The following is a 144,179-nucleotide window of genomic DNA, read 5'->3' as shown; positions in this document are numbered from 1 at the left end:
GGAGGGAAGTGTGAACTTTTGTATAAGGGAAGGTGATGCAGATCTCAGTTGCTTCGGTTCTGAAATTGTTTGTCTAGTATATGGGATAGAATTTCATGAGTTCAATTACTCTCCCTGTTTTCATCAGCTTGGGAAGCTCCCTGAGGTTAAAGACACAGTTCGTCACTACACAGATGGAGCCTGACATTTTGGCCTTATTAGTGTAGTACTATAACAAATCAAGAAAAATCTCAAACCTAATTTCACAAAACAGTCAAATCCATAAAAAAGGCCAGGGAGAGAATATTGGAGGTGCTGTCAATAAACTTTTGTTACTAAACTTAAAATTCTTTTTGAAGATGGCCAGAAGGGTTTCTTCTCAGTATTGGTTCTTCAGCCGTTACTCCCAGGAACACTTGCAAAGTTCCCACACAAGGTCAGTAGAGATAAGCAGACCATGGATTTCATCCATCTCTGTGTTTCTTCAATTCCTAGGTCCTTGTTCAGCCTTCAGTGACATCACCGCTGAGCCTTTCAATGAGATGTTGAGTGGATATGAATCTTTCAGAATCTATAATTTGTACAATTGCATGAGCATATTTTGGATTCAATATGCTAATATTGAATATATAAGGTGAGAAGTGCTGAGAGCCTGTACTCAATCATTTCTTTTCTTCAGTCCCTGGGTCGTTTAATGTGGAGCCCATTACCTTAATGGGTGTGTTCAGAGTCAAGCAAATTCCAGGGCCAGGCTCCCCCAAACTTTAACTTACAGACAGATAGCATGGACACTTGTGTGCTTTCCTCTGACTTAGACTAATTCTCCCTTCAAGGGAAAGACCACTGAAAAAAGTTAAATTTATGAATAGTGAAAAATATAAAAGCAGTATAATTCTTTGAAAATCTAAGTTAAAAAGTAGTATACTTTCTTTGAAAATCTAAGTTAAAAAATTTAAATGAAGTTTTGAAAGACAAGAGACCCTTTGGTCCTAGATGTAGAGTGCATCTGTGCTTGTGAAACATCACATCTATTCTCTTTCATAGCCTAGATCATGGAGGCAAAACCTCCAAGTCACCCATGCCTTCCTTTTAACACTCTATCACAAGAGGCACTTCCTTTTCCCTGTCAGCCCTGTCACTAATCTCATTGTTTAACTCCAAACCAAGACTGTGGGATCATGAGGAGAGTACTGAGATCAGGAATTATTGGAAAAACAACATATTATCTTGGAGTTCTAATTATGATCATGTTAAAGAATTTTTAAATCTCTCTGTCCTGCTCTTCAACTCTGCTATATCAAAATACTTGGTTCTGGGTGTCTTATAAGTAGTAAAAGTCAATTTTGTATTGTTCTGGAGAGTGAATCAAGTATGGTGAGGGTTTTAGTCTCTGCTTCCATCATGGTGTATCCTTTATGTAGCAGAGGTGCGAAAGGCAGAGGGTACAAACCGGTTCCATCTAGTCCTTTCATTAGACACTTGTTGATCCATGAGGGAATGGCTATAAATCAAACAGAAGTATGGGGTTTATGATAATATTGAACATATAAGGTGAGAAGTGCTGAGAGCCTGTACGCAATCATTTCTCTTCTTCAGTCCCTGGGTCATTTAATGTGGATCCCATTACCTTAATGGATGTATTCAGTGAAGACTTTGGAAGAACATGTTCATTGTTCAAATATTGCCTCCCTATGTCTCCCACTGTCCAGATACTCTGCCCCTTAATGGGGGTACAGTGAGGAGAGAAGATAAGGTACAGATTTCATAATCTAGTGAGATGTGCTTTATTGTATAGCTAAACATCTAGGCAAATTTGAACAGAGGTATATAAAAGGAATGGGGCTCCATGAGGACATTAATAGCGGGGTTCAAAGATTCTGTGATATGCGAGCCTCCTCCCATATACAATTCTTGGTGGGAGTTCCCTGCGTTTAGAACTTATGAGATCCTTTCTTGCCTTTCATTTTCACAGTGGATAATGTCATTTAAAAAATTCTTCCTAGAATAATAGTTTCAGGTCATACGGGTTTTGTGAACTTTCACGTTTACTAAATATTTCAGAATATTTTCTTAGGGTTGATGGCACACTGATACTCAAGTGGAATAGATTAGGAAGAAAAATCATAAAAAAATTAGCTTAGCATATAAAGATTTAATGATGAAGTAAGTGTCTTACTGAATGTAAGAACACACTCTATTGGTATTTTTGTACAGGCAGGCAGTGAATACAGCAGTCAGAGCCGGGCTTTCAGGTCACACAAAGTCTTCTTAGCATTGACAAGTGAAATAGGCACTTTCTCCAGGTCTTTGCAAAAAACTGAACTAACAGTCTCATCATTCTAGGCACACTAGATTTTATACATGTCTTAAATTTCCCATAAAACATGAATATGTGTAGATAAATTTTACTTTGGGAAGGGTAGGGAATAAGAAGATGTTGATTTATTTTACTTTGTGTGGGGCAAGATAATGAAAGTGCATTTGTAATGGGAGACTCCGCTGTAAGAGGACTGGATTCTTTACCAGCTTCCTCAAAGATGTGAATACTTCCTCTTCAGTAACTACAGGAGTTGTGGCGATGGAGATGGAGATGTTAGCTACACAAGCATGATGACCTCCAGCACGCTCATGGTAGCTGGGCATCTGTAATCCCAGTGGTGGTGGGGCAAGTAGATTCCTAGAATTCACATAACAGTTAGCCTAGCCAATTAGTGAACTCCAGGTCCAGTGAGACACCTGTCTTAAAAAGTGAAGTGTTAGAAACACCAGAGACCTGAGGACTGCAAAAAGCATATCCGGATCCCAGCCCGACAGGATTCAGCCCGCCCAGAGACTGTCAATTTCCAAGTCCCAGTCTTCACCCATGGGACAGGTGAGGTGAGGGTCCAGCCTACCCAGAGTTTGCTAAGGTCCCAATACTAGGACGGCCTCCATCCATGCAAGAGGAAAGCCACCAGGGAATTGGACCTCCTCCCACCCACTGGAAAGGAACCGTGGTCACATACGCACCAGGGGAGGAAGAGACTCCTTACGCACCCATAGGAAGAAATGATGGGAAGGAGACAATACAAAAACATACCCACCAACAGAAAAGCCAATATGACACCAGCAGAAACTAGAGAATCTAACCCCCCCGCAAGACCTGAACAGTCCATTGCAGAAGAAGCAGATGAGAAAGACCTTGAAAACAACTTCATGAAAATGATAGAGGCCCTCAAAGAAGATATGAGAAAAACCCTTAAAGACATGAAAGAAAAAAACAAACCAAAAAATACAAGAAATGGAGGAAAAAATCCAAAAAATACAAGAAATGGAAGAAAGGCAAACCAAAAACATCAACAAATGCAAGAAAGAGAGGAAAAGACAAAGCAAAAATTACAAGAAACAATTCAAAAAGTACAAGGGTTGAAAGTTAAAATAGAGACAATAAAAACACATTCTGAAGGAATGCTGGAAATAGAAAAGCTGGGCAAACAGTCAGGTACTGCAGATACAAGCATAACCAACAGAAGACAAGAGATGGAAGACAGAATCTCAGGTGTTGAAGGTACATTAGGGGAAATAGATACATCAACCAAAGAAAATCTTAAGTTCAACAAATCCCTAACACAAAATATCCAGGAAATATGGGACACCGTGAAAGACCAAACCTAAGAATAATAGGTATAGAAGAAGGTGAAGAAAGCCACCTCAAAGGGACAGAAAAAGCATTCAACAAAATCATAGAAGAAAAATTTCCCAAACTTAAAGAAAGACATGCCAATGAAAATACAAGAAGCTTACAGAACACCAAATAGAGTGGACCACAAAAGGAAATTCCCTCGCCACATAAAAGTAAAAATCCCGAACATACAGAATAAAGAAAGAATTTTAAGAGCAGTTAAGGAAAAAGGCCAAGTAGATACAAAGGCAAACCTATCAGAATTACACCTGACTTCTCCATGGAAACTCTGAAATCCAGAAGGTCCTGGATAGATATTCTACCAACACTAAGAGACCATGGATGCCAGACCAGACTGCTATACCCAGCAAAGCTATCAATCACTATAGATGGAGAAAGCAAGATATTCCATGACAAAACCAGATTTATACAATACATATCCACCAACCCAGCCCTACAGAAAGTTCTGGAAGGAAAACACCAACCCAAGGGAGTTAACTGCAACCAGAAAAACATAGGCAACAGATAATCCCACCATACCAACAGCCAAAAGAAAAGAGGTGGAAATCTATATATAATTCCACCACCATCAACTATTCCAAAACAAACAAGAATGAGCAATCAATGGTCATTAATATCCCTCAATATTGATGGTCTTAACTCACCCATAAAGAGACACAGGCTAACAGAATGGATTCGAAGACAGAACCCATCCTTCTGCTGCATACAAGAAACACACCTCAGCCTCAAAGACAGATATTACCTGAGAGTTAAGGGTTGGGAAAAGATTTTCCAATCAAATGGACCCAGGAAACAAGTGGGGGTAGCACTTGTTTTTTAAAAAAAAATCAATCAAAAGAGATGAAGGAGGGCACTTCATACTCATCACAGGAGAAGTCCACCAAGATGAAGTTCCAATTTTGAACATCTACGCCCCAAATACCCCAAATACAAAGGCACCCACGTTCATAAAAGAAACATTACTAAAACTCAAATCACATATAAAGCCCCACACACTTATAGTGGGAGACTTCAACACCCCACTCTCACCTCTAGACAAGACTACCAGACAGAAACTTAACAAAGAAGCAAAGGAATTAATAGAAGTTATGGCCCAATTGGGACTAACAGATATCTATACAACATTCCACCCAAATAAAAAAGAATATACTTTCTTCTCAGCGCCACATGGAACCTTCTCAAAAATCGACCACATACTTGGCAACATATCAAATCTCAACAGGTACAAAAAATTGGAATAACTTCATGCACGTTATCAGACCAACATGTGTTAAAATTAGAATTCAACAACAACACAAATTGCAGAAACCCTACAAATTCATGGAAGTTGAATTATTCACAATTGCACCATTCTTGGGTCAATGAAGAAATAAAAAAAGAAACGAAAGACTTCCTAGAATTCAATGAGAATGAGGACACAACATACCCAAACTTATGGGACACTTTGAAAGCAGTGCTACTAGGGAAGTTCATAGCACTATGTGTCCTCATGAAGAAACTGGAGAATAGTTACACTAGAGAATTAAAAGCACAACTGAAAGCTCTAGAACACAAAGAAGCAAATTCACCCAGGAGGAGTAGATGCCAGGAAATAATCAAATTGAGGGCTGAAATCAATAAAGTAGAAACTAGGAAAACAATACAAAAAAATCAATGTAACGAAGAGTTGGTTCTTTGAGAAAATCAACAAGATAGACAAACCTTTATCTAAATTACCAAACGACAGAGTGTGAACATGCATATTAACAAAATCAGAAATGAAAAAGGGATCTAACAACGGACACTGAGAAAATCCAGAGAATCATCAGGTCATACTATGGAAACCTGTACTCTACACAATTTAAAAATCTAAAGGAAATGGATAATTTTCTGGATAGATATCACTTGCCAAAACTAAATCAAGAACAGATAAGCAATTTAAATAGACCTATAACCACTAAGGAAATAGAAGCAGTCATCAAAAGTCTCCCAACCAAAAAAAGCCCAGGGCCAGATGGCCTCAGTGCAGAATTCTACCAGAAATTCAAACAACAGCTTATACCATTTCTTCTCAAAGTATTCCACGCAATAGAAGCAGAAGGGTCTTTGCCAAACTCTTTCTACGAGACTTCAATAACCTTGATACCCAAGCCACACAAAGACTCAAGTAGGAAAGACAACTTCAGACCAGTATCCCTCATGAACACTGATGCAAAAATACTCAATAAAATACTAGCAAATCGGATCCATGAACATGTCAGAAAACTTATCCACCATGATCAAGTAGGCTTCATCCCAGGCATGCAAGGTTGATCCAACATATGAAAACCCATCAATGTAATCCACCATATAAACAAGCTTAGAAACAAAAATCACATGATCATCTCACTAGATGCTGAAAAAGCCTTTGACAAAATCCAACACCCCTTCATGATGAAGGTCTTGGAGATATCTGGGATAACAGGAACTTACCTGAACATAATAAAAGTTATATAGAGCAAACCAACAGCCCACATCAAACTAACTGGACAGAAACTCAACGCAATTCCTCTAAGATCAGGAATAAGACATGGCTCTCCACTCTCTCTATACCTCTTCAATATTGTGCTTGAAGTTTTAGCTAGAGCAATATGTCAACAAAAGGAGACCAATGGGATACAAATTGGAACGAAAGAGGTCAAACTTTCAATACTTGCAGATGGTATGATAGTTTACATAAGGGACCCAAAAACTCTACCAGGGAACTCCTACAGCTGACAAATACCTTCAGCAACGTGGCAGGATACAAGATCAATTCAAGAAAATCAGTAGCCGTACTATATATAGACAATAAAAGGACTGAGAAAGAAATCAGAGAAACATGACCTTTTAAAATAGCCACAACATAAAACACCTGGGGTAATGTTAGCCAAACAAGTAAAAGACTTGTATAGCAAGATCTTTGAGTCTTTAAAGAAAGAAATTAAAGAAGACACCAGCACGTGGAAAGATCTTCCATGCTCTTGGATAGGTAGGATCAACAAGGTAAAAATGGCAATCTTACCAATAGCAATATACAGATTTAATGCAATCCCTATTAAAATCCCAGTACAATTCTTCACAGACTTTGAAAGAACAATAATCAACCTTGTATGGAAAAACAAAAGACCCAGGATAGCCAAAACAACCTTATTCAACAAAGCAACATCTGGAGGCATCACCATCCCTGACTTCAAGCTCTATTATAGAGCTGTAGTCCTGAAAACAGCTTGGTATCAGCACAAAAATAGACAGGTAGACTAATGGAATCGAATTGAACACCCTGATATTAACCCATACATGTATGAATATCTGATTTTTGACAAAGCAGCTAAAAATACACAATGTTAAAATGAAAGCATCTTCAACAAATGGTGCTTGCACAACTGGATGCTGGCATATAGAATAATGAGGATAGATCCATGTCTATTGCCACGCACAAAACTTAAGTTCAAATGGATCAAAGACCTCAACATAAATCAAGCCCCTCTGAACCTGTTAGAAGGGAAAATTGGAGGCACCCTTGAACAAATTTGTACAGAAGACTGCTTCCTGAACATAACCTCCAGTAGCACAGACACTGAGATTGACAATAAATGGGACCTCCTGAAACTGAGAAGCTTCTGTAAGGCAAAGGACACAGCAAGACAAAAAGGCAGCCCACGGATTCAGAAAAGATATTCACTAACCCCACATCTTCCAGAGGGCTGATCTCCAAAATTTACAAAGAACTCAAGAAGCAAGTCTCCAATACACCAAAGGACCCAATAAAAAATGGGGTACAGAACTAAATAGAGAATTCTCAGTTGAGGAGTCTAAAATGGCTGAGAGACACTTGAGAGTGACCAACATCCCTAGCCTTCCAGGAAATGCAAATCAAAACAACTCTGAGATACCATCTCACTCCTGTCAGAATGGCTAAAATCAAAAACTCCAATTATAATTTATGCTGAAGAGGATGTGGAGAAAGGGGAACATTCCTCCACTGCTTGTGGGAGTGCCAACTCGGACAGCCACTTTGGAAATCAGTATGGAGATTCCTCAGGAAAATGGCAATCAGTCTACAACAAGACCCAGCAATTCCACTCTTTGGCATATATCGAAAAGATGTCCATTCATACAACAAGGATGTCTGTTCCCCTATGTTCACAGCAGCATTATTTTAATAGTCCAACCTAGATGCTCCTCAACTGAAGAGTGGATAGAGAAAATGTGGTACATTTACACAATGGAGTACTATTCAGTGGAAAAAAACAATGGAATCTTGAAATTTGTAGGCAAATGGATGGCACTAGAAGAAACCATCCTGAGTGAGGTAACCCAGTCACAAAAAGAGAATCATGGTATGTACTCACTCATTTATGGATTTTAGACATTTATCAGGGGAGTGCCAGCATACAATCCCACTGCCACAGAGTCCAGGAAACAGATCCTTCATCCATCGATTGATGAAAGCAGAGGCAGATACCCACAGACAAACACTGAACTGAACTCTTGGAATCCAGTGACAGAGAGAGAGAACTGATGGGCAAAGGAGTCAAGACTGGGATGGTTTAACCCACAGAAACAGTTGACCTGAACAAGTGGGAGCTCTTGGACCCCAGATTGATGGCTCTGTGGAAAGCATGGGACTGACCCAGACTCCCTGAATGTAGGTGTCAGTGAGGAAGCCTAGGTAATCTATGGGGCCTTGGGTAGTATTTATCAGTGGCATCCAAATAGACGTTGAGTGCTCTTGCCACAATATGGGAGGCTCTCTCAGCCAGGACTCTCGGGGGAAGGCCTAGGCCTTGCCATGGATGGAATGACAGTTACTGGAGATCGGCACTAGGGAAATGTCCAGGGATCCACAAGGATGACCCCAAATAACAATCTAAGCAATAGTGGAGAGGCTACCTTAAATGCCCTTCTTCTATAATGAGATTGATGACTACCTTATATGACATCCTAGAGCCTTCATCTATTAGCTGATGGAATCAGAAGCAGATATACACACAGCTAAACACTAAACTGATCTCCTGCAATCCAGTTGTAGAGATGGAGGAGTGATGAGCAAACATGTCAAGACTATGCTGGGGAAACCCACAGAAACAACTGACCTGAACAAGTGGGAGCTCAGGAATCCCAGTCTGATAGCTGGGAAACCAGGATAGGACCGGACCAGACCCGCTGAACTGAGTGTCAGTTGGAGGACCATGGCAGTCTATGGGACCTCTGGCAGTGAAATCAGCATTTGTCCCTAGTGCACAAATGAACTTTGGGAGCCCATTCACCATGGTGGGATACTCTCTCAGCCTAGATAAATGGGGGAGGACAGAGGCCCTGCCTCAAGTGGTATTACAGACTTTGATGATCCCCCATGGGAGGCCTCACCCTCCCTGGGGAGTGGATGGGGGGTGGGATAGGGAATTGGTGTGGGGCATGGGAGGGCAGGAGGCAGAGAGAACAGGGATTGGTATGTAAAATAAGATATTTTAAATTTAAATAAAAAAGAAAAATAAATACTCAATGTTTATACCCACAGAATAATGCTTCAGCCTTCATCACTGCTATCAAGTGCAGTTAATGAAAAAGCCCACAAGTTGCTCCTATAAATAGCTCTCCACCCATGATTAGGCGAGAAACTTTAATTAAACTCAGTTAGTCAAACATGAAATGAGTAGGAGGGGGCCTTGTTGAGAAGAAGGGCTCTATTGGGAGAGAGGTGAAGGCTGAGGGGGGATGGCAGTAGACTGGACTGAAATTCATTATATCAATGCATGTAATTAAGAGCAATAATATTTAAAAAGGTAACATGGACTGGTGAGACGGCTTTGTGGGTAAAGTCATCCGACAACCAAACCTGAGGACCAGAGCTCAAGTTTTGGGACCAGACAGAGGAGGGAGAGAAGACACTCTTGTGAGATGTCCTCTGACCTTTACATTATGCCGTGGTGTACACAGGTACACACACATGCACACACACACAAACACACACACACGAACAGACACACACGTACACAAATGCATGTACATGTGCACATACAATCTAAAAAAAAAGGTAACCAGTACTAGGACAACAGGAACACTTTATAAAAAGTATTTGAATCAGTAAAATTGGGCACACAAAGATGTTTGAAGTGTATACAACTACTAGAATTTGTTAATCCTCTTGATAAATTCTAGATCACTATTTTTGAGTGTTTTCTTTTCTCATTGTTCACACTCGTTCCTCCTCAGGGAGCTGAATCACATGCATGAGAGACTGGTCACTATCGCACACAGCTAGCCAAGTCTCCTTTATACCTTCCCCCACCTTTAGTCTTCATATTAGCTGACCATCATTGCCTTTTCTTCAATTTCATCAGCCTTTTCTCCTAAGGCTCCACTTTCCCCTCAATACTGCATATACTTCACTCCCATAATTTCTCATTTTTATTATAGTTTACATTTCCCTGTTGGTCTTCACCTTTTTGATACCACCATGGTTTCCTTGAAATTCCAGAACACATTTATAGGATTTAATTCAAAGTTCTTTGCCACTAATATCTGGGACACCGTGGGTTCTGTTTCTATTAGATATATATTTTTTTCTTTATTTACAGGCAACATTTTCCTACTTGATCATATGTTTAATTTGATGCCCACAATGATTATACTTTTCAGAGAGTCTTGGTTGTAATACTCATTGAGAGGTGTAGAATTCTGTTCTAGCTGGAAATTAGATCACCGACTAAACCTTTTGGTCTGACCAGGACTGGATTCATTCTTTGTTTGATTAAATCTTGAAGCTTTGAACTCAGTCCTAAGGTCTCAGTTCATCCTGTAGTCTGATGCTTACTCCTAATATATGACTTTACAAGAGTTTGAACTCAGTGCCCTAGGCACTCAACAAATTATTTAATTCTGGTTGTAATAGCAGTATGATCGATGTTCTCTCCATAAAAATAAGAACTCAGTGTGCCATGAGCCCACAATTAACCCTACCTACTTCTGAACCTCATCTATCTGAGCACCTCTAATTCCCTACATTAGTCACCTTAGCTACTTGTGTTAGTATTCAGGCATTGCCTTTGGAGTTCTGACAAGATACACCCTCAGCTTCTTCCACAAAGAGCACCACCTGTGTCTACTCAATGTGTTCCCTTTTAAAAGGGCCCTACCCACCTCTCATCCCTCCTTCTCTGTGTCTGTCCCCCCTTTCCTCTTTGCTGCTGCTTCTGTCCCCCGGAACTCTGTTACATGGTGTCTTTCTCTTTCGAGCACCTTTTAAAAAATTACAACCACTTGGATGCCCAATTATTGTTGGAATGAGACTCTCTGTGCCCATGTGCCTGTACCTGTGCATGCTGGGGAGCAAACTCAGGTTGTTAGACTTGTGTGATCAGTGAATTTACATGACGAGTCAACTCCATGGTCCAAAGTTGGTTTTCTTGACCTTGAAATTATTCCCGAGTTTTCTCGTGCTGCTCTAGTTAGCCAATTCCTCAAACCCAGATGCAGACCCCTCTCTGAGAGCCAGAAACATTTTAGATATTTTAGGGGCATGAGGCATCTCACTTCCTTTAAAGAATAAAGCTCTGTGCCGACTACCATTTGATGTCTTAAACAGTTGCTATTTCTAACTTGTCCAAATTTAGAGTTGGCGTCAGCAGCTGGCAAATCTGGAACCAATTGCTCTATAATGGCTGGGACCAGAAGTTTGTCTATCTAGGTTGCTTTGCTGTATGCTGTATACAAACTGTGTGTTTCTGATGGTTTTTATACACCAAGACTTCATCTATGTCAGTGCTAAGAACATTCCTGGACAGAAAGTGGATGGGATCTCACAGACACATCTCAGAAAAATGGAAGATGGTGGTTACTAGAGAGCAAGGTTCCTAGCAGAGATCAAAGAGAAGACCTCCAGACAGCATTTCTTTTAACATCACTTTCAAGCATGGTGGGTAAAAACTAACACTTCTAAAGTTTCAAATTAAAGTCCACACATTTAAATGGTGACTTCATACTTGTCACCCATTAAAATTATGACATCATACTTGTCACACATTTAAATGATGACATTATACTTGTCACACATTTAAATGATGACATTGTACTTGTCACACATTTAAATGATGACTTCATGCTGGTAGCAATGCTTCAGAGATTTCACAAAACAAATAAATTTTTTGTTTGTTTTAAAAATAGGCACTGGGATGTAACTCGGTAGAATAGTTGCCTGATATTTCACAAAACCCTTGGCTTAATATCCAGCACCAAATAAAATACTTGGTGCTGCCTACCTTTAATCAGAATACTGGGAGTACAGAGGCAGGAAGATCAGAAGTTAAAGCCAATCTTGAATGTATGAATTTGAGGTCAGTCTGGGCTACAGGAGACCCTGTGTCAAAACCAAAACCAAACCCAAAATGATCAATACTGAAAAAATATTTAATAGAAATCTTTCTCTCTATCTCCCTTTATAGTCTAGACTGACTTCAAACTTGTGATTTTTCTGCTTAATTATCTCGAGCATAGGCATAAACTCTATGCCTGGTTTGCTCAGTCTATCATCTGTCTGTCATCTATCTACCATCTATTCTTATCTATCTACTTTCTAATCTATCTAATTTACTAATATACTAATCTATGTACCTTCTAATTTAGTTTATCTATGTCTATCTAACTATCCAACCTCTTTAACCTACTGCCACCACTGCTTTCTTTAACATTTATTGGGCCATTATTATATATAGGTATTTTGCACATCATATTATTAAATTATATCTAACTTTCACAAACCCTATAAGGATAAGTAACTTTCCTACCATTACCTAGCAATAAACTTGGTTAAACTAAGGAGGAACACTAGATAGCTAGGTTCCATGGTATTGCTGTAAATGATCCAGATGCTAGGGAGAAGATACTGAATCCTGAACAACAAAAACAACAACATTGCTCACACTTTTACATACTAGATTCTTGATGTTCCTTCTATCTCTATGACATGTTGTGATTTGTGAGTCTGTTATAGGGATGACACCAACAGAAGCCACTAAATGTATCCTCATATTTTATGGAAATGACTTTAACATTTGAGTAGATGGAAAGCATTGCATTGTTCAGAAAGAGCTGCTTGGCACATCACAGTTTATTGTTTGCTTGAGGTTATAATGTCCCTTCTCCAAATCTGTCTTGTCTCCTATGAGAATCTTTCATGAATTAATGTGCTATGAGAATATACTAACTTAAACGCAAACATCTGTCCTTAAAAAACCCGTGAGTCCTTTCTTATGTTTCTTCATTATCCTTAGTGTCACAGTCATCTGCCTCAGTTCAACCTTAAAACCTATGCTATCACTTACTTCTGTACAAAACAAACAACAGAACATAGCACATAGGCCACCATTTGATCACATTATTTCCCTATCCAATGAGTCAAAAATAATCAGAACATTAATTTAGAGGGTTTCATGACAATATTTATCTGATAAGAGAATCAATTCATGGTTACTGGTGTGTACAGTAGCAAGAGTTCCATTGCCTGTGTCATGTATCTAGATGGTACCTAAGTCCATTGGGTTCATTTTTAGTAAATCTCTCATATTTTCAGCTTTTGTTTTTCCTTTATTTTCTCTAGATTATTCATACAGTCTTGAAATTCAGTGGTAGAGAGAGAATAATGTTGGATGATGGCAGAAAAGCAAGCCAAGGAAATAACAAATGAAAATGAGAACAGGTTTCAGAAATAAGGTTAGAGTGGAGACAGAAATGACCGACATTTTTGTCTTACACCCATGTACGGACAGGAGTCCTTGTAACAATTAGGTGGTTCATTGAAAAAGGTCTTGGCATTCTTTGGGGCCTCGGGCAATAGATCAGCATTTATTTCTGGCAACCAGATGGATTTTGGGAGCCCATTCCACGTGGAGGGATGCTGTCTCAGCCTGGACACATGAGGAGAGAGCCTAGGCCCTGCCCTGGATGATATAACAGATTTTGGAAATTTCCCCCATGAAGGGCCTCCCCCTCCTTGGAGAGTGGAGTGGGGATTGGGTGGGGGTTGGGGGAGGATTGAAGGGAGCAGGGCAGGAGAGGAAGGAGAGAGAGCTGGGATTGATATGTGAAGCAAGCTTGTTTCTAATTTAAATTCTAATTTAAATATATATATATATATATATATGGAATGCGTATTTGATCCAAATCTGAACTTTTTGATGTTGATTATGCCTCTGAGTTCTGTGCTCTAGAGGTATTTTCAGGATATGGTATTGCTGAAGTGGTGGGACCCATATATGACAGACATCCTGGATGGTCATAGGCTTTGTTCTCATGAACAGATTGGTGCTCCCCCTGGAATTGGGGAAGGAAGGAATTAGTCCTCCTGAGAGGAGGCTGTTATGAAAACAGTGAGCCTGACTCCAGGGTCTTCATTCTTTGCTGGATCCCGGGTTGCTTCTGTACACAGCTGTTGTCTTTTAAAATCTGCTGTCACATTGTGACATAACCAGGGGACTCTGGCCAGAAAGCCAGCACTATGTTATTTGGCCCTTCTGGCCAGTGCAATCATGATCCAAATAAGCCCTTTTTTCTTTATATATCACAATATTAACAGCATTAGGTACTTCCTTTAGCCACACAAACATGACCAAAACAGTGATGCTGGCATTTCCCCCCTTTCATTAATGGAAGTATCTTGGGTAGGAAGTTGGGTATCACAGTGTCAATTATGGCCTACTGATTTTTGTTTTGTTTTGATTGATTCCCTGACACTTCGTTCAATCATTTTGCATTGAAAGTCAAAGCTAAGGTGTGGTGGTGGTAACAACTTTGAAAAAGATGCTTCCTTTAGCATCCCTAGGAGGCAGAGGATGGAGTTTATCTTCCCAATTGACTGCTCTCTGGAAGGGACCATGTCTTTTGTTGCTGTTCTTATTTCCCCATGGTTCCACGGACAGAGTTCCAGACTTAGACATGTAGAGTGCCAGGAGATCTACAAGGGCTGGTGCACTTTAAGAGGAAAGGTGCAAGGGCTGGGGGGACCCCCTGCTAGGTTTAATGTCTTATTTTTCAGCTTTTCATTTCAGAAGAAACTTCTGTAATGCTGTTCAGGTATAGTATGTACTTGGAAGAGCTATTTTATAAGTGTGATAAAAGTATGTACTTAAGACAGTAAATTCTGTTAGTCATTTGCTTTTACATTATTTTCTACTTGTTCTTGGCATGTGAAGATATCTGACTGAACTAGATGCCAGCCAAATTCATCTTATCTTGGTAAATGAGATGCTTCTTAGATACCCATCTTTCTAAATGAGACAGACACCTCATACTTAAAAGGTTCTCTTTCTCTCTCTTTAAAACTAAATTCTGCAAAAAATTTTCTGCATATTTCTAATGGCAATTGAGTGTTCATCTGCATATATATCTTTGATATTCTTTTGGGAAACTTAATGTGAAATGGCGAATGGAATCAGTTTTTTTTCTTTCAAGGGACATTGAATCACAGAAAAAAATCAATTGAGGGTAACATCATTAAAAGCCAACTTGGTATTATATCATTAGGTTCACAGAAACAAAGAAAATCACAAAACAAAAAAATAAATTTAATCAAAATGGAAAAAAAGGTATAGCCTGAGATGTTGGACTATAGGCCTTGAGAGTTGTAGCCCAATACTACTTCTGGCCCCAGTCTCTCTCTGCTTCTTGTTTGCCCAACATATGAAGGGATAAGAAGTCTCTGTTGCATGATCCTGCCACCTGGCATTGTCTGGTGCCATGCCTATACCATTGTGATGAAATGTATCCATTCAAAATATGTGTCCAAATAAAGCCTTCCTCCTTTAAGTTGCTTCTTGCTAGGTATAAGGTTCCAGCGATGAGAAAAATAACAAATGTTGACTTGCTATATTTTGTAGTGACATCTAAAACCCCACTATCAATGGCATCATCCAGTGTATAATATTACATGTCTCAAGAAGAAAAAAAAGAAAATCACAAAACAAATAAAAACAAGAGTAAAAGTCCTACTTATTTGACATTTTCCATGAAGAAAGAGTAGTAGTCGAGTGACATGGGTGGATGGGGAGGGGAAAGGCTTTGGGTCCCTCTGGGTTTTCCAAAACTTTTAAACTAGCCCTGACAGAAGACAAAGAGGTTGGCAGTGATTCCCAGGGTCTGCTTTCCCAGTCTGAATTTGACATTGTAGACTGAATGCCACCATTACTTTTCTGGTAGTTAAACGACTAAATCAGGTCCTCAAGTTTTCTAATATGACTGATGTTGGAGGATAATGACAGTTCACTACGAATTTGGGTATTCTGTGACCTCCTTTCTTGTGCCACATGTAATAATACTACTCCACTTTGAAATGCTTGGTGCTATAATACCTTATATAAATGTGATTACAGTGAATCTTAATGATCTGTTTTCACCTTGTCTCTTCTATTGCACACAAAGCTCTTTGAGCTCAGGGACTTTATCTCGTTTTTCTTTGCATAATCCCAGGCTCATGTGGGGCCCTGTCAGCAGCAGCATTGGCTGTTTGCTAAATGCAATGAAGACAGCTCCTTCTTACACATGACCTGTGGAAGGTTCCCAAGATTGAGCACATCTGTGAGAAACAAAATCGTTGTAGTTTGCTTCTTGAATGTCTCCCTAAAGGCCCCACATTAAGGGTTTGGTTCCCAGAGTGGTGCTTTTGGAGGTGGGGAAACTTTAAGGGTACAGCCTAGTGGGAATGTCCTAGATCTTTAGAAGCATGCCTTTGCAGAGGAATGTAGGAGGCCTTTCTTCTTCCTTTTTTTTTCTTGGCCAAAAGGTGGGCAGTTTTACTCTACCATATGCTTTCCCCAAGAGCTGCTACTTTGCCATGGGTCCAAAATAATGGGCCAACTGCCTAGGCCTATAACACAGCTATGAGTCCAAATAATCATTTTTCTTCATAGGCTGACTATCTAGTTGTTTTGTTACAATGATGTAGGGCTAACTAATACAATGACTTCAGTAAGTAATATATACTGTTTTGTTTGTTCAACATAATATCTTGTTTAATTTTTAAGATATATTGAGGCATAGATGAAAACAAGATTGGAACAGTTGCTAATAGGACATTTTGTAAATTGAACATATTCTCTTGGAGCAGTTCTCAAGTCATGGTGGATTGTAGGGACTGTGATATGATCAAACTGGTCTGTCTTTAGTTTTAAAGGACTCACACATCTATAGGGCTCAAAAAATACATCTCCAAAGTGTATTACTCTGAGAGAGATACCATAAAAGTACAACAGACTTCAAAATAGCTGAGTCAATTTTCTTAGAGGTCCGGAGGCTGGAAATCCAAGAAAAAATGTTGAGGGGGACTTGATTTCTCACAAGGTCTCTTGTTTTCGAGAAATGGCTGTGTTCTTGCCGTCAGACCATAACCTTTCCTCTGGGCACTCCTGATGTCTCTTTCTTTTTCCAAATGGGCTCCTTTGGTATTCCATTTAATATTATTTGATATTAAAATACTCATAAAACCTGTTTTATCTCCACATACTGTTAACTTGTGGCTAGGTCTTCAAAAGAAACCTTAGGGAAATCCAGTAGAGTCTAAGCCATGGCTTTAAATAAGAGTTTCTTACAAATAAACGGTGAATTAAATTGCTGAAGTTATGTTGTTTCAGATTCTTTTAGAGTTCACTTTATATCATCAATGAATGTCAACGGCATGTTTATTAGTATACTTGTGGTATATTCTTTTGCCAATGAAGTCGTAATTAACCCTTCTTAACAACCCTGTCAGTTACATTCTTGTCTCCCATTGGTCAAAGAGTAGGAACATGATGCACACTATGCTGGTACAAGATTGTGATTTAAAGAAAAATACATATTTGGCTGTCCCCAGTTATTGACATAAGAGCTTCTGAAATTCCTGGAGTTTCCTGAATGATGAGGAGAAGAGACTCGTTTTGGTATCCACATTCTCTGTCAATATATCCTAGCTTAAGCTAATGAAAGGACTCTTGGATTGCCCTAGATATTTTTTAGGAATGATGTTGGTTGCCAAGGGAACTAATCATATAGCTACAGATAGACCTAAGATGGGCTGGAGATTGGAGCAATAACTACTGGTTAATGACTTAGTCAATCAAGTACACTGGGAGCTTCCCAATCGGCTTGAATGGACAGGGTGTGGAAGGTGTCTAGGCTGGTGACATTGTCCAGGTATTTAGAATATGACATGTACAGAGCGGTGTGGAAGCCTGTGTCTTTCTTATCTCACTATTCTTGCTCCATACATCTTTTCCATTTAATTCTGTTTGAGTTGTAGCTTTTATAATAATCTGGTAATAGGTAAAAGGTGCTGGCCTGAGTTCTGTGAGACAGCCTCATAGCTTATCAAACACTGGCCAGTTAGAAACCCAAGAAGTCCAGGTTTGGAATTTGCACCAGAAGTGGGGCAGCCTTGTAAAACTAAAGCCTTGACCTGTGAGTTCTACAATAACCTTGAGGAGTTAACATTCGAACTGAATGGAATTTGGTTAATGTGAAAAGTAGATAGCTGGTTGACAAGAAGAAACTCAGGAATTTATACCAGAGAAGGGGATACAAATAGCTCAGACTGTATATTAGTTATTTTTGCATAGCTGTGATCAATATAGTTGAGATTTTTTTTCAGACGAATTGAGGGGATCGGCCCATGGTCTTTTGTCCCTTTTGCTTAGCCAGATATGACTTGGGAGTATGTGGTTTGACAGAATTTCTTAACCTCATAGAAGACAGGAAGCAGAGAGTGGGGAAGGGACTGGACAGCAGACATAGTCTTCTCCTTCCAGCTAATAGCACCACCAGCTGGGGCCAAGCATGAACACATACAGCTGTAGAAGTCATTTCATAATACAGTTGTAACAGTCTGGTTAGATGATGCCCTGGTGTAGTGTTTGCAGATGAAACAAGATGGCTGAGTGTTGTCTCCATGGAGGGTGGTTCACTGAGCACCTGACCATTGCTTCCTGCTACTTATATCATCCTCACCTGGTTCTTGTTCTTTCTCATGCGTGTTGGCTTCCCTCTCACTCCCTTTTAATAAGTCCCCTCCATGATTCTGCATACTTACATTTGCAATTATCTAGAGTTTGCTTTGTTGCTTGAAACAACTACCACACTACAACAACATCGTTGCACAAGGTTTACCATCATCATAAAGCTCTGGCCTTCCACATATGAAAGCAGCTGAAATTAGAGGCAAAATGCTTCACCCTCACCACCTCACCAGTGTGGTCCTGAATGAATCATGATGTTGAGTTGCTGTAGTTATATAAAGGAAGAAATCGATTCTTTATAGGTTTTACTTTCATGGGTGATTTTGGAAAATTCCTGTCTTATTATCATTTTTAATATATTCAGCTTGACTCACACTCTTAATTTTCACTGCTATTTTCGTGAATATGACACAGACTGGAAAGTCATAGGGTCTTTTTTTTTCCTGCCAAAGTAGCATCTGGATCAAAGAACCTCAGTCCCACGGTCCCAGAGAGATGATCTACCAGGTTCCTGTCCTTTGGAAATTGATTACGAATATACGTAAGCATCTAAAGATTGCACCCCTTTGTATACAGATATAAAGCAAGGAAAACAGGAAGCCAAGTGACAGGTGTAGAGCCAGTCTGCCTAATGAGTAACCAATCCTTCTGGGATAATAAATAGTTAAGGCATTAGGAGAGGAGTTGCCTGGATGCCAGCTTCTTTATTTTGACTTAGGAAAAGGCCAGGAGAACATAAAAGCTCCCATAGAGGCTTTGCTTCTCCAGCTGTGGCAATGGCCACATCCTCAGACAGTTGGGGCCGAATACCTTCTGAAGAAAGCAGTTTTTTTTCTTTCTGAAAGTGGAGGACTGACATAGGTGTTTGTAATGGCAGGGAATGCCAGCGTGGGCAGAGCTTCAAAGAGAATTGGAAACTAACAGTACTTTTTTTTTTTTTTACAAATAAAATGGAGAAATAGAACAGGTTTGGGAGCTCAAAGCTCATAGGCTCTAAACTATGTCTTATTTATTATAGTTAAAAATTTTCCCTTCAAAGTTTAAGTTTACTTTCAAAGTAATTGGGCAGTTTGCATAAATTGCTTTGTGGAATGATATCAAATTCTTGTGTGTGAAAGGTAGTCATAGATATAGTGTTAAAATAAGATTTGCTGTTTCCTGTAGTCCTTAAGCTTAGTCCTGGGGCTTAGGAACTCCTGCCCGCGGGCCCCCCTCAACCTGTGTGTGTAGGCAGTCCAAAAGTGTCCGAGACTACATGACTACATAAAATGACAGTAAAGGACCAAGACTGGCGTTGATGGTTATATCATATTTGATTTTGGATGGGCTCTTTGTCCCTTCAATATTGGATAGTCACTTTTATTCTTCTGGTTTCAAATTCAAAGTTCTATTTTTCACAATTAATATTTTTTTCCTGTGAAATTCTAAAGGCTTAGCTCACATACCAGGTAAGGTTCGAATTTTAGGAATTTGCTTTGCTTCTGATATTAGAATTTCTCAGAAAAGGTGAAAGGCTTTTGAATAGTCTTTGTTAAAAGCTTTTTTTTTATCCTTTGAGAAACCAAGGACTACTTCATTTGCTCCACACCCAAAATTCAATTTAGAAGCCTACGCCTATCTCCCTCTTCCAGTAGTTTCCCTTTGTGTTCCACTTGAGCTCATTGCTTGCCATTCTCAAATACTTCTAACAAATTTGGAAACATCTGTTTCTTTAAATTAAAGTATGGTCTGCTAGGGAAACTGAGTGGATCTTTCCCTTTTCTCCAGATCTTGGTGGATATGGTGAGCACAGCATAGCAGGGCACAGGAAAATGAAGCCGTGCCTCCCAGATGGACTTAACTTGACTTTTGATTTCGCATAGAGCCATTGTGTTCACTTTTAATTGGATGGGGACAAGTTAAGCTATGTGTGTAAGATAATCCAGACAGACACACATACAGCTAACCTAGAGTCCATTCTCACTTGCACCATTCTCGTTTTATATCCAGAGATCCTGGTAGCTTAGCATTTAGTTTCTGCCCAGCAGAATAATTGACATTCATTTTGTCCCAGATAACTCTTCAGCTTTGTACAAGAAATGAGCAATATTTAGACACTTGTAGGATGTTTACTTTGCTCCTTCGTTGGAGCTGGGGTAATGAGAGCATCTTAAAATTAAAAACAAAACAAACAAACAAACCCCACAAACCTAGAAAACAAAACAAAACAAAACAAAAACATCCCAGTCTTTTGGTTGAGGTAATAGTGTGTTGCTGGTCAAGGCGAGTAAGAAAGTCAGAGCAAGCAGAGTGGGTTTCTGAGTTGTCCATCTTTGTCATGCCACACCCATTCTTCCAGAAGTTGTCCAGTCAGTTAGAAAAGATTTTTAGTCATTTGAATAAGGACTTTATAATGAATAGGGCAGGCTAGGAACTGCGATCTCTTGCTAGAATGATTAGTTGTTTATTTGTTTACATGTCCTATCTTTTGTTGTACACTCTTAAACTTCTTTTAAAAAATTAAATGTATGGATGTTTTGCCTGCATATATGCCTATGCTTCAGGTGAATGCCTGGTACTTATGGAGGGTGCAAGAGGGCATCAGAGCCACCATGTGGGTTCTGGGAATTTGGATGTAGTGCCTCTGGAAGAGCAGCTAAGGCTCTTAACTGCTGAGCTATGTCTTCAGTCTAAGTCATATCCTTCTTTATGATTTATTTGTTGCTATTCCATGGGAAATGATACTCCTTTATCTATTCAAATAAGTCAACAGCCAGTCATGGAGTGTGTACGGTGACACAGCACCAGGCTAGGCCCAGTGATATGGCCATGAAATGACTAAGCATCACAAATTTCTTGGTGGCAAAATGAGGCAAAAATAATCATCTTTCATGAGACATTTTTTCTGGAGTTGGGCTTTGAGAGAACAAAGCAGCCAACCTTTTGTAGTATCCAGTGTGTGGTAACACAACTGGAGGCTGGTAGGGTGCTGCTTCAGATTGCCTTTTACCTGTTAAAGGGGTATACAGAGAGCTCAGAGGGGCTCAGCAGCTAAACATTCTGCTCGTGTTCTAAATGGAAAGGAGAATTTAATTTTCCCAACAATTGTGAAGAAACAAAGTATGCTTTTCCACTGAAATTTAAAAGTAAGAGTCAGTCAGTTTGGCTTACAGTGCTACTGTAGCTTGAATGTTGACTACATCAAGTTGGGTGGTTTATAATAAGAATGTTGAAGAGAACATGTTTTTTTCTCTGTCTTTGAAAAGATGGGGCTCTTTACCTCAGGAGGGATTTAGAATTGGGTCACCTTACTCATTTTCTTCACACTGATGGAATACAGGTCATTGGAGTCTAGCTTTGTTTAGCATTTCTTGCTGCATTTTGACAAAGTGATAAAGAACCTAATTACTAAACTGCTCAGATAACAGAGATGAGAGAATCACTGTCTTGAAGCATGGAGACTTGTCTTTCCAGCATGTTGAGGGGCCATCAATTTCTGGACTTGAAATTTCTTCTCTGGGCATGGTAGCTCATACCTGTAATCTTGGTTCATGGGGGGGCGTCTGGAACATCTTGAGGTACAGAGTGAGATCCGGACCAGCATAAGACCCAGGGTTAGACCCTGTCTCAAACAACAGCACCATCACCAACAAAACCTCAGTCATTTCTTCCACTTAGTCTGAATTAAGAGCTTAAGTGTGCAGGGTAGCCAGGCTTCCGTTTAGCTCCAGTCTGAATGTAGGAAGGCAAAGAACTCTTCTTGGCATCTGGGCTCTCTGACAACGGTTCCATACGAAGCTCATTATGTGTTAAGTGAAACATGGAATGCAAGCATGTCCTCAGTTTTTGTCTGAGTATTCCTGCATTTCAAAGTGTGGCCTCTGTGTATGATCACAGGGAACCAGTTGGTCTTCTCCCAGCCTCAGTTTCCATATCTGTAAAGTAGTGGCTGTTATATAAATTTCTTTAATAAAACTGAAATGGACAGAATGAAGTGACAGGGATTTATTACACGTGTAACATGTGGTGGGCACTTACAGACAGACCATCACTCATTGTTACCATGACTACAGCGAAATCACTGTATACAGAAACTTGGACGTTGACATTCAGAAATGAAGAATTTCTGCACTGGTCCTCGATGGTTCTTCCTTGAATACTGAGAAGTTAGGAGACCCCAGATTCTTCTCTCCTTATAGAGCATCTCCTTGGTCATATAGGACCCCAGAGGTGTCTCGATCCACAGGTTGAGAGTCTCTACTTTGGAATGTTCTACATTTAGTTTGGGATCAAATTGACTGATTTGAGTGGGAATGGGCTGTACAAATTCTACAAACCTTCAAAATACATGAAGTACTGGGACTCCTGAGTCCCCGTATGAAGGCCAGTGATTTCCTGTGAGTCTAAACTGCAAGATGCTTCAACAGGAGCCAGGAGTCAAAGTGTAAGACATGAGCCTTGGGGGAGGCGCATCCTCATAGCAGACCTCGGCTTTTCTTTCCAAACGTAGTGTCTCTGAGGCACCTTGAACTCTGCATGCTATTTCCCTCCTTAAGTCACCAGTTTAGAGTTCCAAATCCCCATCTAGATCCAATGAATAATCGAGCCCTGTGGATCTTAAGTTCTGCATTTCTTTTTCTCTTGGAATTGCCTTTATTTTAAAATTCAAGAATCACTTCACTGCTTCAGGCTTCCTGCAATTTCTTATCCGATTGTTGACTTGAATTAATTTAAAACAAACTAAGAGATCATCCTATTAGGCTAGTCAGAGAGCATGAACCCAGTGTAACAATACAGTTGCTCTCTGGAAGCAAGCAAATCTCTAGACCACCGATGAAGAGGGTGGGGGGTTATTCCCCAGCCCCTTGTCTGTGTCTAGGAGGCTCATATACAAAGCAAAAAAGGACCCCTCACAATGCACAGACAGATCAGGGAGGCTTAATGCAATTAGCCACGGACACCCAGACACTTCTTAACCACCATCTTCTATTTTATCTTTTCATCCAGTCACAGGTGCTTTTGATAAAGGGTCAGGAGGCCAGCTGCTGACTGAGTGCAGATCAAAGCTGCAGAGATAGTCTGGCAGGGGTCTCCCCGCTAAGCTTAACCTTACCTGGGAGAGTCTGTTAGCTCAAAACATTCCTAATCATCTGTGCTCCCTCCTCAGGGCTCCTGCCGAGTGTGGGACTGTAGTTGACAGCTCCCCCACTCCCCTTTCCATTTACTGATGCTCCCTTTGGAAGAGTAACCTCTCTCTTCTCTCTTTTTTAACCAATCTATATTCCCTCTCCCACAAAAAGTGAGCCCCACCCACCCTTGGTCAGGCTACTCTTGTGCAGAAAAGTCCTTCCTGTGATGGCACTAGGCAGGGGTCCTTCAGTCCCTTTACTTCTTTTGGAGCAGCCCTCCCTCTCCCTCCTCCACACCTCAGCAGGCATTGCCTCCCGACAAGCCAAGAAGCAATCAGAGAGATCTTTTGTTTGAGAACAGAGCATGGCGACGGGAATATGAGGGTCATAGTAAACTAGGAGTGAGATTTGAAGTACAGGGAAGGGGGAGAATTTAAAGGCATGGTGAGGAGGATGACACAAGGTATCTTGGAAAAGAAATTCTTGGCTATGAGGATTAATAACAAGTGTGTTATCTGTTTAAGATTGAAACGTGCTGGGCGGGTGGTCTTACAGAGGTGGTGATGGTAAGATATGGGTGTGTGTGTGTGTGTGTGTGTGTGTGTGTGTGTGTGTGTGTGTGTGTGTGTGTGTGTGTGTGTGTGTGTGTGTGTGTGTGTGTGTGTGTGTGTGTGTGTGTGTGTGTGTGAGTGTGTGTGTGTGGTGTGTGTGTGAGTGTGTGTGTGAGTGTGTGTGTGCGTGTGCGTGTGTGTGCGTGTGTGTGTGTGAGTGTGTGTGTGTGTGTGTGTGGTTGTGGTTGTGGTGGTAACCTCTGTTCAATGATGTGATTTTGGAAATCTTCTGAGAGTAGCTCTCAGGATCACACTTCCAGGATTACTTTCCCCCTACTGTAACCTACTGCCTTTATTTATTTTGGTTAGGGTTTGAGAAAAGTGACTCCATGTTGATGCTGATAATTCTTTAAGTATTTTTTATAATGGATTTCGCTAACTTCTCAGCAGTCCATGGTTTGCTTTCTCAAGAAGATGAGAAAGTTATCACTGCAGCCTGAGATGACAGCAAGCAATACAGAACAATTTTGAGGCAACTTGATGTCTTGGTGTTGGGTACTATGGGAAAGTCCGTGTCTCCTGGAAATGACTGAATTTACCTTGCTCTCATTTGGGGCCATCTCTGCACTTAAACTGCTTCCTACACAAGCACAAAGCTGGTCAAATGGGTCATTTTCACCATCAGCCTTCTGGAACTTTCTCTCTGTGTGTGCTTCCTAACTCAAAGGTGGACTCAAACTTTGCCCCTGTTTGAGTCTGACATCATGATGGCTCTAGTTCCTTCTTTAGACTAATTAGCCAGATATGGACCTGAAGAGAGTGATGCCACCTACTTGAGCAACAGGGCCATTTTGTGTCCTCTTTACAGCCACCAGTTGCAAAACAAGACATTTTCTCCTCATAGAGAGTTTTAAAGTAAGCTGAGTATAGGAATATAAAGATTTCTTTAAAAAAAGAGGATGAATATTCTCTTTAAGATCCTTTGCTGGGATCTGGAGAAATGGCTCAGTGGATAGGAGCACAGCCTGCTCTTCCAGAGGTCCTGAGTTCAGTTCCCAGCAACCACATGGTGGTTCACAACCACCTGTAACTGATATCTGGTGCTCTCTTCTGGCCTGCAGGCATATGTGTGGGCAAAACACTGTGTACACCATAAATAAATATATCTTTAAAAAAAGATCCTTTGCAGCATATAACCCTATACAGGTGAACTGTATACCTAGCATGAAGCTGGCTCCACGCCGAGTCTCATTACCTGTCACAGGGAAAGAGATATGCTGCTATCTTTCATCCCCTGAGTGTTGCCCATATGTAGAAAGGGCAAGGGCATAAAAGCTGGGAACATAAACGGCCAAGCATCTCTCTGTTTTCCTCTCCTCTATAAAGAGTGCAGCCGGCACTTTTCTGCTTCCGCAGCTCAGGGCATACTGTTCCCATGCAGGAACACTTCTCTTCATCTCTCCCATCCATCTTTCAAGTGGAGCTCCCTCTCCAAAGGCTCTCCCTGCTTTCTCCAGCGGCAGCTCCTTCTTTGTTTTGAACCTTGACTACCACACTTAGCAACACTGCATCTTTCTAACCTGCAGCAGCCTCAGACATGTAATGAAGTGTCGGGCATTTAGCAGCATTTGGTGAAGTGGGCTGCCCGTGTCATTTTGCAAGATGTCCGGATCATTGCAGTCAGTCAAATCTAAGTCTCTGGCTTAGATCTGTGTGTCTATATTATCTAAAATGGGTTCTTTTTATCTTGAGTCATTATGAAGATAATAAAAACATTAGCCACATGAACTCATCTTTGAGACAGTCTCAGGTAGCAATAAGTAAATAAAAACTGAGTTCTTGTGATATGAGGACTGTGTGGAGTCATCCAGTAAAATCATTTATAAATAAAGAACTATGCATTATATGTGTCGATTCTGCTGTTGCCCCGCCCCTTACCCCCACCTCCTGTCCCACCCAAGGAACTGATAAAATTCTTAGCAGTGTGGCCAACATTTCTGTTCTGGGCTATCATTTTTTTTCTTTCTTCTTTGTATCACGCAAATTGCACTAGCTCTTGGCTTCTCTTTGGCATGTACCTGATAGTCTTGATCTTTCACTTATCTTAGGGTTTTGCTTTCTTTTTTCCAGAGGTCTTGATGCTGTTTGCAGCAATCACCAAATCCTTGACCTTTCATTTGTCCCCAGATCACCCTGTTGTGCCTAAATTCTGAAACCCAAAATTACTGAGACCCATTCCGATGCAAAAGCAAAGAGTCTTTTATTGTTGTTTAACAGGTTAACTGCATTAACTTGGGCCCTTCATCCATTCATCATGGCAAGTGGAGTAAGAAGGACCCCAAAGGCCCATGAAGCAGGGAACTTACTGGGCAGCATAAGGAGTGTCTAGGGGTATGCAACAGTCTCAGGGTTGGTGCTCTTCCAGGTTTGGGTGGCCTTTCCTGTGTTGATTGGTCAACTGGTTGTTATGGCCTATAGACCCTCCCATGTCTGTTGCTATGCTCTGCATGTCACTGTTATACTACTTTTACCATAAAGAGCTGTAAAGTATGCCTAGAACACCCCAGCTAAATTCTGATTGGCTCCATGCCTCATGGAGGGTATCTGACCTCCTAGTGACTAAGGCAGGTCATGCAAGGTCAGAAGGATGGAATCTAAGTACACGTGCTTAGTCAGGGGTCTTTGTCTTGCTGGGTCTTTTCTGTAGCCTGTCATGGCTGCTAAAGCAGGGGGTTGGATGAAGGTCTGGTCCCTTCAACTTTCTTTACTTTCTTCTGCAGAGGTAGGAGGTCCCTTCTCCATGTCTTCACATCACAGGAGTTGCTACTTGTTGGAACTCTGAGCTGAAACTTGTTTCTCCATTGGGGTGCTCTTGTAGTGGCCAGAATACCCCCACATCTCACCCTCTCTCACAAGGAATGGCATAGGAGGTATTACTGTTCGCCCTTGCCATGCTTTGTCTCCAGGGAGGCCTGTCTCGTGGTGACATTTGTGGTACCCTTATCTCCTCTACTAGACTGCAACATCTTGAAGATGTCAACAGTATCTCACTCCATTTGTACCCTCCAGGGCTCCTAGCAGGGCTGCATTGGATAGATGCTCATGAAGGGTTTAATGGATTGGATTGCATTAGCTACTACTTTGAGTGCACAAAAAGGGGTGCTGGAATGCTGAAGAGCCTTAATTCACCTCATGGGGCTACCCGGAGATCTTGTCAGACTTCGTTTATACACCCCAGTGCTCCATGGGTAAAGTCAATGCCAATTAATGCTGAGCTTCAGCTGCAGAGAGAAAACGCATTTTCACCTACAGGCTGGTAAGTTCCTTCTCTGCTGAATATCTAAGTGATCATAAAGCAAGAAGACCCCTGGGATTCCATTCTATTTAGGCAAAGGCAGGTGTGCTAGGGGAGCTTCGTATTTGTACACAAACACAGAAAGCAGGGCTTATTTTTGCAATTACTTGCAAAGGCTGCCCATGTTTTCTAGCATGTAAATTAGGACTTGAAGGAAAACATCTAATTGCATTTCGCTCCAACTAATTGCCAACTCAAAATTTTAGATTAGTGTGCACACCATACTTAATTTTTTTGTTGCTGTTATTAATAACACACTTAGCTCAGTAAGAAGGGAAATAATGAGCCGGAATTAAAGACTTGAGGGCCGCCCCACTAAGAAAATGCTTAGGGTGATGTGGTAGGGAACCAATGAGAAATGTGTCAAAGCCATGGCTGAAATACCAGACAAAGCTCGTCTGGGTATTGTGCTTTTGAGTTGGTTTCCTGCTGAAGGTTAGAGAGGAAATAATAAGTGGAATTTAGAGTCATTGCTTGTGTTCTGCCACAAGGAGGGGCCATGGTTACAACCATAAATGTGTCCTTGACTGTGTTATACCAGTAGCCTTTCCTATGTGAAAAACAAAACCTACTTAAAAGGCCTTCTTAGAGCACTGTGCCTCACATGCAGAGAGGATGGTATGGTCTTTTGTGAGTAATATAAACATACTGTGATATCCTTGTGTTGCTAAATGAACATTACAAAGCATGACAGCATCATAGTCACACACACAAAATAAGGACACACTACAATGTTGACTGGCAATGAAAAAAAGCTTTGTCACATATCATGGAAAGGTAACCGGTAGCTTCAGAATGCTTTTGTTTTTTTCAGCAATCGTTATTCTCCGAAGGACACAATGAACTTTTTGTCCTTCTAAACACAGAAGTGAAAAAAGCATCTGGGAAACTCAATTTAGCATTGCTGGTTTGCAAATGTATTTACCATGGAGAAGACTTTATTCAAAGAGGGTTATTTCTGCATTGCTAAGTGAAGGGGCAGAAGGGAAGCTGGCTGAACTTTGGAAAAGCATAGGAATAAATGTAGTCTTGCCCAGTCAGACCTCTGAATCCCCCATGCCGTTCTTTAAAGGGCACCTGATGTGCCAGGTATGGTGCTAACTGTAGCGAGTACCCCAGTGAGAAGGCTCAGCAAGATGCCTACCATTGTCAAATTTCCAGACAGGTGGAGAGCAGATGTTACAGAAAAAAAAATAGACATGAGCAAATATATGCCTATAAATTGTGCTCAGTGCTGTGAGAGAAAGTACAGGGAGTGATTAAGACCACGAAAGTTGTGTCTAATTGAAATGGGGAAGGTTTAGGAAAACCTCTCCCAGAAATAATATTTAAGCCAAAGCCTGTGGGATGAGGAGTATTTAGTGAAGGCAGGGGGAGCAGATCTTTGCAGACAGATGGAAGGACAGGTGTGAAAGCCCTACAGTTGGCACATCGTAGGGAGTGGAAGGCAGCTCTGGGGATGGAGCTTGGTGACTGAGAGGGAGTGATTTGAAATAAGTTGGGAAGATTGATAAAAGCATGAACGACCACACAGAGCCTGGGAAGCCATGACAGGAAGCTTAAGTTTTTCCCTCCGAAGCAACAGAAAGCTGCTGAAGGGTGGAGGGGTGAGGGTGGTGATGAGACCAGTTTAAAGAAACTTCTGTGTGACACAGGAAAGGATGGAATGAAAAAGATTCAGGGAACCTGTTGGGAGGAAATGTCCATGGGATTGATGAGAGGGGGGGTAATTTTCCTCTTCACTCTTTGTGTTAATTTGAGTAAGAATAGGTTCCATAGGCTCATATGTTTGAATATGTACTCCCCACTGGTGGGATTATTTGGGAACTATTAGAAGGTTGGCCTTGTTGGAGGAGATGTGTAATTTGATTTCTTCCTGCCAGCCGCCTGGGTCCCGCCGCTGTCTCTACCCCCAAATAACACACAAGACACTATATTAATTATGAAGGCGTTGTCTGTTTGTTATGGTTTCTTAATGGCTAGCTCTGACTTAATTATTAACCCATAACTGCTAATTCCATGTGGTCTTCTCTTACCGGAGAAAGGGTCTGGACTTCTTACTTCTCTTGAGTCCTATATCATGACTGACTGTGCCTCTGTTCCCAGAATCCTCCTCAAATCCTAGTCTCACCCATCTTGCTTCCCTCTTGGCCAACAGTGCTTTATTCATCAACCAATAAGTCAGGCATATTTGCAGAATGACATCTCCCATCAGAGATGAGTCACTGGGGATGGTTTTTGAGGTTTTAAAAAACTCCATTATTATGAATCTCTGTCTCAGGGCCTCCTGGTTGTGTCTCAAGACATAAGCTTCCAGCTTTGGTTCCAGTGCCATGCTTGCCTGCCTACTGTTATGCTTCCAGCCATGATGGTCATGAACTCTAACCCTCTGAAACCATAAGCCCAAAATAAACTCTTTCTTCTATAAGTTGCCTTGGTCATAGTGTCTAGTCACAGCAGTAGGAAAGTAACTAAGAAACCCTCTAATTTATTCTCTATCATCCTCACACCAAACAAGGTGTTACCCTACCATGGCAGTCAAGTTGCTTCTGTGTAGGTTGAACCATTGGGAGGCACTGAAAGGTGGAGAGAGAGGAACCTGGGATTTTCCTCCCCATATCTCCTTGCTTAGTGAGGCATCATCAGCTGTTGGTTTGGTGTCAGTTGCTTCTGGATGGACCCACCTGAAAGTGCTACCTTCCATGGTCCCAGATCCTACAGGAAAACTGTTCTCCTTGTTTCATAGTTCTGCTTGGCTTCCCCAGGTCTTGAACTTCAGCAGTGTGTCTTTTGAGTTGACAGGTAGCTCCATGCTCATGCTAATTCCTAGTTTACATGGTTATTTTTTGACTGGCCTTGAAGTCTTCCTATACCTTTTGTAGAAAGGACTGTCTTTAATCATATTTGTCTATGCAGAACTTTTCCTGAATGTGGTCTAACTGAGACAATGAGTAACAACAACAGTTTATATCCTAAATAATGACAGCATTTAGAGCTAATGGACAGATCTGAGACAATGTTTGGAATTCTATGGGAGGGGGTGAGATAGCAGAGAGATGAGAGAGAGCCATGTGCTACATATAGAGTTTCCTAGAACCTTGAGCATGATTGATTGATCTGTAGCCAAATTTAGCTAGCATTAACACTGACCAAGGGAAATGAGTGGCCACTGGATCACCTCTACATGCTGTGGAAGTGCCCTGAAAACCCTCACTAGTGGTCATGAAGTAGCCAACAATTGGAGTCAAGCTGGTATTACTGTACCCGCAGTATCCTGCCTTGACATTCTAGTTTCTAAAGCTGAGGTCAAGATAATCTTCCTGGGACTACAGAACAAAAACTGAATTAAACTTTACGCATGACTGTGCCCTTAACATAGGCAAACAATTCTTGTTAAGAAATGATGTTTTGCCTAGGTATTTTTCTAGCTCTTGTTTCCTTTTAAAGAAAGATTAACAAACTTTCTTGCATCTGCAGGAATTGCCATTTGTTTTCCTGACCTCTGCTCATCTGTGGACCGCTGTTCCATCACCTCCTAACTGGACCACTTGTCTGTGTAGATGATCTGCTATTCATTTCCCCTGTTGTCCAGTTGAATCACCAGAGGACTCTTGAGTCTGTGAAACCACATGATGTGTGGAGGGACAGAGTGAGACACTGGTAACTTCTTGATGTGGCCAACAGCAGGCTGGTAATCAGGATGGTGACAAATCATGCTGTGTCTGAGATTCTGTCTTTGGATCTCTCAAGCTGCAGAATAAGGCTTACAAGAAGATTTTTGGAGTTTCTTTTATAGCATATTTATGCATCTCTGGGCTCTGGAAATAATATATATATATATCTCATTACCTTCCCTTTCCTCCCCTCTTCTCTCTCTTCCTCATTCCTTTCCTTGCTATAGTCACTCACCCTACAAGAATTCAGAGAACATACCATGTGAGTATTAGGGACAAATGATATCAAGTGCTGTGAAGTTTGTTAAAAAAGTACAAGACAGAGATTTAGCTAGAAATGTCCAATATATTATATTAAATTGAGGAGACCAGTATTTTAATCTCCTTGACATTCTTTGGTAATTGAAATTTTGAGCAGGTTGCACAGTAACAGTCACCCTGTCTCAGTTCATCTGTCATATAAAGTTCAATAAGTCCCATAACTACTCTATGCTAGTAGGCACAGTTATGGTGGTCTTGAGCACAGATGGCTATTTTTGTCTCAGAATTCCTCTCTATTATTTAAAAGTTATCAAGGGCCCCAAGGAGTGTTGGGATTATATCTCTTGATATATAACATACAAACTTTAAACCTCAGTAGTTAAAAACAGTAACCTACTTATCTGACCAAGTAAGTTCCCACAATTGCCTCCCTGTTTTCCCCTGAACTTTGGGTAAACCAAATTTTTTTTATCATTTTTTATTTTAATTTTAAATAGCTTGTTTTACATGTCAATCCCAGTTCCCTCTCCCTCCCCTCCTCCCGCACTCCCCTTCCACCCTCCCTCCCACCCTATTGCCAAATCCTTCCACATAGGGGATATCTAGAGTCTATCATTTTACTCTTGGTAGGGTCAAGGCACTCCCCTAAGAGTCCAGGCTGAGAGAGCATCTCTCTTTGTGCTATAGGCACATGAAGACAGATTGTATACCAGGGATAGACACTGATCCACAGCTCAGGGCCCCATAGGTTGCCCAGGCCTTCTCACTGACACTCACATTTGGGGGGGTCCAGATCAGTCCCATTCTGGCCTCCCCACTGTCGGTCTGGGGTCCAAGAGCACTCCCCTGTTCAGATCAGCTGTCTCTGCTGGTTTTGCCAGCCCATTCTTTGCCAATTTGCTCATCACTCCTCTCTCTCTGTCACTGGGTTCCTTGGGTTCAGTTCAGTGCTTAGTTGTGTGTTTGCCTCTGCTTCCAACAGTCACAGGATGAAGGCTCCCGGATGGTTATAGACATCAAGTTCATTATCAGGAATGGGCATTCGAGGTGGTCCTTCCACTATTGCTTAGCTTGCCAATTGATGTTATACCTGATGTCACTCTGGTGCCTGATCTGTCTTCTAACCTATGATTCCCTCTTCCCCCTATTCTACCCCCACCCCCTCAACTTCCTGTTCCCCCATGACCAACTCCCTTCCTCTTTACCCCCTCTATTCTTCCCAGGTCCCACTACCCCCCTCGCCGTGTTCCCCATCCATTCAGAGGATCTTGTCTCCATCCTCTTCTCTTGGGTACTATGCATATATGCATATCTTTTAGGTTCTTTCCTGTTTCCCAGACTCTCTATCAGTGGAAGTGCAGACTGGCACTATCCTGATCCATATTTAAAATCCATATATGAGTGAGTACATACCATGTTTGTCTTTTTGCGACTGGGTTACCTCACTCAGGATGGTTTCTTCCAGTGCTATCCATTTCCCTGCGAATTTCAAGATTCCATTGTTTTTTTCTGCTGAGTAATACTCCATTGTGTAAATGTACCACATTTTCTCTATCCACTCTTCAGTTGAGGGGCATCTAGGTTGCTTCCAAGTTCTGGCTATTACAAACAATGCTGCTATGAACATAGTGGAGCAGATGCCCTTGTTGTATGAACCTGCCTCATTTGGATAAATGCCTAAGAGTGGAATTGCTGGGTCTAGTGGTAGATTAATTCCCATTTTCCTGAGGAATCTCCATACTGATTTCCAAAGAGGCTGTATGAGTCGGCATTCCCACCAGCAGTGGAGGAGTGTTCCTCTCTCTCCACATCCTCTCCAGCATAAATTGTCTTCGGTGTTTTTGATTCTAGCCATTCTGACAGGAGTAAGATGGTATCTCAGAGTTGTTTTGATTTGCATTTCCCTGATGGCTAAGGATGATGAGCACTTTCTTAAGTGTCTCTTGGCCATTTTAGCCTCCTCTACTGAGAATTCTCTATTTAGCTCTGTACCCCACCTTTCAAGTGGATCCTTTGGTGTTTTGGAGACTTGTTTCTTGAGTTCTTTGTAAATTTTGGAGATTAGCCCTCTATCAGATGTAGGGTTAGTGAATATCTTTTCCCCTTCTGTGGCCTGCCTTTTTGTCTTTTTGATTGTGTCCTTTGCCTTACAGAAGCTTTTTAGTTTCAGAAGGTCCCATTTGTTAATTGTCGATCTCAGTGCCTGTGCCACTGGTGTTATGTTTAGGAAGTGGTCTCCTGTACCAACTCGTTGAAGAGTATCTCCCACTTTCTCTTCTAAAAGTTTCAGTGTGGCTGGATGTATGTTGAGATCTTTGATCCATTTGGACTTAAGTTTTGTACAAGGCGATAAACATGGATCTATCTGCAGTCTTCTGCATACCATTACCCAGTTATGCCAGCACCATTTGTTGAAGATGCTTTCTTTTTTCCACTGTACAGTTTTAGCTTTTTTGTCAAAAATCAAGTGTTCATAGGTGTGTGGGTTAAAATTAGGGCTTTCGATTCGGTTCCATTGGTCTACCTGCCTATTTTTGTGCCAATACCAAGCTGTTTTCAGGACTATAGCTCTATAATAGAGCTTGAAGTCAGGTATGGTGATGCCTCCTGAAGTTCCTTTATTGTATAGGGATGTTTTGGCTATCCTGGGCCTTTTGTTTTTCCATATAAAGTTGATTAATGTTCTTTCCAGGTCCTTGAAGAATTGTGATGGAATTTTGATAGGGATTGCATTGAATCTATAGACTGCTTTTGGCAAGATTGCCATTTTTATTATGTTGCTCCTACCAATCCAAGAGCATGGGAGATCTTTCCATTTTCTGGTATCTTCTTTGATTTCTTTCTTCAAAGACACAAAGTTCTTTATATACAGGTCTTTCACTTCCTTGGTTAACATTATCCCCAGATATTTGATGCTGTTTTTGGCTATTGTAAAAGGTGATGTTTCTCTGATTTCTTTCTCAGTCACTTCATCATCTGTATATAATAGGGCCACTGATTTTTTTGAGTTTACCTTGTATCCTGCCACATTGCTGAAGGTGTTTATCAGCTCTAGGAGTAACTTTGCGGAGTTTTTTGGGTCACTTATGTAAACTATCATATCATCTGCAAATAGTGAAAGTTTGACTTCTTCTTTTCCTATTTGTATCCCCTTTATCTCCTTTTGTTGTCTTATTGCTGTAGCTAGAACTTCAAGTACAATATTGAAGAGATATGGAGAGAGTGGACAGCCTTGTCTTGTTCCTGATTTTAGAGGAATTGCTTTGAGTTTCTCTCCATTTAGTTTGATGTTAGCTGTTGGTTTACTGTATATTGCTTTTATTATATTCAGGTACGTTCCTGTTATCCCTAGTAAACCAAATTTTAATTATACTTCTCTCCTCCCCTTGGGCCTGAAAACCAGTTTTCTCCCAAGTTGAGCAAACATTGAAGCACTAATTAATATATGGAACTTTCCCCTTTTGATAGGTAATTTTGAGAGTTAGTCAACCATTGAAAGGACCATTCTACATTTAGGTATCATGGTTTTGCCACCTGCTTGCCTCCTCTGCCCACCTATTTCCCTGGCCATGCTTCTGGGAGTTCTGCAACTCTACTCCCTTATCTGAGGTTTTCCTTGAAGTCTCAGTTTAACCATGGTCTTGAAATACTGAATGAAAATTCCAGAAGGAAACAATTTACAAGTTTTACATTGCCAGATGTCCAGAATAGAATGATGAGAGCTTACAGCAGCCTGTGCTGGCTGAATGGGAGGGAGTTACTGACAGGACACCATGCCTCTCAGATAGTATTTAACCACCTCCATTAGGAGGACTGTTGAGGAAGGCTTTGTGGTCCTGGTATTCAATAGAATCCCTTGTCATACTTAGTAATATCCTCAGAGTCCAAGAGTGGTGATGCTGGCAATTTTATTACAGCATATCATTATAATTATTCTATTTTATGATTAGTTGTTATTGTGCCTAATTTGTAATTCACCTGATTTACACCCTAAACTTTATCATATATAGTGTTGCTATCTGCAGTTTCTACCTTCCCTGGGGATTCTTGGGCGCTCTTATGAGTAAGGGAGGTACTGTATGAGAAAAGACCTTTCCTGTTGGATTTTGAATCACTGTAGGTCAACATATTTTCTTTAATGCAATAGTTTATTCTTGAAACACAATTTCTTTATCCAAGTCTAGTTTTCTTTTTATTTGATCATTTCAAAACAAGATAAAGGGCTAGATGAGCAGAGTGGCATGGCTATACATCTTTGCAAATCTTTTTAATGCCTGGCTTTCTGTTGTCTCTTGAATTCATCCTCTGTGCTATGCTGCTGTGGTTAGATACTGGAGAGAGTCTGGCCTCCCAGAGTTGGAAGAAGAGGATATGAAAGAGCCTTTGAAAGGGTTTCAGGATTCTTGGCACCATACTTCTAAAGCCATTCAGGAAAGCTCCACCTATCTGACCACTCCTCTTCTCCAGGTCTCCCCCACTTGGCCCCTTCTCCTGTTTGGCTGTCACTTCAAATGTCATTTCCTTTAATAAACCTCCTCTCACTCCCTAGCTGAAACAGCTCACTTTCCCTCCTGTTTTAAAGCTCTCATTTCATGTGATCTTATTTAGTTTCTACTATTTACCATCATTTAAATTGTGTGTTTTCTGTTGTAGTTTTATGCACTGATTTATTTCTCTCTTTCCTCTAGAGTGTAAACTCCTGGAGGTCAGGGCTTTGGACTGCTCCATTATAGATTCCCAGCAGGCACACAGTCGATGCTCAGCAAATGTTTACAGGCTGCGATGCCCAGCATTATATAGAAAGTTCAGTGCTTCTCTTAGGGGTGATGTCTAGAGATAGGATTGGGGAAGTCATGCCGCAATGTGATGAGGCTAGAAAAGTTCTTTCTAACAAAGAGGCAAGAGGATAGAATAGGTAGATGTCTGGGACCTGTGGAGATGATGTGGCCTGTATAGTGGTGAAGAGAAATTTTCTTGTTGTTCTCTGAGATACATTGTAATGAACTGACAAAGGCAGATTCAATAATAGAAAAGTTGTATGAATTAACACAAAGAAGGAAACATTGCAACATGAGGGAATGCACAGAAGTGTGATTACCCATTATCTTGGCAGAGTTCAGAAAAGTGCATATTTCCTTTTCTATAGGGAAGAGGAGAACTGGCATGTAAGGAAAACAATAAAAGCTTCTTGAAGGAAGCTCAGTGTGTTCCAAGAGCATAATGACTCCAACAAAGCTTGTTAGGTTGCAGGCAGACAATGGCTCATAATGATTTCCTATGGGATGGGACTAGAGGACAATGCTATGTGACATAAGTCTGTTGATAGACCTCACTGTTTCTTCCACGCCAGGGGCTTACTCTCTTTCTTTTGGCTAATTCTGTCTTACTAAGTAAGAAGATGGAGTAATTGTGTTGCTCTGTTGGTGGAGCTCGTCAGGTAGATAAAAGTTGTTGAAAGTCGCTCCCTAGCTGGAAGGTGGGGGGACAAGGAAGGTCAGAGTAACTTAGGTTATAAGGCCTCTAGGTATGCTAAAGCCATGGCTCTTTGGTATATAATTTTCTAAGCTCCACATGTGCTGTACTGAGAGAGGTTAGTACTGGCATCAGACACAGTCCCTGGGCAGGATCTCCAGCTAAGGGAGGATGGTCATTCCTCTTGTAGTGTCTACCCATACTATAGAAACTTAGTTTTAATCATGACATCCTTTGGAAAGGATGAGAAGGAAATTGGTAAACCCAGCTAAGCACATCTCCTGGATCTTTTACCTCTCACTTCCTATTTCAGATCACCTTCCTTCACTCTCCTTCTGAACCTCTAGTACAGCCTTTGCCACCCTTATGCATCTCAAGGTCCTTAGAATTCTTGATGCTATTTGGTGACCAATCGACATCTAAATGCTTACTGCCCAATGGTGGTTAAAAAGGATTGCTTCCATTCATTGGTGGATGTATTTTTGTGCTTTACTAAAAATTAATAGAAGATAGAGACATCCCAAGTTGGAAAAATATTAATTCCAAACAGTCTCAAATAGCCTTGCAGAGGAGGTGGCAATTTATAAGAATGACCATTGTACCTGTTCTTTTCCTAGTCATCATGTTGACTGATGTGTGTGTGTGTGTGTGTGTGTGCGCACACGCTTGTGTAGAGGCCAGATGTCAGTCTTGGACACTGTCCACTTTAGTTTTCTAGCCAAAATTTCTTATTGATTTGAGCTTGCCAGGCAGGCTGGGATGGCTATCCTGAGATCCACTTGTTTCCTTTTTTCCAGTGTGCTAGGATTATAAGTGTGTACTATCAGGCCTAGCTTTTTTCATGGTGCTGGTGATTGAACTCAGGTTCTCAGAATCACATGGCAAACACTTTACTGAGTTATCCTTCCAGTTGTGTATATGTGCATGCATGCATGTGTGATTTTATTTTATTTTAACTCTTGTGGTATTTAACAGTTACAATCACGGCAAAAGATCATAACAGCACGAAGTTTTATTAATGGTCAAAGATGCAATGGTATTCTGTGGTAGACAGAATACGATAATCCCCAGTAATCTTTGTCCCTGAATAGCTCCTTCCTGTGGTGTGTAGGTGGAACCTGGAGAAAGGCCATCCTCGTGTGATTATGTAATGTCAGATGTAGGAAGTGCTTTGCCTCTATAACCCAAGCCCCTAATTATCTCAGCTAATCAAAGGAGATATTATTGGCTATGCCTGACTTAGTGGGCCCTTCAAAGGAAGTCTGCAGGTGGTGTCTAGGATATGAAAGTTGTTTCCAGATAGCAGTCAACAAAATAACCAGAGCCTCAGTCATAGGAGTACCAAAAATTCAGTTTTGAGCAAAACCCCAAGCTCTAGAGTGGTGCGAGGTTGAGCAGATCTCATGATTTCTTCCTGGGACACTGTGGAGGGCTTAGCTGATCTGTCCCTGACTCTCTGATCTACAGAAACAGGGAGACACTAAACAGGCCAATTTTATTTTTATTTATTTTTTAACTTTTCATGTTTATGATATTTAATTGATTTACTCATGTAGGGATCATTCTATGTGGTAGCATGTATAATCATATTAAAATTATAATTTATGCAACATTAGAATTTACAAATATTATCCACATACATTATTTCAATATTCATATTCACCCAGTACATGTATTGAAATCACAATTATGTTTTTAAAATTAATTTTTATTTTAAATTAAATTGTGTTAAAATAAAAAAACAATCTGATTTTACATACCAATCCCAGTTCCCTCTTCCTCCCATCCTCCTACTCTCCCCACCATTTCCCCATTCCACCCCCATCCACTCCTCAGGGAGGGAGAGGCCTCCCATGGTGAATCATCAAAGTCTGTCACATCATTTGGGGCAGGACCTAGGCCCTACCCCGTGTAATTTTAAACTGCTGGTTTTGCTATGCTATGTTACACAGCAATAGGTGCCTAATACAGACAGAACCCAGTAAACATTTGTATATTTAATTGCCCATCTTAGCTGAACCTTGGAGACTCCCTGTGATTATGGGTCACAATGGTAATACAAGATGGCAGGTTAATGAACAAAACAACTTGTCAGTGCCATCAGAGAGCGACCCACATGTTGCCCTCTCAAGTGACGTACTGATATCCCTTTTAGAAGTCTTATTGCAGAACTGTTACTACAATTTTTCTATTTAATAATCAGATACTTTCCATTTTCTCTCCTCCAAGCAGTACATGAGCGCTTTACAAACTTTGACCATGTCTCTTCCCATGTTTTTCTCTGTAGACCTCCACCACCTTGGTCCTGTGTTCTCAGTGTTTGCGCTTCCTGCTGTCCTGTGTTCTCTTCTCTCTTATGTAGAGCCCTCCACACAGCAGTCAGCTTGATCATCAGACTCTGAGCTCCAGCACCACGTCTGCCTGCACAACGCCATGCTCCCCGCCCCGTCGTGATCACAATGGACTGAACCTCTGAAGCTGTAAGCTAGCCATCCTCAGCTAAATGTTTTCTTTGTAAGAGTTGCTGTGATCATGGTGTCTCTTCACAGCAACGGTAAACCCTAGCTGAGGCAGGCCTGCAGCTCAAACGTGTGCTCCTAGGAGAGGCTCTCTCTTACTGGGGTTCCGCCTTGTCCTGCTGTTTCTCCGTCACTCACATGATGAATTCTTTGGGCTTTTCCTGTCTCTGCTGACTCCTGCACTGGACTGAGATTCTTGAAGGGAAGACGATGCCTTTGTGCCTTTGTGCACCACTGTGTCTCAGTGGCCACCTTGCTGCCTGGTGCATAGCAGGTGCACGACACAAGTTTGTGAAATGAACAGAGCTGCCACCATTTTATTTTCTAAAATGAATATTTAAAATGATGGAATACAGCACATACTTCGATTTTGCTCTTCCCTTCCCTTTGCTCCTCCCAATCTCTGCTCTCTTCTTCCTGGTCCCTTTTCTCTCTTCCTCCTGCTGTCCTGTCATATATATGCATTATGATAATCTATTTTTTCCCTCTCTGATTTTTCCTTAAGACTTTTCTCCCTCTCATGGTTATCTTTCTAGTTTCATGACCTGTGCCCTAACCAGCACATATACATAGATAAAAATTAAAATCTAGGACCTGTCTATGAGAGAAAACATTCAATATTTGTCTTTCTGAATCTAACTTGTTTAATTTAGTATAATAACTTACAGTTGCTTAATTTTCTTGCAATGACTGAATATGTATATGGGACACACTTTCTTTATCCTTTCATCTGTTGATGGACATCTAGGTTCGTCCCCTTCCTAGCTATTCTGAATAATGCTGCCATATACATGGGGTTTGTATTTCTGTGGTAGGATTCAGAGTTCTTTGGGTGTGTCCCCAGAATTGGTACAGCTGCGTCATATTTAAGTTTTATCTTGGAGGAACCTCCACAGTGATTTCCCACACTGACTGCAACGCTTTATACTCTCACCAGAAATGAATCGGGCCTCCTCTTTTCTCACATGTTTGCCAGCAATTTTTATTTGTTTCTTTGATGTTAGACATTCTGACTGAGGTAAGGTGGGATGGGATCTTAATCTGTGTTTCTCTGATGGCTAATCAGAGAAATCTTATAGAAAATGCTTATTGGCCATTTGTTTCTTCTGAGAATAGTTGGCCCAGTTCATTGGCCCATTTATTGATGGGAAGATTTGGTGTGTTAGTGGTTTTTTTTTTTTGTAGCCTTATCTGGAACAGAATGGGCATTTTTTTTCTGTCATTCTGTAGCCTGTCCAAAGAGCTGACATCTAAGAACATGGACTGGTTCTTGCTATATTCCACAAAGGCCCAGGAGCTAGCAACCTGCATTCCACACTCAGATCATCCTACCAGTGACTGAAGCCTTACGGTGTGACTTCTGATAGTGACAAGGACTCCAGGTCTCTGGTTGTAGACTCAGAAGAAAATAAATGTTCTGAGAACAAACGTTAACTTTTTGTTGTTGTTTGTTTCTGTGACAGGGTTTCAAGAACGTCAGGTTAACCTTGAACTCCTCTTCCTCTTGCCCCTACCTCTCAAATACTGGTTTTCTATGTGTGTGTTATCATGGTCGGTGCATGTTAGGAAAGCATCCTACCATCTGAGCTACATCCAATCCAGTTGTTCATTTTGAAGACAGTGGATTGCATGGTAGCTTTTGGAAAACAGTCTAGCCACTTCCCCAGAGAGTCTTAGGATACAGAACCTGCTAGACAACATTAACAGTGGGTGCTTTCATAGTCAATGATGGGATCTCTTTGAAATTGATGCTAATAACATGGTATGAAAATATTGTAGCAAACTAATAACATGGTATGAAAATATTGTAGCAAATTGTTTTTCATTTATCTAAATTTCTCTTCCATTTCCCAAAGCCAGTTCATATGGCCTTGGGTAAGAATCCTACTGTGTTTTAAATATATCCCTTCATTTTTATGTTTTCCAATTAATGCTCATTGAGATTTTGAAAAGTCCTCCTGAAGGTTCATTTCTCACTGCATATATTAAAAAAACCCAACAACCTGCAATTGTAAGGTTTTGTCAATATATGAAAACAGGAAAGAAAAAAATTGTCATGAGATAAGGTTTCCAAATTTGGGTGCATGTGAATTGTGTTTTAACATTTTACTAACTTGTTTACACTCTGAATCTGAATACAGAAACAAGGAATTTAATCAAGCCGGAAGCCCTAATATATGCTATCTTATTAACAAAATGGGGACAGTAGGGCTCTACTATGTATGCTCTCTGCTTTAGGGAAAGATGCACCCTCTCCTCTAAATCTCAGCAGGGACCTGCCTCATCTTTTCTCCTATTTACTCAGTATTCTCTTTAGTAGGCTTCTTGTCTTACCAGAAATCCCTGCATTGCAATGAAATATGTTTACAGAGTGCTCAGTGGTTGACTTAGCTGCCCCTACTCTCTCCCGCCCTGCCCTCTGCTTTTTTAATTGCACCATGCCTACTGACATAGCTAGCACAAATATTCTCTTCAGAGCTCAGGATGCTGTCTCTCTCAGTTTTCACAGCTCAGCTTAAACTTACCTTTCTCCATCTCTACAAAAGCCCTTTCTGTCTGCCCCTTCCGTCCTCTGGGTGTCAAACTTAGTGCCTGTGTGGGGCCAGGGGAGAACAGCTTTGTGATTTGGGTCAATATGGATAGTGAAAAGTGGAGGGGACGGGAAGAGTTTTTCACTCACCAAATACTAAAGTGGTTCAACAACTTTCATCATCTGAGTTTGAGCCTCATGGGTGCATGATGACTCCTCTTTTACAGCAGTCACTAGATTTAAGGTTTCTGTCACTTTGTATTCATTCTGGTGATCTAAATTTCTGGGGCCTTGTGGAAACTGGTGTTTTCCTCAGCTGCACTAATCATGCAAGAACAAGTCTTCTATACTCTATGGCCATTTCATGGTAGCCACCCCAGTGCTAGCGTAGGCGTGCAGCAGATGTGTGCTGATTTTATGTTCATTGGCTGCCTGACTGACACGTGAGTGCGCATGTGTGCATGCTGCATGATGGCTACTCCGGCTTGCTGCAGTACAGCGTTCCCTGGAATGTGTGCTGCTTAATGAGGGACTGCTGGGTACAGAGTTCCATGGCCAAATAATTTTGGGAAAAGCTGACTTTAGCAAGGTTAAAGTTTAATGTTTTCCTTTACTGCAGGTTTTTTTATAGCTTGAAAATGTTAATGAGTGCTATGCATTTTTAAAAGGGGAACAATAAAAGATGATGATCGTCAATCTCAAACCACTGCATCTCAAAAGTACATTTCTGTGTCCTGGTTTCTCTTCAGATCCTGTAAGCCCTTTGCTTTCTTCTAAAAGCACATTTCTCAGATTACCTTACAACTAAGGTCTTGGGTGAGGATTCTGTTTTACCAATCCCATGGGTTCAAATGGAATTTAGAAAGTGAAGCCAGAGATGGATGCTCTCCCTCAGTACTTCTGGTGCTGGGAATGGGTGTCATTGTTTACAGACAGTGTGAGCTTTCTCCTGTGACACCAGTGGTGGCTTCCAGGCTTCTGTAGGTAGCTATCATGTGGGGCCATTGAGGCCAACAGCTCAGGGGAGCCTCTAACTTTTGCTTCTCCAGTTCTTTAAAAAAATAATGTTGCAATAGCTGTCTTTCATGTTAAATTTCTTTTCTGTTTGCAACTTTTGGAATGGGTTCTGTCTTCTACACTTCAACACAATGATAATGATACAAGGGATACAGAATGTGGGATGACTTTGTTTTTTTGTCATAACTCAGGGTCATGGTTATTTAGAACAAATTTGGGGAAATTGCTTATGGGAAGAAGACTGAAATCAACATCAGAAGGTCTGAGCTAGAGCCATGGGTTCACCACTTACTATGTTGGGAAGGCAGCATCCCCCTGTGAGCCTTGAGCTTCTTTCCTTATTTGAAATATAAGGACAATAATTCCTGCCCTGCAGACCTCACAGGGTTGTCAGGAGAATCAAATGGGATGATGAATGTGAAAGTGGTCTGGAAACTGTAAATTGTTATAGGAATGCGAGGCATGGCCATTAGTCATGCTGCCATCTATGAAAATGAATGTTAGATTCATAATGCAGGGACATCATTCTCATAAGGATTGCCCGAGTTGTCTATGCTTCCTGGAAAACACTGGCGCTTTGATAGATTAATCAGTTGGGAATGAAAATACCACCAGCCTTGTCGAATAGACAATGAGCCAGAAGGCACATCCCTAGGTTCCCAAGGTGGCCTTTTTGGAACACAGGCTTCTCTTTCCTCCCCATCTTTTCCAGATTAAAGTCTTTGGGGAAGAAAGTCTCCTAATAGAATCCTTTACATCTTCAAAATGGACTGAAGGAAATACAGCAAAAAAATTCTTTCCCTCATTTGATTTTCTGTTGGAGAGACGGGCTTTTCCTCAGCAGATGGAGTGCAGACAGCCCCAGTCTGCGTCTGTAATCTCCGAAACCTGATTTACATAAATTTAACTTTGTAATCTTGTGGTTATACGACTGCATTAAAATGACAAATAGTGTGGCACATGATGCAGTTTCCTATGTTGAAATGGTAGCTGAGTGTTCAACTAACAGCTGCTCAAGTGGAGGTGACTCTCACTCCTCAGCCTCTCCTGCCTGGGGTCTTGAATATTCAGTGAGTGCCCCTAATCTGGTGAGGTCTAGAATCCCAGGGAAGCAAGAATAGTTCTTAGTTCAAGTCTTCCTTTTTTATCACAATATAAAACTACAGGCAGTTATATATCTCCTTGAAATAAACAAAGATAAACCCCACTATCAGATTTCAGGCTTTTTAAGGCAGTAGGCATCATATCTACAGGCCCATCTCTACATACTGAGTTTAGTAGACACAACAAGCATCTGTCTGGGAACAAGTGAACTGAATCTTGTCTTGGACATGTAGGTCTTATCATGCTACCAATAATATTGGGATAGTTAGTAAAGGTGATTTATATGATTTGAAGATAAATTACTAGATGTAGATGAAGTATCTAGACTCAGACTATGTGTCTTCTCTGTTTCCCTTTTCTTCCTTTTCATTATTCTCCTCTCTTCTTTATTTCCCCCATCCTTAACCCCTATCCTATTGCAAGGATGCAATAGGGAGTGCCTGATACACCCCAGATATTCTTAAGCCATAAAGAATAGAGCCTATGGTATCCTCTCATAGTAGGCCTAGAGGCCTGTCTCCCAATCCTCCTGGCCGGCTTGCTGCAACTGAAATGTCTATACTCCCATGAGGCTGGGACCCGGTGCACACCACACTCTGCTGTATCTTTCATGCCTTAGACAGTGTTCTGTGTATAGTATTTGTCCAATAAATACTTATTAAACTACTTGGTCCCTTTTAGGGTTGTATTTATTCCTTATGTGTGTTCTGTGTCTTGTGTCATATTTGACTCTTGCTGTTCTCCAACTTCTATTTGTCATAGAGTCAACTTCAGCTGATTCTGATGTAGTGATGATCACATGATAACAGTTTGTCCCAGTAAAAGAGCCCCACAGTGTGAGCTGAGAAGTCTTTCTAATATTGGAGAATATAGCTCTATGTGGGCTTATAGCTGATTTAGGGAACGGGGTATATATATGACCAGAAGAATAATTATACTAGTTGAGAGAAATTAAGAGCTATATGCATGCTACAGAAGTTTCATAAAGGGAGTAAATAATGGGAGGCTGGGATGCTAGGGGAAATCCCAGAAGAAATGGAATTTGAAGCAGCGCTTCAGAAATGGTTAGAGTTTAAACAAGCAGAGAGATTATAAGGATATAATGACCTCTCCCTCTCCCCCAGCACTTTTGAGGTTAGGACTTGAAGAGGCAAAAATAATACATAAAATAATATATAAAATAAATATATTATTTTTATTTTTACATTCCAATCCCTCCCTCCTCTGTTCCAGCTCCCCTCACTTCCCCGCACCTTCCTTATGCTCCTCAGAGAGGGTAAGGCCTCACCTTGGAAGTCTACTAAGTCTGTCCTATCATCTCTTTGAGACAGGACCAAGGCACCTTCCCACCCCCACACCCCGTGTCTAGACTGAACAAGGTGTCTCTCCATATAGAATGGGCTCCACTAAGTCAGTTTGTGCATTAGAGTTAGATCTTGGACCCACTGCCTGTGGCCTCATATATTGTCCCAGTCACACCATTGTCACCTATATTAAGGGAATCTAGTTCAGTCTTATTCAGGCTCCCTATTTGTCAGACCTGAGTCAGTGATCTTTCACTAGGCCAGGTCAGCTGATTCTGTGGGTTTCCCCATCATGGTCTTGACTCCTTTGTTCATATTTTCACTCCTCCCTCATTTCAATTGTACTCCAGGAGCTTGGCCCATGGTTAGTTATGGATTTCTGCATCTGCATTCATCTGTTTCTGGAAGAGGGTTCTAGCTTCTCTGGAGTTGTGGATTGCAGGCTGGGTATCTTTTGTTTTATGTCTGGTATCACTTATGAGTGAGTATATAGTATATTTGTCTTTCTGACTCTGGGTTACCTCACTCAAGATGGTTTTTTCTAGTTCTGTCTGTTTGCCTGCAAATTTTAGTATGTCTTACCGCTGAGTAGTCAATTGTGTAAATTTTCTTTATCCATTCTTCTATTGAGGGGCATCTAGGTTGTTTACAAGATCTGATTATTATGAATAGTATTGCTATGAACATAGTTGAGCAAATGTCCCTGTGGTGTGAATATGTCTCCTTTGGTTATATGCCCCAAAGTGGTATTACAGGGTGCTGAGGTAGGTTGATCCCTAATTTTCTGAGAAATTGCCATATTGATTGCCACAGTGGCTGTATAACTTTGCACTCCCATTAGCAATGGAGGAGTTTTCCCTTTTTCCACATCCTCTCCAGCATAAGCTGTCATTGGTGTTTTTGATCTTAATCATTCTGATCGGTGTAATATGGAATCTCAGGGTTGTTTTGAGTTTCATTTCCCTGATGACTGAGGATGTTGAGCATTTCCTTAAGTGTCTTTCTGCCATTTGAGAGTGTTCTGTTGAGAATTCTCTGTTTAGATGTGTATCCATGTTTTAATTGGATTATTTGGCAGTTTGATGTCTACTTTCTTGAGTTCTGTGTATATTTTGGAGCTCAGCCCTCTGTCAGATGTGGGGTTGGTGAGGATCTTTTCCTGTTCTGTAGGCAGAGCATTTTTGTCTTGTTGACAATGTTCTTTGCTTTACAGACGCTTTTCAGTTTCAGAAGGTCCCATTCATTAATTGTTGCTCTCAGTGTCTGTGCTACTGGTGTTCCATATAGTAAGTGGTCTCCTGTGCCAATGGACTCAAGTGTACTTCCCACTTTATCTTCTATGAGATTCAGTGTGGATGGATTTATATTGAGGTCTTTGATTCATTTTGACTTGAGTTTTGTGCATGGTGATAGATATGGATCTCTTTTCATTCTTCTACATGTTGATAGCCAGTTATACCAGCACCATTTGTTGAATATGCTTTCTTTATTCCATTATATATTTTTAGTCTTGTCAAAAAGCAGGTGTTCATAGGTGTGTGGGTTGATATCAGGGTCTTCAATTTGATTCCTGTCTGTTTTTATGCCAATACCAAGCTGTTTTTACTACTGTAGCTCTATAGTAGAGCTAGAAGTCAGGGATGGTAGTGCCTCTGGAAGTTACTTTATTGTACAGGATTTTTTGTTGTTTTTATTCATATGAAATTGAGTATTGTTCTTTCAAGGTCTGTGAAGAATTGTGCTGGGATTTTGATGGGGATTGCTCTGAATTTGTAGATTACTTTTGGTAGCGTTGCCATTTTTACTCTGTTGATCCTACATATTGAGGAGGAAAATTTAATTATTGCCCCATAAAGGCTTATTGAGAGTATGATAAGTAAAGGAGCAAACTCATACAATGGTGGTTTTTTTTTTTTGCACAGAGAAAGTTAGTTTTATTGAAAGGAGTCTGGATCAATCCCTTCTTATCCAGTACTAATATGTACTACAGACATTAAGAAATACAAAGAACACAACTGGCCTTATCAAAACACGAGAGCCTGAGACAGACTTCATGAGATGGTTAGTGTTGTCAACTCAATGGAATCTAGAATAACCTGGGAGAAGGGTCTTGGACAACATTTATGAAGATTATTTATGTTAACTTATGTGCTGTGTTACACCATTTCCCTGGGCATGGGATATAAGACTACCTAAAATTATAGAGAGCCAGATGATCACTGGCATGCATGTATTGATTAATCCATTGCCTTCTGTTCTTGACTGTGGGTATATACAATGGTGGATTTTGATAGATCAATTCCTCATCATGCCACTGTATTCTATCAAAATATGCTTTTGCACGAATTTGGAAATTTTATTCACAACTAATACTCTCTTCTCTTTCCAATTTCTATATTTTAAATTTCTTGTTTTTGAATTTTTTCTTTTTGTTATTATTATTATTTTCATTTTAAATAGCTTGTTTTACATGTCAATCCCAGTTCCCTCTCCCACCTCTCCTCCTGCACTCCCCCACCATCCCCCCAGCATACCACCCTATCGCCATTTTCTTCCACATAGGGGATCTCTAGAGTCTGTCATTTCACTCAGAGCAGGGTATAAGGCACTTCCCTAAGAGTCCAGGCTGAGAGAACATTCCTCTTTGTGTTATGGACACACGGTGTCTGTTTGTATGCCAGAGATAAACACTGATCCATTGCTCAGGGCCACATAGGTTGCCCAGGCCTCCTCACTGACTCTCACATTCAGGGGGTCTGGATCAGTCCCATGCTGGCCTCCCAGCTGTCGGGCTGGGGTCCAAGAGCTCTCCCCTGTTCAGATCAGCTGTCTCTGCTGGTTTTGCCAGCCCATTCTTTGCCAATTTGCTCATTGCTCCTCTCTGTCTGTCACTGGGTTCCGTGGGTTCAGTTCAGTGTTTAACTGTGGATGTTTGCCTCTGCTTCCATCAGTCACTGGATGAAGGCTCCAGGATGGTTATAGACATCAAGTTCATTATCAGGAATGGGCATTTGAGGTGGTCTCTCCACTATTGCTTAGCTTGCCAATTGGTGTCCATCCCTTTAGATCGCTAGAGGTCACACTGGTGCCTGATCTGTCTTCTAACCTATGATTCCCTCTTCCCCCTATTCTATCCCCACTCAACCTTCCTGTTCCCCCATGACCTACTCTCTTTTCCTCTTCTTCCCCCCCTCTTCTTCCCAGCTCCCACTCCCCCACACCTCTCACAGTGTTCCCATCTGTTCAGAGGATCTTGCCTCATTCCTCTTCTTTTGGGCACCAGGCATATCTCTTAGGTTTTTTCCTGTTTCCCAGATTCTCTGTCAGTGGAAGTGCAGACTGCCACTATCCTGATCCATGTCTAAAATCCATATATGAGTGAGTACATACCATGTTTGTCTTTTTGTGACTGGGTTACCTCACTCAGGATGGTTTCTTCCAGTGCCATCCATTTACCTGCAAATTTCAAGATGCCATTGCTTTTTCTGCTGAGTAATATTCCATTGTGTAAATGTACCACATTTTCTCTATCCATTCTTCAGTTGAGGGGCATCTAGGTTGCTTCCAGGTTCTGGCTATTACAAATAGTGCTGCTATGAACATAGTGGAGCAGATGTCCTTGTTGTATGAATTTTCATCTTTTGGATATATGCCTAAGAGTGGAATTGCTGGGTCTTGTGGTAGATTGATTTCAATTTTTTTGAGGAATCTCCATACTGATTTCAAAAGTGGCTGTATGAATTGGCACTCCCTCCAGCAGTGGAGGAGTGTTCCCCTCTCACCACATCCTCTCCAGCATAAATTGTCTTCCGTGTTTTTGATTTTAGCCATTCTGACAGGAGACGATATCTCAGAGTTGTTTTGATTTGCATTTCCCTGATGGCTAGGGATGTTGAGCACTTTCTTAAGTGTCTCTTAGCCATTTTATACTCCTCTATTGAGAATTCTCTATTTAGTTCTGTATACCACCTTTTAATTGGATCCTTTGGTGTTTTGGAGATTTGCTTCTTGAGGTCTTTGTAAATTTTGGAGATTTGCCCTCTCTCAGATGTGGGGTTAGTGAATATCTTTTCCCATTCTGTGGACTGCCTTTTTGTCTTGTTGATTGTGTCCTTTGCCTTACAGAAGCTTTTTAGTTTCATGAGGTCCCATTTGTTGATTGTTGATCTCAGTGTCTGTGTTATGTTCAGGAAGTGGTCTCCTGTACCAACTTGTTGAAGAGTATCTCCTACTTTCTCTTCTAAGAGTTTCAGTGTGGTTAGATTTATGTTGAGATCTTTGATCCATTTGGACTTAAGTTTTGTACAAGGTGATAAACATGGATCTATCTGCAGTCTTCTGCATACCAATACCCAGTTATGCCAGCACCATTTGTTGAAGATGCTTTCTTTTTTCCATTGTATACTTTTAGCTTCTTTGTCAAAAATCAAGTGTTCATAGGTGTGTGGGTTAAAATCAGGGTTTTCAGTTTGGTTCCATTGGTCTACCTGTCCATTTTTGTGCCAATACCAAGCTGTTTTCAGGACTATAGCTCTATAATAGAGCTTGAAGTCAGGTATGGTGATGCCTCCTGAAGTTCCTTTATTGTATAGGGTTGTTTTGGCTATCCTGGGCCTTTTGTTTTTCCATATAAAGTTGATTATTGTTCTTTCAAGGTCTGTGAATAACTGTTCTGGGATTTTGATAGGGATTGCATTGCATCTGTAGACTGCTTTTGGCAAGATTGCCATTTTTATTATGTTGCTCCTACCAATCCAAGAGCATGGGAGATCTTTCAATTTTCTGGTATCCTCTTTCATTTCTTTCTTTAAAGACTCAAAGTTCTTGATATACAGGGCTTTCACTTCCTTGGTTAACATTATCTCCAGATATTTGATGCTGTTTATGGGTATTGTAAAAGGTGATGTTTCTCTGATTTCTTTCTCAGCCACTTTATCATCTGTATATAATAGGGCCACTGATTTTTTTGAGTTAACCTTGTATCCTGCCACTTTGCTGAAGGTGTTTATCAGCTCTAGGAGTTCTCTTGTGGAGTTTTTCGGGTCACTTATGTAGACTATCATATCATCTGCAAATAGTGAAAGCTTGACTTCTTCTTTTCCTATTTGTATCCCCTTGATCTCCTTTTGTTGTCATATTGCTGTAGCTAGAACTTCAAGTTCAATATTGAAGAGATATGGAGAGAGTGGACAGCCTTGTCTTGTTCCTGATTTTAGAGGAATTGCGTTGTGTTCTCTCCATTTAGTTTGATGTTAGATGTTGGTTTACTGTATATTGCTTTTATTATGTTCAGTTATGTTCCTGTTATCCCTGATCTTTCTGGGACCTTTATTATGAAGGGGTGCTGGATTTTGTCCAAGGCTTTTTCAGCATCTAGTGAGATTATCATGTGGTTTTTCTTTTGCAGTTTGTTTATATGGTGGATTACATTGATAGATTTTCTTATGTTGAACCATCCCTGCATTCCTGGTATGAAGCCTACTTGATCATGGTGGATGATTTTTCTGATGTGTTCTTGAATCAGGTTTGCTAGTATTTTATTGAGTATTTTTGCATCAATATTCATGAAGGGAAATTGGTCTATAGCTCCTTTCTTAGTTGTGTCTTTGTGTGGCTTGGGTATCAAGGTAATTGTAGCCTCGTAAAAAGAGTTTGGCAGTGAGCCTCCTGCTTCTATTGTGTAGAATACTTTGAGGAGTGTTGGAATGAGCTCTTCTTTGAATTTCTGGTAATTCTGCACTGAAGCCATCTGGGCCTGGGTATTTTTTGTTTGGGAGACTTTTGATGACTTCTTCTGTTTCATTAAGGGTTTTAGGTCTGTTTAGATTGTTTATCTGTTCTAGATTTAGTTTTGGCAAGTGATATCTATCCAGGAAATTGTCCATTTCCTTTAAATTTTCGAATTTTGTGGAATAAAGATTTTCAAAGTATGCCCTGGGGATTCTCTGGATTTCCTCAGAGTCCATTGTTATGTCCCCTTTTCATTTCTGATGTTGTTAATTAGCATGCTCTCTCTCTGTCTTTTGGTTAGTTTGGACAGAGGTTTGTCTATTTTGTTGATTTTCTCAAAGAACCAACTCTTTGTTTCATTGATTCTTCTCAATGTTTTCCTGGTTTCTACTTTATTGATTTCAGCCCTCAATTTGATTATTTCCTGGCATCTGCTCCTCCTGCGTGAGTTTGCTTCTTTTTGTTCTAGAACATTCAATTGTGCTATCAATTGTCTAGTGTGACTGTTCTCCAGTTTCTTCATGTTGGCACTTAGTGCTATGAAAATTTCTAATGCAATGTTTCCTCTCCATTGTTGGACAAATAGCTTAAGCTTTCCCAAGTCATAAAAATCATCACTCACATCTGTGAGTATTCTGGCAGCACTAAATGGGAACTTTCTGTGGGTTCTTTTCCTTTCAGACATCTTTTAGAATCTATTTCCCAGGCTCCTCTATAGTTCTTTTTCCAGTATGGACCATTTATCTGTAGGGGAGTCTAGAAGACTTAAGCTTAGGTTTCTAAAATGAAGATAAATATTTACATATCATCAAAGTATCAGAGGACAGTTAAGTAAAAATTAGGATTAATATGGAGAAGAGCCAGCCCAAGATAAGGAAATTTGAAGGGTAGGCAGAGGAAGAGCTTGTCTGTGAAGGAAATAGAGCAAAGGATGCTGGATAGCCAGGGAAGACTGAGGTTGGGGAAATGGAATTCATGGAAGCAGAGGTTTTAGCAAAGTATGATACAGGCATTTTAAACAATGTAAATACTAGGAAGGGCCTGTTGAGACTGGAAAGAGCTCACTGGGAAAGGTGGCATTTATGTGGTAGATGTAGACACTTGGTTTGCATGGACTATTTAATGGATGTCGTGGCATTAGAAAGCAGAATCAGTTTGTGTAGACAGCCATATTTTGGACTATTCTGTGAGGAAGAAGAATAGTGTGGCAGAAGAAAGTGGATGTTTGACTTTAGCCTGGAGGAACTTGTTCTAGGCAGAGCACAAGGTAAAAAGCTATTAATTTTATGTGTCACCAAGTTTACAACTCGTCAATAGAAACAGACAGGAAATCATGGAGACCCGAATTAAGGGAAGCAGAGTCTGTGCAATTCCAAATTTTCTTGTGTTGTGGGTTCATTTCTATTCTTTAAGTTTAATATATATGTGGTGTTTCATTTCATCTCCTCACAGCAGTACATTGTAATTTAATATTTTTCTTGATGTAGGTATAAATAGAGGTGCTAAGGCATATTTATGCATACAGGGTCATCACTAGGTACATGCACTAAATATTAATATTTCAACATCCTTTTCCCAGATCATGAGCCAAGCAAAAAAAATGCTTTTCTCATAGCAATGATTTTTTTTCTGAAACACAAGCTTGAAAGGGCTCTCTGTTTTCACAGAAAACAGCAAGGTTATTATTACATTTTCCTGAAGAAAAAAACATTCATTATTTAGAAAGCATGGTTATCATTCTATTTTGGTCAGGTCAGCATCTCCATCCCAACATATCTAGACATAATCAATACGAATGGAAATCCTGTGCTGCTGGCTTCTCTCTGTCTCTGTCTCTGTCTCTGTCTCTGTCTGTCTCTGTCTCTCTCCTATTCAAGCTCTTGCTTCTCATTGGGGCTTTCTGGGTACTCCGGGACATCACTTATCCCTCCATTTGTAGAAATTGATAGAAGGCGGCTTCATCTTTGGCTCAAGAATAAGGCATTTCCTTGGCTCTGGTCAGGCATTTCATGGAGTTGGGGTGAGGAAACTCTGCAACCATGAGAACTTGAGAAAGGAAATTGTAGTTGCCATATTATCTCTTAAGAGAAGTGCCAATCCATGAGTCAAGTTAAGGCAGATGAGAGCAGTGTCAAAACATGGTGACTGAGGCTCTTACTTCTGGAGGCACCAGTGTGATTCTTGCTTCCAAACATATCTAAAGCATTGCTCTGCATGTTTTATTGACACAAGACAACAAATAACATTTTGAGTTGCATGTCTGCTCAATGTTGTTGCAAGTGCCCTAGCAGAATCAGCCACTTGATTTATGCCACGCTCATGTAAGCAATCTTAGGCAATACCAAGCCCTCTGGGTAAAAATTAACTTCATTTTATAGATAAAGGTCACAAAACTGCTAAGGATGGGAAATGATTAAGTTTTGTGATGAGTCCTTGCATCACCATTGCCTTAGAAGGAATGTAGCGTTTGGGATGTGTGTTGCCTTGTTGAATTTACCATCATAATGATGACAGTGTTTAGTCTTGCCCTTGAGTTTTAAGTGTGCTTTATTTATGCTTCTTGTGTCCTTTGGTTCTTCTTCCTTCACAGGGATTAGTAATTCCTTTCTAGACTCATAATAAAGCTAATAGGCCCAAGAGACACTTATTAATATGATATATGTCCTCAACTTCAAATATTTATCCCTGAGCCTGCCCTGCATATTGATTTGACTTTAATGTACCTTATTTGCAGGCAAAGTAAATGAAGACTTAGCACTAGCATGTAATATCCGCTCAATATACATCTGTGCAATGATTGCTTGAACACTCATAGTATGCATCAAAATATTTACCTTTGGCCCTCAGAAATGATTCCCTTGACAATTTCCCCAAGCCATTCATCTCTGCTTGGGCTGGCATTTATCCCTTTAGCTTTTCTTTTGAGTGCCAAACAGTGAGAGTGACAGTTTGCACACATGTCTGTGCAAGTTGATTTCAGAAGATCTGACTGCAAGATTCCTCTTTTCCTATTTAGTAGTTAGCCAAGTTCTTTACTTTTTCTGGGGCCGTTCTTCAAATTTTGCTTTGAGAAATAATGGATGTGAAGCCTCCACTAAATTATTTATTTTTGAGACATTGTACACACTTGTGGAAGGGAAAGGAATAAAGGACTAAAGCTTTCTTTATCCCAGTAACAGATCAAGGGGCATCAACGTATCTCAATAGGTAAGAAGCACAGAGGCAGATAAAAGGAACTCAGGACCGGAACGCTTTCCACCAAACCTGGCACATTTCATGCCTTCTCCTTGTTTTGTTCTCTACAGACCCTACCACCTTCTTGTGTCCTTAATTAGTATTTGTTTATGTTAATTGTCTATTTTATTCCAACTTGAACACAAGCTTCAAGGGGACAGGACTTTCTGAAAAGGTTGCGGGAAGGAACAGGATGAGGAAAAGTGCAAGACCCTTGAGTGTAGATTGGGAAGAAGGGTGAGGACCACAAAGACAGCATCCTTAGCAACATTCAGGGTTTGGATAAGGAACATCTTTCTTGTATTTTTTCCCATTATTCTTATTTGCTCTCAAGATTTCTTGTTACAGAGGCCACATTAAATAGCCTCTGTATTCCTTCCATGTAGCAAGGTATTCCCAACACACACACACACACACACACACACACACACACACACACACACACACTGCTCATGACATCATTACCTTAATGTTCCAAGAGCGAAGAGATTAAGACCCCTCGAATCTTAAGCATTTCTAGGGGACTTACCTATGTTTCACTCTGAGTACATTGTGATAACCCTGTCTTGTCAGATGCCTGTATCCTTACTTCTGCCCACTTGGCCCACTCCATAAGCTTTAACTGGGTATATGTGTAGCTAGCAAGTAAATAAACACTGCAAATGCCTAACAGATGCACACATCCACTTTGGATGTGTTGTAGGCCCAGCAGCTCCTGAGAGAGCTCTTGTGGTCATGCTATTCACCTGTGCCTGTTGTGTGCACCTGGATAATTTTGACATGGGCTCGGGTACAGTGTGTGAGTGTATAGGTCAAAGTAAATCTTCAGCTTTTGTTCAATTTGGGCATATTCTTTTCTTTTCCATCCATGAAAAGAAAGGAATGTCAGCACACTCAGAAGCTGCCCATGCCCATCGGTCAAAGTATTAATTACAGATGCCAAGACCTTGACCTGGATAGAAGAGCACAGATCTCATTTGCAAGGACTTTAAAGTAGAAAGACAGCTAGAGGTTTTAGAGTTTTGTACAAAAAAGATAACGGGGATTTTATAGACAATGTAATCCGATAGATGAGATACATGTGTAGACATACGTTAGCTTCTTTTCAGAGTCATGTAAAGGTGTTAGAATTTGCATGTGAGATTCCTAAAATCAGCACACACACATACACACGCACACACATATATATGCCTATCTATTTTCATCTATCTATCTATTTATCTATCTATCTATCTATCTATCTATCTATCTTCATCATCATCATCATCATCATCATCATCATCTAATATCTTAGTACATGAAAAGAGGAAAGAGTCTCAAAAGCTCAAGATGGTTTCAAGGCTAAAGGTATTTCTTGACTTTTCAGGGGTCTAGCTGAAAGTTAGCCAGCCTAACAGTGTTGAAGCATTTGTGCTTTTCAGCTCTGTTTCCCAGTCAGTTCATTTGGCTCTTTTCTTGTATGCTTTTCTTTTTGTCAGGCTAACTAGTTAAACGAACTAACAAAGTATGTTTTTCTTTTTTGTTAGACATAAAATAGAAAGCAAGAAAAGATACATGACTAGATTTTGTGGTTTCACTGTTAGAATGTGGGTATGGGATCCTGGACTAGAGCTTTCTTGACAGACAGATGTGACTGTCCAGTGAATGGCACCAAGAGTGCACCCAAGTTTGCACCCTTCTGTGCAGTCAATGTCAGGCTTAGCACCAAGGGTGTTCAAACCCTGTACCCTAAACTATTTTCTGTCTCTTGACAGGTTTGGGGCAGTAACATTTAAGCACTTAGAATATCCCTCTTGATAAGAATGTCTTGACTAATTTTGGCCTTGACCCATACTGGATGATTTAAACTGTTAATGGGGGAGGGGGAGCTTTGAATGTGCAGGAGAAGGAGTCACTAAATCTTTCACATGTGTGCTATGTGCCTCCTGGGGCAGGAAAGGCTCATGGTCCCTGTTTGGTTTGTGCACATTTTGCTCAGCAACACTCTCTTTCCAATGGGAGAGGCTGTCTTTGCAGTTACCTTTGCAGATGTGTGTGCCCCAAAGTGCCCAGGAACAACTGCCCATTATCTACATGCACACTGTTAGAATACTTGCCCTACTTGTTGGCACATGGCCCACCACAAATGTTACCAAGTCACAGCCCAAGGGGACCTCTGAGTGAGATGCAGAGGCACAGAGAGAATCACTAACTTACTCTTGTGTGGTGTCTGCCTAAAATACGTGTGGCCTCTTGAAAGTGGCAGCTTTCAAAAAGTCATTAAGCTGCCACCTGGAGGAGAAATACATGACCTTTCTGTGGCCCGTGTATCGTATTTCTGTAGGAAGGTGTCAATCATTATTGGACTCATTAAAACCATCCTCAAAACAAATGTCGTTTTCCTCACTGTCGTCTCCACAGACATGCATTAGACTTGGACTCTGATGCCAAGGAATTTAATATATCTGTCCTGTCTCTGTTGGAGGAGGAGGACAGATATATTAAAAACAAACAATGAGGCTGACAAAACTTCCCAGGTGACACTAATGCACAGCCAGTATTGAGAACCAAATTCTTTATCTCCCTCCCACAGTGTGCCTGATACCCACCCTGGTTCTGAAATGTGGTGGGCCTGTGGGATATAAGCCAGGAAGGTCTGACTGAAGTAGAGACAGGATGCTGGAGAGGCCAGGGACAGTCAAAGGAAAGTCACAAAGGCTAGGATGTTGAGGATGATTCCCAAGTGTCAGTTCAGGCAGCTCTCAGTGTCTCAGGATTCTGTCTTCCCTCAGCGTTTTATTCCTGTCATAAATGTGTGCCGGCCACATTACATGTCATGGACCATGTCAGTTCTTTTGTGTTCTTTTGTCTCTCTCATCCAATTCCCATCTTTCTGTGCACTTGAATCACATTCTGTAATAGTTCCATTCAGGAATGGGACTGGCACAGCAACTTGGCTACTCCGAAGGTCGCTCATTCATTCTGCACTCTCTTTGCTCCCAAGGTAAACTACCTTCCTGTAGTAGATGTATTACCAAAGTGGGTCTATGGAGTCAATGTCTCATGCATTGTCCCTCCATTTCTCAACACACTCTTCACATAAAATTGTGTGCGTGTGTGTGTATACATACACACACACACACACACACACACACACACACACACATATATATATATATGCATTTCTTTGGAAAAATTTTTAACATCTGAACCCAATCAAGTCACATCATTCACACTTTTTTGGAATTACATCTAAAAGTTGTTTGACTAAAGCATTTTTCTGATGAAATGATAATGCAAAAGTGAGTCTTAATATAAATGCAAAATAGAGTTATTTTTAAATCATAGTAACCCAAAGTTTAAAGGAAAAGCACAGTAGCAGCTTGTCTGAGCAGGGCTCATCTATATACACACACGAATGAAAATCCCATCTATACACACATATGAAAATCCCAAGTGGCTTTAAAAACCTGTAGATGAAATGCAGGTGTCTTTGGATGCACAGCTGTCTCCTCTAGCCCCAAGATCGTTGTAGACACAGCTGGTTAAGGAAAAAGAATGAACAAGGGGATGTGAGCTGAGGAATGGGGACGCATTAAAGCAAAAGCAAAGCAGAGAATCTGAAGTCCTCAGTAAATGGTCAGTTGGTTACTCCCAAGGCTGCAGGGTTTTCTTCTCTTTTTTATCTGTGTACTGCCACACGGTTAGCAAGGGGAGAGCTGAGTCCCCTAACAGTTCCAGCTCCACATCCAAGGTCTTTTCCAATTTTCCACAACTAGCCCTCAGCAGTATATGAGGCTGAGAATGCTCTTTATAATAGATGGTTAGCCCTTCCTGCTATTACCAGTCCCTCTAGTCCAACTTGTCAAGATCAGAAAACATTTTTATCTTTGCCTTCAAATGTCCTTTCTCTTGTGAACCAGTTCCCAGCACTGTATTAACTCAGATGCTCAACACACACACACACACACACACACACACACACACACACACGCACGCACGCACGCACGCACGCAGGCACACACACACATATACACGCATGCACAAGCACACACACGCACACACCAAGCATCACATGATGCTTCTCTTTCTGTCCCATGAGCTCATCTGTCATTCTTACAGACTTCACTCCCACAATGCCTCTCTGCTCTTCTTACCTTCACTGCTACTTCGATCTGATGTAAACACAAGTCCTCACAATTTTCATTACGTGTACAACCATCCTAGTTCTCAGCTGGTCTCTTGGTTCCCTGGTCTTCTTTTGTTGCAATCTGTTGTTTACAGTAGAAAAACATCATTTCTGTCTCATTTATTTCCCTTACGGATAGTGCCGAAGATAAAATCCAGGGCAAATGCCCTTGTGTGGAGCTGCACCTAACCCCCTTGGTTCCTTTTATGCTTGGACCATCTTTTTCTTGCCCATGTATTGTAAAATTTTATTTATCCTGTGAAGATAGTACAATATATCCTTCACTCCATCCCTACTGTGAAGAATGTATTAGTTAATTTTCTGCTGCTGTAACAAAATGCCATGACCAAAAGCAGCTTAGTGGAGGAATGCTTCACTTTATCTTATGGCTCCAGAGGGGATAAAGTCCATCATAGTAAGAACGTTTCGGCAGCAGGAGCATGAGACTGGTCTGTCAGTAGGGAAGCCCAGAGATCACATTTCATCTACACACAGGAAGGAGAGAGGGGACGACCTATACAACCTCAAACACTGCATAGAATGATGATTTTGATGACACCAGCCGAACAGTCTCTTTGTATCCATGATGATGTCCCGTCATTTGGTGACTTCCTTTTATATTCACACTGGATTTAGTGATTGCTTGCTTTGGTCACTGGGTTAGTAACAAACTTGATTCAAGTAAGGGCCTGAAAAAACTGTCAATTTCTGGGTGTATCTTTTTAGCTATCATCTGCATTTTATTTTTGAAGATGTCCAGAGAACCCCACTGGAGAATAAGACAAATGGAGCAGAGACAAGTCAACTGAAGTGACCAAACCAAGTATACATGGTAGTGTCCATTTACCGTACAACTATAGATACATATTTGAGCCAAGTCGGGTTCTCAGCAGAAACAGCACTAAATGACTGAGTTTCTGAGTCTTAGTTTGGGATTTTTTGTTACGCAGCAACAGATAATCAGTACACCTACCCCGCTTTCTAAAACAGACTCGTGCTGTGGTTAAAATCCTGACAGTGTAACATTTACTCAATCTAATTGTAAGTCTGCATTTTAACAGCCTTATTATTTAGCATATAACCTACTCCACATGGGTATTTAATACATATTTATTTAATAAGTGAAGAAATGTAAATATATACTAGCTCTCATTGTTAACAAAGTAACTGTGTCACATGTTCTTATTTTCCAGTTAGCCAATTCTTTCAGAAAGCCTCACATGAACAGCACTTATTTCAGTCAATAATATATGTTTTAGAATGAAAAGAGGCTCGTTTTATAAATGTTAAGACTGGTGACAAGCTTATTTCTTTAACCTTATATTTGCAGTATAAGGCTTTGTCTAGAAGGACAAGAAGTAGCTGCCAGTGACTTCAGGCATGACTCAAAGCTTGTACTTCCCTAGGGAAGGTCATGTGCTGGATGTTGGATTTGGAAAGGGTATTGTCCTTCTAGGTTAGATAATTACAACAAGGAAGGCAGGAGATGATAGAATGTTGGGCAAAATTTGAAATTGCTGAAAATCTTCCTTTGTCCTTCTCTGTAGACAAGGGCACGATTTGTATAGTATTTCAGTTTAACTATCTTTTCCCTCTTTGCAAACCTAAATCCAATTACATAGAACCACAATAGCATTTGTCGTCATGCAGAAAGGTAAAAAGGATTAATTTTAATTGGGATTTTTTTCAGAATGTATGTGCATACATTTGACAACCTATATATCTCCTTTAAAGAAACATTAGTCAACACACTGTCTTAGTATGTGTTGGGTTACTGTAGTACAGCACCATAGAGAGTAGCCCACAAAGAAAACGAATGCATTTCTTGCAGTTCAAGGTTGAGGGCCCATATCTTGGGAGAACTCCGTTGCTGAGTCACATGGAGGAGGGTATCATGTGGTAAGTGAGAGTGGGTGCAGGAAGACATTCTCTGGCTCTGATTGCTCTAGCTCTTCTTGTGCCATAAATCCCATCACGGGGGCCATACTTTCATGCCTCATTCATTCCTAATTTTCCTCCAAAGGCACTCCAAGATACCATCAACACAGGAATTTTGAGAGTAAGTTTCCAGAATATGAATTTTTAGGGGATACATTTAAGCTACAAAATTCAATCGATTTGTTTTTCTTCCTTACAAAACATCTAAGTCGTATCTGTACCACTTATCGACTGTGGCCTGTCTGGTAGAACATTGTGTACCAGTAGACATTTAGTGAATTCATTTACCATTTCTCAGTCAGTCCTGCTTTCCTCCCCTTTGAGCTTTCTGGAACATTAGTCATTCCTGTCTCCAATCTCCCTGGTCCCAGAATTGGTACAATATTTGCTGCGTATTGACACTTGGACACTGACTAATGGCATCGTCTAGGGAAGAGCAAGTATGTTCATGAACTTCATTTCTTTTCCGCCTTCCATTGCCAAGGCTAATTGCTTGTTTAAGTAAATGTGTCTGACTTGAATTGCAATTGGATGCTTTGGGGTAGTTTGAGTATTGAATTTCACATGCAGTGACCAAAGGAAATTTAGGTTAATGTCTCAAAAACTTTTAGTCAATATGGGGACCTTTCTTTACAGAAAGAAATTGACCTTGACAATAGACAGACCAAACCAAGGGTTAGAAGGTCATAGGAGCAAGCTAGATAACAGAACTGGGGTCAAGTGGGTGGGAATTCTGGTGAGTTGGTTGACCTGTGGCTAGACTCTCCTCCTCAAGCCACCAACTCTTTAAAAGAAAAAGTGGAAAATCAGATTTCATTTGAATATGAAGTTAGTTGCTGACAACTAACGCATGAATATGGGCTATTTTCATTGCTGTTGGGTGTTGTGTCGTCTAAGTTAAACAGGAAGAGTCTACATATTTTCCAATTGTTCTTTCCTCTCTATGAGTTAACCATTGTTCCATGTTAATCTGTGACAGTAGCATTACAGGATGGAATTAGAAATCACCTAGGGGACACCCTAAGCTGAGTTCTGACAAGTGCCATCTATTGGGCAGAAAACTTACTCCTGAGTGTCTTTGAATATATTCTTTATAAATGTTTCAGTACCCTGTGTTGGAAATGAACAGGTTAGGAGGAGGGTCAATATGACTCAATGAGACACTCCTCACAAGGCCAGTTAAGGTCTAGGTACAGCTATACCACAGCTCAGTGGTTTGAAAGACCCTGGAGAGGTTCCTGAAGGAACATGGGACATAATTCATATCTTACTCCCAGGGAAATATCCTCCTCTGTCTTTCCTGGTAATGTGTTTATAGACTGTTATGGTAAAGGTGAGCTTGTGGTATAGCTGTGCACAATGTTGTCTCTTCCTGGTCCATAATGATATATTGTGCTGTTGGTAGAAACTGGGCTGTGTCTCCATTGTGCCCTATCAGCAGCCTGACCAATAGAGTTCTTCCCCTAGAGTCCACCATGCCCACCTCTCTCCCAAGTACCAGTCACTTCATCTTTGCTCTACCAGAGGCAGAGCCCTTTCTCACTTGCCAGGGCCCCATCCAGATTAAATTTAAATATTGTGTGGTTCAGTTGCTTTGGAACACCAAACACGTGAACTGGAATGACAGGACTCCTTGAAATGTAGCATCGTTCAGATAGAAGGGTGTCGTGTTCTCAATGCTTTCCTTTCAGTGGTGAGGGGCAAGGGTAAAAACCGACAAGAGTGGGAACAGCAATTACACTATGCAAAAACCAGAGGTCCTTTGTTCCAGTCCCAATACACAGCAGAAACTCTCAAGCACTTTGCATGAGATTCATCTTACATTTTCTATTATTGGGAATTTGTGACTGGCTAATTTTAAACACAGATTTTGTTTTTGTTTCTTGCAGAGATGCAGGTCTTGCACAAATTGCCCCACAGTAGTTGTGAAACAGTTAGAGAATTCCCCGTGTTCAGTGACCTCAGAGTCACACTTCAAGCTGTGCAGCGGTCTCTCGATAGTCTGGGGAAACATATGAGTCGTGACTGGCTGCAGAGCCAGGTGGGGGTATTTTAGTGTTTTAATAATCTGGCTCCATTGGTTTTGGTGGTTGCTATACATGTTTCTATTTTTGTTTCCAGTTAGAACCACTGAGGAAGCTGGATTTCTGCAGATGCTTTTGCGAAAATGTCATTTGTAAAATCAAGCGCTTGAGAAGGGGATCACACTTGCCAAGCTCCACATGCTGTCATGTGCCTGCCCCTTAATGACCACCTGAGAGCCTGACCAGGGCATGCTGCTGAAGACGGAAGTGAGGGGGACAGTAATCAGCACACAGAGCTTGGGTTTCACAAACAAGCCTTTGCTCTAATTGCTCCCTCCTGTTGCGGAGGCTGTGGCGGCGGCAGCCATTTCTGACCTTAGCCGCTGTGGTCTACCTTGGTAACAAGAAGCCACATGTCACCAGAGCGGACTGGGATCAACAGAAGCCAGTGAACACACCTCGTTCTGATAAACGTACAAATCACATATTGTAGTTGGGAGGCAGACAGAGGATGAATTGTGTCACTCCCTGAGCTCTATCGATATCCTCATCTCTGGTGTCTGAGAAGGTAGCCTTTTTTGGAAGTTGAGTCACCACAGGATTGAGGAATTGAGTGAAAATAAGGTTCAGTGTGTTTGGTGTCTTCATAAGAAGAAAAGAGGCAGACATACAACAAAGAAGCCTCTGTGGTAATGGAGGCAGAGGCAAGAGAAACGCTTCCATAAGTCATGGAGAACAGACCACTGGAAACCAAGAGCCGAGGAAGGACTGACTCCTACGACGTTTCCCACAAGGATGTGGGGAGCCAATAAAGGAGCCTCTTGATGAGTTTCGCAAGAAACATGGCCCTAATGAACCTTGAGGTTTGGACTTTTAGCCTCTAGGATTGTGGGACAATAGGTTTCTGATGTTTTAAACCACTTGGATTGTGGTACTTCATTAGTCATCTTTGAACAATGTCATAGAGAGCATGCTTCAAGGGTCAGGCAAGGGGAACATCTGGAGTTTAAGGCTCTAGTATATATTAGAGCGCTCCAGATATCTGAACTTGGGGAGTCTGTGTTAGCTCAGCCACTGAGTGACATTCTCCCTCACCTGGACCTTCTGCCAGGGCACTGGGAGAGTTGAAGACAGGTAACTTCTTACTCTGATTTCATACCTGAGGAGCGAGGCAACCTGGGTGGGAGTGCCTTCCAACCGCTTCTCTCTTCAGGTCCCTCTCTGTCACTGGGGGTAATAGCAGGGACGTCTTCACGGAGTGGTCTGTAGGACTGAGTGTGGAGAACCATTGCTTCAGGACCCTCCAGTGCTGTACACTGGGAAACGGTTTGTGTTGTACTTAGAGCCACGCTGAGGAAAAGTAATGAAGTATTGAGATAAGATAATTGTACACTCTGATAAAAGCTCAGAAAGAGGCCGGTTAGGGGCTGGGCAAAGGATCATGGGGGAGTATTTTAGACAAGGCATGCAGTGAAGCTGAGTTGACATCCAAGGGATGAAGACATGTGAACACAGTAAGAACAGGGAGGAAGAACAGCACGTGAGCAGTGGGAGTCAGAAACACAGACTCCCAGGTCAAACGAGCCGGGCCCTGCGGTCAGGCACGGAGCTCAGTGGTAGGAAAACTGTCTAGCATGCAGAAGGGCCTTGGTTGGATCCCTGGCACTGCCAACAGAACACACTGAAACACACGGCAGATTCCAAAGTAACAAACAGATAGACGGAGGGCTGCTTTATCAAAGCCATAAAAAAACTGCTTAAAACTTTATTCAGTTACTTTTACACGGTATATGTGAGTTGGAAGTCTGGGTGGGGATGCGGTTTCTGCTTAGTGGCTCCAAAGCCGAAGTTAAAATGCCATCAGTCCAGAGGTTCCATCTGGGGCTGGCATCTTCCGTGATCCCCCTTGTTTGGCTCATTTATTTTTCGCCCTTCCCATGTGGCTTCTTCACCAGCAACAGCATGTGGAATCCCATTCAGGTTTTGAGTCTCTTGAATGACTACTTTCCTGTACTTTTAAAGGCTTGTGTAGTTAATTGGGCCCATATGGGTAATCCAGGGTCATCTTTTTATTTATTTTTAATGCCAATTGTTTAGCCCCTTAAACATGTTTGCTATAATACATTCACAGGTGTAAGAGCTCGTCAAGTTCCCAGTCTCATGGAATGGGGTGTGGAATCTTCTTGACGGGCATAATTCTGTTTCATGCATGCTGTGGTGGCTCTGGGGAGCAATCTGATGATGCAGGGCCTTATGGGTCATAGTAAAGATTCTGGGATTTAATTTAATGGCAATAATTATAGTAATTACTATTACTCGGTAATGACTATGTATGACATCTATTTATTAGCACCAAGAGCTCTTCTAATATTATAAATACAAACTCGTTTGATCCTTGTCATGGAGGATCTTGTAGGGAAGTAAAACTGCACTCAGTTTTCTGCTGAGGGAACTGATGCTGTAGAGTCCAAGTGATGTACCCAAGACCACTTGCCTCCTGGCAAATCCACGTTTAAGTCTGAATTTATCTGGTTCCAGATTTCATTAGTGGGTCAGGGAGGTAGCACATTTTGTAGAGTTGTTACCTAGCATATATAAAGCCCTGTTTTGTTGTTTCCCCTAGCACCACATAAAACAAGCGCGGTGTCTTATGCCTATAATTCCAGCACTCTGGGGGGGGGTCAGGAGGATCTGGAATTAATGGTTGTCCTTGGCTACAAGAGGAATTCAAAGCCAACGTGGGATGTCTAAAAATAAATGAACAAACAAACAAAAATCAGGAGTGGTCAAAATGCTGAAATCAAGTGACTGTTGAGTGTTCAGCCTTCAATGGGACGTCTGTACCAACCCTACCAAGTCCCAGAGAACATCATGGAAGGTGCGAGAAGGATGTAAGAACGTGAGGATGGGAGGGGGAACTGTGGAATGCTGTCTCTTGGATATGGCGTGGCCATTGTACTCATGTATCCACTGTAGCTGCAGTTATTTGCATGGGACCCACACAAGATCAAGCAAAGATCAGTCAACATTCCAGCAGGTATCGATAACTACATTCAATAGATTAAAAACAAACAAAAACAATAAGCAAAACACAGCAGAACAAAAAGGAGAGACATGAAGGTAGAGGGGAACCTATGGTAGGGTGTCTAGGGAGAATGTGGGGGAAGAGTTAGATGGGTATAAGATCAAGACATAAGTATGAGACGAAAAAAACCACCCTGGAATTCTATTAGCATCTAAGCTTTAAATCCCACTTTATATATTCTTTTAAGATGTGTAGTTTTAGGTGTTGATTAATGGTTGATGTGGGAGGGCCCAGGCCACTGTGCCACCTCTGGGCAGGTGGCCCTGAGTGGTATAAGAAAGAGGGCTGAAGAAGCCATAGGAAACAAACCATGAAGTCCCACTCCTCCGTGGTTTCTACTTCTGCTCCTGCTTGAGTTCTTGCTCCAGTGTCCCTCAAGGACTGTGATGTGGAAATGTAAGCCAACTCCCCCCATCACCCGTCCCAGCGGCCTTTGGTCAGTGTTTGGTCACAGCAACAAAAAAAGCAAACTAGGATAGGTCTTGCATTTTGATGAGATGAACTTAACAACTGAGGTGAAACGTTTCCTTCTAGCCAGACAGGACCTTCCACAAGTGATCAGAGCAGAGCTCAGTTTGACTCAGGGCTGGAGGCAAAGAATACCACCTTATTTTTACCCTTTTGGCCAAGTCATTGTCTCCCAGTCCACCCTGCCAAGGAGAAAGATCTTGAGCTCTGGCTCCCACAAGCCACTTCTCCCCCCAGCTGCCGACAGCTGGCCTTGCTATTGCAGAACTAGCCGTCAGGAGCCCAGGCTTTTACCGGTAGAGCCCCATTCTAGGCAGAAGACAAATTTTCTAAGCACCTGGAGGCAGATGGACTTGGCTTCTCTGAGCAAGCAGGTGGAAGTATTTTAGGGGAGGAGGGACTAGGTGAACTGCACGATCCCCTGACTGGGGCTGTATGTGTTCTAGAAGATTGCCTGATGTGCTTTGCAAAAATGGTCAAGCCTGGTTGGTCCCTGGATACCTACTGATTCTGGCTAACTCATCACTAGCTTCTAGTTCTGTGCCCATTGGGTGCTGTTTCCCTGTGCTCACTGTAGCCAGAAACACTTGCTCTGGGATCCATTGTTAGATCCCAGGGCTCCGGGAGAGAATAAAGAAAGTGTACCTACTCTCATTGCCAAAACTCATTTCTTTGCAGCTGCAGTACAGAAACAGATACCAACATATTTACACCATGCAGGAGGGGAAAGAAATCCACCCAGAATGAAACTTTGTTTGCCGTGTTTCTTGCCAGTCTTTCCTATACAGGGGGTAGGAATCGTTCCCAGAAAGAGAACGCCAAATGCATTTACAACAAACTTAAAAAAAGGGCAATTCGCGAGGGAGCAAGATCTTCAACAAATGAAAAAGTGTAAATGGTAATATTCCGGCAGATTAGCTCCCACAGAAGCCCTCAGGCAGAACTGTAAGCCATTATAATTAAGGATTTGGAAAATATCAGTATTTAATTAGAGCCTCTTTTCTTGGTGAAATGCTGTTGTTTTGTTATAACTTCAGGTGTAAACAGCTAAACATACCCATTTCCAAAATGTGTTTTGCTGTAAGCCTAGAATCAGCACTAATGTTAATTTGCTTATCACAGCTTCCTTGTGTGTTTTCTTTGTTTGTTTCTGATCTGAGCTAAATTTTAAGAGCAATTTATCTCCAGTTCCTAAATGCAACTGTCTCCTAGTCCTAGGCTGTTATAGTTACTTATCCATAAACATTGGCGAAAATCCCAATACTTTAATTCAAATCCATAAACCCACCAGCTGACCCATAATCTAATTAAACCCAACTCTTGTGATATTTAAGCATATTCCTGGGGGTTGTTGTATTACAGACATGGAGTTTTTGAATTGCCTTCCAGGGTAATCAGATGTCTTGACAGTGGGAAGATGTTTTAGCTTTAGCCCATCACAACAGCAAACATTTCATGGATTGGTTTGTCCTGTCTGAAATGCTGATCTAAAGCAAATAAGCAAAGACAATGATAATTACATGGGGAGTGCCAAGTGCCTGACTCCCATCCTTCTTAGCCCCCACTTCCTGGGCTTATAATTCTTGACAATAGACAAACTTTTATTCTTTTGCTTATAGAGAGTTGTGGGTAACTCAATGTTTTCTTGCAATGATGGGGAAGATGAGGTGTCATCAATACTAACACCACAATTTAACGCTTCAGAGAAGCAGTGTATCACTACTCCCTCCGTAGCCAGGCACACTAATTAATATTTATTGCACCTGTCAAGCCAGTAGCCACAGCCAATCAGTTCCTGTGGCACATCAGTGGGGCACAGGATGCCATATTTCTCCTAAGCAGACATGTTTGGGTCATCAGCAAAGACAAAAGCCCCTTCCTCCAGTGAGCCAATACGAACCCCCTCCCTTCTCTGGGGAAATCAAACCATTAATTCGATTGTGTTAATTTTTATCCTTGCTGGGAGTTTCTGTGGGAAATATGTGTGGTTGGAAGTGGGTGGGTGAAAAAAGGATGAGAAACAGCTGAGTGTTCAGGACCAGCTATCCAGAAGACTTATTAGAATGAGGACTCTGGAAACTACAACCTTTGCTTTTTATCAGCCACCCCTTAATGTTACAGGCGTGTATTTGTGTGTGGGGTTGGGGGGAATGTGGAGGTGGTTATAAATCCTCATGAAGTTTAATCAGGAGTGGCAGGCCATCCAAGATCAAACCTGTCACGAAGACGGTTTGCCCTAGAACCTTGCTTAACACAAAGTCAACAGAACTTCATCACCAACAGGTAGCTGGAAATGGAATTCATTAAGTGGGAGAGAAATAATAAATGAATTCTGAGGTTGCACCTACAGCAAGGAATTTGGCACTTGGAGTGGAGAAGTTTCTGTGGATGCTGTGTATCTTTCCATAGTGAGCCCAGCATGGCTGTGGAGCCGCCTTACTGAAAAATTTAATTAAGGGAATGTGTAAACCGTGTAGGAGAAAAGTAGGGCACCAAATGCTGCTTTATTAGGTTAGTTTACTTTTCTCTTCTAATTCTATCTGGAGCACCTGTGTCATTAGAAACCGCATGACCCAAACTGCCAAGCTTTGAGTACCATGGAGAAAACACGTGAACTTTCAACTGAAGATTATCTGGGCTATTGTACTTTTCCTTTGAAATAAGTGCTCTTCTCTTTGGGGTGATATGAATGGTGGTAATAGCCAAGCCATGATGGCGATAAGAATGAAAGAGCTGGCATCTTCTGAGCCAGTAAGATGCCCCAGGCACTAAGTGCTTTGCATGCATTACCTCATTTAATTCTTAGAACTCCTTGAGGTGAGAATGATGAGTTGCAGTAAGCAGACAGGAATTGGATATAGAGGAGTTTTGTAACCAATGTCACCCAGACAGAGTCTGTTCCAAACTCTGAAGCTATCTTTGCAACTACTCTCTTCCTGGTGGCATGCAGCTTCTCTGGGGGCCAGAGGCAGGTAGTGTGGGAAGAATCCATTTATATGAGCATTAGTATTTCCTCAATATCTCGGTTGCTGGGCCCCTGGCTCCTGTGTGGACCATGGTGACAGATTCCTTAATGTCCTGAACTCTTAGAGTTCATTCTAATTCCTTTCGGTGATTTTTGTTGCTATCTCCTCTGAGGCCCTTGTTGGTTTCTGGGTCATCTTTACTGTTACTCACTCCTGATAAAAGTCCACACTGTTCTGGCCAGTCCTTAAAATGAAATTGTCAGAGCCTTCCATATTCTTAGACTATTTACGTCTCACGTAGAGATAGATTGGCTTGGCACCTCCATCCATCTGGACTCTGCAGCTTCTTTAACTCCTGCCCTTACGGCGTGTTTTTGTATCATGTTCAACCCTATCCACGTGGAGGTGTTTTTTTTTTTTTATGGCTTGTGACTGCCACAAACTTTTGGTAACCAGTTTAGTGACTTTTAATTGGTGTTTGTGTGTGTTGATGGTTACCTCTTTGGATCTGATAGTGCTCAAGTTTGAGAATGGGTTCTTAAAACCAGATCCAAATGTTGGGAAGGCTCTAGCTGAACATTTATGTCCTTGACCCTTAGAATTAATCAGAACTTTCCATTCTGGCCTGCCACCTCAGCCTTAGTTGCATCATTGTATGATGGATGAAGATGATTGTATTTTCTTCACCTCATTGTTGTAAAGGACACACTGGTGAATTATGTAAAACTCCAAGCACAGGTGGCTGGTACTTGGGAGTACTGTTACTGTTACGTGTGTGTGTGTGTGTGTGTGTGTGTGTGTGTGTGTGTGTACCTATGTGCTTGCATGCAGAGGCCAGGTCAGGTGATTGATGATGTGGGGTAACTTTCTCACCATTCGCTGTCTTATTCACTGGATACAATGTCTTTTTATTGAACCGAGGCTCCTGGGATGTGTGTATCCCATCCCTATAATGCTGGGGCAACATTTGTGACCATACCCATATCTTTTTTTAAACTCAGACTCAGGTCCTCATGCTCGCACAGCCTTTGCGTATGGCTTTTAATGGTGGTGGGTTCTGGGATCAGCAGCATCCCCTGGGAATGTTGTAGATGTGTGAATCCCTGGGCCCATCCCCACAGACTGGCTCCAAACTCTGGGGTGGTTTCTCATCACTTTCATTTTAAAAGCTCTCGGGGAAATGCTCTAATGTTTGGAAGCCTTTGCCACACCAATTATTTCTCAAGGACATGAGCGCTCCACGTGGACTTCCCTTCTCTTCATGTCTCTGAGTAGCGGCTACGGCATGTCTCCCACCATCGTTCGTAGCTTCCTTATCCACGTAAGTGTCAGAGAATTCAGCTGGTTTCCCTGTGCAAAACGGAGTTTCTTCTGGGACCTTCTTCTGTCCTGCTACCGGCCCTCTTGTTTTTGTAATGCCTTTCCCTTCCCCACACTGCTCTACTGGAAACTGTAGGGGCTAATTCTATGCGCTGCAAACCGTCTGCCTCACTCTTTGCGCCTAATAATAATAATTACTGAAAGATTTGCTTTGACTTGATTACTGCTTCATGCTGAAGGAAAAAGAGAAAAGAAGAAAATCCTTCAAATTTTTGTTTCTTTTTTTGAGGCCTAACAAATGACTATTACTATGGAAAACCACTCACCTGTGTAAAGCAAAGATTCTTATTTGTGTCTTGGATGTTCCTTCTTTAATATCTTTAGAAAGATTTTTTAAAGCGCTATTAAATTCTAAGTGAGGGCTTGTGTTCTACACAAGGAGTGACGGCATTTTCCTTTTACCTGTTTTCGGTATTTAATTCAACCCCGGGAGACTGGCGCACGCATCATTTCCTCCTCAGCTCTGTTTCACTGTTGAGTGAAGTTTTTGGAATTAATTTTGCTAAATTATTAATAGTTCATGATTGGAAAACATTCCAGCCTGGAGTTTATGTTTTACCGTGCACTGAGCAGTAATATGGCAGGCCTCATGCACACGGACGAATCTGCTTCTGATTGATGGCGAGGTGAGGTGTTGGATTCTGCTTATCCACAATGAATTCTCCCAAAGACCAACTTTAATAATGGAGAAGATAGTTTAGTTTTCATGAGATCACGACAGTTTCCTGGAAAGGCAATGATTAGAGTTAGAGCCTAGGGAGGCCATTCATCTATTTAGCAGAAAGATGGTGGGCACTCTGTGAGACACAGGGAATACGATGAGGTATAAAGGAGACTCACAGGTCTGTTTTCCATAGAGCCTGTAGCAGAGCAGGGCAGACAGACATTAATGACAGGGTCACCAGGACAAATGCCAGTGAGGACTGTGATAGCCTTACAAAGGAAACAGGGTGGATATGTGAGCGTGCGCTTGCTACAGGGATGCTTAGGCAGAAACGATTTAGCTCAGAGAGGGGATGTTATGGATGAGCAACAGCAGTTCAGCTATAGCTGAACATCCAAGGAGGTAGGGGAAAGGCCTGTGTGCTGGAGGCTGGGGAGCAATGGGGGACCACAAAGATTCTTACAGTGGGGAAAGATGTAAATGGATCAGGTTTCACCACTGTCACTGTGGTTTCTTCTCCCCCAGCATAATCCCCTTCTCTTCTTGTTAACCCCTCCTTTCCCTGTTGCTTTTTTGTTGACAAGGGGTCACCAGCTTCTATCTAATTACGATGTTCTTTTCTCACTGCAGGCTGGCAGTTGACCATGGGCTTAAGTTACCAAAACCTTCCCTGTTTTAGGTTGGTAGTATCAGATATTCATGAAAGGAAAGCAATTAGATCAGCACACGGCTACTATAAAGACAAAAGAGAACCGGTGAAACCCCTTTTGGTTTTAAGATAAAACATGGGTAATGCTGCTCTATAAAGACAAGTTTTTTTTCCCAAATTTCTGTAATGTATTTTCTTGTTTATTATATCTTTCCATTTTTTAAAGGTAAAAATAAATTATTCTATGACTACAAGCCAGAATGAGAAATACTTTTATCAAATTTAAATTTTTATTTATTATTTTATGTGTATGAGGGTTTTATCAATTTGTATTTCTGTGCATGTGTTGTCCACAGAGGTTAGAAGAGGGTGATGGATTCTCCCTCACACTTGATGTTAGAGAGAAGGGTAGAGCCTGATTCTTGGTCCATCATCCTAGCTAAGTTAGGTAGGAAGTTAACATGGAAGACCTAAATGGTTATGTTTCTCTTTATCACTAGGTTAAGGTGTGTAAGTTATAGATCATTCCTGAAAACCAATTATTTGTCTGAGAATAAGCTGGTTGGATGGTTAGAAATCCAATGAAGGCCCAGTCAAGAGCTTGTTGAAATTTCCATCTAGCACTACTCTGAAGAGATCTGGAAGTTGGGGAATAAAGAACATATCCCATGTTTCTTAAAGCGAGGATGTACATTTTGAAGTGTGCTGGAGTTTGGTGGAAACATTTAGACCATTTCTACTGAGCCCCTGACATTCCACAGGACGGTTAATCCCTTAGAAACTTTCAAGTGCCTTAATATGTTCGGTAAATACTTCTGAGCAAATACTAAGAATGAATAAATTGAATTGTAAAGTGAATTCTTCATCTTATTTACAGTTGTCACGCATTCTACTCCAAATACCACCCTGGCAGAAACAGCTCTAATTTGAGAGAAACACTAGATAGTTCTACCTAAGAAAATGAAATCCGTTGGACTCATGGCTCCCCAATCTCCTAATTTGCTCTGCTAACAAAGACTTTGCTCCTGCTGGGGAAATACTCTTGTCCCCTAGAATATGTTGGGTTCATTGCTGAGCAGAAGGACACAATGGTTTAGATGACACCCAGTACTGGGGGAGGTGTTCATGGTCTACAGTTACTGAAAGAAGATTCATCTGAATCTGAGTTTGGAATGAGTTTGAGGCTAGATTTCCAAGGCATGACCTTTGAAGAGTTCCATGCTTTTGATTATCCATTCCTTGAATCTTTCTCTGTCTTGAGAATCTGGTCGCAGGCTGTGGACCCCACAGGTTTGCATAAAGCCAGTCCAGATGCAGAAAAATATTTCAAGGTCCAAAGCATGGGTGTTCATTTATTCATGTTGCTCAGGGGTATTTTGTTCCCTGGACATGTTTAATGAGATTTTCTCCTTCTGTCTGTTCTCTCAACACTTAACATTTTTTAGCTGCTAAGAACTGAACTATGTTCCCCTGGAGATCATTTTTTGGGGGGATTTGAATCCTAAGTATCTGAGAACAGAATATTTAAAGTAGTTGTGGTAGAAGAAGGTCATACAGGTAGGTCCTAAGCCAGCACTGCAGATGCTCCAGCAGAGACATCAGGGACATATATGTACAGAGAAGAAGGTGCAAGGAAGAGAGGGTTAGCCTCAGGAAAAACCATATCTGCTACCATGCTGACCTCAGATATTCTTCCCCCTCAGGAACCATTAGAAGACAAACCCCTGTTGCTTAAGCTACCCTTCCTGTTGTATTTTTTTCAGAAGTGTGAGACACACAATTGCTTATGGTGCTTTTATTATGGTGAAGTTGTTAAATGGAGCAGTTGCACCCAAATTACCTTCCAGAGCCTTCACAGAGCATCTGTGGTAAAATTTCCGATGGTACTTTAAACATGCCCGAATTAAAGAAGACAAGAAGATTCTTCTTTCCCTCTTTGAACTTTGCAAATGGCAACAGCAAGACAAGGTTTGACTGTCGCAGGGCTGAAGAGAGTGGCTGAGATATAATGCTGAGCCCACAGAGCATGCCCTTGTCCATGTGCTGTGGGGCAGTACTACATTAAATTCTGAAAGTCCAATCATTGGAAATCTATCAGCAGGAACTTCCTAAGGACAGGTGTGAGCTTAGGTAGGCATTCTCATAGGAGTTCAAATGAAAGAAATGACACAAAATTGCATTTCTTAAGGAGGAAAATAACACTCAGGAACATTAAATGATTTAATTATGCCCGAGAGAGCTTTTTAAGCTAAAAATGCCATAAAAGCAAAGTATGTCGGGATATAAGTTTGAGAAAGCCGCCACAGGAAAACCTTGAGACCAGAGTACCAAGGCCAGTAATCAGATGCAGCTTCCGGAAGGCTGTGTGGCCCCTCCATTAGCACCAACTTTTGCTTTTTCTAGGATGAGGGTCAAAGAATGGAACAGCAATTTTGCATATTATGGAAGCTTAACAACCTCTAGCAGAAAGAAGTGCCTACTGGGTATAAAGAATATTTCACTTAATAGTTCTCACATATATTAGCATATATTTAAACGTATGTTGTTAGAGTTAATTGACAATTATTCTAGTTTTCTTAACATCATACATAGAAAAATACCCAGTATAGAGTCAGCACATTGGTGAGAAGGTAGCAGACATTCTTATTAAGTCTTGGAAGTTTTTTATAACGGACACCCACCTGCCTTCTCAGGGGATCATTCCAGGACCCTTCTGGTTGCCCACATCTCTGCACGCTCAAGTCCTTTCTACAGAGTGACACTGTGTTTGCATATAACCTAGATGTGTCCTCTTACATGCTTTAAGAAAACACGGGTTTTGATTTTGTGGTGATGGAAATGGAAGTCAGGACCTTATGCATGCTAAACACAAGTTCTACCAATGACTTACCTCCACAGCTTCTCTCTTATATAGTTTAATTCATCTTTAGGTTACTTATAACACCTAACATTGTATCAGTTTTATGTAGCTAATTGTTATACTGCATTGCTTTGGGGGAATAATGACAAGAAGAAAACTCCTGTTTAGTACAGACACAGTTGTTTATTTTTTCCCAGAGTTTTTTTCTGTTTCCAGTTGGGTAACTTTGTGGTGCGGAACCAACTGACATGAAAATCTGACTGTACAGTAGAAGCTTGCTATACACGTGTGTATTAATTGAAGTACTCCATCATACCTGTTCCTTACTCTATGATGGCTTGGTTTGGGTAAAGGTTAAAAAGGTCATGCGGCTCTTTCCTTTCAAATGTTTTCCTTGCTAAGCTAGTGTGCTGAATAGACAGACTGTCGCTTACATAAACTCAAGTACTGCCTCTATGTCATCCAGTTTCAGTCGCAAACTTTAAACAGAATACAAAATGGTCCATGTGGAGAAGAATACGAAGTCCCCCTGACTGAACAGTTTCTGGGATGGTGCGGATTTTCTTTTACGATGCCAATTAGTTTGGGCCTTGTCTTTTTGCCATGTGATGAATTAAAAATGCATGATTGGGATGCTGGAACGCTAGCCGGCTTCTGGATAGAATCCCCTGGACACCGCCACTCTTCCAGTTGATCTCTGTGCCCTCCCCTTGTTGGCAAGTAGCAAAGCTTTCACCCACTGCTAACATCTCTTCCTGACAGATGGTTCCTTTTCTGCTAGTCAAGATCCAATCTGGTGATTTCCTTTAATATGCTCTGGCCTGAGGAATGCCCATGACAGACAGCTAGTACAGCCTCCTAAAGCAACATTTTGCAAAGAAAAAGTTAAGGAGACACATGCTACTGTGGCTGTGTTCCATTTCATGCACCCCATAAATCAGAATATTTGTCAACAACAATTAAAATGTAGTTTCCCTGGTAATAAACATTACAGGGAAGAACAAATCAAGTTTCATTTATTCTGTCAGAAACCAAGGGCGAGAGCTCCATATTATTTTGCAGACAATCTCTGAGGAGTGAGCTAAGCACAATTACATTCTTGATTTTAATTAAAACTCTGGGTACCTTTCAAGTTCCGTTAGGGAGATGTCCCGGGTCTGCTTAGCTGAGGTCTGCACCGCGAAGTTAATTTGACACATAACATATTTTTCATGAGGTAACTGTCGTAGGAAGCCGTTGATAGAAGCAGCCTCTAGTGCCTGTGGGGCCCACAAAAAGTAATGACTTCTCCTGAAGCAGCAACTTCGCCAGGAAGTGCATCTGCATACTGGTCCCTGAAGCCCTCCCAATAATGTCATTAAGCTGGAAAAATCAAAGGAAAAGGCGCCCGAAAGATGCCATTAAAAATGTTTCGTTACTCACTGTACTCAGAACAACAATAGAAATGAGTCGTGGAATCATTTCAAATCACAATAACTGTGAAATTACCCCCAAATTCTTGAGAGGTGATGGGGGCAGAGACTATGAGCTGTGTGTGGGCGCCCTGTGGAAGGACCTTGTTTTGTTTTGCGTCTATCTTTGGGGATCTTGTTTCTCTCCGCCATTTGACTTCTCTTTTCAGTGTTACTTGACGGGGGTTGCCTTACAATCTGCTGATTTTTGCTTGGATTGTGTTTGTTGTTTGCTTTTTCCCTGACGCTGCATCCTACATACAAACCAGGCCGGATTTGATTGCTGTATCCCACTCTTGTTGCTTTTCCACAACACTGCAGAACTCTGTATAACTGGTGCAAAGCACTATAACATACTTCTGCACAGTACTGAGCAGGACCGCAGTGGGGACGCTGGCTGGGGGGAGCTCTGTTGACTGGGTTTATAATCCCAGTTTGAAAAGCCCACCTTAAAGCCGGTGGATGGTCGTGTTATTCTGGGATGGTCTGCAAGCTTAAGTGATAGGGTCTGTTTGGAGGAAGTAGGTTCCTGAAGAAGTGTGTGTGTGTGTTGTGTGATTTTTAAATTAATTCTTAATTTCATCTTGATCATATTTACCTTCCCAAACTTCCCAGATATCCACCCCTTCCTTCCCTTTCCTCCTTTGTGTTCTCCCTCCCTCCCTCCCTCCCTTTCTCCCTCCCTCCCTCCCTCCCTCCCTCCCTTGCCTTTTTCTTTTGGTTGTGAGCCTAGCATTTAACAGATGAGACGTCTTGTCAGACCATTCTTTCTTTTTTTTAAAGGAAACCACCTTGTGGAAGACTGGATCCTCTGGCCCTTACAGTCTTTGCTCCCCCACTTCTGTGACGTGCCTCAGAGCTTTTCTGTTACTGCGGCACTCTGCTTCCAGTCCACCACAGGTGACCTGCCTCCTCACAACATCCCAGAACCAATGGAGCCAAAGACAGTGGACTGAAGTCTGAATCCAGGAGTCAGAATCAGCCCTCATTCTGTTTCATCGTCTATGTCAGGAATGTAGTCACCTAACGCAATGTACCTGACACAACGTGTACCTAACACAGTGCAGGAAGACACTGGGCTGGCAAAGGCTACATCACACATTGCTCCTGTCTAATCCCCCCACAACCCTCTCTTACCTGCAACTGAGTCTGAAAAGTACACCTTCCTCCTGGGGAAAGGGCCACTGGTGGCCTTCAGAGATCATCTCATTCAGCCAGCTTGTGAGCACAGGGAAGGGAACAGGCACGGCTTTCATGGCCTCCCCTATCATACCCAGACACTGTTAGTTTGACTCTTAAGTCACACTTAATTTAAACTTCCACCCCTAGGTGAGTACCAGTCCAGGCACAGGGCTTGGAAAACATGAAAGACTAAACACCCATGGCTGGGATCCTTTGCAGCGTTACCTTATCTCCATGACACGAATAGGGCACAGGTCGGTTATTAGCCTTTTCTTACACCATGGTAGAGCAACATTGTGCAATGTGTTCAAAGCTTCCTGATCTATGAGTTAAGGGGCAGTGGTAGACAGCTAGGCATGGAGATATTTCAGTCACCTCGTGTTTTACCATCTGTGTAACAAATTACTTGTGTGAAATGTGGGGGTAACAAGAACATGGAGATGAATACAGCTCGTGTCCCCAAAGAAACTCCCATTTTCTTAAGGTAGATGGTGTTTCTTTTTGTTGATAACTCCCAAGCCTGACCACAGTATATAGACTGATGATTAATCTTTGAGTGTGTTTCCTATACTCTCTTAATCTTGACAGAAGCTTCTACCAATCTTCTGAAGGAGCGAATGTTATGAGCCCCACTTTTCGGGTGAGGAAACTAAAACCAGGTGATTTCAAGAGGCAGTCAAAAGCAATGTAACTGTTGAACAATAAAACCAGTGACCAGCCCAGGTAGGTGCCAAGTTGATGCCACGTACTGCAACTGTATCATGGAGTAGAGAAATGGCTCAGGTTGCATTTGTTTAAGCTTAGAAAAGAATTGGAAACCCCAGGCTGGTGCTAAGAGATAGTCCTCATATAGAATGGTTATTGGCTGAGAGGAAGGGGCAGGCATATCTTGCTCACCCTCTGTTCTCAATATACTCCAAGCACAAGGACCTGGGAGCTCAACACTTACCTATCTGTTGAGTTAAAGAAGCTGTAGAGTAAGTGCTAGCCCAGGTCTCATTCCACCTTACACTTCAGTTCTAACATCCAACTTCTTGTTTTTACTTTGCTGCCAATATTCCAATGACTTTTAAGTGACAAGTAGCATATCTTTCCTGTTTGACTTTTCCAGGTTTCTGCATGTCAATTCATTATTCCAAGTAAGTCCAAGGCTTTTCAGAATTTGGATTACTTTGAAAGTATGGAAATCCATGGAAGAACTTGTACTTATTCTCTGAGTTGATGCCAAGCACAAGGAAGATGAAAATACACGAGAGACAGAGAGAAAGAGAGAGAGAGAGAGAGAGAGAGAGAGAGAGAGAGAGAGAGAGAGAGCGTTTATACCAGATCCCATGTAGCACATGCATAATTATCTCTATCACACAATCTAGGTGCTTTTCTGGGAGAGTTCTCACCATTAGCAAATGTGGAACTGAGTATTAGGATAGGCAGTGGGTACCCTTGATAATAATGTATGAAAATGTTCTTTAACTTTCTGTGTGTCCCACACCAACCCAACTGAGTGAGTAGCAGAAGCTTTCCATGACCAACAACAGGATAGCTCTACAGAACACCACTAAGTAGATGTGAATTCTGGCATATTCTGCAACTGCCGTCACTGTTGTAGAGTACTTTGTCCCTTTGAACTTACTAAATCCAGAACATTAAATGACTCAAAGAGTAAATGAAATTTTCCATAACTTCTCTAAGGTCCAGTTTCTTGATTTGTAAAGTGGGTGTACTGAAATCTGTCTTCAATGCTGTAAGATTTAAATTTGTTATCTTGATAGCTCACATAATATATTGTTGTGTCTGTTTATCTATATTCTGTCTTATATCTATACATGTATTGTCTATTTCTCATCTACCTATCACCCACCTGCCTCTTAAATATCCATCCATTACCCTTATATCATCTACCTATTGTCTGTCATCCACCTATCAGTCATCTATGCATTTCTATGAGTAGCTATTTTCTCCCTCCTGTTTAGTCCTTACAATATTAAATGAGGCAAAAATAATGTTCTCTCTTTTGTGAGATAATGACCAGAAGATCACGTGCTAAGGCAGAACTCATGGGGGGTTATCTGGGCCCTAAAGAGTGCTGGGTACAATGACACCAGAGAAACATTTTCAGAACCACAATTTCGATGATTGTTCCTGAGAGATTAGGAATGAAATCAGCAAATTCATGAAGAACATTCAATTAATAGGGTCATCTTGATGCTTTATGATCCCAGCTTGGCTTGTGCTATCTAAGGACAGTAGCCAAAACCTCTACAGGAGACATGTCTACTCCATGATGAGCCTCTGTTGCCATAGATGACTTCTTACCTGACTTTACCTGTTCCCACAAGTAGAGAGATCCAGCATGACTATGTGTTAGGGCAGAGGGCAATAAGCAGAGAAAAAATATTCTGGGGAGACAGTGTGGCAGATGGCCATTATGGATGATATCATTGTTCTCAATACAGCACTTGGATGACTTGAAAAATTCCCTAGTTTCTTGCTACATGCAATTCGGGCTTGCCTTTTAACCTTTTCAGTGTTAATCTGCGTAGCCATGGGACCTCTTCACTCACAGGAGTACAAATCTCTGGCCTAGAAGGTCAAACACAACACCACCATCACTCTAGATTCCTCCTCCAGCATCCCTCCCACCTCCCACCTATTCTGGAGCTTCTATAACTTGAGATCCCCTGAAGAAATGGAATGTGCAGTCATTCAAAAAATGTGTATTGTTGCAAAGGTCAAAGCAGTAAACTCCAATTCAACAGACTCTGAGAAGGATTACAAACCTGATCCCCCTGTCTGGTGAGAAGCTTCATCTTAAGAGGGGGGGGGCAAAAAACACAACAGCATGTCATCAAACCACTCAAGTGAGAGGGCAGGAGCAGTTATGAACTTAACTCTTCTGGTCCCAGGAAGATTCTGGGGAATCTTCCAAGGACATGCTGCAAGATACTAACACAGAAGTTGGCAATGTGGTGTAGGAGTGTGTGTGTGTGTGTGTGTGTGTGTGTGTGTGTGTGTGTGTGTGTTTGTCTCAGCCCAATGGTAGCCCAACACTTTGCAGTAGTTGACTAGCCAGATTCTTTAAGATGACTTCTTTGCATTATAGAAAGGGGTTCACTTTGGGTAGAATGCCATGTCCATTACTGAACTGAGATGGAAAAAGTACCACCATATAAAAGATCTGTAAAAGTTGGGCGAACTGAAAGGTAAGTGGTAGGGACTGAGACTTAAAATCGACCACCCTGGCTCTTGGGTGGGGCATGCTGGTGATTCCTGAATTTTAACACTTTTGAATAGAGGAAACAGCACCGGGTGTACACCTGCTGATGCTCCTTATCCTTCTAAGCAAGGTGAAGTTTATTAGAAAAGGGATCATGAAGAAAGCATGACTACTTTTACCAAGGCCTGCAAGTTTGAATTAAAGATTTTGGTGTGAAGCAAAGTTGAATTATGTAACTTATGTAACATTAGGTACATAGCTCACTCAAAACGAGGGTGGTAATTGAAGCAGAAGATGTGTGGATGAATGCAGTAGGGAAAGTCTTTGTATCTGCTAATGTTCACCATCTGCAACCTGAAAGAAAATAGAGTGTGAGAATGTGTCAGAAGTTTTAGCAAAAAGAAGTCTCCAAGCAGACGGCTTTCTCATGCTTTGGGAAGATCAGAACTCATAATTTAAGTTCTTTCTATTCAAATTGAGGGCTTTGGACCTGTAGTGGCTGTTGCACAAGGGAGCTTGTTAGAAATGAAAACTCCCAGGCTCAGTTTATGGATTGGAACATGTGTTTTAAAGAAAGTCTCCAGGTGACTTGATGCACTTTAAAGTTTGGGAAGTCTGCATATGGTATTTATTGTCTTTGTTATTAGTCATTTTTGTTTTGATTTTTCGCCTATTAAGTATTTGCTACAAACAACAAAATTCTCTAACAGCAGCAGCAGCAACAGCAGCAACAAACCCACCAGAATAATATTTTCAAAACAACTAATGCTCACATTATCTGGCAGATATTTTTCTTTAAAAGAAGAAGGAGAAAGGCTTAGGTTAACTAATGAAGCTTTCACTAGTCCTTCCCTCTAGGTCCTAGTGCCATGTCATACCCTGTGTGTTAGTAGACTAAATGTAAATTGAAGTTCCATTGCCAAATGTCTGAGACCACTCCAAGTAGCAGTGATGGCACCTGCTGAATACCACCATTAATTGCACAAAAGCATAATTTGACTCTTGTGATTGCAAGGCTATCCCACAGGCATAATAAGAATATTTCTGAATGAGAAAATATATTTAAAGTACGAATTACTAAATGCACTGTCCTCACTGTTGCTCTCTGTGTCTGACTTAAGGGTTGCTCCAACAAAGGGCTTTTGTTGTTGCTGTTGCTTTTTTTTCTTTTCTCCAAGCTACTGTCCTCCATTTTAGTCAGCTTTCCTGCCTCCTGAGATTGTGATAAGCACACAGAGAATGTCATCTGCCAGTGGCGAATCGCTGAGAACAAAATTTTATCTCTCACTCTGATCTCCAGATAGTCAAAGGAGAAAAAAAATCAGACTAGGACTTTTTAAACTTCATGATAGGAAATCCAATCAAGGAACCTGTATTGTTGCCATCAGTATTGCATTTATGTAAATCTTTGTGGACTTATGGATTTTTTTCTGGAATTTAGACACTACAAAAGGTTTGGTAATTGATATAAGAACTGTCTACAGGCTAAAGATAAGAAGAAAGCAAAAGGTGGTGGAGGATTAGTAAGACTAATGAATAAGGGAAGGTGAGGGAGAAAATGGAAATCATAGTGATAGAATATTTAAAAAACTAAACAAACCCTGTTTATTTATCCTCCACATATTTATTAAAGGTTAACTATTCTTTGAGAATATTGTAATTCCTAAAAAATATGGTCTCCAAGCTCTTGGGTGTTGTAGTCAAATAAGTGGTGGTGGTAACTTCCTACTGAGAGTGTGTATTGAGTGTGAAGCATGTATGTATTCTCCTACCTGTCCTTAGTCCTCAGCACAATACCAGAGAGATAATTTATACACAGCAAAGTCCCTAGTGACAGTCAAATCACACAGAACTTCAGCTATTTATTCTTTTCCTGTTGTTTGTTCTCTGACATCTATCATTCATTTCTTCTTTGAATAACTATAATTAACATATCATACATAGAAATGGAAGGATTATTATTAGTCAATCATTCCTTTTTTCTTACAGAAAATGAATACAGGTCAAACTATGGTCAATTGGGATGTCTTTGTTTGTAATTTTGTCTTTGGATGTCGTGAGTAGCAGAAAGCTCCAAATTATCCCCAGGGATGATACCCTGGAACTAGATTCTTAGATAATCTCTGTTCTCACCTGGTTACAGCCAAGTCCTTCACCTGGAAATTCCTCCACATTATGCTGATTAAGGCAATGGAGTTACTTTCTGTGCATTATAATCAAAGATATTGTTGTGGCATTGGCTGGTGTCACAGCAATATCTATCAGTCACTGAAATTAGTACCAGAAGTGGGGATATGTAACAAAGAAATGCATATAGTAGTTCTACCTTATACTTAAAGACATCATCCAAGACTCCCAGTGGAAACCTGAAACAATAGACAGAACCAAGCTCTGTATACAGACGCAGTGATACAGTTATAGGCAACTAAGCAATTAACTAGTGGGTAAGAAACTTAGACAATACAGGCAATTTACATTCTGAATAGAATGCAAGGTTTCATCAGGCTATCATAACAGTGTATATCTAAAACTTCTGACTTATGGAATAAAATTTCTTTTGAATTTCATGTATTATGTGTTCTTTATTTGTGTTATTTCTGATTCCCCTTCTATCTTCTCCTGTGTCCCCTACTTCCTCTCAAATTCATGACTACCTTTCTTTAATTATTGTTTTACGCAGACACACACATACACACATGCAGAATCTATTTAATGTTGCTTGCATTTATATGTTTTTAGGGATAAGCACTTGATTTTGAATAACCAATTATGGGTCTAGTTCCTAAGCAAGACTGATAATTGCCTATAGCTCTTCATCTAGATGTGATGTCTTATGTGACTGCTCCTAGCCATGCTAGCATGTCAACTGATGTTGTCATTGTTTATTTACCATTTAGGCAATCATATTGTTGTAATTTCATGGATAAAGCTTTCCTGCTATATATAGAAGACAAAATTTCATAGCAGACTTATCTCTCACAATCTTTCTGCACCTACTTCTGTGATATTCCCTGAACCTTTGTAGATATAGCAACTACAGTAGGGCACCTCAAAGTCAGTCAGGTGTTCTCTACATTTCGTTTAGTTGTGGCTTTCTGTTATAGTCTGTGCTGAAAAAAGAAGCTTCTTTGAGGAGGGTTGTGGTTATAAGGATGAGTATTTAGGATGCATAGGAGCTATGCTGGTTTAGGGACATGGCAATGGTAGGTTCTCCTCTAAGTTTCATAGCCTCACCAGCCATGGGTAGTTGGATAAGTTTACAGCACCAGGTCCTAATTCCTTCCAGTTGAGTAGATCTTAAGTTCAATTAGGTGGCTGTTGATAACTTCCAAGGTATACATGCCACTAATGAACTTTTGGGGGTATCTTGTTCTACTTGGGATTCTTGTGGTTTATAGGTGTCATAGTTAGGTAGGACTAATGATTGCTTCTCTCCATTGGCAATTTTGCTTAGCACCTTCAAGAACTATGAGAACCAATTCTCATGTAGGAGGGTTTTGGGCCAGATATATCTGGAATCCTCCAAGTCCTGTGTCCAATATGTGTAGTGTCTTTAGAAATGGAGTCTTACCATCAATTCCTGGGAGGCAACCAAGGAAAATGGTGATAACATATTTTGGGAGTCACTTGGATTCCCCTGACCAACAACTCAAAAGGTGGTTTCTCATGTCTGGTACTAGAACTTTTGTTGATGAACTATGATTCTTTGGGGGAGTATTACCATCCCAAGTGTAATTAATTTAAGGTGTATCTATGCACGCGCGTGCACACACACACACTGTATATAGTGTTTTAATCATCATGCAATATGGTTTCCTATGATGTTATTTATCTCTGATCCTTCTCCCTTCCCTATTCAAAACTCCCTCATTTTTCCCTTCCTAGCACCTGGGTCTTGTTATTTCTCTCTCTAGAGCTCCTCCCCCCTGTATGGTCCCTTTTAACTTGCATCTTACTCACATCAGACAATTCAGAGCTAGCACCCACAAACAATATTTGTGGAAATCCTCATTTAATATTTTTGGGCTATAGTTATTCATAGGAAATGGAAATGGTTGACAAGAAGCCTTCATTCAGATCATAGGAGACTACAGGGCTATGAAGATTGTCACAACCCTCAAAGGGGTCACAATCATGACCTCTGTGTGTGTTTTGGAACCTTTCATTTGCCACATCGAGCTTAATATTTTCCAAAGTTAAAGCTGTGTCCTGTTCTTAATCTTTCTCATGTCCACAGGAAATTTAAGAGGTCTGACAGAGATGGAATCTAATAATATTATTCAAGAAAACTATCAGGGGGGCTGGAGAGGTAGCGCAGTGATTAAGAGCTCTTGTAGAGAAATGGATTTCTGTTCCAAACACCCATATTGGACAGATCACAACTGCATGAAACTGTCTCCAGGAGATCTGATAGCCCCTTCTGGACTGCTTGGGCAGGAACCCTCACTTGCATGCACAGATACCTGTTCACAAGCATGTGTGTGCCCATACACAAAGACTTGTAATAAAAAGAAATATTAAAAAAATAAATCAAGTGTAAGAGACACTGAAAAGCAGAGCTACACAGTGAGATAAACAAAGAATGGACGTGGGTCTTTTTTTTTTTGAAATTTTTGGTTCTGGAATTATTGTGTGAATATTCTGTAGGAAAAAGGGACTCTTTTGGAACAAAACACTGTACCTACTGTGAGGAACATTATCAGACAGATGAACAAGATCCTTCATCCACAGCCTGTAGCTTCTGGGTGTTGGCTCACCTGTGAGAGGCTTAAAAAACAATCATTTGAAAAGACTGCTCAGCCAGTAAATAACATTTCATACAGAGAGATTTCAATCGCCCAACGGCATCTGTCTTGATGGCTCTATTTGTGGATAGTAAAATTATCAATGTTTATCAGGGGGTGAAATATTGACAACTCAATTTTGTATCTTACTATTTGAAAAAAATTCTATTTTTTCAAAAAAAAAGTCTGACAAGCAAACCTCATATAACGACACATATCAGTGTCTCATGCACAATCTCGATTTCCAGGCAATTTAAATCAGATTTGAGCAGGGACAAGTAGATGTTGATGAGAATACTACTATTGTTAAACAATGAAATGGGCTTGATCTCTCAAAAAATGATAGGTCAATGGCACTACTGGCAGGAACCCTGTCCAAAGTTAACATGTACTTCAATGTGCACATCTATAAATACTGCACTACGCTTCATTCTCTTCCTCTTGTCATCTGTGAAATAAAGCCTAGTTATCTCAAAGACTTCATGCTCTTTCTCATGGAGCTGAATGATTTACTTGGGGAACACGATGCCTGAGACCGAAGGTCTGGCCACTCCCATTCTTCTTCCACTTAAATTCTCTAGTTATTGAAGTTATCTCTGAGGGACCGAACTACACGAGGCTGCCCATTCTACTCTAGGTACTCAACTTAGTTAATAGAAAGGTAATTTTTGGTACCTTAGAAACACTGATAGCTTCGCTATGTGGCATTAAGTAAGCATAGTAGCCCTAATGGTCAGGAAAGATGTGTATAGACACTCCCTGTATTTTGTAGCAGGGCAGTGACTTCATTTTTCTGTGGAATACAGAGTTGATCTTAGAAGCAGAGGTGCCATAGGCCTCATTCACTTAAGGGGGAAGGGATGATTCAAGTATTCTTAAGCCGTCTTGTGCCTTAGGCAGTGGGCACTTCATACACCAGAGTTAGGTTACATGGATCAGTGAGAGGATGGGACTCCAGGATCTAAACACTGCCTCACACAGAATGAGCTTAGTCCACAGGGTATGGGACTGTGAAGGACTTTGAGAGTGAGCATTAACTCCAATGTGGTGTTGCAGGAGTCACATCCAGTCCTGAACCAAGTGTCCTGCTGAGCTCTCTGTGTGTCTGCAAAAGGAGATGCGATTGGTCTTTGGAAGTCTGTGGGAGTTCATGGATGGTTAATTGAGACACCTTGATGAGGAAATACTAACTACCCTTCCTGTGTGTTAGATGTTATTTCAAATTATTGTTTGCAACCATGAAAAAGATACATTCTGTTTGTACTTTACTTTTTCTGTGTATTTTTGTTACCAGTGGCATTTCATGGAATTTATATTTCAACCTATAACTTATATGGAAAGTGGAGACTTTTCATATCTTTGTAGCAATCACAGTTTAATCTGCATGCATTCCACATATTATTTTCAAAATAGTGTGTTACATAACATATGGTGATGAAGCTGGGGCTATGTAGCCAGCTTAGAGTGGGTTCTAGTTTCATCTTACTGGTGACTAACACAATACCAGAAAGGGAAGGAATTCACTTTTGTTTGCATGGAGGCCTTCATAGACATGGCATTCTTACAAAGCATATGTTATTCACTGACTGTGCCATTCATTCATCATCCAGTGAAATTGTCTACTGAACATTTAACTAAACTGTGCCAAATGTTGTGTAGGATCAAATGTGTGGTGATGCAGTATCTTAGGGAATTTAAAGATGTTTAGGATGAAGAGTACTATAAATAGAAGATTGCCTTAATTTGTGGACAGTGCTTTAGTAGAGTTGTGTTCAGTCTTCCAGAGGAGAAAATGGGTTTGAGAATCTAACTCTGGATGTAGTGAAAAAAGCTACACACGGGGATGGAGATATGGCCCAGAGGTACAAAGCAGTGACAGCTTTTCAAGAGGACCCAATTTAGTTTCCAGTACCCACATGGAAGTTTACAATTGTCTGTAACTCCAGAGCATCCAATGTCCTCTTTTAGCCTCTATGGCCTCTTAAGCTATTGCACACAAGGGATACACATCCACACAAACAGGTAAAATACCCCCCACACACACAAAATAAAAATAAATAAATCTCAACAAAAGCTACACAGAAGATGTGAAATTTCCCTCAGTTGGAGAGTCATTTGTTAGGTGAATGAAGAAAAGGGCATGCCAGCCAGAGAGAAGGAGCCAATGAGCATGGAGAGACTATAAACAGAAATCAAACTTCAGCAGGAGCAAGAGTGGGGCGTTATTTGAGGCAGTGCTCAGCCTAGAAGGGTCTATGGCTTAGGGCACGAGTGAGCAGCAGAATCACTGACGTGGGACTGAATAAAGTGTGCCCTTTACTGTTGTAGCAGGTGTAGTTTTCAGAGTAAGCAGGCAAGGAGAGATGAATTCCTGAAGTCCCCAGATATGCACTATTCTGTAATCACTAACAGTAACAGACACAGTTCCAGTTAGTTAATAAAAGTGATATACATGCGCTGTTGAGGAAAAGCCATTCAAGCTGGAAGAATACAGCTAGTGATTGGAGCCAAGATCCTGGTATGCACAGGAGACAGACCTGTAAGTGACATACATATTTTTATGCATTATATAAAGTCATAGCAATGCTAGGGAGTATTAAGCACTTTAATACCCTTGAAGAATTGGGAGCAAGGGAGATATTTGGGAAGCAGTGTGCTGTGCTTAGACCTAAACTTTTAAAACTTTTAGTATTTCCCCAACCATGGCTGATGTCTGCGAGATGTTTATATTCAGTAGGATTGCAATCACTGTAAGTAGCATAAATCCCCATAATCCAGGAATTTATATGTAGGAGTTTGGTCTTCCAACCCTACATAAAGAACTACAGACAACTAAGGAATGCTGAGTGTGGCAGAGGCAGTGTTCTCCAGGGAGAAACACACTGATTGCTTATCCAATACTAATTGGTCAACTCCCAAAACATGCATATGAATAACATTACACAGACAAACAGGTTAGATTTAGAAATATATATGCATACACATACATATGTATGCAATAATAATTAATGAAAAAGAGGCCTTGAATTTGAAAAAGAGAAAGTAGGGGTACGTGGGAGGGCTTGGAGGGAGGAAAGGGAAGGCAAAACTTTTGTAATTATATTATAATCTCAAAAATAAAAGAAAAAGGAGAAATATTACAGAAAAAGATACTTCCTGGATCTTGGGGCTGGTGGTGTAGTAATTCCATCCAAAGTTAGGTTTACTGTCTGTGTTTGAAATTGTTCCGAGTCTGCCTTAACAGCCACACACTGTAAAGAGAAGCTACACTGGGCTGACCATTTGGCATCAGATAACCAGTAGGTGTGGTCTTCGCTGGGGAATATTATTGCTCCCTCTTGCTCTCAGCATTTCTTAGTTGCCTATAATTCTTTTGGAGGGAGTACAGACGAGGAAGAAGTGATGCGATTATAATTGCAAAAACTTAAAGAATTAATAATTAAAAAGAGTTTGGTTTCTTTATGGAAAATCGAGGGCTGATTCTTGGGGGGCAGTTATGTCATTATAGAAGCAGACACCTCTCACTGTCCTGTTCTTCTGTCATCAGTAGAATGTGTGATGGTTGCCACACCTACAGTCCTGTGTCTTTACTCTAGCAGGTTGAGGAGAAGCAAGAAGGCTGGAAGGAGAGCTCTCTTCAGGATGCCTATCTGTGTCTTATTTGCTAGAATTACCACTTAGCCATACTGACGACCAGGGAGGCTGGGAAAGGACTGTTGCTATTTCTCCCATTTATTTAAACTCACGTATTGGAGAAAAGGATAGAATAAGTGAGACAACCTACATCAGACTCAGTTCTCTGAGATGTGTAAACCTCAGATCAAATATTTTGAGTGAAACACTTTTTCTGCAATACTCGTGTGGAGTAGAGGATCAATGATTCCAAGATGTCTTTCAGCAAAGAGACACATTCCTATGTGATTAAGCCAGCACTGGCCCCCAGGTTTAACCCATACGATACTCTGCACAATAGGCTTAAAATATAAATACAACATAAGATGCAAAGAACTCTTGATCAGCAAGGGATACGGAGACCACAGGGGAGGGGAAATGGCCATGTTAGCCTTTGAAGCTTATATTGATAAAAAGGCAATATTTCAGAATGTAAATAGGGAAAGGACACCCAGGGTCCTGTTTTTTCAAAGATTTTGCATCTTCTGTTAAGGTTGATATTTAATTATGAATATTAAAGTAATTCTTCAGAACACCAAGTTTGAGAAAAATGGGAGTGGTATCAGTTTCTTTCACTGTTGTTCCACCACTATCTACAAAATGCCCAACATTAAATAGAACAAATAAATTTTGTTGTTGAAAGAAGGAATTAAAGCCAGGTATTTTGGCACATGCCTTTCATCCCAGGGCTTGGGAGGCAAAGGCCATTCTGATTTAGATAGTGAATTCAGACCAGCCAGAGATATGTATGTGTCAAAAACAAAGCAAAAACAAAAACCCACCAAATAAATGAATGAACAAACAAATCTACAAGAGAGAGAGAGGAGGAATTACAAAACGTCTGCCCTTGGTCCCCTCTTAATTGTGCTTTGTCACATATCCATAATACCCCTTTTGGTAGACATGAATAGGTGTCATTTCTTCTTATTGAAATTTACATGATAATATGAAGAATCAAATGATGTGTAATATGAAGTTTTTTTTCCTATTCTTTGTCAACATTTATCTGGAGAAATTTGATGTTGATTCTTACCTTTCAATTTTACCTGAAGTCATTGCGTCTGTCCTCCTAACTGACATATTGTGTACATAGAGCATGATGGGTGTTTGACTCACCGATAAGTATGAAATGAAGAAATTAGTGAGTGAATGAATATAAAACAAATAGGAAAAGGGCCACTGTTTAACAATATCTTCCAACTGACCGTTTTTCCTAATGATGTCAGGTTTGCCATCTGAGGTGATTTTAATTTCCAGAACTCCCAGGAATTCATCAGGACCTGTCATGAGCACTTACCTCAATCATGTGTGAAATGTGAGAAGCAGCTTTGGAACTTAAATAACCTCATAATAAATTCTAGCACACTTGTTTACAGGAGAAAGCCAAGGTCCTTCAAACTCCTGGACCAAATGTCCAGCTTTTCTCTGTTACTGACTTTTGTTTCATTACCCCAGGAAAATTCATGTGATCAGTGTACCACTCTAGGACAACATGCTAAGTTTCACAATAGGCTTAATCAAGGTGTAAAGATGTAAGAGGTTTCATAAATTCTCACTATACATTCATAGCACAAAGGTATCAGCATGTTTGTGTATGTGTGCATGCAAATGTTCATATACATATATGTGTGTGCACAATGTGACATGAACATGTGTGCAGGTATGCTCTTGCACATGTAAATGGGCACATATGTATATTTTGCACACATATGTATATACATGTATGTGTATATACTCATGTATTTGTGTGTGCCTGTGTGGGTCATATGTATGTGTCCATCTGTGTGTGCATATACGTATGTGTGTGCCTGTGTGTCCACAGGTGTGTATGACTGCATGTATGAATGTGCATGTGTACATGGCTTGTATATGGAAACATGCACTTGTTTGCTCAGACATGTTCATGGGTGTGTATGCATCATCACATGTATGCAAGCATATGTATATACATGTATACACCTTTTTCCATACAAACAAACATATGTAGTTATGCACATGTTTATTTTGTGAAAAAGTGTTCATGTCTGTTTATGTGTATGTGTGTTTAGGCACATGTGTACATTTGTGTGCACACCATGCATATTTATATCATCTGTGTATCTCTGTGCATGTGCATGCCTCTAAGTGTGCTTGTGTGTATGTGTGTGGGAATGTGTCCATGTGCCTGTATGTTTATATGTGGGGGACCTGGAAATTTTAGATCCTGGTCTTTGGGATGAGAACAAGAACATTACTCTGTTATGGTTATTCTTCTTTATTTCTTTTTTACAGCCAGTATGTTTCAGGTAAGGCCCAGAGCCTTTCCCTTTTATCATAAATAGTGTCTGTTCTGTTTACTCCAAAATGAAGAATGTTAGGCATCAAGGATGCTTACTATACAAAATTTCAGCAGCACAGAAAAGCAAAAATAAAGTAGAGAGTACTTTAGATTACACCTGACACCTCGGCCAAAACAATATGTGCCTGTCCGTTTTATCACGTCCCTTTGCCCATGCACACATTTTGTGTCAAACATAAATCTTTGGTTATTAAGTGGTGTTCCAACGCTATGACAAATGCTTATGGGAAACAACTTAGAGAGTGGAAGGATTTATTTTGGCATGTGGTTTCTGTGGTTGCAGTCCATGGCCTCTGGCTCTGTGACTTCTACACTCTGATGAGGCCAAGTTGTACCACAGAAGGGTACATGGTGGAGCAGAGCTGGAGACCTGCTGACAGCAGGAGACAGAGCAGAAAGCAAGGAGGTACTGAGAAACGCTCCTAAACGGCAAATCTCCCAGGATGGGACCTTCCTCCACCAGGCCTCCCTGGCCACAGTTCCACAACTTTCCAATGCTATATTCAAAGACAGACTCCATCAATGGATACAATAATTAGGTTCCAAACCTTATGAACTGTTGTCTCAGGAACTCTGTCACAGACACATCCTGGTGTGCTTTGTTAATTCCCTATGTGTATCTCAACACAATCAAATTAATATTAGCTATTAAATTAATTAATAACTAAGATTGACCTTCACACTAATGTTTATTGGATATTTACCTTTAAGAGTCTGGTAAATAGCTAACCATCTTAGAATATATTCCTGAGGCATTAAAAGATTATTATTCCCAAAGTCACACAGTTAGGAAACACAAATACATGTTTCATTTTCACCCCATCTTCCATTTAAAAAATGTGATCATCATGCTTAAAAATGGACACACAGAGATGGAATGTGTGCATTTGTATGCTAGGAAAGAGAATTATTTATGTTGACAATGCAATGAAGGCGTAACAAGGAAAGTCAGAAGAATAATGTAGCTCATGGAGTAAGAGTTCCCACCAGTGCTGTCACATCACCACAGATGACTGGTCGCTTGTAGCAGCACATGTTTTGCCCTGAGACTGCTGAGGGGTAAGTTCAACATTGGCTGGATCAGCTAGAATCAGGCTATTGTCACGACTCTGCTGCGTTCTGGAAGCTCTAGGACAGTGGTGCCTCCTTGCCTTTTATAGTCTTGAGGCTTAGCTCCTGCCCCTTCCTTTTTCTTCAGAGTAGGCAATGGGTGATTGCCCTAAGTTCCTTCTCTTCTCCCTTTGCATAATTCTGACCTCTTGCTCTGTCTTCTTCTTCTATGTTTAAGGACCTCTGTGGCAATACCACACCACTCTGGAAAGTCTGGAATTAGTTCTCACTTTTAAAGTCTTCCTATTTACAATCTCCGTATCATCCGTAACTGATTTATAGAATTCCTGGGATGGGATGCAGACATTTCTGTGGGGCATTTATTGGTCACCACAGTAGACTCCAGTCTCCCTTGCTCCCTCTTTTTGATGATGTTGGAGGATAGAACTCAGGGCATTGTGCATGCTAAGCAGACATTTGGCCAATTGAGCCACACCCCAGCTTCCTGGCAGCTACACATGTATGAGGTAACCTCTCATTCTAGTTTCTGAGGATTCAACACAACGCTTCCCTGCCCTTGTGGAGCTTACATCTAGAGTTGAAGAGTAAACTGACAAATACACCTGTGACAAAGTATCAGAGTGTCCAAGGTACCTTGAAGAGAAGGGAAGTCGAGAGAGGGGAGAGATTAGCAACAAACATGGCTTCTATGGAGTGTTTAAACATGGCTACTCAGGCTACTTTAAGATATGTTTTGGGAAATGAAATCCCGTATGAAATGAGGAACTTGGGGTTGAACATTTTAGGCAGATGATATAGAAATGTACAGGCCACAGTGTGAGAAAGATGGGCATTTTGGAGAAATAGCAACAGGGTCAGCATTTCTAGGGTGGACTTCGCAAGACAGAAACTGGTGACAGATGAGGATAACTGGGACCCATAAACCAGGGAATTATTTTTGTGAGATAAAGGAATGATTGATCCAATTCATAGTTTGAAAAGATCACTATGTTAAATGGGCAGTTAAATGCCCTGGGACCAGGAGAGAGGAAGTCAGAGGAACAGTGTTAAAGTGTCTGCATGAACTCATCTAGACAATAGGCAGTGAGCCCTTGGATGATGGAATTAAGACAGAAATTGCTGTTTGGATGTAGGGGAGCAAAGAAGAAGATGGGGTCAAGAATGAGCTGTGTTTGGGTCTTAAGTCACTGGATAATTGTGTCTATGTTCCACAGAGAGATGGCAAATCCTTGGAGGGAATGGGTCCTTAGTGGGAGATAAATTTTGGATGTGTTGGATCTGTCTATTAGAAATTCTAGTGGAGGTGTTTTTGAGGGCTGTGGTCTGTCAGAGAATAGAACATTAGGAAAAGGTGAAGACTAACAAGACCTTACGTTAAAGGAACCAGCAAAACATTCGTGAATTTCCACTGTGTTTTCTATCTCCGGATAGGGTGCCCTAGTTTCCAAGTCAGCTGGAGGCCAGTTGATATTTGAACCCACTGATGGGGTCTATGTCCTCGGAAGTGACTCACTCTAGCTAGCAAGAAACACAGTAGGGGAGGATTTGGAACACATTGGAATGGATTTTAGCAGCTTTAGGAAAATTATCTGGCCTGATGCCCATTTGGGCATTGCTCTGCCGAACACCTGCTCTCAGTACAAATACCTCCTGCAGAAAGATGCCCTTCCCATCTTCCCATCCACCCACCCAGAACACCTGGACTCATCACTGAATAGCATCGGCCCTTGGCCCTCCCTCATTTATCTTTCCTTCTCTCACCTCCATCTCTCTTCAAAGTGGATTTCTTTAATTAGACTTCAAATGAGAACCCTTTAATGAATGTCTCCATGTAGGTAGCTAAATAAATAAGCAAAATTGTAGGAACTAAATTCTCTCCACTCTCCATATCGTGTTGTCACTGGGCATGCTTTCTGTTTGAGTTATATCATTGTGCATATTGCTTTGATAATTCTTAGGCCGGCTATAGCACCATCTCTGAGACTATATTTAGGAGTTAGTGCTCCATGGAAGGTAATGAGAGACAAATGAATCTTAAAAGTGTGTCATAAAAAGCCTTTTAAAATATGTGAACTTCAAGTGCCCATCCATAAAGCTATTTAAGAAGACTGCTTTAGAAGCAGTCTTGTGAGTTGGTGCAGGCCACCAATAATCTATAGATTTTTAAATTGTTGTGGTTCTACATTTGTTAACAGTGTCTCTGCTGTAAAAAAACATTTAAGAAATTGACAACAAATGCAACATCCAGCCCCGTCTTTCGATGGACACTAAATAAAATGGCTTTCTTTTGAGAGGATCTCATTGAGTTCCAGATTGATAAGAAAAGGCACTGCTGTTTTGTTTTCAAAAGCAAACCAGGTGCATTTCTTGGGCTTTTATGGATGAATATCAAAGACAAAGAACTTGTTTCTGGGACTGACTTTTGTGTGGAGAGAGCTGTCTTGAAAACCCGTAAGAAGAGGAGGCAGCGTTGAGGAGCACAATCGCACAAATAGCTAATAGGTAGTCTCAGGGCTTCATTCAGACATGTGGCCAGACAGAAGGAAACAGCTAGTGTGGCATGCAAGAAGGGAACAATGGTTCCAGTGACCACCTCTTTGACTTCTAGCTCCTGCCATTCACGGGGGACCATGGCCTTGGAAGCAGGTGGGAGTGCCATTCTCGATTCTCTTTTCTAATTACATGAAGTGTGGAGAAAGGATATTGGAAACAGAGACCCAGCTGTGCCCACTGACAGTTCAAACACAATGAGGACAAAGAGCTCCAGACGCAAAAGGGAAGCGGTTTTAATCTCAGGTGTCTGCTCTCTCTTCTTTCATTATATGAAAGGGAGCCAGCAGCAATAATGGGAGAGAAATAATAAAATGAACGGGTCCCCTCATGTAGTTACTTCTTCGGCCAAACCTTGAATCAGTCGGTTAAGAAAAGAAAGTCCACAAGACAAAGAGAGAAGACAGAGTAGGCAGCTGGCTAGCTGTAGAATTTAAGGGGTACAGGCAAGTCAAGGCGGAGTAGGGCCTCTTCCTCACAAGGCTTCAGGCTTCAAGTCAACGAGAGATGCTATCTCATAAGGAGAAACAGCACTCACGGAAACTGCGGTATTCACCTCACGATGAAGTGGGCACTCACCTGTTCTTCTCTCTTCTGCCCCTGTCTCTTTCTCCTTCACAGAATGCTAAATACAATTTGGCATTAGCTGCCCACCAAAGTGTTTGAGGAACTACAATTTCAGGGCAATGCAGGTAATTCAGACTATTCCCTCCATGTGTCTTAGATGGCATGGGAATGTCAGAACAAACTTCACACAGCAGTGCAGTTACATGCTGTTAAGTTACTGCTGGAGCTAAAGTTTTGCTGATTACATCATGTGCTATTTTTAGTAAGACTTCTCTGTAACCATGGAGACTGCTTTTGCTGAAAACTCTCACACTATTTCCTTCGAAATTAGCCATGAAGAAGAAAATCTTTGCAGAAAACTAATAAGGAATAAATGAGTTAGATACAAGAGTAAAAACAGAAAGCAACTTAGTGCTCATAAAAAGGCTCACATGCCTGTTGACAGCTGTACATTTGTTTGGACAGTTATCTTCTATAGATCTATATTTACATATAAAACCACTTGATTTTTTCCTTTCCTTTTTTTTGACTGGCAACAGCCTGAGAACATGACACAATGTAGTTTATTACCATGGTTCCCTGTGGCATGCTATTCCCAAGGGAAATGGGAAGCTCTGTATCTTAGCAACAGACGTGTTGGGAAGTTTACAGGACCATCTTTCTGACCAATGGGGGATTTTCTGGGGTGTGAACAGTTTGTGTAAAATGGGAAAACTCCACATTATGCTTTAGAACACTGACTTGGCCCACTAAATATGATCTCAGGATACAATATGACTAGTCTGGGTGGCTGGGTGACTGTAAACCGCAGTTATTTAATGCACTTTGGTAGTTCCATCCTTTGGGAGGCAGGATGAACAGACACCTTAGTTATAGGAACACATGAAAGGATTATACCACATAGTTAAGGGGACCTTGCACATGTAGTCAAGGTTATAGGCATCCAAGTTTATTCTGGGCTATTCTCATGGGTCCAATAATGACATGGGCTTTTGTATAGAACTTTCTTGGCCAGATTATGGGAGATGTAAGAGAAAGAGATCTCAAAGACATTTCAAGTGTGAGAGAGATTGTACTCACACTTATAGCTGTGAAAATGATGGGAGTCATTTGTGAAGTGGGAGAAGGAATTCAATTGTTCCAGTAATGTAAAGGAGAATTGAACTAGACTGGTTTCCCTCTAAGAATTCTAAAGAAGAAGTGCATGCTCAATATGACGCCTTGACTTTGGCCTTTTGAGACCTTAAGCAGAGTCCCCCGCCAAGTTTCCAGACTTCTAGCCTTGCACACTGTAAGATAATGAAGGAGTGCTGTGAACTACTATGTTTGTGGTGAATTGTAACTGCAGAGATAGAAAAATAAGATACCCAGAACTGTTATCACAAATATGTAGTCATTTTGTTAGTGTAAAAAGCACAAAAAGAGAACTTTTGGGGGGCATACATTACACAACTCATCATCCTATGTCATAAGCTTTGAAATGTGATACTTTTCAACAGGAATTGTGTTTTTAGGAACATATCTACAAGTTGAAGATTTGATAAAAGCTGATGACGTTTGTAATGTTCTGTATATGAGCACAAAATTGGAAACAGTCTAAATTCTGGGCAGTAGGGTTCTAGGTAAAGAACTAACCCAACATTTGTTTACTAGAATGCTATCCCTGTTAAATGTGTGTTTTGTTAAAATAATGGTTGATCTAGAAAAGTACTCGTGGCAATTACAAAGTTGAGAGGAGTTAATTAGAAAATGTACTTATGAATTAGGGAGGCTGGAGAATGCTATAGAGTTAGATGCTGCTTCTCTGTGGATGGGGAGAATAAGTGGTTTTATAAACTTTCTATGAAGAATGACTTTTGTAATTGGGAAACCCTAGTTAACATCATGAACAAAATAAAAATAAATAAAAGAGCTTGATATAGAACAGAGATGCTCTCCTTCCCTTCCTCTCTCCCTCCCTCCCTGCCTCCCTCCTTCCCTTCCTTTTCTTTTTTTCTGTTTGTTTTTCAAGACAAGATTTTTCTGTGTAGCCCTGGATGACCTGGAATTTGCTTTGTATACCAGGCTGACATGGAACTCAGACACCCACCTGCCTTTGCCTCCCAAATTTCAGATTTGTGCCACCACTTCCTGGCCAGGATGCCATATTTTTATCCACCTCATGGATAAGCTTTTTCTAGAGCCCAACAGAAAAGTTATTGAGAACTCTGACTAGTCTGGTCACCCAGACCACGGAGATGGGTGTTCTGAAAGGTGAGACTTGTGGTAGGGGTCAGGTAGAATGATATTCTACAGGTGCTCAGGGTTCTGTTAGCAAGAGAGAGAAGAGAGTGTCCAGGAACAATAAGAGCTACCCACCAAGTCTGTGAAGAACCAAGAGACGGACAAGGACACAGCAGGGTCCTGGACTCTGAACTTCCACCCCAGGCTCTTCTCCTAAAGGGTACTGGACTTTTTCTCACCGCAGCTGGTCACTGTCACCAGCTGTTCCATTGCTTCTGCCACATCCAGTGTGTTTCATCACTTTAGAAACTTAAGGAAGAGTCTTTCTACATCCAATGAACACCATGAAATACCAGAAGCATTTATGAGTGCAGCAAGGACTGACGTTTTTGCCTCTTTCTAGTCTGCAATGAGTTTCTGGATTTTCTAGTTCAATGTCTGTCTCACGGTAAGAAGTCAATAAATATTTGTTGAGTGAATGGAAGTTTCTGATTTCTGAAGTTGGAATAAATATTTGTCTCCCTTCTTCATTTGGGTCTTGCCCTCACAAGGACTTTAATATCATCCCCGGCATCTTCTTCACCAAGGAAATTGAGGCCCCGACTGATTCCATGGAACCCGGTAATTCACAAGTGGCCATTTAAATTGCGTTGCCTATTCATGCGTTACAGTATCCAAGGTAACCATTATTTCACATTGTCTTCTTTTGCACATTATTGCACATCCTCAAAATGGGAGCGTCAGGCATTTTTCCATACCTCCACTTAAGCCACATAATCCTCGGTTGCTACATGTGATTGTGGGAACTTGAGGTAAACATCTTAAACTTGCAATAAGTTCTTAACAGTCTTTTGGAGGTTTGTGCAAATTTACCACAGTAGACCGCTTAAATGTCAGGGACAGGAGAGGCTGCGGCACCTAGATATCCCGATTTTCCATCCTTATTTATATTTCCTTGTGAGTTCACTCCTATTGCTGGACATTCTTTGCTAAATTGTGCAGCAGGGGCTTTGCGATTTAAGAGGAAATGATGCACTAAGGACTGATATGTGGTACCCATGCTGGCTAACGACCTACCCAGTGCAGACAGCAGTCATGGGTGACCTCTAATCTCTCTCACATATTCTGTTCCTGGTGCTCAGACAGGATCTTCATATGAAATCATCTTGGACTGGCAGTAATTGCCTTGCACATTCTCAAAAAATGTTTTAAAATACTCTGGAGTATATGACAAGGACCAGAAATCAGAGGCAGTGTATGCCTTTGGATTAATATCGTTCCTTGAATTCTCTTTGGAGGATACTTGATAGATAATTACCAGAACAAATCAGTGAGTGACTGGGGGCCTCGCGAGGCAAAGTCTGTCCCTGGATAGAACAGCAAAACAGAACAGCAAAACAGGAGCAATTGTCACTTGGTGAATCTGTTGTTCCCTACCCCACTGCTGTTCCCTGTCACTGGTTTCCCCGTGGCTTCACACTTCTCCCATGTCTGCACATCCCACTACACTGCAAGCTAGCGTTGCTCAGCCCCCCTGGTAAACAAAGACTCAAAGGTGTTCTGGCTCCTCAGGCACCCTTCTTCAATGATGGGTCCTTACAGGTGACAGCTCATTCCACAAACTTACCCAGTCTGTTGAATTAGTGTTTTGCATCTCACCTGCAGGTCAGCCAGGACTCTGATGGTGTGTTAATGTGCCTGGTCAGCTGGAGGACCTGAGTCACTTCAGGACATGACAACCAGAAGCACAGCTGTACTTGATGTGTCATTTTCTTTGTTTTGTCCCTCATAGTTAATGTTTCTCCTCTTTATGTCATAGTTATCAGGCTCTCAAAATTAATCATCAGTTGTCCCAACACCAAGAGTTGTTGGACCTGTTTGTACACTGCGGAGTTGCTTCTGTTTGCTTTCTGGTAAGTTCGGGGTCTCAGAGACTGGCTTCTCTTCTTCAGTTTCAAAGCTCACCTCAGAGCTTCCACAAGAATCACTTGGATTCTCTCTCCTGCTCTCTAGCCTGTCTCGCTAATCATAAACCCCCGTCTCAGGGTTTGCCGGCTGAATCCTCTTGTCATTGCTTCGACTGAATTCCTTATTACCTTTCCTTAAGAGCCACACCCACATAGGCTTCTTTTCTCTACTTTCCCCTGAAAAATCCATCTCAGACATAACTTTATACTTTGTCTTCTGAGTATGTCTCAAATGTCTCCATTTCTATTCAGAGAGCTTGCCTCATCATTTGCCTGTTTCTGAAGTCTTATCCTTTCAGTATCTCTCCCTTGACTCCCCTTTGTTTCCACCACTCTGATAAACAACCCCCATCACAGACAGTATATGTATATGTGTGTGTGTGTGTGTGTGTGCATGCGTGTGTGTGTTTATCCTCCCTCACAGTCATCCTTCAAAACGTTTCCTGTATTAATTCCCCACAGTTGCTACAACAAATTACCACCAATGGAGCAGAATACAAGAGAAATGTATTCTCTCATAGGTCTGAAGGCTTTAAGTCCCAAATCTGGACCACACTCCTGAAGGCTTTGGGAAGACCTTCACTTTACACCTCTCAACTTCTGATGGTTTTTGGTGTCCCTTGACTTGCGGCAGTCAATTCTTGTCTCTAACTCAATTTCCCATGGCCTTCATCCTAGTATAGCTGTCCTCTTTCTCTCTAAAAACGAGATGATCTCACTCTGAAAACTTTGACTTAATTATGTCTGTAAAGACAGATTTCATAGGATTACATTCAGAGGTACCAAAGTTTGAGATTCAGATGTATACGTTGGAGCACAGCAGCCAACCCATCCCAAACCTGTCCTTTTGCAATACTCATTTCTTCCTATAACGGCTTCTCTACCATTCTAACTTGGGAAAATGCAGCCCGGCTTTAGAACTTAGCCTGAATTTCAACTTCTCCTCAGGGCTTTGCTGGAGTTCAGAATCACTATAATAGACTCTCACACAACTGCTCACAGTACTGGTCCAGGCAGACTGTTGCAGTGGAAGTATTTAAGGAACCATCTTTCTCCTCTTTAAGACTTTGTGAATTTGAAGCCAAATCACCCTGGTATTCCCACCAGTGACTTCCACGTGGACACAGTTATACAGTACCTGAATCACGTGGACTATAAAGTTAGTTGTATTGTGAGGAACCTCTTGTCCTTGTGTATAGATCGGGGGTGATGCTATAGACTGATGGTGGATGCAATTTCTTATGCCCCATTGAAATAGGAGAAGGGTGCAATTTAAACAAGATGAAATAACTACACAAATCCCACTAAACTGGAAGCCACAGGTAAACTATCAACAGAAGAATGTTTTTGAAACATCTGTGCCCAGTATCAAGGTTTATATTGGTCCAAAATAAAATATAATGGAGCAGTCTTATAATTCATTGACTGCTAGGCATGAGTAGAGCTCAGTGGCCACTTAATATGTGATCTGCATAAAGCAGTACAGCTGGTCCATGGTAGAGTCAGGAATGGAGAGTCTTGGTCTCCCTAATCAAAATCTAAAAGGTAGCTGCTTCTAGCATTTTCTGTTGAGACACCAGATATGATCCTCCTTTGTGAATCATTCTACACTGTAATTAATACTAAAGATGGCAAAATTTCTTTCAAAGGATCACTGTTTTTTTTTAATGCCTTTGGTACGGTTAACCTAAATTGGGTCATAAACAATTATGAATAGCACTCGGATGTATGCAATGTATGTTTTAAATTCACAAAACAGCCTGTTTTTTTCTTCCTTATATTTTCATATCATCTTTAATGAGCAAAAGTCAGTATCTCCTAGGTTCACCAGGTCTAAAACTTACTGGTACCTCAGAAAGGTTGTGTTCTGATTGCTTATGTCCCACATCCAATACTTTGTTAACCAGGTTGCAAAACACTTTCCTTAGTGACAAAGAGAACCTCCAGGTCAGAAACCTCATCAGATTTTTTTTAGATGTGTTGCTCTCAACACAGAGATCGTTAGAACCTATTCTTTGAAAATCACACATACTAATTATTTTCATTTTCAGAATAAAAAGTCAGGACCGAAAGATTTGTGCTTGATTTGCAAAATTACATATTTGGAAATCTTGCAGCTATACTAAATTAAATCCAATTTAGCCATGCATTTAACAAATCAAGGCCTTTCAAAGAAAAAGAATGGAATTGGGCTCTCCAAGAAAACCAAGGATGGGTGGTCCCTGTGGTGTGCCATCAGATTTCAACAAGCCATATGTAAATGACATGTATACACAGGCTCAATAATATCCTAAAAATGGGGGTTAAACAATGGAATTACTGAGCTTGTGGTGTCACTGATGAGGAATAGAATTGTAAGGAATGTTCAGAGTGCTTCTGAGAACCCTTACGATCTCATGGAAGTGTCAGGGACATCCATAATGATGCTAACTAATGTGACTGAGCTCACACACACCACTGGATTAGTCAGAATTACCCTTAAGAGGTTGATGTCATGTCTGCCACTTAGTCCTTAAAAAACATCTGTGACAGAGATACTGACAATAAAGTTGGCCCTAATGGTATCTTGATTTATCATTTTTTTACATAAAGAAGCCGAGGCAGTGAAAATGAAGACGCCTGCCCGAAGAAGCACAGGGAACTAAACAGTAGTATTTAGGCTTCTTTCTGTCCAAATTTCTTAACCTTTACACTGTTGTCAAAATGTATTTACATGTCACCGTATATTTGGCTAACTAAAAAAAAAAAAAACGAGTGAAAATAAGGCAGCCTGTAACGTTGGTTAATAAGGTTCTGAAATAGTGTAAGGGTGTCAGTCAGGCACATGTTTCCTTTTCTGGCAAGGGGTTATTAGGCAAGATGCACAAGGGAAAGATGCCCACATTTCTAGCTCTTGAAATGACAGGCCCACCTGTCAGCCAAGTCTGCAAACATGACATGAAAAGTTTGGGCAGCCACTCAAGCCTCCGGCACCATGCGGATGGAGCATACTGAGGGCCAAACTGCCCTACTGCATGGCCAGGTGCTCTTGCACTGTGCAGGTGCCGTGAGACAGCAGGGTCTGGCTTCCTGGCTCCACTCAAACCTCTGTTCTTGTTCCTCTCTTGTCTTCCTACATCCCTTCCACTCTATGCATGTATGGCTCCATCATGGGGAGCGGGGAGAGAAGCTGAGTGGGTTTGAGCCCCCAAGTAAAATAACCGAAGCTTTGGGAAGGTCCTCTTTAGGGAGAGAACTCTCATGTCACTTCCAGGTCTCCTATCTTCAGCCCTAGGGCTTCGCTCATTTAATGTTTTACTCTTTTAGTATCAGGAATGGAATAAGTTGGATTATGTCCAACATCCTGATGACCATAGAAGCAACTCAGCAAGGATTAGTCATTAACAGTGGCATCACACAGAGTGGTGTGGACCTGACCCGTGAAGCCGATTCATGTAACAGGGAATACATGTCTCTCTCACTCACGTCCTTCAGGAATCCTTCCACTTTTGACCCTTCTGACAGTAGACAAGGAAAAGGAATATTTGTCTAATAATTGTCTTGGACTATTTATTATGTGCCAAGTGGTCTACACACATCATTTCCTTGACTTCTCATCGTGACTCTGCAAGACTCCACTTTACAGGAAATCGGTCCTTTGAGAGCACTGACTAGGCAAAGAGTGCACTCCCTCTTGAGATGACATCTGCCTTACCATGCAGCCCGTGTGCATTTTAACTGAGAACAGGTTTAGACTGAAGGAACTTAGCCTTTCTGCAGAGCTTTGGGCATCAGCTGCTTCCTTTGAAGCCTCATCATGCTGACATCGTGGTTTAGAAGTTTGTTATTCCTGTGCGTAGCTTCCCCCAGGCAGAACTGTCCAGTAACAGCTCTGTATCACTCCACCGGGCAAGAGGCCTTTCTCAGGAAATCAACTTTGTTGCATGTTTAAAATCCGTAACTCTTACAGGCAAGAATGGCTACCAACTAAGTACTCCTTGGCTTGGCATTCAACTGTAGTTGACTACAAATGAATAGTCAGAGCACATGTTAATAATCTGCTAATGAAGTTTCCTGCTGACTCAGGTTTATCCAAGTTTAGTAATTTATGCTTCCCTGAAATCTTGGCTTTTTTTAGTCATACAATACTAGGCCACTTTTCTGAATGGAGGTGACTGCAACCTTAAAACCTGTCTCTGCTTCCTATGTTCTCACCTGAAGGGAATGCTTAGAAAACTCATTCAAATTCCACTGCTTCATTATCCCTCATGCCCAAATAATTTCCTAGTCTATATCACCCATGCTTTGTTTCTACAAATAGCCCTAAGCCTACTGGATGTTTCTAATTGGACATCTCACAAACACTCCGAATCCATAATTTCTAAAAGCCAAACAATTGTCTTTACAAAAAATAAGCTCCTTTACCAAATAGTATGAGTCCTTATAAATTAGCAGTGTCACTCATCATTGTAGATCCCTCCCCAACCCCTCTCTCTTTGTTATCCCTTTGCAAGTCAGACCACTGTTTTGGAAATGAAATAAACAAAGTAGTACTGACTTTCTTATCCTGATTGTACTCAGACACCTTCCTACCTTCATAGACTGCACTTCTCTTGAAGCTACAGGCTAAGTTCTGTCTTTAACACGGGGATTCTTATTTCCAGACAAAAGAGAATGTAAGAACATACCACAATGGCTCATTGTTTTCCTTTCCTTCATTAACAAGAACTATAGTTTTAATCACGCAGCTGAACTTGCAACATTGTTTTCATTAGCCAAGTAATATGTGTATGTTCTCCTTATAAAAATTACTGCTAAGGCTAAAAATCCCTATTTTCTCTCTCTACCTGCAGAGTGAATTCTCACTTTGTAGCCTTATGAATCTTTGCCCAAACTTTAACACCCAAGCAGGTATTTATGAAAAATGTAATCTATTGCTTTTCTATTTTAAATTAAAATGTTGACAGATAAAAGTTTCAAATTGCTAAGATGTATTCAACAACATGCATCTTTACTGTTCTTCCATTTATTCAGCAATTATTCAGTAGCTATTAGATTCTAGACATACAAAACCACTGAGAGTACACTGAACAACTAACAGAAAAAAATCCAAATTCCTGAAATCATAGAGCTCTCACTGGCAATCTGCTCATATGTTACAAGTAACATATCTCTACCTATCAGCAACCCCACACTCTAGGGAGTAAGGATGCTGGAACTTATTTTGTCATTCCTCTATTGATGGGCATTTATATCACTTCCGGTGTTTCACTATGACAAACAAGGCTACCAAGAGCACCTTGGGTACATGTGTGTATCTTCTAGGATTGATGACAAGAGGTGAAACTGCTGAACCGAGAGCCCTCCAAGGAGGTGGCAGCACTTCCGTCAGCATGTCCAAGAGCTCTCACCCTGCACTTTACTGGCAGCCCTTGATATCTCCAGACTTTATGAATTGTACTGAGTCAAAACAAAAAGATATTTTGTTACTTAACATGGATCATATTTTATAAAATGCCTACCTATCCACCAGAGTGGTGACCTGTAGAGTCTGGGTGATTATCACTATTGAAATTTTTAATGGCTGAACTGATGCAATCTGTTGAATTATGAATTCTTGCAAATGTGCAGCAATCTAACAGAGTTCCTTATCCATACACCTTTCTTTGCTTCCCTAGAAAAATAAGCCTCAGGCAAGACTTCTCCCCAGTAGTGGTCAGTATACAAGGAGACATGGTGCTGTAGTGTTGTGGTATATTGTTTATTATTTATTAAAGTCACTGGAGATCAAAATAGTAAAGCAGCTATGCTAGTTAGCCATAGAAGCCAGGCAGTGGTGGCACACACCTTTAATTACAGGACTCAGGTGACAAAGGCAGATGGATCTCTCTGAGTTCGAGGCCACCCATGGCTACACAAGATTGAGCCAGTCTAACACAATAACAGAACTCATGCTTTTCATCCCAGGACTCATGGGAGGTATTTAAGACAGGAACAGGCTCTCAGAGCTGCCATTCATTCTCTACCTGTGTTGAGGATAGGAAGGCATACATTCTCCAGCCACATTGAGGATAGGAAGACATTGATTCTCTCCAGCCACTCTGAAGAGAGGCTACAGTCTGAGGCTTGGTGAGAGCTTGTGGAGACAGAATCAGCCATTTAAACCTGAGGTAGAGTTACTTGTTTTGCTTTTCTGATCTTCAGCTTGAAGCTTGAATCCCAATATCAATCTCTGGGTCTTTTATTATTCTTACTTCACTGCAGAGAAAGGATGTGTGAAAGGAGAGGGGCAAGGGCAGTGTCCAAAACTGTATTCCTGAGACAGACAGACAGTCAGACAGACCAACAGACAGAAACACATGTGAACAGCACCCCCTCACACAAGCTGAGATCAAGATTGTTGACATGTGCTCACTTTCTGGAAGCTGTAACAACAGGGATAGACCAAGCTGATGTCTAGGAGATATTACAATCAGTCCTTCTCTGAGTCATATGTTGACAGGGATAGGCCAAATTCCCCAGATACCCCTCCATATTAATGTGGCTTTAATGGTAGCTGCCTGCCTTAGAAATGTACATTCACCATCTACTGACTTGATTCTTGGGGTGAAGCAACTGCCACAAATGCTGCCACCATTTAAAAAAAATGTGATAGCTTTGGGAATCCTTTGCTGTTGATATTTGGTATTTAGGGGACTTATTCTCTAACCATTCAAACTTTAAAACAACTGCACTTTTGGATTTCTGACCTCAAGCTCCACTATAAAAGGGTCATCATAAGTATAACTGGGAATCACTTCTGTCTTTAGGACAGATGTGAACACCAGAACTCTGATATGTGAAGTCTGTGAGACTGGCTGACCTCTTATCTTTATAAGTGTACCACCTCCAGCATCAGTGGAGAAAGACATGAAGGGCAGTGTGGGGTTCACACTGAATAAAAATGTAAAATGGCTTCTCATAGTACAGGGAACAGCCTAGTGATAGAAATCTTCATAGTATAAGAAACCAGTGACAAGAGGAAAAGATTAGCTATAGTGGGGGCTAAGAAGGAATGAGAGGGTGTTTGAGATGCCACAGAGGGGCATGCCTTTAAAGGAGTGGCCTCTGAGGGCCCCACATCAAATTTTAATGGCCATGGTCAATCATCTATCTGTCAGCTATAAGGTTCTTAGACTTTCTATGGGTTTCTTCTCAGGTAGCTCCTACAGTAGGTCTTGATGTCTGATTTCATTTTTAATCTGTCCCCATTGAGGCATGCAGTGGGCTCTGATAGCTGAGTACTGGCTTAAAAGAGAGATTTATAAACCTAAGCTTTCCCAGTAAAGTATATACCTCAGTGCTCGACAGGTGTAATGCAGTAACACTACTGAATATGAAATCTTGTAGGATGGGACTCGTAGCAACTTCCACTATGGGGGTCACAGTGATGAAAAAGGAATCTAGAAGTGCTTCCTGCCTGGACTGTGGGGCAACTCCCTTGTGTCAACCCCTGAATCCTTTCGTACCACTTGTCAGTTTGTTCCTCTTCGCTTTTTTGAAGAGTCACTGCTCATGGGTCCTTTGCATTGATGAGAATTGCTTCCGGGGTGCTTCTTCATGACATAAACCACTGGGAATCTTGCCAAAGGCTATGAAGCAGTAAACAGGCCAGACTGACCTCTCATTTCCCAGAATAGTTAGGTTTATCCTTGATATACACTCCCAAGCTGGCTCAGCATGAATTTTCAAAAGGGACAATTCTGGACAGCTCTGCCAGAATAGTTGATGGTACTGAGGCACCAGTTGCTACCTCTTCCCCAGAACACTCAATATCTATTTACTGTCTGCCTAATGTCCTTCCTAGAGGACAAATGACATCATGGGGGTATTTCCTTCCCATAGAAACGCTTGACAAGAAGAAGGTTGACCACCCAGTTGTGAGCCATCTCATGTATTCACACATTAGAAAGCATTTCCTGTTACAGAAAGCTGGGTAGCCCCTGGGATTACAATGAAAAGTACAAGTTTCCTTCCAATGATTGTCCTAAGCATTTACCACCCAGTTTCTGTTCCCTAAGTGATGGGGGAAGTCCTGTGTATATGTCAATAAAGCACTGCTGGCCAATAGGGAATCAAGATAGGTGGGACTAGGATTCCAGGAGGACTCTGGGAAGGAGAAACACAGGGAGTCAAGATGTAATGCCATGGGGTAGGAAGCCCGGAAACTTCTCCAGTAAGAGACATACTTAGAATAACAATTATGGGGTAATTACTTAAGTCAGAGCTAGCCGGTAAGAAGCAAGCAAGGCCAACAGCTTCATAATTAATATAGCCTCCTGTGTATTCATTTGGGACTGATGCAGCTCTGGAACCAGGCTGGCGGGAAGGCTTCTCTTTACACCTAAGCCCAACCCTTTACTTTCCATTTCTTTCCCAGTGAGTCAGGCTAACAGTGTCCCTAAGCTTACTTGACTTGGTCGTTTGAATTCATTTTTAGGAATTATTGACCCAACAGAACTTAATGGCACTTTGGAGTCAGGGCCCTTGTGTAAATCCTTCATCTTTTGCAGATTAACAGTCAGATGGGACCTGGAAGGGCTCCAGTGTCCGAGTGCTAAAATCTATACCAGCTTTTCAATCGAAAGAAAGTGACAGCTCCTTCAGGGGCTTGGGTCTTGTTTTCACTCTTCATTGGAATAATGACAACAATGAAATCCCATCGCTGACCCCTTTCCTTCCTTAAAAAAGGAAGATCTTTTTAAAGCTAACAAACTCCACTTAACTGCTTGAGAGTCAGGAACACAGACGCCCAGTTTTCTCCTGAATATTCTGTTCACAACCTGCAAAATCTGATTCTTAACCATAACAGATTGGCTAGGTGTATAGAAAACAGCGCTAGCCACAGCTGCTGAAAGCAGATGTTCGCTTAATTTAACCCACCGAAGACAGGGAACAGTGTATTCCGAGGTTCTGTCCCTTTGTTTCTGGATTCTGAAGTGAAATTTGAATTCATGCATTTCAGTAGTATCTTCACTTATCCTGAAATAAGGGACAAACAATGGCATCCAACATTCGCCTTCCTGATGAAAGGTGAGATAACTGATTTCAGAGCCTGGCCCCTGTGAGACCAGGAGGTAGCAGGAAGCAGAAACAGGAGAGTGGTTTTCCCAAGCAGAAAGCCCTAGCTCTGGATGATGCACACATGGCTTGGGCTGGCACCCTCACTACCCAATCAAACCATCTGCCCGTTTCTAATCCTTCAACATAGAAACAACAATTCTCCATTCCCACATAAGATGTACCAGCTGAATGGATCCCAATTTATCAGAGAAACTATAAATTGCACAAGACCAGGCTGCAGCTAACGTAATAAGCCCTGTGATCTCTGTACCATACATTCTAGGCTGTTATTTAAGGTCACCAAGGAGATCGGTGCCATAAAAGCCATTTCTCAGGAATTCTGCCAGCTATGGAAGCACACTGCTCTTGCTAATATATTACAACTTGTTTATCACAGTCCAGGGCTGCAGCAGCAGCAGCAGGAGTGTTACCAAGGGAGGGCAAATGATGCCAGTATTCACTCGTAGGTAGCCATATTCCTGTTTTCTGCATAGACACAGAGAAGCTTGTACTTTCTTTCGTTGTCCTGTATCTGCCCTGTACTTTCTCCCAAGAAAGAGCTTGCTAGATTGAGGAAAACTTAAAGGAATTCTATTCATCTTTGATTCTCTTCTCACAACTTATAAATAACACAGAGCCATGCGGGCAGGCTGCAGGACTGGATGAACATGAGAGCCACCCTGGTGTAGACCACCCCGAGTGATGTGTGGCCTCTGGTTTGCCATTTTATTGTGTGGATCCTCAGTCTTCTCACCCGCTCTTTGGTTTCTTTTTTGAAAGGAACAATGGTGCTTCATTGATAAAAGGTGTGAAGAGTGTCTGATAAAGAGCAAGGACTATGAGAATATTAGTTTCTGACACCTGGTTAGCTGGCGACACGGTGAACAAAATCTGAGATACTGAATTGGCATTTTTATAAAGAGCTCACTACCCTGGAAATGAGATCTGCCTACATGAGTTTCATAGTTTGCATGATAGATAGAGCTTTAATGCATCTTCTACAGCACTGAGATAGACAGGACCCTTCTCTGATCCCGAAGGCTGCCGTATTGAAGCACTGCACTCTGGGCCCTTCTACACAGAACTTCATTTTCCTCTAGGAAGGCCACAAGTCCAAGATCACAGTTGACAGGTGGCTTCCTTTTGAGGCCTTCTCTTTGTCTTTGTGGTTTTCTGCAGTCTTCCTTGGTGTACACCAGTGTCCTCACCTCTTTTGCTGTAGTTTGGATCTCAACAGGTCCATGTGTTAGAGGACTGTCTTCACCTTGGTGATACTGGAAGGTGGTAGACATCTTTAAATCAGAGGAGGAGTGTCCTTGAATGGGAAAGAGGGGTTCTGACCCCTTTTCCTTTTTGATTTTCTGGCCACCTTGAGTTGAGTAGTTCTTATCCAGAACCCACTGTTGCCATTATGTGGTGACTCATAACAGACCCAAGAACAAATCAGTGATTGAGTGGAACCTCCAAAACCATGATCTAAAAATTAACCTTTTTTCTTTGCAAGTTGTTTGTTTGTTAAAGGAAAGCTGAGTCACACGTGAGATCAGCTATATTGAATGAGGACTTAAAGCACTGACCTCATTTTAATTTAATTGCCTTTTTAAAAACTGCACCTCTAAATGATGCTACATTCTGAAGTAGTAGGGTCATTGTTTCAACAAATGAATTTGAGGCAGAACACAGTTAATCCAGAAGATCTTCTTATCTGCCCCCCATAATTGAGTAATAGAAAGGGAAGATGATTTCATCTGTGGTGCCATCATATATGCATTCTGTCTCTCAACTATGTATCCATGTATCTAGCTATGTTTGTATGTATGTATGTATGTATGTATGTATGTATCTATCGTCTATCTGTATCCATCTATATAACCTATCCATCTATCTTCTATAATTATCTCTCTATAATCTATCTATCTTATATTAACTTTTCATCTATGTACATGTTTGTGAGGTTCGTACCAGTTTACATGAGTGTGTACATGTATGCATGTGAATTCAGGTACACATATGTGCACATGCATGTGGAGGCCAGAGACCTCAGTTACTCCCTACATTATTCTTTGAGTCAAGGTCTCTCTCTGAAAATGGAACTCATCAATTTGGTTAGGCTGGCTGGCCAACAGGCACAGGGGATCCTCATGTCCTTGTCGTCATTTCTGGAGTCACAGATGTGCACTGCCACACCTGGCTTTTTTGGGGGGCTTTTAGGGGTCTGAACCAAGGTCATCAGGCTTGGATGGCAGGCACAGTATTAACTGAGCCATCTCCCCAGCCTTCATTGCCATATTTTAAAAACACAAGATGTATTTGGAAACCCCCCTCCATTTAATTGTGGACACATGAAAAAAATTCTGGCAGACGTAGAAATGACAATAAAAATGTTATTGCCTGATGATATCCTCTGCCTAATTGGCTACCTGGTGAAGAATTTAAGGAAAAATATTTCAAGCCTCCCCAGTAATGGATTAGTAATCTGACGACTGTGAAATCCTTTAGGTTGCAGAGAAGTCATTTCCCAGCTTAATAGAGCTGGTAGTTATCTAGTGCACTGTCACGGCTGGTTTGGCTTGTGATGGATAATGGCTGGATCACAGAGTTGGACAGCTGTGCCGTGAAGAGGCGCTGCACATCAGAATAGGGACTTGTTTCTCAGTTCCAGGGGGTTCTAGACGGAGAGCCTGGAGAAATGTCTTATCTTTTTGTGACCTGTGTATGAAGCCAAGCCAGGGGCATCCAAGGAGCTGAACCGTGGGGCATGGTTCTAGAGAAGTGTGTTAGTTTCTGGTTTCTGCTGTCATGAAGTATCTCAGGGGTCAACTTGCTATTTCTAGTGTCTATAGGTCTTTGTGTCCCTTGGTGGCATTTTCTCCATCATCAAGGTCATCTTGATATCTCTTTCTGGCCTCTCATATGGTTTCTGTCATCGTACCATTTCTCCCACTCTCTTCTCTTCCTTGTGATGACACCTTGCTTGCAATGATACCTGATGACCGCCTCATCTTAAAGATTCTTATCACATTTACCGAGCTCCTATTGTGTAAGGTGACATAGTCACAGGTTCTAGAGGTTGGAATTTGGATCTCTTCAGAGGACAAATGTTGTTCTGTCTTCTGCCTTCTACTGGGAGAAGGTCCATCTGGTGAGCTGTGCACCAGGAGCTGGGAAGCTGCCAGAAGCCCCAAATTCCACACCAAGGACAAGCATGTGTGTGCATAGATTGCTGTAGATTTACAACATTAGAGTACAAGAAGCTCATGATCTCTCTCTCTCCTTCCCTCCCCACCCCCTCTCTCTTTCATTCATTCAATCATTCCTAAGGAAATATCCCTCTCTTCAGATACACAAGATTTCTCTTTTACTTGGTTACGCCCTGAGATCTGAAGGAAGAGAAAAGGGGTCCCAGGCCCATGGGTTTCAGACAGCTCAGCATCATAGGTTCCATCTCTCCATTTGCTCCCTTTCCCTCCCCCTCCCTTCGATCTCCCTTTCTTCCCTCCTCCTCCCTCTCCCCACCTTCTTCTCCAGGCTAACATTTATTGAGTACTTACCATGAGGAGATAAGAGTGCTTGCTGACTTATGTGCTATTTATCTTATAATCTCTGCTGCATTTGTGAGCACCAGGCCTCCTGCCATGACAAATACATCACAAAATTTCAGTGGTTTGACCTCACAGAGGCTTATTTCTCATTCCCATGACCTTCTAATACTGAGGCTCTGATCCCAAGGTGGTTTTCCTCAGCAGCATTGTCTGTGCTGCTGTCCCTGGTGCTGCTCCACTATACCGGAGACCCCATGCTTCTCTGCATACATGTGCCTGTGCTTGCATGAGTGTGTATGTATGTGCATGTGCTTGTGGCGTGTGTGTGTGTGTGTGTGTACAGATAAAAAAGCTTCACCCCATCCTTGAAAATCCAAGCCAGCAGAAGCACACTCATTTTGCTCATGCCCTTTTGTCCACCATGTGTAGTTCTTGGTGATCAGTGGATTTGGAGAATGTGCTGGCTGACTGCTGCTTCCCACTAACAATCCACACTGTTCAAGAGTGAGATTTTGGACAACTTCTATCTCATTTGTTCTCTGAATAACTCTAGATTATCAGGTTACTATTTATTGATGGGTACATTAAAACCTTCAGTGTTCCAATGATATGACTCGGTTGTGTGTGTCATAATCCATTTTGTGCAATGAATGCTTCATGCTAATGCACACACAGATACACACACACACACACAGACACAGATGTACACACAGAGACAGACACAGAAACAGAGAGATCTATTTCTTTTCCTTCATACCTACCTATCTTTCTTTCTTTCTTCCTTTTTGTGTCTGAGACAAGATTTCTATTCCAGGCCATCTCCAGTCCCTTATGCAGCAGAGCATGACTTTGAACTTCAGATCCCCTTGCTTATATTTCCTCTGTGTTTGGATTACGGGTAGATACCGTCACTCCTGTTATGCTCTTCTGGGGGTTGAAACATAGAGCTTAGCACATGCTAGGTAAGTCCTATACCATCTGAGTTCTGTTCCCAGTCTTCCAGTACTCTTTCTGCTGCAATGCTTGTCACCTTCCTTTGCTTCTCCGAGTTGTAACCATCTCACAGGCCATAGATTATCGTCTTCCAACACTGTTCTGGGAGTCAACCCCGCAGCAACTCTTTGCTTCATTCCTTTCTTACATCCTATCTTTCATTTGTTAAAGTCTCATATCTCTAATGCTTGTCTCAAGCTCCATGTTCCAAATATCCTTTCTTTCCCCAAAGTCCTCAGTCAACAGTATGAACTATGATGACCTCCAATCTCAAGTTGGTTACAAAGCTGTTTGCAGACATCGATCTCCCTGAAACATAAGGCTTCCTTAATTCCTTCTGGTTTTCCATCCATCTATATACGTACTCTGATATCATACTGTGCAACCCACTTAGTAGGGATGTGAACTGGACCATGTTTTAGAAAAATAGGTGCTCATATAGCTCAAGACTCAAGAGCATAACTATTTTTCTCTCCTATTCCCATTGTTACATGCCCCATTTCCCACACCATTTCTCATAGAGTTAGTCCCTCAATGATCTATCATATCTAACTTTCTGTTAAATTTCTTTGCTATGTATTTGCCAGGTTAGTTTTTACAAAGCAGAGTTCTGATGACACAAGTTTCTAGCTGTAAACTGATTATGGCTCCCTATCGACTACAGAATAAAGTCATATTAAATTTCCCTAGTTCGTCTCTCCAACTTTATATCCCATTTGGTTCTTTTGTGCTTCTCATCCAAATTGAGTTGCTTATGAATCTCCACACACTGTCCTTTCTTACCACTTGTCTATGAAGATACCTCATGTATACCAGGTTATTTCTCACCTTAGACATTCTGCTCCAGTGGAGTTTTTAGTGTGAGTGAGGACATCTGTACTCTATAAATACACAGTGGATGAATGGCTAGGTTCCAGCCTGTAATACCCTTTCTGCTCTGTAACACATCTAAATCCTGAACATAATACTTAGTGCCTTTGTCGTAGCAATAAATTCACTGTACACTTTATTATATTTGTTTAATGCATGCATCTTATTGCTGCTATTAGATAGTGCTCAGGACTGTACATGATTTACCTTATTCATCTTGTGCCAAATCATTTTTCAGCTGCTCAGCACCTAAGCACAATACTGTGTGTATTTGTGTGTGTGTGTGTGTGTGTGTGTGTGTTTAATGGTCAGACCCCGATAGAATAATTTGATGATTATTGAGTCTATGTAAGTTACCTAATACTGCTCTGAGCACACAGTAGCCTCTCATCTAGAAACCAGCATCCAAAGTATTAATAGCTAACTGTGCTAAGCCATTTCCAAAGAGATATTAAGTAAGGGACCCAATGAAATGAGTCTTTACTCCAGAATTTTAGAGATTTTGGACCACATGAGAGGATTGTTTGGGGTCTGGGACCCCTTGACCATTTTACATTTTCATGCTATCCTCAGGACAGGGATGACTTCTCTGGCTACCCAGAGACAGCTCATGTCTGTTGGGATTAATACTATAGAGTGAGATGTCCTGGCCACTGATGGAGTCTGGGGTACTGGAGTTTGGGTGTCTTGGTCATTTATTCATCACAGGGATGGAAAGAATACAGATTGCATGAATGAATAAAGGCATTGAAGTTGCTTATGAACAACTGAGAAGTCCAGGGAAGAGACTTTGCAGTGACCACCTCTCTGGGTGGTCTTTACGAAGAGGAGAGTGATGCTGAGGGATGCAGAAAGACCTCTCTCACTTTTGTTAGTAAGCAGATACTTCTTAGGGCATGCTCTCTGATAACAGTAAGGGTTCATGTCCCCTTCTGTTGGTACCAGTCATGGGAAACTCTGACAGACACCAGAGATTGTATCTTTATTAGGGACATTAGCAACCAAGGGAGCATGTTCAGGGTTTCACATGGATCACTGCTGAGTTGGAGGCCAATAAAGTCACTGGGCTCCACATGATTTAATTAGAGACAAGACTTCAAGCTTTGTTTGTATCCCCAGGATCTGGCATGATGGCACAGCTGTGATTGGGCATCTTGACTTTCCCTGTTTAGGTAATTGGTATATCAGGGAAGTAGAGAAGAGTTCTTGGACCAGTGGTATGCTTTCTCTACTGAAGTTTTTGATGATCCTGAATAAATTTCACAGATGAGCCATTGGAAACAATCCAGTTAAGGACAGTACTTGGAAACTCTCTTGCTTAAATTATTCTTTAAAACTTAGGTAAGGAATGGAGATACATAACTTTTAAGGACTCACAGAAGGAAAGATTGCCAAAAAATTGGGGCCAGACTGAGATACATATAAAGTTCCAGACTAGCCTGGTATGACCCTCTTTTGAACAAAACCAACACAAAGGAGCTAGGAAAGATAAGACCTGAAATCTGACATTCTCATCTAACATTAGTGGTAGAGGTGAACACACTCATGTTTCCACCTTATCTTCTTTGTACACACCAGAACATTGTCAGCTTGAACAGGGAGCACAGCACAATCATCATCATGTCACCAAGTCCCTGGCTATTTGTTTCTATTTCTCTTTTCCAGTACAACTCATTCTTGATGCTGCTCAGTGCCTCTTATACAGACAGCCAGTGCCATATCAGGTAGAGACAGCCTCTGTGGTGGCCTCGATCATTGTTGAATACAAGACAGACTGTACTAATTGATCTCAGCATACTTTCTCAATGAGCTAGGCTTTGTCTGTGGAGAGGCTCAGCCAGTCGTTTTGGATCAGTTCATGCAAGTTTCTAGTGACTCCCAGGCATGCCAGCAGTTTACCTCCCTTACAGTGTATCTCCTCCCTCTCTTCCATCTTTTAAGACTTGTTGGTTTTCTACTGACATCTTTGAAACGTCAAATAAGATAGTGGAATTCATCTCTTGGTTCTATCAAGTCTTAAAAGGACTGCTTGGTTGTCTACTGTGTTAGAAGTGTGTTAAAGGTCTTATACCTGCTTTATCTTGTTTTTACACTCTACTTTTTCCCCTCACACAATCATAATACTGCCATGTTGATAGCAACTCTCCATCTTTTCAGACAGTGTTTTGGGCCCCAATTCACAGTCATGCTGCTTCTCTTACCCAACTTCTGGGATTACAAGTCTGAGCCACCATGCCTGCTTCATATTTTTATATTTATATAATCTGCCCTTGGTGAGGTGACCCTACTTTAGCCCTAACCTCTTTGCCCCACTTTATTTTCCATTGCAATATAGTTTTTAAATACTTGAAATGCTTCACACAATTGTTCATTATGTCCCCCAAACTAGAAGGGAATTTGTGTGTTGTGTTTAGTGCTGTGTCTCTAGTAACTAGACAACTGTGGACATAGTGAGGTAGCTAGTCATGAATAGGATGTGATCATGTTTCAGATCATAGATAACTTTTATTGGTAGAACCAGACCTTAGGACATGAAGAATTTGTGGCCCCGTTTTATGAACAAATCATCTTATCTTCTTGTCCCTGGAACATGGACAACTTCAACTGAAAGCGTTTTGCAAATTAGGAGCTCATGAAAAGAAATAAATGGCTTCATTGATGATCCAGTTCAACTTCATGAATCAGATTAGCTTGCTACAGAAATGGAATCTACAATGGGTTTGGAAGGAGGATGAAGAATCGAGAAACTAGAGAAAAAGGTTGCTTAGGGATATCATAGTTTGAGAGATGTGGGGTTATGTAGCTCAGAATATAAGGCAACTGAAATGTAGAGAGGGAAAACCAGAACTTAGGTTATTTCCTTTCAGTTGTCCTAACACATGCTTGTTAAATAACAGTGTGCTCTTTTGAGACACATAGCCTGGGTTCCACCCTTTATTGCCATTTCTTGATTGTGTGATATAGAATGAGTTAGTCAACCTCTCAAAATTATCTCATATTAGTCATAAAAGTGAACTCACATTGCATAACATCTGTGTTGTCTTGCTCAACCATGCATGCACAAAATGGAAAAAAATGGTCAAAATGGTTCTGAGCGTGACAAATGAGAATGGTATCTACTGGAGATAATGTGAAAAGTTCTTTTTTCTTTTCTTGAGACAGAGCCGTACTCTGTAGCCTTTACTGTTGCTAATATCTCAGCAATCCTCCTGACTCAGCCTCCCAGATGTTAGAATTAATGCTTACCCAACTGTTTTAATTAATAAAAATAACTCATTATGTCTCATGACAAAAATTTAGATACTACATTACTTAAGGCTAAGTCGGGGGCTCAGCAATGATAGTGATCAAAGCCAGAATCCAGTTTGGGCCTTTTCTAGGATTTAGGACACCAAAGGTAGTTTGAAAGATACTCTTTCATGAAACAAACAAAACACAAGTACCTCCCTCCAAAACGTCTCCATCAATTAACATTCGTTTAATCTTAGCCGCAAGGGACTATGATGAATATTATATGACATTTTAAGTACCCATCATGAAGGCAAAGGCTATCTCTAAGGGAGAGAACTGACTGGTGGGTAGATAACTATAAAAAACATTAGAATCAGGTGGTTGAGGGAATGTGTTGCTGGTTGGTTGGGTTTTGTTGTTCGTCTATAATGTATTGGCTTGGCTGATAGACAGCAGAGAAATGCATTTTCATGTAAACTTGAAGTGTTTCTCTTGATTGCCGAGTAAGAGGTACCATTACACACGCAGACATGAACTGATTTGCATCTTCTTACATCTTGTGGATGAGATACAATTATCCCATAGGAAGTTATCCAAAGCCCTTTAGAAAGTGGCCCAGATAGAAAAGAAAACATTTCTCTGATGCCTGCTCTTTGCATCTTCCACCTGTCCTAGCCAGAAGAGCTGATCTCTTTAGAGGCAGGCCTCCTTACTGCATCTGATGCCTCATGCAACACAGTCACATATGAATGAGCTTGTTTGGATGACCTCAAAGACCTTTCAGTTATTTTTATTATTTTCACATTGACCTGAAATCATTTTTTATAAGAAAGTGTGCTTAGGTATGATTCAGTGATGGTTAATACTGCTTTTTCCCCTTTCCTATGTTTGATTTTTTTCCCTCTCTGACTACTGAACTCTTGTTTGTAACTCCAGCAACTGGATAAAGCCAGGGCAATTTTTTGGTTGTCAATCATTTTGAAAGGCGACTTTCTTGCATGACTTGGTAAGATCTGAAAGGAAGATAGCCACAATGGAGAGGCTGTGGCAAAGCGTCCCTAGGCAGCTGGGAGTCTTGAGCATCCACACGTAATTGCTCTATTTTATTCAGCACAGCCTGCCTGCTGTGTTCATCAGACTGCCCAGTGGCACAGAAGGTAATCAGGGCTGAGGCCGTTTCAGAAAGCCAGACACGCGTAACCAAAGTTAAAAATATGTTAAAAATTACTGGGATGTGATTTGCTCTTATAGAACTCAATTTCTGGATAAGAACAAGAGGAAGCAGTATAAAACTGGGGCACCAGAAATTATCGTCGCTGAAGAAAATGCTGGGAGAGCTGTGAACATTTAATAACTCTGGTGTCCAACTGCCCATAGTAAGTGCTTGCTTAATGCACAGACAAGACAGGGGGATTCAGAAGACCATGCAACTCAAGGCATTTCCATTTTATTTAAGGAACTCTTTGATCTGTTTTGAAATTTAGGATTCTGCTTTTGACTTTGCTAGATAAAGTTGGAGTTGAAATGAATTATTCATATGAAATATTGCCTCAATAACACTGCATCAAATAAACATAATGAAAAGCTGCCCATGTTATATAAGGGAAGCTAAGTCACAACTCTTTTGAATTGCAAAGTTAAGCACTTGGGGGCTAGACTCTTCTCCAGCATTCCTCTATGGATGAATCCACTTAGGAGGATACAATGTTCAGATCCATTTTTATTTCTGGTTAGACATGAGTTTGTGGTTTATGAGTTTAAACGACAGTTGTAACCACTGTGTTATTAAATCTCACAGCCCTTGTCCTTATTGCATCCCAATCATTGGAGGCTAGAGAATATTCTCCATGACATTGTATCTGATACCATATAATAAGCAGTATTTCCCTGTTCCTCCCCTAAACGGTATGTATTATGGTATTTTCAATGATCCTTATGCACACCATGGAGAGACAAATGTGAGGAAAGCAATGCCCTTACTTATCAGCAATAAGTGTGTGTGTGTGTGTGTGTGTGTGTGTGTGTGTGTGTGTACAGTTTAACACTGCTGTGCTTAATAGATTAAGAGAGAGGGAGACAAAGATAAACTCAACTTAAATAAGCAGTGTATGTCAAGGGAATTCTGCTAGGCTGAAATTCAATAGATAACACTTGAATTCTTGCTGACAATTCAACTTTAAGAAACTGTGGTTCAATAAAGGTAAAGAGAAGAGCTGAGTCAGCCCTGGAGAAAACAGAAGTCAGAGTCTGTCTGTGTCCTCTGTCCTCGGAACACACACGGTCCTAAGGGAGCAGATCTATCTCCTTGAAGCGAATGTTCAATGGTTCTTAACCACTAGCTCAGAGTCACCAAAGGACTTTGTGAAATTGGATTCCTGGATCACACTCTAGACCTGTATTGGTTTCTGGTACCCACAGTGAAGGGAGGGAATGCAAACTCTAACTCTGAAATCCTCTGTGAGGCAGCCTTGGGCAGAGTCACCATCATATGCTGAATGTTTGTGCCCACGTGCTGACCTCCCGTGTGATGAACCTAGGAGATGGGAGCCTTGGGAGGCAAAGGCCCTGAAATTTGGTCTTTCTAGTGGTTGTATCGCCTTTATATGGAGACAAGAATGCTCTTCTCTTCTGATCACAGGTGCCAAGGAAATGTATATGAATAGGTGATAGAGGAGTGGCTTATAGAAGTCAGGGTCAGACTCATACCAACTTTGACTTTGGATTCCTCAGCCCTCAGAAACATGAGAAACGAATATCTGCTGATTAAGACATACCTTATGAGGAGTTTTGTCATGGTGCCCTGGGCTTACTAGGACAGTGGTGCACTGATCTGCCTCAGTTATGCAGTGGCGATAGCTGTGCCTGCCTCTTGTGGTGGTTGTGAGGATACAGCTGGGGGCTGCACAGTGAGCTCATTTCTGTATGATGGCTGTGCAGAAATTCGGACAGGAGTGAGATGGGACGGGATTTGGGCTCAATGGCTCCAGAGCCTATGCTCTTCATGTGTTGGGTAGAAATGTAGGTAAGAGCAGTGACACACATTGTTTCTGTTTTAGAAGGATGCTTTGAGAAGAAAGGAGAATATACAAAGAGATCAAATTACACTTACAGAAATACATGAATATAAATAGAGGCTACAGTTCTGATAACCCAAAGCCAACTGTCTATAACACGGATTTGACCATAAGCAAAACATGGAAACAAGCTGTCCATCCTTATCAGGGTAATATGGCAGAGTTAAACCAATCGGCCTCAGAAGTCCTGCTTGCCTTTGGAAGAATGTTATTGCAAAAAACCACCCAAGGAAAGGTCAAGCTAGGCTGTAATCCTAGTCCTAAGTGGGTTGAGTCCATCCAGAGAATGAGGAGTACTATGCTAGTGAATGGGGGGCTGTGCAGTTTGACCATGCCCCAGTAAGAAAAAGAGGTCAGAATAGTTCCTCCTCCATGCTGCACAGCACTGTAGATTTTGAAGCTACCAATGACTTTGTAGGTCATTACTTTTTCTCCTTTTCATGTTCTGGTGTTGGGGATGGAACCTAGGGTCTTGTACATGCTCGATAGGTACTCCACTGTGGAAAACATACAAGTCCTGAGCTGCACTTTTGACACTTTGATTTGGAGTCTTCTAACTCTTAAACTACTCTCTCGTATGCATGGTAAACTGTTTAAACATTTCAACTTGGTTTCATTTTATTTTTGATGTATTAAATAAGTAAATACAATGTGGTGATGATATACTACATTGTGTGGCTATCATATGTAAATAAAACAAATGGAACAACAATAATGATTGCTTATGTGGAAGGCACTACATTTGACATTTGTGTTCCTGTCTCTTAAAAGATACCTGATGCTTATTGAGGCTCTGACTGGCTCAGCACCATGTGGAATGCTCTGTAGATGATAAAAAACACACCTTTATAGGGCACTTGCTCTAAGGCAGGCACAGTTCTGAGTGCGAATGGGATCATTGAAACCCCTAGGACTCTGTTGTTCTTATTGCCATTTTACAGCAGAGAGTGAGAACTAGAGGGTTGTGAAATCTGCCCCATGCCACATGTTAAGTGCTGGAAATGGGACTTAAATCTGGGCAGTCTGTCTCTGGGATCAACTCTGCAACACAATTCTAAACTGCATCTATTACATGAAATATCTTAAACAATATTTTATTAATTCCTTGAGAATTTCATATAATGTATTTTAAGCATCTTTACCCATCCCAGATTCCTCCCATAGCCACCTTCTCTACCCTCCCATCTCTTCCTATCAAACTCCTGCAGTTTCTTCTCTTTGTAGCATCCCTGCCCCGCCCCTACTAAGACCAGTTTGAGTTGCTGGCTACTTTTGGGATGTGGCCAACCCACCAGGAATCAGATCACCAGAGAAAACCGACTTTTCCTTTTGCCAGCATCTTCCAAATGGCAGTGGTTCTTTAGCTAGGGTGGGATTTCATGTACACCCCCTCCCTATGTGCTGGGGTGTTTGGCAGGTTTGCACAGCTCTTATTCAGTGAAATATTTTTATAATGCAATGATTAAGAAATATTCACCCAGTGAAGGACTGAAACTTTCTTTCGACTCTGTGTTTACCGAAGACATCATCATGAGACCAGAGAGAAAGGACTGTCTGGGTTGCTTTGTCACTATTGCTTTCAGAGCCCCCTTACTGGTTATCCAATTTGTAATGGTCAATCTTGAAAACATATACACAACACTAACAAAAATGGACACATAATTATATATAATATACACATTATATATAATTTGTGCATATACAGATATGCATATAACAAGAATAATCAAAGGAAAAGAGGCTATCAACTTGAGAGTGGAGAGGCATTGGAGAGACTTGAGGGAAGGAAGCTGGAAGGGGCTGAAGGGAAGAAAGGGAGGGGGAGAAGGTGTAATTCTATTTCAACTAAAACATAATAGATAAAGATGAAAGAAAAATACCGTGCTTTGTTTGGGGGGATGATTAAAAGAACGCACAACATTTTAAGATTCTTCTTTCTCCTACCTCCTCTCTTTCATACCATGTACTAGGAATTTTGCTAAGTTCAGAGCATTCAATGGCAAACAAGACAGCATGGATTTGCCCTTAGAGAGTCAATGGTCCAGTGAGGAGGAGAATAATAGAATGAAGACAGTATTGGCGGGGGCAATTGCAGGACTACCTGTGAATATCAAAAGTCACAGATGCATGAGTGTTTTTATAAAGCTGAGTCACAGCAGTTCTCCATAACCTATGAACTTGCTCAACTTCCCCATGTAGACTTCAAGTCACCTCCACATGTACAAACTATGCATAAAGTTGCCAGTCTATATTGTTTAGGGAATAATAACAGAAGAAAAACTGTGCATGTTTCGTACAGACATAGCCTGTTACATTAAAAATATTTCAATCCACAGTTCATTGGTTCTATGTATGCTCAGAAATGACTGCAATGGTTAGCTGTGTGCAGTGTGTAGTGGGTCTAGCAGATGCAGGATGCCAAGTCAGGAGTGCCTGGCTGGTGTCTTCTGGGTCAAAGACAGTGTGCTTGGGAATACACCATACACACTCAAGGTAGGAGTTAGCTAGACAGAGGGGTGGGTGACGTTTTAGGAGACTTCTTGGAAGAGAAAACAAGTTGGGCATAAGCTTATTGGTGTGGTAAAGTATGGCTTGTAGAAACAGAAATTGAAGGGTCCATAGTTTCCAAAGGAGTTTGGGGAGCAATGGCAGAGATGGTAAAGGGTATGACAATGTTGCAGAATTTACACATTGATGGTAAAGAATGCAAACACCGTTCTTGGAGCAATGGGGGTCAGAAACATGGTATGGTTAATAGTTGGAAGGGACCACTCAGGAAATTGTCTACAAGGGAGCAAGGATGGAGTCAAAGAGATGGCTGAAGGAAATTGGAAGTAGTTGATGACATCTGACTGTGGCTTATACCATAGTGGGTCTCTAGGATGGAAGGATATGAGGAGAGTATTGGGTGCGAGCAGTTAACCTTAGTAAACTCTTACAAAGGAGCATGAAGGAATTGAGTGTGCTTAGCCTGGAGAGGAAGAATAAAGATAGGAACAAGAGATGTTTCAAATATTTACTATACCATATCTTTTCAACTGCCTAATTTTATTGCCTCCCCTTTAAAAAATGACCAGCCAAGAATCCATCCATTCAAATACAGTGTTGACACAACAAAATAAGTTAACTAAAGTTTTTCTATATATAAGTACATTGCATGGTAGAGCTGGGAGAAGCCTGAGGCTGTTGACCAGCCCAATTATTGGCCACAAACCCAGAAGTAAGGGGGAGGAGGGGCTGCTGGAAAAAGTTGCATGTGAGTTCCAGCTGCCTGCTGCCTCTGTCAGGTACAGGCTGGTGTATGTTATGAGCGTAAGGGAATGGATGCTGCTGCAGAGGAACAAAGGAACAGAGATCAGAAAAGCACACAGAGATTTTCTGCTGATTATCTGGCATCTGCTTGTATGGGGTGAGTTTTTCATTCTTGGATACATTGAAGGAGTTCTGGTCCTGCATCTGTGAGGCAGAGCTTTCCTGTTGGGGCTACATCTGTCATCCTTAGGGTCCCCATGCTGTCAGTAAATATAGTATCTAATTGCTTCTAAGGAGTGACATCTCCTTGTCCCCAGATGAGTTCCCATCTCACATATGCCATGCCATTACAAGCCAGTGTGAGGAGCACAGGATTATCTTCACAGGACTTTTCAGTCTTTCCAGAGAGGATTGTCTCATTGTTGCAGAATTTTCCATCAGCTTGCTGTCTTATGCTCCAGTCTACAAACAGCATCGCTGCATCTCAAAACGAAGTTGGATAAGGAATCCATATTGTCTCAAGCAAACGCCACCTCATGGAGCATTTCCCCCCTGAGTTTTGCTTTACATCTCAATGCATGTTTCAATTGGGGGGGGGTAATCCAGAGGAAGACATATGAACCTGGCTCTAGTGTGACTCCTCAACAATCAAGGGCCTCAATCTGATGACAAGGCTCAGAATGTGTGCAAGTTATGAATGTTGCTTCCAATTCCGTCTGAGAACCTTTATGTGTTCCTTATAATAAGAACAAATGGCTACTAAGGGCCCTCCCAAAGCTGTCACATTCATTTTACTTATATCCAAGTTTTTACTGAGGGTTGCTAAGTAAATAGAAGCACTTTGGACCACGCGTCACCTCCGTTCCTTGGGTTATGCTTTCTAAAAGCATTCTCAACAGGAAACACATTTCATTAGTGCTCAGAAAAGAAATTGGTGAGATGACAGATCCTATGATTTGATGGAAGCTCGATTATAATTGTATAAAATAATCTAGCAAGTGCAGATGGAATCCTATTAAGGCCTGGAAATCCAATATCTCATCTCTATGACATTTAATTGATCTTTACACATATTGTCATTGCAGTCAAATATCTGAGATGATTCCAGTACACATAAACAAATGTAAGCACATTAACTCTGTTAATAATTTTAACAAGCAATCTGTATTTCCCATTAGACTGTCTCAGCTTTTGCCTTGGCATAATTAAAGATATCATCAATGATAAGCCTAATGTGTTATTTAAAAGATATGTGCATTGAAGTCTTGCTTTTATCATTAACTGCGTGGTGATGTAATCTGCATAGCCATCATTAAAAACACTAGATTTCTGTTTTTAAGAAGAAAATGTGATTGATGATGGAGAGAAGGAGACCTGGGGTGGTGTAAAGACTGTATATAGAGAGTCAGAAGTCTGAGTTCCAATCTTAATTTTTGCTGTCATACAGTCAGTTATTATATTTTAACCTCCTGCACAGCCACACTGACACTTGGGGCACAGATTCCAACTCCTTAATTATTGACTATTCACCCTATAAACTTGTTGCATTCAGGGTAATATTTGTTTAGAAATCAGAAAAGTTCAGGTAAGTTCAGGTGTGTGTGTGTGTGTGTGTGTGTGTGTGTGTGTGTGTGTGTGTGTGTTGATGTGTGTAGTAATCAGAAAGTGATTGTCTTATACATTCCTGCGATATTAAGCCCTGTGTTTGGCATGAGCTTCAATAACATTTATTGAATGAATGAATGAATGAATGAACTGTAGTCATTTGTCTGTCATATGGAGAGATGGAAGAGATGAATTGGTTCACCATCATGCCTCATGCCATTATCTTTAAGGGAGAAGAAAACATTGCCAAGGTTCTCTGAAAACACACCTTTGATGATATGACACCAAATGCCTTTTCCCCTTCATAATGAAACAGAAGTGACTCAGAATGTACTGCTGCCTCGGGATTGTTTCCCCCAGCTTGCGCTTGCCCATTAGCCCAGACATAACCCAGAGATGCTTCTTGAGATAAATGCAGGCAGAGATGTAATTTGTTAGTTTCCAGCTCCATCAAAGTGAGAGCAATTTGTGTGTCATACAAATATGACATTTGAGAATGTTCTTTGAGTCCCCGGATAACATTAAACCCTAAACCTTGCTGTAAACAAAAACAACTTTTAATACCAGCCATGACTAATCCTGTGTCTTTGTTCATTAGCTAGAACAAACATTCTGACTTACCATCAAATATCTAAAATTGCCATCAAAGCCCCAGAAAATTCCTCCCTTGCATGCGATTTTATCTCAACACACACCACAGATAAGATTCATCCCTTTGATAGACAATCTCCATGCACAGGTGACCTCAGTAAACAACCTTTTCTGAGGGAGCAAATGAGTGGATTATTCTGGGGTTTATCTGTTAAAGCCCATCCCTTTTAGAAATCGTCTTTGCATATATTAGCATATTCTTGGTTTGTTTTCATGGTTGCTTCTTTGTTTCTTTGGAGGGTGCTCTTCTCTCTGCTTCTTGTTTTACTGGTTTGCTGTTGAAGAGAAACACTTTGGATGTTTATTAAAATGATATGTGATTTAACGTGCCTTAAAACAGTAGCAACAAGAACAACGAAAAGCTAGCAGGTGGCCATAAGATGGTACCTTCATAAGGGGCAAGGCTCTTACAGAAAGACTTTTAGTGCTTATATCACTCAGGGTCCTCTAGAGGAACAAAACAGATAGAATTAATCTATATATCTATATCTACATCATCTATGTTTAATGTATCTACAACATCTATTTGTCATCTACCATCCATCTATCTATGTATCTATGTATTGTTGCTATTAGTTTCTTTCTTGCTAGGTTCAGCCACCCTTCTCAGCCCCAAATAAGCACACAGAAACATATATTCATTTATAAACTGTTGGCCAATGGCTTGGGCTTCTTATTGGCTAGTTCTGTCTTAATTATTAACCCATTACTACTAATTACTACTAATCTATGTATTTCTATCTTATCAGAGAATGCCTGGCGTGTCCTATCCTCCTGGTCTCCACATGGTGGCTCCTTCCAGTGCTTCTCTGCCTATCTTTCCCAGAATTCTCCTTGTCTCCTTGCCGCACCTATCTTCCTGCCTCTATCAGCCAAATGGTGTTTAATTCATCAACCAATAAGGAAAGCATATGTACACAAGGACACCCCATCTCTATCTATCTGTCTATCTATCTATCTATCTATCTATCTATCTATCTATCTATCTATCATCCATCATCTGTTATCTATCTTTCTATAGAAAGGGATTAATTAGAATGGCTTGCAGGCTGTGTGTGGGCCAGCTAGTCCAACAATGACTATCTATCAATGGATGATGGTCCAAGAATTCAGTAGCTGTTCAGTCCACAAGGCTGGATGTCTCAGCTGTTCTTCAGCATACTCTGGATATGCATGGGAATCTTGAAGAAGTGGTCTCTAATGTCAGTGGAGGTGAAGGAATGGACTTGCCACCAAGAGTGAGAGCAAGCAGGCAAAGAGAACAAGCTTCTGCCTTCTGTGTCCTTTACATAGGCCTCCACAAGAAGGTATGGCTCAGATTAAGGTGGATCTGCCTATCTCAAAAGATCCAGTTTAAGAAAAAAAGTCCCTCACAGTTGTACCTAGTCACTTGGGTTTTAGTCAATTCCAGGTGTAGTCAAGTTGGCAACCAAGAATGGCCATCCCAGTACTCTTCCTCCTCTGCCACTAAAATACCCAGGACAGGAGAGAAAGAAGCCACCTGAGAGCATGAAGGATTCCTGAAACAAATGAATTCAACTTCAAGGTGGTAGCACCCTCTTTCTGATCACTGACCTTTCTCTTGGTTTTTCTTGTTTGCATAAGCATGAAGATTTTGACATATTTCCCAAGATACTTAATTCTTCTCCGTTTGGCATGTTCCCAGCAACATAAAAAAGAGAGAAAGAGGGAAGCTCTTATTTTATCTTTGAGTTACTTAAATATTTATGTTCTAATTTGTTATTGACTTCATGTGAAATTTTATCAAAATATAGATGGAAAAGTTTAAAGATTGCTCCTGGGAGAGCACTTAATCCATTTAAAAATAAATTTCTAATGACCAGATTTTCTGGGCTTAAGCATGAAGCTATGAATGGAGACAAAACCAAACAGGCCTGGTATATACTTTGACATTTATAGATGAGGATAAAGAAAATTTGGTAATGAAAATGCTAATCAAATATCACTGGAAATGCTCACTTTTTCCATTTAGGAAAATATTTGATAGAAGTCTCTACTAGATTTCTATTTTAATTGCTTTTTTATTGGGAAAAAAGAAGAATTAAAGCTTGATTAAAAATCACCCTAGGTTTAACCCCCGGGGTCTTTGTTGCATCTTACCTTCCATTTCTCTGTCATTCTTGGTACTCTTATGCTTTCTTAGACATTGAATGTTGTTTCTTCAGGACATACTGACATGTTAAATGCAGGGTGCAGGCAATATGTGCAGCAAATGATTTGGGTATCTAATTGTGAAAATTAAAAGAACAAATGGAAAGATGAATTGAGGCAGATCACATAAATATATACTCTTTCTGGTCCAGCCATTGACCACTCACTCTTTCCTTGCTCTTATCTTAAAGATACACATGACATCTCTACAAACTCTATCATTGCTACTTTTGTGACAAATGTGGCATCTTTATATCTGCAGACCCTGGTGACTTCGTAATTTTGACTAGAATTTGTATATTTGGGTGAGGACTTACCTCACATGGGAGACTGCTGAATGGCTGCTTCAAAATTTTAACCCCTGGAAAAGCACAGGTATTTAAAATTGCTTTATAAAGGTAAGATACTGCATTGTGTGCTTTGCCTATTGAGTTACTTCTATTAGCTTAAGTGAGAATTTCCTGTGGTTCAGCCCTTATATCAGTCTTATTTCACACTGATTGTAATGGGTACTTAAATATAAAATTTTAATTAAAAAATATTTTGAGATTTCATAGATAAGTGTGTTTAAGGCCTTTCTTAACTCCTCTCAATATCCTGACATGGCTTCTTTGGGTATGGAAAAAGTCCTTGCCAAAGAGTAAGAGGCAGCAAACCATCATGTCCTCTTCTGCACCCACAGCTTCTTTCCTAACTTATAGGTCCTGGCTCAGAACTAGGTCTACTTCAGCTAGGATAGGCAGCCCCTGTCCTTGATGCCCCACGCTCCGCCACATCCCTTCTATAAGTTCCATCTTCCTGACTCATGTACCAAAGGCAGGCCTTACAACAGAGAACATGAGGTAGTTCTCAGTGTGGGGACTGTGGGGACTCATGCTTCAGAGGTGTGGCAAGGATGATTGTTTGTTTTTAGAAGAGGAGTCATAAGGTATTAGAAAATTTGGAGTGGGGCCTTCTACAGGCTCTTAAATCACCTGTGTGCTACCCAAATCTAATAGCAAGTTCTGATGCAGTTTCCTAGGTCCTACCTAGGGCTGTTTGATGTTTATGTGCAAGCATCATACATGCACAATATATTGGGATGCACCAAAGAAACAAGACCTTGTGCAAACTAGGAAAGTGTTCTACCACTAAGCTCCATGACAAACCCTAAGAGTACACATACATTTCTTACAAGGATTGGCTCATGCATTTATAGAGGCTGAGAAGATCTGACATTTGCAATCTAGGTGCCCAAGAAGGCCACTGGTGCACTTTGAAGGTCTGAGAGCTGGAGAACCAATACTGCCGATTACAGTCTGGGTTGGAAGTTCTAAGAACTGGGAATGCCTGGGTCAGGATGTTCTGGGTCCAGCAGTCTGGAAGGGAGGAAATAAGATGGGAGGTGCGAGGAGAAGAACAGAGAGAATGGAGGAAATGGGGAAGGGAGGAGGGAGATAAGGAAAGAAGGAGGATAAATAAACTCACCCCACCTTTATGTCCTTTTTAGGTTCTCAATGGACTGGAGGGTGCCACCTCCACTATAAAGTACTACCTGCTTTATTGAGGGCTTCCATAGCCTAGTTAAGTGGACATATGCTATTTAGTCAGTCATGGTCTTCCTGGACCAGCATGGCCATTAACTCTTTCCCTGGAGACACTGAGCATGTCAGATCTTGCCCAGACCACTGAAGCACTGAAAGCAAGGCTGACCTGATGTCATTCACAACTCCAGGAAGTAGTAAAGTACTGGACACCCCCTGGTCAGTCAGAACCATAGGAAGGAACCAAAGTCTATATAGGTCATGTTGCCAAGAGAGGGAATCTCTTTGCCCTCTCTCTGTGAACTCAAAGTGTCTTCCATACACTAGAGCAGAGATTTACAATTCATGATCATTGCCAAAATCTTAGACCCATTACCTTCAATGCACACATGTCTACAAGGTGCATGATATGTTGAGTTGACCTACTTTAACATTTCCCCACTTTTTTATTACACACACACACACACACACACACACACACACACACACAGAGAGAGAGAGAGAGAGAGAGAGAGAGAGAGAGAGAGAGAGAAGTAAATGTCTCACTGTGTAGCCCAGGATGACCTCAAACTTGTGGGATCCTCCTGCCTCACCTTTTTGAGTGATGGGATTATAGGCATTCATCACCATGCATGAGTTTATTTTATATTCCAAATGTGAGGCATGCTATGTGTGTGTGTGTGTGTGTGTGTGTGTGTGTGTGTGTGTGTGTCTGTGTACATTTGGGTGGAGGGTGCGAGGTATGTGTGGAAAGGATGGATAGTTTAGGGAGACTGACCTTGATGATAGGAAGGCTTTATTCCATTTAATAAAATCACTATTTTCCCTAAATAATATTTTTATTCCTTATTTGAGAATTTTATACAATTCACCTAAATCACACCCACTTTCCATTCTCACAGGTCCACCAGGGATGTGCTCTCCCCACCAAAAGACAAAAACATACATCAAGCCCAAGTTGTACTGCCCACATACTCACTGGAGCATGGTCAGACTCCCAATGGCCATCCCCTTAAAGATAGCTAAGTCCTTCCCCAAACCCCTCCCAGAAGCCATCAACCATGAAGAGCTACATTTCAGCATATTTCTTATACTTTTTATTAATGGCTTCTTGTCTGGAGTGTTTCTTTGAGGGAGGTTGTCATAGAAGCCTTTGATGTCTCTCATTTTCAATTATGAGTCTGTAGTCATCAATACCACTTCAAAAAGCTTCCTTACCCATAATAGCCAGTGGTAGCACAAACTCTCAGATGGTTTTAGGCAGCAGCATTGACTACGGTCATCCACGCTGCCTCTGGGGGCAGTACAGAACACAGACCTCAACATGGCCCTTGGTGGCAGCACAGAACACAGTCCTTAACATGGTCCCCACTGGCAGTGCAGATCATGGACATCAACAAGACCTCTGGTGGCAGCATGGACCACAGACCTTTTTCAGCAGCCCTGATCATGGACATCAACATGGTTTCTAGTGGATTTTCAGTAGCAGACAGACCATAGATATCAACATGGCCTCAGTAATCAGACCAGGCCAGAGACATCTACTGTCTTCTGTCAGTAACATGGGCCATGAACCTCAACATGGTCTCTGGTGGCAGCACAGACCACAGATATCAACTTGGTCTCAGGCAGCAGCATGGACTTCACACATCAACTTGGCCTCCAGTGGTGGTACAGACCATGGGCACCAACATGAACCTCAGGATCAGTACATAACATGAACACCAACTTGGCCTCAGGAGGCAGCATGAACCACAGACATCAACATGGCCTTCTGCAGAAATACAGACCAGGAACACCAACATGGCCTCAGGTGACAGCAGAGACCACAGACATCTACATGGCCTCTGGCAGACACACTCACCATAGAGATCAACACAGCCTACAGTGACAACATGGGTCATTGAGGTCTTTTGAGGAGGCTTAATCCAGAAAACAAACTGTTCTTTGATGGGGAAGTCCTGTGTATATGTCAATAAAGCACTGTTGGCCAATAAGGAAGCAAGATAGGTGGGACTAGGAGTCCAGGAGTACTCTGGGTAGGAGAATCACAGGGAGTCAAGATGTAACCGCCTTAGGGGTAAGAAGCCCAGACCCTTTTCTCAGTAAGAGAAATACTTAGAATAACAATTATGGGGTAAATACTTAAGTCAGAGCTAGCCAGTATAAAACAAGCAAGGCCAACAGCATCATAATTAATACAGAGTCTTGTGTGTTATTTGGGGACTACAACGCGTCAGAGCCCAGGCAACTGGTGGGGAAAAACCAAAGTGGCTGGCAAGGAAAAGGCTTTACATGACAGTTCTTCATCTTGGATATCTCCTTGTTGATCATGGGCATCATGTTGGGGGGCAGAGCCTGCATGACCTCTAGGCTTGGCAATGATACGTTTCCTTGACAGTGGTGGGTGACTGGGCTCCCGCACACTATTGTGGCTGCCACATCTCTAGTTTCTCTTTTATGTGTTGCCTGCAGCTCTACCCTGACATATTTCCTTCCTATTTCACAGGTCCACTTTTTAGAAGCAGCTTACCATGGGACCTGCCTTTTTTTAGTTGCTCCCAGGATACTTCATGGTCTGCAGACTCATCTATCTCTCCTTTAAGGCTCGGTGGATCTCTCAGGCTCCTTGGAGTGGTTCTATGGTCCTGTGAGGGATGTTGGCTGCTGCCATCTTGAGTCTATTTCCTAAAATCAGAATTTTAATAAAATGTCTACCTATGTAGATTTGTATGTAAAAATTTATTATGTCCATTTTAATAAAACTTTAACCTAACATCTATCTGGTTAAGTCATCTATGTATGAATCTGTCTATCTATCTATCTATCTATCTATCTATCTATCTATCTATCTAACATCTATAATCTTCCATCACTTATTATCTATCTAATATATTAGTCACCTAATATTCTGACAAGATAGTAGTTCTACAGTTGAGATGTAGCTCAAGGAAGAACAATCCCACATATTGCAAAACAAAACAAAAACTCTGGCTGGTGTGTGGTACATACTTGTAGTCCTAGCACTTGAGAGGTACAGACAAGAGACAAGACCACACCACATATAGAATATGAGGTCAGCTTCATCAACATTAAACCCTGTCCCAGGAAAACAACAACAACAAAAGGTAGTATATTATCAACTTACTATTGCTTTTTCACTCAGGAAGTCCTATTTTGAGAGTGAGTGACAAAGGTACTTCTAGAACTTCTAAAAGTCAGTTTCTGATAGGGCAAGAATTGGTTCTGATGATGTCACTCATCTGTTAGTGCTAGTGCAAGTACATTAGTCAGATGTTTTGTTAACTCTCAGCATCTGTTCATTATTTCAGTATGTATGCCAACGTCTTTCTTTTCATAGAGGTTACACAGCTCACATTTCCAATAGCTAGTGACCTTGGTGACCAAATAATACTAAGTAATAAAAGAGAAACAGGAAGTTCTTCATTACAGTCCTGAGAAGGCATTGCTTTCTTGATATAAGGGAGTACATCATCTGCCTTTCTCTTTTTATAATGTAACATCTTTATTCTTTGAGAATTTAATTTATTTTGATTATATTCATGCTCTAATTCTCCCCATAACTCCTTCCATATCTACTATACCTCTCTACCTACTCCTAAATTTCACATCCTCTTGTATTGTTAGTAATCTATTGAGCCCATTTGTGTGACCCAGATAAGCTTGGGTAATGGGCCATCTGATATAACATGGTTGACATACTAGAGGCCACACCCTTAGGAAACACTGACTTTTCTTCCCCCAGAAGCTATCCCTTCTCAACAGATCCTCAGTAGTAATGGGGGCTTGTGAAGCACTTCCTGCCTCCGTGCTAGGATGTTGACTAGCTTGATCTTTCGTAGGTCTTGTCCTTCAGGAAACCACAACTATGAGCTCAAAAGTGCAGAGGTTCTGGCATGTCTGGAAGACACTTTCACTCTGGTCCCTCCTAACCCATGGCCTTTACAATCTTTCTGCCTTTTCTTTAGTGATGGTCCCCGAGCCTTGGGGACAGTGTGAGATGCAGATGCCCAATTTCTGGCTGAGCACTGCATCTGCACTTTGGCCAGTTATGAGTTTCTATGTTAACTGTCATTTACTGTAAAAAGAAACCCCTCTACTTATTTTATAAAGACTAAGAGCAGCACTAATCTATGGGTCCATTGTGACCAGTTTATAGTGCATTTTGTTAATATATCCATTTGATAAACAGAAAGGTAGCCTTTGGGACATGTAAGCTTCCCATCTATGGGTTCTTGGCCAGATTTACAGTGCCAGTCATAAATTTTCTCCTGAGGAGTGGGCCTTAAAACCAATCAGAAAACAGTTGTTTACCTCCCATAACATTTATGCTGCCATTACACCTACTGATATATCTTAACATTCTGGTCATTATTATAGCTCATGGAGTTCACAGTTTAGTAAGACTACTGATGACTTTTCTCCATCAGCCACCTACACATAAGCTTCTAGTACTATGAAAGCTACCCTTAAGGTGGATTTTTCTTTGTTAGTAATAACTTGATATCTCCGTGTATCTTAACAAAAGTGTATGATGTCTTCAGCAATAGGGTCTTACCATTGAGTTCTGGTGGGCAACCAAGAGCAGTTACGGTAGTCGGTATTATCTGGGGAGTCCAGGACACTTTTAGTCACCAACTTTAGAGGACATATCTTACACTGGGCATTTGACTTTTTATCTGGTAACTCATGGGTTTGTGATGTGCTTCATGCTTTCTGTAGGACTTTCTGGTTCTTCCTTTTCCTAGATACAGATCAGGTAGGTAGAGTTTGGCCACCAGGTCATGACTATGAACTAAGGCCAAAGGGATTAGACACTATAGCCTAACAGCTGCTAACTGATGAATCAGCACTGAAAGCTGCCTCTCAGACTTTGAGTTTTTCCAGGATTCACAGTGGAGTACAGTTCCTGACAGATACAGACAGGCAGTCTAGAAGCAGGTAGAAGAAAATTAGATGGCTTTCCTGACTCATGGTGCTGTAGGCAAAGCACCTCTTTTAGGTTTGAGGAGTTTAAGTTGTGTTCACCCACACATGCCTGGGGACCCTGTAACACAGAGACCTATGAGACATGGCTTGGCTATTAATGCAGAATCCGTGGCAACCCCAGCATTAATCCTGCAGGCTGGAGATAAATGATGCTCAGTTTCTGCCAGGCTGAATCTGTACCCAAACAGCATTAATACCTATTTATATTTTTCTATCAATATTTCATAAATTTGAAGAGAAACAGCTTGAAAGAATTCAAATGATTTTTCTCTGTATGTGTTTCAGAGGCATCAATTATTGCTGTGGGGCACCTTCAGCATTGCCTAAAGCTGCAACGAATTCCCAAGCTTTAACTTTGAAGATTTGAGAAATGCTAATACTGAGAAGTGTATGAATTATTACTCTTGCTCTAACCCAGCAATGTGCCCCCAAAGAGTAAACATAGGCCTCATTTCATTCGGGAGTGGATGAAAACTTTCCCTGCTTGTGTAAAGGGAGATGTGATAGGGCACCAGGGGGCATGGGCAGACTTCTTAATTGTTTTAAATTCAGTTTCTCATTGGGTGAAGCAGCTGAAGTTTGTAGAAGAAGAGCTTCAATCAATCTTCTTGTTTTTTCTAAATATTTCACATTTCCCAAGTTACCCGAATCTTGCAAGATTATCATTCAGTAGGTGGATTAATTGTGATTATTCCCATTTTACAGATGTGGACTCAAAGGAGTAAAACATTTCTTTCTTGATGGGCTTGGTTGTGATTTCTTGGTAGTCCAGAAAGTTGATACTTTCTACTCAGAATTGATGTGAAATTGGAAGTTCATTAGACATGCCTACTACCCTGTTGTTCTTGGAATTTGAAGAAATTTAAAACACAATGTGACCACGTGCCATTTATTCTGTTCTTACCAACAACTATAACAACCAAAGCACAAATCCATTTCTGCTTTGTCTAAACTGACCCATTAGAGGGAGGATTGGGGTGAGGAAGGAGGGAGGGAAGACATTGGTATAGAGGAAGTAATATGTTGCTGTTGATGGCCAAATCACACATAGATCTTCAGTGACTCTGTGAAAAATGTCTGTGAGACACATGGGTGGCAGATAGCATCGAATGGGATGAATCACCTACTCTGCAGTGGAAGAGCAACCATTCAGAGAAGCAAGAATTCCAATGATCTTGCTCAAATTATGTCCTAAAGAAGAATCTAAGAGATGATGCAGAAAGGAAAATAGGTAGGCTTGTATGAGCCACCATGTTTCCATCTTCCTGGTAACTCCAAATGCCTAGACTCAATTTTTGTTCCACACACAATAATTCCTTTGGGGGGGTCACAGTTCGAAAAATTGGATTATCTTTGTGTTTTTCAATTGTTTCTTGCCTTCTTCCATCCCATATGTTATTCATATAAGTTTGCAAGCAACTCTGAACTCTAAATGAGTTCCAGAGAGATGAAAGAATAAGAAATGATGGGTGTTTTGAAAAGATACAAGATAGGTTGGTGAAAAATGAGATACACAGCTTATTAAAGTGATTGTGATCAGGATGGCCTGTCTGTGAAAGAGACACACACACAACCTGGTGTTAACAAGCTGCTGTATTGTATGAAGAGATCAGGAGAACCTGAGCCATATACAATTCCATCACAACAAGGTCCACTTTTTACTTCAGTAACATTTTGCTTGTCTGTGCATCATCTTCTGTGGTGCAAGTTTCTGACATTTGATTTTGTGTCTGTAATTAGATTATTGAAGAGTCTCACTCTGTTGAGGTATTGATGTAAAATGGCTTTTTTTCCCTCAGTCATGAACCCAAATATGTTTCACCAAAGATTTTTTTCTAGTTCCTTGTAAACTGGATGCTTATTAAACTCCAGGATTAGTATATCTAATGATAATATAAGTTTTGCAATTATTCTGATGCATCTCATTTGGAGGAAGACTGAGGCGCAAGGAAATTTCTCAGCCCATGGGATAAAAACCCTGGAGTGAACACAGGGGCTGGTGTCTGTACTGGTCAATTTTCATCATGGTGACTAAATATCTGACATCACTTAAAAGAAGTAAGGACTTGTTTGGGCTCGTGGTTTAGGCTTAGGTTTCAGTTCATGGTCATCTGATCCCACTGGTCCTGCTGCTGTAGCCCTTTGAGGGGAGAGACTACGTCCCCAGTAAGATGTGGATGATGCAGGAGGTCTGTTCACTTCATAGTAACTGGGAAGTAAAGGAAGGGGACAGGGTTAGGATGCCAATAGTCTCTTCAAAGACAGATTACCAATAACAGTTCTTCTCACTAAACTTTGCTTCCTGAAAGTTCCAGCACCTCCTAAGAATCAGAAGGCTGGGGACCAAGCCTCTACACACAGGCCTTTGGGGTTCATTTCAGATCCAACTTATGTCACTGTGCTACAATTTCCTTTATTTCTGTATCTGTGTTTCCAGGTATTGTCTCCTTCAAGCCATTTGCGTTTTTTAGAAATTGTTGCTTGGTTTAAAGTTCCACTGTCACAACCGATCTAAGAAAATTTCAACAGATTTGTTGAGACATAAATCATTTTTTCCTCAATATATGATTTTATTTAAATTAGAAACGTGAATGTTTTACATGCCAGTCCGAGCTCCCTCTCCCACCCCTCCTCCCTTGTCCCTCTACCAACCTCCCAGCCCCCCACCCAATCCCTACATCATTCCCCAGGGAGGGTGAGGCCCTCCTTGGGAGGGATCTCTAAAGTCTGTCATTCCATGGAAGGACAGGCCCTAGTCCCTTCCCCATGTCTGTGGCCTCCTCCCTGGCACTACATTCATGGAGTCTGGATCAGTCCCCTGTTGACCTCTCAGCCATCAGTCTGGGATTCAAGAGCTCCCCCTTATCCGGCCAGCTGTCTTTGTGGATTTCATCATCATGGTCTTGACCCCTTTGCTCATCACTCCTCCATCTCTGTCACTAGGTTCCAGGAGTTCAGTTCAGTGTTTAGCTGTGGGTATCTGTCTCTGCTTCCATCAGTCATTGGATGAAGGTTCTAGGATAGCATATAGACTAGTCATCAACCCTATCATCAAGGAGGGGCTATTAGTGTTGTCTCTCCACTATTGTTTAGTTTGCCCGTTGGTGTTACCCTTGTAGATCTCTGGAGATCTCACTAGTGACAGCTCTCTCCTCAAGCCTATAATAACTCGATCTATTATGGTATCTCTCATCCTGCTCTCCTCAATTGTTACCTTGACTCAACCTTCCTGGTCCCCACATAAAATCACCTATTCAAAATATATCCTTTCAGTATTTTAAATTCTGTCTCTCTGTGTGTGCACATTCATGTGTGGGGAGTGTGCCACCACATCAAGGCTTACCAAATTCAGGTCCTCATATCTGTATGGTAGTTTCTTCACCTATTGAGTCATCTCTCTAGTTTCCAGCTCTCAGGTATTTTTCAGCATGAAGATGGAGCTCTGTCACCATCACTACTGTGAATTTTTAGAACCTTCCATCATTCCTACCCCCCACTAACAGTCACTTCTTGCCCTCCAGGGGTTAGTTTTCCCAATCACTTATTGTTTCTATTGGCTTAGGTTATTGTCTTAGGGTTGCTATTGCTGTGAAGAGACACCATGACCACTGCAATTCTTGTAAAGGAAACGTTTAATTGAGGTGGCTGCTTACAGTTTCAGAGGTTTAGTCCATCATCATCATGGTGGGGAGCATGGCAGTGTGCAGGCAGACACGGTGCTGGAGAAAGATCTGCTACATGTTGATATGCAGGCAACAGGATGTGGACTAACACACTGGGCAGTATCTTGAGCACATGAGACCTCAAAGCTCCACAGTGATATCCTTCTTCCAACAAGACCACACCTACTCCAAGAAGACCATGCCTCCTAATAGTGCCACTCACTATGAGATTATGGGGGGCAATTGCATTCAAACTACCACAGTCATTCTGGACATTTCATGTAAATGAAATAACAAGCTATGTGCCTTTTGTGGCTTCTTCTGAACACATTATCTCAAGTTTCAACCATTCAGGGACTTATATTGGAATTTCATTCTTATTTTTGTTTTGTTTTGGTTTTTACAAGACAGGGTTTCTCTGTATTGTTTTGGAGGCTATCGGTCAATCCCGGCCTCGAACTCACAGCCATCTGCCTGCCTCTGCCTCCTGAGTGCTGGGATTAAAGGCGTGTGCCACCACCGCCCGGCAGAATTTCATTCTTTATTAAGGTAAAAAACATTCATTGTACTAGAGTCTACATGCATTTCTCTGCTCTTTAGCCCACAGATTGTCATTGTTTGTCTGTTTATGGATTATGGTGGCTGTTATGAATTTGAACGTTTGGTTCCCAAGTGGTGGTGTCTCCTAGTTGGATTCTAACCCTCTGAAGTTGTAAGCCAAAATAAACTGCGTCTTCCTTAATTTCTTATAGTAATAGTATTTTATCACTGCAACAGGAAAAATAACTAATGTAAGGATCATGCATGGACAAATTTTTGTGTGAATATATGCTTCTAAATTTATTTGTTATATGTCCCAAACTGGCATTCCTATTTTTAACGATTTAAATAGAAATGCTTTGCTGAACTGGTTGATTAACTGCCAGAATGTGTTCCAAAGTGGTTGTGCCATTTTTTGTTTAATTTTTCAACATCTCTGTCAACACTTGTAACCATCCTCTTGTTAATGGCTGCCTTATTGGGTGTGATAAAGTAGGATGTGGTTTTGGTTTACATTTCTCTAGTGGTTAGCGATGCCAAGTGTCTCTCATGTACTCACTGAAGATTTGTATAACTCCTTAGGAAAATTGTCTTTAAGATCCTTTCCCATTTCAAATGGCTTTTTCAAAAATTAATATTTAGTTTTGTATTTTGAATACAACACCCAATTAGGTGTCATATGCAAACATGCTCTTCTTTCTATTAGCTGCCTTTTCACTTTCTTGATGGTGTCCACGTTGACTAGCTTCCAGCACTGTGACAAAAATGCCTGGCAAACAAGCTTAAAAAGGAAAGGGCTTCTTTGGCTCATTTCAAAACTTTAGCTTTGATGAATGTCAGTTTATCTTTATTTTGTTACTTTTTGGGGAAGTTGGGGGAGTACTGAACTTAGTGCCTGCTAAACTTGTGCTCCACCACTGAACCACCTGTGCTCCAGCTTCAAACATGTGTGCTCCATTGCTAAACCATGTGTGCTCCATCACTGAACATGTGTGCTACAGCACTGAACGCGTGCGCACCTGAGTTTTCGCATGGATTCTGGGAACTTAACTTAGACCCTCATGCTACTTCTAGCACTTTACTGACTAAACTGGCTCAGATTTTTTAAAAATAAGGAATTGCAATGAATACATAGATAAATTTTGGGAAAATGTATGTCTTAATATTGTTTATTTTCTAATGCATGTAGCTCTTTTAAATTTGCTTTCTTAGTTTTTAAAGATGCGATATCTAGTTTTCAGTATTTGAAGGTTTCATAAACACATACCATGTATTTCAATAATATTTACCTCCCACTCCCATCTCTCTAGCTCCTCCTGGATGTTTTTCTTAACTGCCAACTCCAGTTAGTGCTGCTCTACACATGTTTGTGGGGCTATTGACTGGATCATGTTTAATCTCTCAGAGGCCACACCCCAAAGAAAACGAACTCTCCTCCCTCTAGCAACCATCACCTCTCAATAGATCCTCTACAAGGAATGGGTGTCATGTGTCACTTCCCCATCCATGCTGGCAAAGTGACTGGTTTGATCTTATATAGGTCATGAGCTACAGTGGCTGTGTGTTCACGGGTATGATGGTCCTGTCATAACAGAAAACAGTGTTTCACCCTAGCTTTCCCTGTCTGTGTCTCTTACAATCTTTTCATCTCTCCAGTGACGCTCCCTGAGCGTTGTGAGAAGGGAGTGAGATGCAGATGTCCTAATTATGGTGGAGCACCCTACAATTTCTCTTCATTTTAACCAGCTATGAATCTCCGACTTACTCACTGTCCACTACTTAAAGATTCTCTGATGAGGACTGAGAGCTTTACCCATCTGTGGGTACAGAGATACCTATCTAGAGAAAAGTTTACTGTTCTGAGTAGAGGTTTGGTGTCCTGTTAAATGTATTCCTAAATGTCTTTTTGAATGTAGTTATTTCTCAAATTTGATTCATTGTTTTCAGAAACAGTATTGGTTTTCCATAGTGATTTTGTGTTCTGAAGTCTTGCTGGCTTTGTTTATTAATTATAATTTCGAGAGGATTTATTAGATTTTTCTTCATAAATGATCATGTCATCTGCAAGGAGATACACTGTTTTTTTCCTTTTTCATCTTATCTTGATGCTCTCTATTTCTTATCTAATTTGCTGGACTAGAACTTAAGTTCAGTAGTGAATAGACCTGGTCTGAACAGACACAATGGTCTTGGCTGGCTTCCATCCCTCCCTCCTTCTTCTTTTCTTACATTTCCCCTCCTTCACTTCCCTTTTATCTATATTTCCTTCTTCTCTCCTCCCTCCCTCCCTCCCTCCCTTCCTCTCTCCCTTCATTCCTTCCTAGCTTATATACCCATGAATCTTTGTTTATCCAAAATTTTGGTAGAAATAACTTACAAAATTTGGGGATCCAGTAACTGTTGTGAGTCTGGAAACTCAGTCCCAGCTTCTGGCTGTGTAAAATACTGAGAAAGAAGTTTAGGTTGTTAAGAGTCAGCTAAGCTATTTTTTTCCAAAAACTTAAATAAAATGTAATTTAGTAGGTTACATTTTCTTTTTTTATATAATAATTTTTTATTTAACTTTTACATGTTTCTCCCAGTTCTGTCTCCCTCCCCTCCTCCCTGGCCCCCCAATCCCCAAGCTATTTTTTTAAAAAATGGAGTATTTACCTCCCAAATGTCAGCCTGAGGTGTAATTCAGTAAATGGACACTGGTCTAGCATGTTCAAATTCCTGGATTTGATCCCCAGTACTGCTACTCACTCTATGTGTGCATCTTTCCCTGTCTCTCCCCAACTCTATGGCTTAGAGAGAGACTCTAACTTGATGCAAGTTATGCCTTTCCTGGTATCAGTATTACACATTCTGAATTTGGCCCTAATCTCAAGATTTTAATTATTTTAAATTAATAAATATGATGCACACCATTGACTTTTCTTTTAATGATTTAAATGTTAGTCTAAGACAGTAACCAAATGGCTATAATGATTCCTTTTTCTAAAGAGTGGGTTTTTGTTATAAGACCATCAGTTGACTAAATATTTTCTATGCCTAGATGCAGGGAAATTTCATTCTTGTAGGTTTTATGCTCTCTCTTAAAGAAGTAACTTGTTTATATTTGTCTCCCAAATTTGTGCTACTGTGTCAGGAAATTTTAGAATGATTTTCTTGTAATTTTCTTTACTAAAAATAGCTGAAGCCATTGTTTAGAAACTGGTGGGAGATGAACCACCTGTAGTTCAACATGTTAATCATGGATGCTTAGGGAGATTATTTCAGAATCAAGGTAATAAGAAAAATTACTATCTCCTTAAACAATAGATTTTTTCATTTGTGTGTGTATGTTTCTGTTTAACTCTAGAAATTGGCTTCTTATATTCAAGAACATATTCCATGAACACAAAGTCCCTATCAACTTTCAATTTACTTAGAGGGTAAATCATAGTCAAAGAAACTTTGCTCAGAGAGATTAAAACAAGTGCCAGAGAACAAAACAGTGTACACTACGATTAAGGGTCTAAGGTGATATTGAAAATAATGGTGTATAGAACAATTACTTGCTTCTTTCTCTACCATCTCGCTACTTTAGCATATTTCATTGTCTCTCTCTGCTGATCCATCTCTTTATGAAACATCTTGAGGACAAAGATTTGTTGACATCTTAGGTGCTTCAAGTGTCTCCCATTCTCTTGTATCTTTTGTATCTAATTTCATAGTAGCCACCAAATAAATGTTTTTTTAACTACATTTGGGACTATTATAAAGAGAAATTCAATGTAGCAGCATTATGCAGAAGCTCTAAGGTCTCATCTATATAGGTTAAGGCATTCTTGATCTATGAATAGATCAGTGTCTTGTTCAGCCATAGTCAGGAAATTTCCCTCCTTTACGGATAGGAACAAACACAGAAAGGCAAGTGAACAGTATGCAGAGAGTTAGAGAGACCTTGGAATACTTGGTCTCAAAAGGGATGATTCCATCAGATCCCTATTCTCATGGCTCAGAGAATCCTGAAGAAGAGGAGGTGAGATTGTCAGAGCCAATAGGGATGAAGGACACAAAGGAAGCCAGATCTTGCAAGCACAGCAGGACCTATACAAATTATGGATTCATAGAGGCTGTGGTACCATGTTCTGGTCCTGCACAGGTTTGAACCTATGAGGAATCTCATCCCTGGAGGAAATTGGTTCTCCCTTTTTCAGTAGTCATTGACATTCTGTTTTTCTTCATTTAGGGATTGGACCTTGTAGGATTTCTCCCATCCTTGTAGGTATGTTGGCTAATGTTTTGTTGGGCAGGTCTTATTCAGGCAGCCATACTGTTGATGTTTCATTCAACTTTGGTCTTAGGATTCAGAACTCAAAGCCCAGTTGTGGGTGCTAACCACATGCCTCTTTGGGTCTTGTTGGGGGTTAAATTTTGGAATATGGGTTGCTTTGTCACTGGCTGGAGTTGTACCCCCCCCTTTATCCATCCTAGTACCTTCATACTCTTCTCAGTCATATCTCTGTACATTTTCCCCAGCTCTCTGGCCTCAGGCATCAGCTTGTTTGGGTCTTTCTTATGTCTTATCCTGAGGATTGGAGTTCCATCCTTGACTCTCAGGGTATAGGACTTGGCTCAGTAAACAATAAATAGACCTCCGAGGACCACCATTACTGTCTTTTCCCGTATGATTTTGCTTTCCTCCTCTGTGAATTTGTCATTGCTTTGTGATCTGTCAGACTGACTTAGTCAGTAGTAATTGTTTCTCTGACTCGTGCAAGGTTTCCTTTTCTCTTTCCACTCTAAACCTTAAATTAGCCACCTTGCTCCCCCTGGGCCAGCCTCTGAGGTTGGTCCATGCAAAGGGCTATCCCATCTCTACTCTTACCTCACTTTGTTCTTACTTTTTCAGTCCAGCTCCATGTGACTGAAGTCCTAAAGGCCCAGTAGACACTGCCAACTTCATCTTTTGTAGTTTTAAACTGGGCTCTAATCCAGTTAGTCAAGATGGATAGTATCTCTCTCTTTCTCCATATAAAAATCCTGTAGAAAGTGTTAACTGTGTGTTCAAGGATACGTAAGATTAACATTTCTTTCAATCCATTCATCCATCCATCTAACCTATTGAGGAACCTCCAAAATAAAGCCATAAAATTTAGGTTTAATTGTGATTGGGAAATTTAAACAGATAAAACACTAGTACTTTCAGAGCTTCTAAGGTGATAGCATGAGTTTTTTCTTGGTTATAAAATGATGAGTTATGTATTCTAAATCATAGAGGTAA

The sequence above is a fragment of the Mesocricetus auratus genome, unplaced genomic scaffold (assembly GCF_017639785.1).
Source record: "Mesocricetus auratus isolate SY011 unplaced genomic scaffold, BCM_Maur_2.0 Super-Scaffold_100011, whole genome shotgun sequence".
Taxonomy (NCBI): Eukaryota; Metazoa; Chordata; class Mammalia; order Rodentia; family Cricetidae; genus Mesocricetus; species Mesocricetus auratus.
This window is presented reverse-complemented; position numbering follows the sequence as displayed.